A 111,110-nucleotide genomic window follows, 5' to 3' on the forward strand; every position below is an offset into this window, starting at 1 on the left:
TAGACTAGTTTTTGACAATCATTTCTACAGTACGAGGTACAGTAGGCCTGATCATTTTTCATCTTCATCTGTACTGTTACTAAGGGCCGCACTATCAGTGCTAGCTAGCTTGCTTTGGCTAATGTTAGCAATTAGCTGTGTACAAGGCCTGGGGACCTCTCGAGTGTCGCAGCGGTCTAAGGCACTGCATCGCAGTGCTAGCTGCGTCACTACAGATCCTGGTTCAATCTTAGGCTGTGTCGCAGCCGGCTGCGACCGGGAAACCCATGAGGCGGCATACAATTGGCCCAGCGTCGTCCGGTTTAGGGGAGGGTTTGGCAGGCTGGGTTGTCCTTGTCCTATTGTGCCCGGGAGACCCATGAGGCAGCCCACTATTCTCCCAGCGTCGTCCTGTTTAGAGGAGGGTTTGTTGGGCCGGGTTGTCCTTGTCCCATCGCGCTCTAGCGACTCCTGTGGCGGGCCGGGCGCAATGCACACTGACACTCCTGTCGCCGGGTGTACGGTGTTTCCTTCAACACATTGGTGTGGCTGGCTTCCGGGTTAAGCGAGCATTGCAGTGCAGACACACAAGAAGCGTGTTTCGGAGTCTGCGCGGCTCTCGAACTTCGGCTCTCGAACTTCGCCTCTCTTGAGTCAGTACAGGAGTTGCAGCGATGAGACAAGACTGTAATTACCAATTGGATACCACGAAATTGGGAAGAAAAAAGGGGTTAATTAAAAAATATATTATAATAATTGGGGAGAAAATGTTTTAAAAAGGCCAGGGGATTGTTTGAAAGAGAAACTCACATCTACTACTCCCTTATTTCTGCTTTTTAACACCTGTTAAAAAATGACAACAATGCCTTGCTAGCTGACTTACTTTTCCACTGTCGGAGCACAGTTTCCTGAAGCATTCTGCCCTGTTCTAAAAAAAACTCCCTGGGTTTTCCATCATGCTGTGGATGTTTGGTCAGGACGTGTCGTTTTATTAATTTGTTCATTTTGAGAGACTTTTTTACTAAGCACTTCCCGCACAATACACATTGTGGGCGCTCCTGGTTATTTCTTAAAGTTTGTATGAAAGAGAGAGAAACTCATCGCTGTATGTGAGTTTCATGACAATTGAGCTCAGTTAGAACTTGTGGCTAGCATGAGTCCATTTGATAACAGCAGTGACACATCTCCTTCGCATAGAGTTGATTGTGGCCTGTGGAATGTTGTCCCAATCCTCTTCAATGGCTGTGTGAAGTTGCTGGATATTGGCGGGAACTGGAGCACACTGCCGTACACTCTGTCATACACTTCGATCCAGAGCATCCCAAACATGCTCAATGGGTGACATTTCTGGTAAATATGCAGGCCATGGAAGAACTGAGACATCTTCAGCTTCCAGGAATTGTCTACAGGTCCTTGCGACATGGGGCCGTGCATTATCATGCTGAAACATGAGGTGATGGCGGCGGATAATTGGCACGATAATAGGCCTCAGGATCTTGTAATGGTATCTCTGTGCATTCAAATTGCCATCAATAAAATGCAATTGTGTTCATTGTCCGTAGCTTATGCCTGCCCATAGCATAACCCCACCATGGGACACTCTGTTCACAATGTTGACATCAGCAAACCACTCGCCCACACGACACCATACACGTGGTCTGCGGTTGTGAGGCCGGTTGTACGTACTGCCAAATTCTCTAAAACAACGTTATGGTAGACAACTTAGCATCCAATTCTCTGGCAACAGCTCTGTTGGACATTCCTGCAGTCAGCATGCCAATTGCACACTCCCTCAACTTGAGACATCTGTGGCATTGTTGTGTGACAAAACTGCACATTTTAGTGGCCTTTTATTTGCCCCAGCACAAGGTGCACCTGTGTAATAGTCATGCTGTTTAATCAGCTTCTTGATATGCCACACCTCTCAGGTGAATGGATTATCTTGGCAAAGAAGAATAGCTCCCTAACAAGGATGTAAACAAATGCCAATCTGGCAGATGTTGGCGCAGGCCTGGTTCTTGTCCACAGTAGCGATGCAGACCGGGTCCTGGGTCAGTCGGGCCGCCTCTGTGCCCTTGGGGATGGTGGCGTACGTCAACAGGGTCTGTTGCTCCTCTGGGACATGCTCCAGAACCTCCAGAACCTGCTGCTGGAAGCCCATCTTCAGCATGGTGTCAGCCTGCAAACTAAATACAACAGTCATTATAATATCAGCCTAAATAATATTAAAGACCCACTCCTTCATAAAAATAAAAAATAGAGTTATCATGATATACAGTACCAGTCAGAAGTTTGGACATCTACTCAGTTCAAGGGCTTTTCTTTTCTTTTTACTATTTTCTACATTGTAGAATAACAGTGATGACATCAAAACTATGAAATAACACATATGAAATCATGTAGTAACCAAAAAAGTATATATTTTATATTTGAGATTCTTCAAAATAGCCACACTTTGTCTTGATGACAGCTTTGCACACTCTTGGCATTCTCTCAAACAGGTGTTTGAAAATACCATGCATTTTGTCTTACCCAAATTCAGAACCAGCTTTAAATCATACAGATTATGTTGTATGATGTTAAATGCTCTTTGGGAATTTTCAAAAGCTAAAGATAATCTACTACTACTTGAATAAAGAACAGTAGCATCTACATAAAAATGAACATCTGCTGTTTCAATATGATTCCCAATGTTGTTGATATACAAAATGAACAACAATGGGCCCAAAATAGAACCTTGCGGAACACCTGAGCACAACTCTATGGACTCAGATTCACAACCATCCGCCATTAGACATTGTGTATGATTTGATAGGTAATTTATAAACCAATCTAGAGCATGACCAGTAATTCCACGACATTTTAACCTTTGCACTAACACAGCATGGTCCACGGTGTCAAATGCCTTTGACAAATCAATAAAGACAGACACACAATGTAACTTCTTGTCAAGAGAACGGTGGATGTCATTAAAAACCTTCAATGTTGCTGAAACAGTGCTGTGGCCAGACCTAAAACCTGATTGCATTCCATTTAAGATGTTGTTTTCTTGGAGGTAGGCCTTCAGCCTCCTACTAACTAAGGACTCCAGTACCTTAGACAGTACAGACAATTTTGATATGGGTCGATAGTTGTCAAGTAGCGAAGGATCTCCACCTTTCAGGAGAGGCAGTACAAAAGCAGATTTCCATAACTTGGGGATTTCCTTAACATTAAGCTTGAGGTAAACAATACATGTTACGGGTGGAGCAATGATGTCTACAGCTAAGTGTAGGAAGTGGGGGTCTAGTTCATCAGGACCAGGGGATTTTTTTCTATCAATTTCTTTCAGGGCTTTACGCAATTCTGAAACAGAGAAGGATGAAAAGGAGAACCTGGCGAAGGAGTGCACAGGGGTGTCAGGTAAATTGATAGGGGGCTCAATAATACCTTTTGACCTTTTCAAATAAACTGCCTACATATAGAAAATGCTGGAGGTTCTCTCAGTTACCATCTGTGTCTACCAACAATTGTTTGGGAAGCTGTGTATCTTTTTTGCACTCCAAACCTTTCACTAATTGCCAAAATGTTGATGGAATATTTAAATTATCCGAAGTAGATTTCAGGTAGTGGTCTGCTTTCAATTTATGGATCCTAATTCAAAAGGCTCTCGCACATCTGAGCTATCTTTTTGGCAGGTGCATGGTAACAGTTGAATAAAATGAGAAAAAATAAGAAACCCGCACACCGCTCTTGATAGTATCACCGCTCTCCAATAGGCTTTACGCATCGGCCTCACAGCCTTCGTCAGAGCTTTGACGAAGGCCGTGAGGCCGATGCGTAAATCTTATTGGAGAGCAGTGATACTATCAAGAGCGGTGTGCGGGTTTCTTCTTTTGTCTCAATTTACGGATCATAGCCACACCCATATTTTGAAGACGGTTAAAAGCCATCCAATCATCAACCGAACCAGACCCTCTTGCTTAAGCCCACATTGCATTTCGTTCCCTTATGATTGTAGTAAGTTCCTCAGTAAACAAAGGGTTCTGTCTGCCCTTAATCCTTATTTTTTTAAAGGGACATGCCTGTTGCATAAATCCTGGAATGCGTTGTGGAAGGAAGAAAAGGCTAGTTCAACATCAGGGATTAATTCCATTCTATTCCATTCAATGCTAGATACATCATGTTAAAAACCTTGAATATGAAACCGCTTCCAGTTTCTTTTCGTAATGACATGTGGAGATTGCTTAGGAATTTTACCATCTCTCACACAGGCAATAGCACAGTGATCCCTTATGTCATTTGCAAAAATACCAGAAGCATTAAAATGATGAGTATTGGTATTGGTTAGACCAGTGGAAATTTGTCCTTTGGTCTGATGAGTCCAAATTTGAGATTTTTGGTTCCAACTACTGTGTCTTTGTGAGACGCAGAGTAGGTGAACGGATGATCTCCGCATGTGTGGTTCCCACCGTGATGCATGGAGGAGGAGGTGTGATGGTGCTTTGCTGGTGACACTGTCAGTGATTTATTTAGATTTCTAGGCACACTTAACCAGCATGGCTACCCCAGCATTCTGCAGCAATACCGCTCGCTTAGTGGGGCTATCATTTGTTTTTCAACAGGACAATGACCCAAAACACACCTTCAGGCTGTGTATGGGCTATTTGACCAATGAGGGTGATGGAGTGCTGCATCAGATGACCTGGCCTCCACAATTACCCAACCTCAACCCAATTGAGATGGTTTGGGATGAGTTGGACCGCAGAGTGAAGGAAATGCAGCCAACAAGTGCTCAGCATATATTGGAACTCCTTCAAGACTGTTAGAAAAGCATTCCAGGTGAAGCTGGTTGAGAGAATGCAAAGAGTGTGCAAAGCTGTCATCAAGGCAAAGGGTGGCTCCTTTGAAGAATCTAAAATCTAAAATATATTTTGGTTACTAAAATACACTTTTTTGGTTACTACATGATTCCATATGTGTTATTTCATAATGTTGAGGTCTTCACTATTATTCTACAATGTAGAAAATAGTAAAATTAAGAAACCCTTGAATGAGTAGGTGTGTCCAAACTTTTGACTGGTACTGTATGCCTGAATGATGTTGGTAAGAGTAATACCTATTTTTCTTCAGCTACACAATGCTGATATAGTATTACTGGTACACAGTTTGGGGGTCAATGCAATTTTAATAGTTGAATTTATGAATTCAAATGCCTGCATATTCAGGATTTTAGGATTGCTCATTCAGCAAATCACCAGCAGAGTTGCCTTTGAATCCATTTTCCCATTCACTGTGTTGGTTGTGCTCATAACATTTATCGTAACTTCAATGCATATACTTGCATGTATAGGTCTAAAAATGGCAAAAAATTGCCACTTTCACCAAGATAAAAAAAACTATATGTGTTACAAATGTAAAAAGCATATCTATCATCCAATTTCTAGAAAAATCTGAGATACCCAAAATATTTTTGGGCCTTACTGGTGTAACAGGGTTATATTGGTGATTCCCCTTGCCACTTTATTGTTAAGCCAATGGGTTTTTGGTTTTAGTTTTGTCTTGCCTTCACCTACTCAACATGGCATCTTATTGGCTGGTTTGCGTAGCTTGCTTACGAGGGAGGATGTTTCAGTTAGAATCGTCCCAGTGAACAAGCACCAAACCAGCGGTAAGTTGTTGGTTGCAAAGCACTGTACATCAAAAGTGATTTTTATACTCCCAAGTGATGATTTAAATGTACAATTTATATAAATTTGTTTGTAAATGTTATTCGAACATCACACATAAGATGCAGTGTTTTTTGGAGAATATTGGTTGTGCATTTTGGTTGTAAAGAATTCCCGCCAGTACTAGCTAGCAACTTACTGTGTCTGGTGGGGGGGGTTCATATATTTTGTACAGTGCGTGAGTGCAGAGTTGGATGGTGAGCCGTGCATTGCGTGACGTGTAATTTTGTGCTGTTCCTATCAGAATAAATCTCCATGACTGGTGCTACACGTTGGAGTTCGTGTCGAGGATTGATTGTACACAACGCAAGAAGAGTACTGTTACAGTGGTGCCGTGACCGTTCTTCTGGATCGGATCATCCTTCGCTGGATTTCCATCTCAGAACTTCGCCGTGGTTGCCGTTGAAGAACCAGATAAGACGTTGCTGGTGCAGTTTATGGCGATATCGCATTTCGCCACAAGAGGGCGCCACCAACATTTTATTATCGAAATTGATGATTTCTCTGGCTGAGACACTTCACAGATAAACGATATAACTTGTGTGTTACTTGTTTATTTGCAATTCTAATGTATATCTGATATAAGTAGGGTGAGTTTTACCTGTGTACTAGATATAGGTTAGATTTTGACGTGAGGTTAAAGAAAGAAATATATATATGCATTTTTTTTGCTAGTTACATTTTTATTAGTGTGTTGATTTCCCATTGTTAAAATGGAAGGTGTTGGGAGAGGTAGGGGTTTCCTGTCATTTAATCTGTCACCATCTGTTGGTAGGTGTTCAGGCAAAATTCCAGTTGCTTCTACACCTATGCCTAAACTGGAGGGTTTTGGGAGTTTTGATGATAGTGTACCCATGGAAACGCCCAAGGATGTGTATGACAGAGTTTTGCCAAATACAGGGAGTGGGGAGGTCTCCATGGATTTCATAGCAGACATAGTACAGCAGATTGGTCATTCCATTGGGGAGAACATTGCCTCCTGTTTGGAGTCAAAGGCAATTGTTGGACATGTTGGGGACAATGTTATGGGGAATGCATGCAGCTCTAGGGGTTTGGATGTGTCAGGCCTGAACCTGGTATTGAAGTCTGATATCAGGGAACCGGTGTACTTTCGGGGGGATGGCTCTGAAAAGTGCACAGTGCATGAGTGGGAGGATATGGTCATGGTTTACATGCGTAAGAGGGATGTATCTGTGATGGACCAAGCTGTTGAGGTTATGGGTAGGCTTATGGGAAGGGCCCGCGATGTTGTTAAAGTGGGCATACGCAGCAATCCCTCCGTTGATTTATCTAAAGGCCCGAGTCCCATCTTTGACATACTGAAACAACATTTTAGTGACACTGCTTTTTCAAGCATGCCCCTCGCTGACTTTTATGCCACATTACCTCTGACTGATGAACAACCATTTGAATATTGGCTCAGACTGAACAGGGCTATGGAGGTTGCTGAAGATTGTCTAAAGAGACAGAAAAAAAGTGTTGAAGACCCATCTCGTGAGCTCACAGTCATGTTCATCAGACATTGCCCTAACGCTGAACTGTCCCTTATCTTTAAGTGCAAGCCATTACAGCAGTGGACTGCTGCAGATGTTCATGAGAGGCTGGATGAATACAGGAGGGAGCAGAGGTACTCTCACTTATCTAAGGTGACCCCAGCCATCACAACAATGAAGCAGGAAGTTGGTGCTGTCATGCCGATCACCATGCCTGCTGTGAGGCCCCACATGGAAGTACCCAATACATTGCCTTACCCAGCCCAGACAATTCAGGGCTCAGCTGAGCCGATGGAACGTATCCTTGCAATGCTGGAGCGTGTGCTGGAGCAGAGACCACAACAGTCTGACCATGGGTTCCAGAAAGGGAATAGGAGCAAAGTGAAGTCTAATGGGCCATGTAACGTGTGCGGGGATGCTGGACATGATACTTACTTTCACTGCAGGGCCAATCACCTCTGCTTTCTTTGTCATGTAGCTGGCCACGCACGCTCTAAGGCCGCAGCTCTGAGCACAGCTGGTGGAGTCCCTACAGTAACCACTGCTCAGCTCTCGGAAAACTAGTAGGCCTGCATGTAGAAGGGGAGAGTGTTGGGCCTTTTGTAGAGTCCCCAAAGGTGAGAGCTGTTGATTTGGAGTCTGTATATAAAAGTGTTTGTGACGAAATGGAGACTGAGAAGAGTATCATAATGCAGAACACAGAGGCTTTCCGCACATGATGATTTATTTTATGCCAAGGTGTTAATAGGAGGAGAAGTGGAAGTGAGAGCTATGCTTGACAGTGGATCCATGGCTTGTACCTTGAGCTCTAGGGTCTTACCTGAACTGTTGCGTGCAGGAGTGTTGAAAAGTCCATCATTGAGTCCTACAGAGGTAGTCTTGGTTGGTTGTGGTGGGTTGAAGACGAGGCCTTTGGGAGTATGTGAGCTGGAGATGGAGGTGTACGGATGTAGAGTTGCCGTGCCTACACTGGTGGTTGAAGGCCAGAGTGATGACCTCATCTTGGGCAGCAATCTCCTAAAGCACTTGATTCGCCACCTGAAGACGGATGGAGATCTCTGGAAGAGGGTTTATACTCCTGTGTGTGACGGGGGTGAGGAGAGCAAGCTAATCAATATGATGGCTAATGTGGAGAGATGGAGAGACAGTGAAGTACCTGACAAAGTTGGAACTGTGAGACTAAAAGGGGCTGTGACTCTAGAGCCTATGCAGGAGCACTTAGTCTGGGGCAGACTACGAAACACTCAGAATCTATCAGCGGGCAGTGCTGTTCTCATTGAGCCCAGCAGTTCAAGGTCAACACCAAGGTCAATACTGGTAGGGAGGACAGTAGCTCTATTGCGGGGGGATGGATGGCTCCCTGTTAGAGTGATAAACCCTTCTCAGAAGACAGTGACATTGAGACGAAACGCCACTCTAGCTGTCTTTCCTTGCATGGCTCTAGAGGACTTTGACTGTTCGTGTGTGAATGATGATTCATCAGCAGCTTTGCAGCAGCAAGTGCAGAGAACGGCTGATATACTCACTGACTGCCAAGATGACTTGACACTGACTGATGACGGTTCCAGCCAACTTCACGATACTGACGGACCTGACAGTTCAAGCGATCCTGAGGTCTTACGTGACTTAGGTTTGACTGATATTGATGTCGACTCCTGTCAAGCGTCTCCTGCTGGTAAGAAGAAACTCATCCAGCTCATAGCTGAGTACCAGTCTATTTTTTCCAGGCACAAGTTGGATTGTGGAAAAGCTTCTGGATGTCTTCACCGCATTCAACTGAGTGATGAGAAACCCTTTCGGATGCCCTACCGACGCCTTTCACCAAATCATTATGAGAAGCTCAAACAAGCATTGAATGAGATGGAAGAACGTGAAATCATAAGGAAGTCTAGTAGTGAGTTCGCCTCTCCCCTTGTCCTTGTATGGAAGAAGTCTGGAGACCTGAGACTCTGTACTGATTTTCGTTTGCTCAATGCTCGCACCATCAAAGACGCCCACCCACTCCCTCACCAGGCTGACGCACTGGCTGCTTTAGGTGGAAATGCCTTTTTCTCGACAATGGACCTTACCTCTGGCTACTACAATGTGGAAGTGCATGAGGATGACCGGAGATTCACAGCTTTTACGTCGCCATTTGGATTGTACGAATACAATCGTATGCCACAGGGGTTATGTAATAGTCCTGCAACCTTTATGAGGATGATGCTAAACATCTTTGGGGATCAGAACTTTCTTAGCCTGCTGTGTTACCTTGACGATGTCTTGGTCTATGCGCCCACTGAAGATCTGGCTATACAGCGCCTGGAAATGGTTTTTGAGCGTCTCAAGGCTCACAACCTGAAGTTGGCGCCAAAAAAGTGTAACTTTCTGCAGAGGTCTGTGAAGTTTCTGGGGCATATCATTAGCGCGGATGGTGTAGCTACAGACCCTGAGAAGGTGAAGGCCATTACAGGAGTAACAGAAGCTGATCTGATGGAAGATGGCACTGACATTCCATCTCAGAAGAAATTGAGGTCATTCCTTGGGATGGTGGTGTATTATCAACAGTTCATTGAAGGTTGCAAAGCCTCTCTTTGGATTGACTACTGGACACAAGGCTCCACGCTGGAAAAAGAAGCGACGCTCACCTGTCAGGAAGTTGACGGCTGCCGACTGGACAACAGAATGCAGACAGGCCTTATTCCAGCTAAAGCAAGCCTTACTGGACCAGGTTTTGTTGGCCCACCCCAACTTCGAAAAACCCTTTCTACTCTCGGTGGATGCGTCCAGCAATGGCTTAGGTGCTGTGCTGTCCCAGGTGCAGGAACAGGGAGCTACAGCGAGACCTATAGCCTTCGCGAGCAAGTCCCTCAGTTATGCGCAGTCGAGGTATCCTGCGCACAGGCTCGAGTTCTTTGCCATGAAATGGGCTATCTGTGACAAGTTCCACCACTGGCTACGGGGACAGCAGTTCACGGTATGGACGGATAATAATCCCTTGACATACATTCTGACCAAAGCAAAGCTTGATGCTTGTGAACAGAGATGGGTCGCCAAGCTGGCACCGTACGAGTTTGACATCAAGTACATCCCTGGAAAAAGAAATGTTGTTGCAGATGCTTTGAGCAGAGAGCCCTTCGTACGACCCAGTGCACTCCATCGCCTGACAAGGGTCCCGTACGAGACCTTACTAGCTGAAGCCGACGCTGTGCGCACAGACAGAGTGCAAGATGTGTTTCGCTGGTCCAGCCACCCCTTTGACAAAGCCTCTGACTCCAACGAAGTGGTCATTAGCTGTCAGGCTGCTGTTGACCCCCCATCTGGTGCTTTATCAAGACATGAAGTTGCAGCTGTTCTTCATTCACACAGGTGCTGGGGGGATGAAGTGGGCTCACATGCACTGCTGTTGCCACAGCTTCCACAGGCTGTTATGCCATCAGAGCAGACCGATGTCGATGTTCTGCCACACGACCGACTGATGAGTAAGCAGCGTGATGACAACGTGATCAGCAGAGTGATCTTCTTTGTGGAGAGGGGGAGAAGGCCATCCCGGAGAGAGCGTTCCCATGAGACTGTTGAGGTTTTGTGTCTTCTCAGAAGTTGGGACAAGTTGACCATGAAGATGGGTGTACTGTATCGTGTTAAGGAATGTGGTTACAAAGAGGAAAACGTATCTGTATGTGGTTCCAGCCTCCATGAAAGCAATGGTGTTGAAGGGTGTCCATGATGAAGCTGGTCACCAGGGCCAACAGAGAACAGTCTACCTGACAAGACAGAGGTTCTTCTGGCATGGCCTGGAGAGGGAGGTAAAAGCATATGTGAAGTGCTGCAGGAGATGCGTCGTGAGCAAGACTCCTGAACCGGAAGCAAGAGCTCCTCTTGAGAGCATAATAACAACTGAGCCTCTTGAACTAGTGTGCATAGACTTCTGGTCTGCAGAAGATTCTTCAAACAAGTCCTTGGATGTGCTCGTTGTTACTGACCACTTTACCAAATTGGCTCATGCCTTCTTGTGTCCGAACCAGTCTGCTAAGTCAGTAGCTCATCAGTTGTGGAACAACTATTTCTGTGTCTACGGGATGCCTCGCCGTATACACTCAGACCAGGGAGCCAACTTCGAGAGCGCTTTAATAGCCGAACTGTTGAGTGTTGCAGGTGTTCAGAAGTCTCACACCACGCCGTACCATCCGATGGGGAACGGGTCCTGCGAAAGGATGAATAGGACGTTGGGAAACATGATCCGGGCCCTCCCAACGAGAGCAAAGCACAGATGGCCTCAGGCGCTGAAGTCCCTCACGTTTGCGTACAATTGTACAATCCACGAGACCACAGGCTTTGCCCCTTTCCTGCTAATGTTTGGGAGGACGCCAAGACTGCCTGTTGACATAGTCTTTGGCTCAGTCATAGAGAACCCAGAAGTTGTCGACTATGACCAGTTTGTTCAGTCTTTGAGGAGAGATCTGAAAGAAGCCATGAATACAGCACAGGCATCTGCAGCGAAGCAGTTGAAGAGGCATGCTGACCTTTATGACAGAAGAGTCAGAGGAGCACCAGTGGAGATTGGTGATCGAGTGTTGCTGGCTAACAAGGGGGAGCGGGGAAAGCGGAAGCTCGCTGACCGTTGGGAGGATACTACAGGAGTGACTAGGCTAGGCTGCTTTGTCGAGGCACTACAGAAGTGACTAGGCTAAGGCTGCTTTGTCGAGGCACTACAGAAGTGACTAGGCTAGGCTGCTTTGTCGAGGCACTACAGGAGTGACTAGGCTAAGGCTGCTTTGTCGAGGCACTACAGAAGTGACTAGGCTAGGCTGCTTTGTCGAGGCACTACAGAAGTGACTAGGCTAGGCTGCTTTGTCGAGGCACTACAGAAGTGACTAGGCTATGCTGCTTTGTCGAGGCACTACAGAAGTGACTAGGTTAGGCTGCTTTGTCGAGGCACTACAGAAGTGACTAGGCTAGGCTGCTTTGTTGAGGCACTACAGGAGTGACTAGGCTAGGCTGCTTTGTCGAGGCACTACAGAAGTGACTAGGCTAGGCTGCTTTGTCGAGGCACTACAGAAGTGACTAGGCTAGGCTGCTTTGTCGAGGCACTACAGAAGTGACTAGGCTAGGCTGCTTTGTCGAGGCACTAGAGAAGTGACTAGGTTAGGCTGCTTTGTCGAAGCACTACAGGAGTTACTAGGCTAGGCTGCTTTGTCGAGGCACTACAGTAGAGGCTAGGCTGCTTTGTCGAGGCACTACAGAAGTGACTAGGCTAGGCAGGCAGCCCTATTGAGATGGAATGAGATTATGTCTCAATTATGCTTTTAGATACAAATGTTAAATATGGGTTCTTGGGATGTTGAAACATTGAGGACACCTGCTCTTTCCATCACAGACTGACTAGGTGAATCCAAGTAAAAGCTATGGTCCCTTATTGATGTCACTTGTTAAATCCATTTCAATCAGTGTACATGAAGGGGAGAAGACAGGTTAAAGAAGGATTTTTAATCCTTGAGACAATTGAGACATGGATTGTGTATGTGTGCCATTTAGAGTGTGAATGGGCAAGACAAAATATTTAAGTGTCTTTGAACGGGGTATGGTAGTAGGTGCCAGGCGCACCGGCTTGTGTCAAGAACTGCAACACTGCTGGGTTTTTCAAAGAGTTTCTCCTTTGTACCAAGAATGGTCCACTCCCCAAAGGACATCAAGCCAATGTGACACAACTGTGGGAAGCATTGGAGTAAACATGGGACAGCATCATGAGGAATCACTCAGAGATTTTATATTATATCATATGGACTGTGAGATATCACTGCGATGACGAACTCAGTACACCTTATGCACAGACCGTATGCCCTGTAGTACTTTTCTGTAGTATGCTGTATGTGTATTGCTCTATTGCTTCACGTTTTCCTCAGTAGCCAGTAATGAATGTTCATTATTTTAGTGCAGGAGCTGTTGCTGTTAGTTCTCTACCTTGTCACTGGGTTGAATGCTGACAGCCACACTTTTAAGATTCAGAACAGCTCCACTGGACGGGAGAAGACGGTACATCGCAACCTGATAATGCCAGTCAACTTCCTTCCTCTTCCCCATGCTGCCGTTGATGAGGGAACAGACATGTCTGGATTAACAGAGTCTGAGGGCATGAATTACAGCCTTATGGTCTCAGCTGCCATGGACACTGCAGTGGATGATGATGCTGAGTACAGAACAAGAGTGTGGGTGTCAGAATTGCCTTCTGAAGGAACAGGTGACACAAGCCTGGAGGGTGATGCGCGATCCTTGGATGCTCAGGATATTCCACCTTTGGATTCGGTGGGAGATATACTGCAGCTGGAAGGTCTGCCTCGGTCAGAGAGTCTTCAAGAATCTGACCGAGACCGTAACAGTGTAGTGAGTGAGCTAATTGACCAGTCTACTTACGATATCCGTACTGACCTACCAAACTCGGACCATTCCTTACCTGATCAGTTACAGACGGACTGTGTTGACAGACCCACTATTGCAACAGTACAAAACACTGTTACCCCTTATGCAGTTGAAGGTAGTCGGGGTCGTATTAGGTCAAGGGCAGGAAGACTATTTAAACCAGTGTCAAGACTGATTGAGATTATGAATCAGCAGACAGTTAGCTCTTGAAGGTTTAATATGTGAATAGAGGGTCAATGGTATTGACATCTTTTATTTGTTTTGCTTTTACATCATTGTGACCATGATTAGAGGTTGCAAGATGGTAATGTGACGGATATGATCAACTCTCTTATGGTAGTTTATTTTATTACTTGGATGTTTTAAAGTCACTGAGTGTACTTAACATGTAACAGGCATGTTTACCTATGAGGGCTAAGGGGATTGATCAACCGCTTTTCACTCTAATTCTCAAGGAGAATAGTCTAATGACTGGAATATTTAGTGACTGATTTAAAGCAGGGTCTGCATCCTTGATATACACAGCTTTACCTTTTAGTTTCTCTATTAGGTAGTCTAAAAATATCAATTTTTTTTCTCTACATTATTCTGTACATATGTTGAGTGTCTCTGTATCTGGTATGTTTGCACAGTGCCGTTTTGTATTTTTATTATTTTTCTTTGCAAGTGGAATTCAGTAGGGGGGAGTGTAACAGGGTTATATTGGTGATTCCCCTTGCCACTTTATTGTTAAGCCAATGGGTTTTTGGTTTTAGTTTTGTCTTGCCTTCACCTACTCAACATGGCATCTTATTGGCTGGTTTGCGTAGCTTGCTTACGAGGGAGGATGTTTCAGTTAGAATCGTCCCAGTGAACAAGCACCAAACCAGCGGTAAGTTGTTGGTTGCAAAGCACTGTACATCAAAAGTGATTTTTATACTCCCAAGTGATGATTTAAATGTACAATTTATATAAATTTGTTTGTAAATGTTATTTGAACATCACACATAAGATGCAGTGTTTTTTGGAGAATATTGGTTGTGCATTTTGGTTGTAAAGAATTCCCGCCAGTACTAGCTAGCAACTTACTGTGTCTGGTGGGGGGGGTTCATATATTTTGTACAGTGCGTGAGTGCAGAGTTGGATGGTGAGCCGTGCATTGCATGACGTGCAATTTTGTGCTGTTCCTATCAGGTACATTGTTAAAGATATTATATTGTATATTGTAATTGTATTATTTTGGTAACTACATGCCCCAGTGAACAAGCACCAAACCAGCGTGCGTGAGTGCAGAGTTGGATGGTGAGCCGTGCATTGCATGACGTGCAATTTTGTGCTGTTCCTATCAGAATAAATCTCCATGACTGGTGCTACACTTTGGAGTTCGTGTCGAAGATTGATTGTACACAACGCAAGAAGAGTACTGTTACACTGGCATGGAATCACTCTCTACGTGTTTTCACAGATAAAGCATTATAAATTCAAAAGGTAAATGTACTTTGCACGTAGATTTAATCGAGACAATATTATCATGTTTTCACTGTACAAAGTTCAGCTTTTGCCTAAGTTTTTGAAAGGCTGTACACTTCCTTTCTCGTGGGTAGCAGCATACCAGTAGCCTATAATTTAAAATGGTAGCTAAGCCACAGAACATAAATAGGCCTGTGCTTATGAATTACTCATTACTGTTGCTTCAAGGGGGACAGAGTGAGGGAGTGGATCAAATTGAGTTAACAGCTGTGCCTTTGGATTTTCAAAGTTTAGCCTAGGTGCTTTTTCCAGTACTTCTTTTTTTCAGCCGGTTTGGCAAAGTTAGAGTGGGGGGGCTGATAGTGGGCCTGGCCAATGACGCGGTCTCCGACCAAACGTTTTAGTTGCCCTCTTCTTGGCTGCAGATACAAAATTGTACCACTTTTTTTTTAAGAGCCCCTAAAAATCTACTTATCCCTTTGAAAAACGGCCTATGTAGCATTGATATGAGTCAAACATTTATTCTAGTGTCAAAAGTGACTACAAAGTGTAAATACAATAATTTGTGTCACCTCAGTGCGTCACAATGAGTATATGAAGATTTGGTTTGGATTACAATTATGTAAACAAATCCTGCCCCTTTTTTCCAAGCTCTGCCCACTTCGCTTCCCTTCATTGAAATGGGGCTCCATTGTTTCATTTCCCCCAATGCGTTCAAAGGCCATTTAAGCCCTATCTATACGGATTGACCAACTATGATTTGCATGCCTTGCCGATGGACCCGACCTTGCGGAATACGTGGTTGGAGTTCATTGGTCCCAGTGGTGGTAGCTAGACCATAGACTGCTGGTTATGTATCTGGTTAGGTATATTTTGATAATTATTATCATCATCATCGCTATCATTGCTCACCTTACCTACCTAGCTAGCTACCTAATTAACTACGCAACTACCTAGCTAGCTACCCACCTAGCTAGATGGCTAATGTTAGCCTAACTCAATACAACGCTGACTTTGCTTGGAAACACAATAACATTTCAAAAGAAGGCTAATTAATTAGTCACAATTTTGTCACAATTGTGATGTCCCCAGATTGACTTTAGATGCAGTATAACTTTAGCTAGCTAACTAAGATTGATGGAACCACCGTATTTTAGCTAGCTAACATTAGCATTGCAGCTATTTTTGACGAACTTTGCTAGTAAACGTAATGGCAATATTGCCATCTCGCTAAAGTAAATTTGACGACGACAAAATGGTAAAGTTGTTTCCTACAAATTATTATCCTGCTTTAGCAATGTCATTGTATTTCAAAGTATTTCTAAGTTAGTGTAATTTAGACAAAACAGTGCAACCATGTCTAGGGCACAAATAAATATTGGATGCAGCTATGGTGGTTCTAGCTAACTATAATTGAGGGATGATAACAACCGTTGAAGCTGTTTTTCTGTTAGACAAAGTGCACAGTTGGGTGCCAGACTGATCCCCTTGTTATGAACGGACGCCGGGAGCTACCAGAAGGAGCAATAATTGGTATCATAACATGTCCAGCAATGTGATTGCAATGGTTTAGCGACCTCCAAAAATAACTTAATTCACTGTACACTTGCTATTCTTCACAGCTTGTCAGGCAAGACCTCAGAATAAAAGTGTCATGCAACACAAGTACCATTGTGACACTTCCTCCTTTGTTGCCAGTCTCCCTCGACTCCTATGAAAAGGACACTCCATTATGAGGCCACTGATAGTAACCTAACGTAGCAGGGGTAGAAAAAAATGCCTGAAATTAGATCCTGCACATACTGGTCTTGACGAGAAGAAACATAACTGTTAGGAGGTTACACAGACACACAGAGAGATCTTTGAGGGGCCAGGAGCTGATCTACGCTGCTATGCCCATAAATGGGGCTATGGCAAAGACCTCACCATCTCTTGCCTCTCACCAACTGTCGTGGATGGGGAAAACAGAATTAGGTAGGTTTAGTCTGACCTGTTCAAACTTCAACATAGTACTTGTTTGTGTGTCAGATATTATCTATCCTAACTGCTATTGGTAATAGAACAGTGACTGTGGGTACTGTATGTGTCCACAAAAACATGTATGGAGCCAGCACATGGAGACTTTCTAGATGATGTGATGAAGTCCAGACCGACAGACAGGCTTGATACTGATAACTCTGAATGGAGAGAGAACTGGCACTCAGCATTAACATTTTACTAGACAACATTTACTTGTATTGTCTTTTTTTGCAGTCAGTATGGGGAGGGAGAAACCCTGTGTATTCTGAACCAGGATCAGGGAACTCCTGTTGTATACGGGACACGACACAAGAACGTATGACCACGGACATGTTTGTCAAGATAGCCCCATTACCACCTGACAAAATGCTGATAGGCACAGTGTCTGTATCGGCTGATAACAACAATGAAAGGTGCACATTGTTATATTAGCATAACTGCTTCTATGGTATTATGTAAAGGGTAGTTTATTCTACATGGACCTGCTACTACATTTGAAAGTTATCAAACCCCTTAGTTTAGAATATCTACATAAATTCAGCAATTGCATTCTTCTCATATTACTCTGTAGGTTACTGATGGTAATTGGTCATGTTAATTTTCTGTAATTTGATCGCTGTTTTGTTTCACATTGTGTCTGTTGTGATCAAAGCATCCTTGTGAATGAGACTCTGGTGTCAATGGATTTTCCCTCAATAAATAAATAAAAGCTTCCTCTGACATCTCACCATGTTATTGAACTCAGCCTGCAGGATGTTTGTTTGTTGTGATTGAGTGGGGTGAATCAAATCAAATTTATTTATATAGCCCTTCTTACATCAGCTGATATCTCAAAGTGCTGTACAGAAACCCAGCCTAAAACCCCAAACAGCAAGCAATGCAAGTGTAGAAGCACGGTGGCTAGGAAAAACTCCCTAGAAAGGCCAAAACCTAGGAAGAAACCTAGAGAGGACCCAGGCTATGAGGGTTGGCCAGTCCTCTTCTGGCTGTGCCGGGTGGAGATTAAGCCACTGCTGGCAAGGTTCTGTCAGATGGGTAACAGATGCGGTGCCAAGGGCAGTAAGCCAAAAAAACAGGCCAAATCAGCGGGTGCAGTTCCCTGTTAAATATATATTTTTTGGAGTGGCGGCAATGATTTAAATGAATATAACAGAAACACTATACTTGGGTGTATGGTTGTTTGTGGGGGAAAGGGGTTGTGTGTGTGTGTGTATGTATCCCACAACTGTTGCTAGGGAGTAAAGACTCACAATTGTTTGCTAAAATAATAATTGCTTGCCAAAATGTAATTTTTGTAATGGCAATACTGGTAAGAGGTAACAATCCTTTGTTTAAACTACCTACATTATTACAAATATGACAAGTTAATTATGGAAATTAAGATGAGCAGGATTTACATATATACAGTTGAAGTCGGAAGTTTACATACACTTAGGTTGGAGTCATAAAAACTAGTTTTTCAACCACTCCACAAACTTCTTGTTAACAAACTATAGTTTTGGAAAGTCGGTTAGGACATCTACTTTGTGCATGACACAAGTAATTTTTCCAACAATTGTTTACAGATTATTTCACTTATATTTCACTGTATCACAATTCCAGTGGGTCAGACGTTTACATACACTAAGTTGACAGCGCCTATAAACAGCTTGGAAAATTCCAGAAAATTATGACATGGCTTTAGAAGCTTCTGATAGGCTAATTGACATTATTTGAGTCAATTGGAGGTGTACCTGTGGATGTATTTCAAGGCCTACCTTCAAACTCATTGCCGCTTTGCTTGACATCATGGGAAAATCAAAAGAAATCAGCCAAGACCTCAGTAAAAAGATTGTAGACCTCCACAATTCTGGTTCATCCTTGGGAGCAATTTCCAAACGCCTGAAGGTACCACGTTTATCTGTACAAACAATAGTACGCAAGTATAAACACCATGGGACCACGCAGCCGTCATACAGCTCAGGAAGGAGACGCGTTCTTTCTCCTAGAGATGAACGTACTTCGGTGCGAAAAGTGCAAATCAATCCCAGAACAACAGCAAAGGACCTTGTGAAAATGCTGGAGGGAACGGGTACAAAAGTATCTATATCCACAGTTAAACGAGTCCTATATTGGCATAACCTGAAAGGCCGCTCAGCAAGGAAGAAGCCACTGCTACAAAACCGCCATAAAACAGCCAGACTACGGTTTGCAACTGCACATGGGGACAAAGATCGTATTTTTTGGAGAAATGTCCTCTGGTCTGATGAAACAAAAATACTGTTTGGCCATAATGACCATCGTTATGTTTGGAGGAAAAAGGGGACGCTTGAAAGCCGAAGAACACCATCTCAACCGTGAAGCACGGGGGTGGCAGCATCATGTTGTGGGGGTGCTTTGCTGTAGGAGGGATTGGTGCACTTCACAAAATAGATGGCATCATGAGGTAGGACAATTATGTGGATATATTGAAGCAACATCTCAAGACATCAGTCAGGAAGTTAAAGCTTGGTTGCAAATGGGTCTTCCAAATGGACAATGACCCAAGCATACTTCCAAAGTTGTGGAAAATGGCTAAAGGACAACAAAGTCAAGGTATTGAGTGGCCATCACAAAGCCCTGACATCATCCTATAGAAAATTTGTGGGCAGAACTGAAAAAGCTTGTGCGAGAAAGGAGGCCTACAAACCTGACTCAGTTACACCAGCTCTGTCAGGAGGAATGGGCCAAAATTCACCCAACTTATTGTGGGAAGCTTGTGGAAGGCTACCCAAAATGTTTGACCCAAGTTAACAATTTAAAGGCAATGCTACCAAATACTAATTGAGTGTATGCAAACTTCTAACCCACTGGGAATGTGATGAAAGTAATCAAATCTGAAATAAATCATTCTCTCTACTATTATTCTGACATTTCACATTCTTAAAATAAAGTGATGGATAGGATTAAATGATTAAATGTCAGGAATTGTGAAAAACTGAGTATAAATGTATTTGGCTAAGGTGTATGTAAACTTCCGACTTCAACTGTATATCAGGAGCTGTGCCAGGCCCGCCACGTCTGTTGACTCATCCAGCTGCAACGGATAGAATTCCCTGGCTTGTACGCAAAGCAGTAATTGTTTCAAAACATCTCCTGCCATGTCACTAATGCGTCGTGAAACAGTGTTGTTAAAGGAAGGCATTGTCTGTATAGTTTTTGGGGCCTTTTCCCCCAGCATTATCCCAGCCATCTCCACGGAAGCAGGAAGAATTAAGTCCTCCACAATAGTATGGGGCTTGCCTGTCCTAGCCACTCGGTAGCTCACCATATAGGACGCTTCTAGACAGTTCTTATTAATGGTATCTGTTACTTTTATACATGTCTTACTACTTGAAAGTCGTCTTAAATCTCGCTCAAAAAACTCCTGTAGCTTATTTTTCAAATTGGCAAGCGTTGTTTCTATATGTCTGCACAAGAGTGGAGGTTTCATCGAGTCGTGAGATTGTACTTTTGCACATATAACACACTGTGGCTGAGGAAAGGTACTACTCCCAATTTAAGTGAACTCCAAATCAATGTAGTTCTCATCATATTTGCCCCTCTTTGATGGTCCAACATCCCTGTCTGTTGTTCGGTGCTTTCCCGGGTAAGGGGGCAGTAGTTCTTCAGCTGCATCATATTCCCAACTGTCAAGTGTCCATGCTAGCTGGGCTAACAACAAATGCAGAATTACTGATTCTAGCATTGGATGTGCTCGTGGAAGCAGAACAATGTGTCGTCAACAGGTGTAGTACTACTACTTTTTTTCCATTTATCAATTTTCGAGCAAACAGAATGAGCAGCCGCTACGTTTGGCTACATACGGACCGTTAGTGGAATTCTCACGAGAGAGTAATGGTTAATGTGATTGGTTGTTAATTATTTGACTAGGTTACCTGTATTTGACATTGTGTTGTTATTTCGCTGAACACTATATGGTTTAATTTTGGCATTGAAACGAGGCTACTCAGGCGACAAAAAAAAAACTCACCCACATGTATTGCCCCGTTGGAAAATATAAATGGACTGTTTGAAAATGTTAACAAATAAAAATTTATAAACCCTATAATTTCCTGGTCCTTTAAAAAAAAAGAATGTGAACCACATTTTTATCTGGCGTACCCCCGACGGCATTTCGGTAACACAGTTTGGGAATACCTGATGTAGTGTATCTTGTCCACCAACTCAGAACGCAGACTAATGTTGATGACGTCTCCAGTTAAGTGCATGCTGGGCAATGTAGTTCAGGCCAAATATTCTCACGACAGGAAACAAGTAGGCTTCTGCATGTTGGATTTGTAGCTTAAAAAAAAAAAACATTTACAAACAAATGTCCAAACATGTCCGAAGCAAATTTACATGTTGACATAAAGCTGCACAACATGATTTCAGTTAATCAATGTCGAATTCAACAAGCCTCTTATCGATGGTGAATATTAGGACTACAAATCCCTATAATAAAGGAGTGATGCATTAATCATACCGTGTATACTTGCAACTGACAATACATAGCCAACCTACCACAAAATGTTAGGCAAATTCATCTATTTATGAGAACCATCTATTTATGAGAATAACTCCTGACTAAGACACACGTAAATAATCCATCTCATTGCTAAAAGTTCAAATTGTTATATTCCAGGGGTGCATTCTACATATACGTAGACACAGCATTTTATCCAAACAAATCAAACTATGCATGCGTACATTCTGTTCTATTTACACTCTGTAGTAAAGGCATGCTTTCTTTCTTCTTTTGCATGTGGTGCAGAAGTGGCTGGGTGGTATGCGCACGCGCAATAGTGCAGCTCTTTTATACCCACAGTGCCGCAGGAAAACCGTAACAAGCGAAGAAAAGCAGAGATTGAATTGTGGAGCAAAAAAGCTATCCAAAGGGGAACATGTAAAGGAAAATGAAAGAACAAAGACTGAATAATGGGAATGTTTTTTCCTCTCTATCTGAAGAAAATATGCGTCTTTCTCTTTGAGATTCAGAAATAGGTTGACAGCTATTCAGCGAGCTCCATTTCAAATGGTAGCAGCAGAATGGATGGAAAATACAAGGAGAGGCACTGCTTCCACGATTCATATTGACTCAAAGGAGTTAGACGATACCTTACCGATGGCTTGCAGTCAATTCTCCATGTCTCCTCCAACGAATTGTAAATTGACGTAGGCATTGAATGCTACAAATCAAGTCAAGTTTGGTGAATTAAATTCCTTTGGTGGGATGTCATCCACTTCTATTGCTACATAGTAACCTTTGGGTTTCCGACGGCTGGTATTGACACTTCAGGGTGTTATGATGGGTGAAGTGACGGACGCAAAGGAATTAAAAAATACCTTTATTGTTCCCGCAATAAAGTCTTTTGATCGTTATGATTTTTCACGAGCAAAAATCTGCTGTAGCCTCACATGGCTAGTGGCCAAAGCATTTGTGACAGGTAGGTGGTTTAAATATTTATTTTGTCAATAATTACATTTTAATTGTTTTTCAAACACATTGGTCAACAATTTGGCTATTCTTCCCTGCAATATTACCCGCTCAGCTATACAAATATCATCACACACACACCATTCAAGCTTGCAATATATTACTGTACGATTATTGTATGTATATTACAATATGTGTATGTACATTGTTGTACAATGGATTTGTATGTAGTATTTATATAAATAAATGTTGAGTCAATGTATTTAGATTTCCCAAGAGGAGAATAGCCGTCCATAACAAACACACATACATAATTCCCAAAGAGACCTATGCTAAGAAAAATAACTTTTGCCTGATAATTTCCTATCTAGTTCAGTTCAGTTGCAGTGGACTGTAAACATGAAGTTGTGAAGGGATGCCACAAATGATCTCATCAATCTCAACAGATTGTGGATGTCTCCTGCTTGAGAGCTGTGACCCTGAGTATGACAGGCCCACTCCATAACATCAAATCTAGTTGGGCATAATGGAGTCACATTCATTATCACATGGTTATTGTTGTACCATGGTTATCAGTAAGCTTACAGTTGGCAAATGTGGCTCATATTACATAATAGTAATGAAATAGTACCTAATCGGGTTCATATTTGGGGTCAGGCCTATATATACCGTAGCCCCAAATGTTACTTTTGTGACTGTTTCACATAGTTCAAAGTATTAGAAGAGTAATAGGAGTCACGTTTGGATGACCAATAGGTTCTTCAATAAAGACAACAGTTTTATTAATGTGGTGGTATGCCCAAATAAGTTATTTGTTATATAAATTCCAACCAGAACCCAAACCTCTGTCAATCTTTAGGGGGGCAGACAGACTGATGTGAATCATCGCAGCCCAAATGTTTTCCACCTCAGTCCGTTGCTGTAAACTACATTGAGTCTCAATGGTCACTGAAGAAAATAATAGAGAGCTTCTGACTCATCTGTGCGGCAAGGCCCCGCTCAGTAATGTGGAATGTAGCTTTGAGCCGGTCAAGTGGTAGCCTGCTTAGGGGCTGGTATCCAGGACACAAATTGAGAGTAGCCCTGGACTAAAATACATGTTCAATAGTAGGAGATTCTGCACTGAATCTGTGTCTGGGAAAGTGGCCCTAGGGGTCTTTGCGATACATTTTAGTTACTGCACCTTGAGTTTCATTCCAAGGCATGTGGTATTGCTATAAGCCTGGTAGCCTAGGGGACAATACCTGACTTTTGAAAGCAGTTATAACAGCACATGTTCTGATATAAAAGTAATTCCTATCTTATACTTATTTGAGCTGTTTTGATCCTTGGTTTGGTTTTGTTTTTGGTAATAGCCAGCAGTTTGCCAGAGGCTCAGGATTGTGCTGTACTCGGTGTACTCAAGCCGACTGTTTACTAAATTGAAGGGCATATAGCGGATGCAAAGATTACTTCGCTAGAGGTAACAAAGTAGTACAGTACACATCAGCTCACGGATGCTAGACAATTATATAATTGTGTTTTAAAGACATCTTCCAGTACGTTGGCGACAATACATTTTATTTAAACCTCCTGCTTTAGGCTGTGTTCAATGTGTAGTTCATACATGCATAATCTATGACCAGAATTACTGTCTTACCTCAGTTAGCTGTGCATAGCACAGGCAATGTTATAATGAGAGAAAGAAAATCTATGGAATCCAGGCATTTTGGTGGTTATTCAATTGAATGTCAAATATACACTACCGTTCAAAAGTTTGGCGCCACCTACAAAAAACAACCTACAAATGTCCTTGTTTTTTGAAAGAAAATCAAATTTTTTGTCCATTAAAATAACATCAAATTGATCAGAAATACAGTGTAGACATTGTTAATTTTGTAAATGACTATTGTAGCTGGAAACTGCAGATATTTTGGGAATATTTACATAGGCGTACAGAGGCCCATTATCAGCAACCATCACTCCTGTGTTCCAATGGCAAGTTGTGTTAGCTAATCCAAGTTTATCATTTTAAAAAGACTAATTGATCATTAGAAAACCCTTTTGCAATTATGTTAGCACAGCTGAAAACTGTTGCCCTGATTAAAGAAGCAATAAAATTGGCCTTCTTCAGACTAGTTGATTATCTGGAGCATCAGCATTTGTGGGTTCGATTACATGCTCAAAATGGCCAGAAACAAAGAACGTTCTTCTGCAACTTGTCAGTCTATTCTTGTTCTGAGAAATGAAAGCTATTCCATGCGAGAAATTGCCAAGAAACTGAAGTTCTCGTACAATGCTGTGTACTACTTCCTTCACTGGCAGCTTCATTAAATAGTACCCGCAAAACACAGATCTCAACGTCAACAGTGAAGAGGCGACTCCGGGTGCTGGCCTTCTAGGCAGAGTTCCTCTGTCCAGTGTCTGTTCTTTTGCCCATCACAATCTTTTCTTTTTATTGGCCAGACCGAGATATGGCTTTTTCTTTGCAACTCTGCCTAGAAGGCCAGCATCCCGGAGTCGCCTCTTCACTGTTGACGTTGAGACTGGTTGAAAATAACAACTAATTGGTAACACATTGTCATAACCATGTCATAATGTCATAACAGCTGATATAACCTGGTCATAACACTGTCCTGACACACATTTAGACCTGTTGTGAGATATATTATGGTATTTTATGTCTGATTTTGACACCTACATGAGTGTCAAAACCAACAAAACCTTCTTATATAACATTTATGTAAAACATTTTCTGAAATGTACATCTACATTTTTTATTTAAATGTAACCTTTATTTAGGCAAGTCAGTTAAGAACAAATTCTTATTTACAATTAACTGCCTTGTTCAGGGGCAGAACAACAGATTTTTACCTTCAGCTCGGGGAGTCAATCCAGCAACAGTTTGGTTACTGGCCCAATGCTCTAACCGCTAGGCTACCTGCCGCCCCAGATACATTAGAGTGTCAAAACCCACAAAACCTACCACACGTGGCAAAACATTCCATTACACCATAGCCTACTTCTCAACAGTATGTTTATGTTATATAACATTTTCTGAATATAACATAATTCTGTCATAATGCTTCTTCGTGGTGTCAGAAAGTGCATTTTCTACAAGTTATTTAAAATATGATGGGGAAAAAACATGACTGTAAAGAATGAATTACAACAACAACAAAGGATTTAAGAAAAACAAACTTTCAAATGAAAGGAAACTTCTTGTCAGGGAAAAAACACATTTGAATAAATGTGGGTTTTGATAGTATCATGTAGGTGTCATAACCAGCCATAAAATAACACAATATATGTCACAACAGGTGTAAATATATCGGTCATGACAGTGTTATGACCATATTATGACAGGTTCTGATAATTTAGGTCAGCTGTTATGACATATTATGACATGGTTATGACCGTGTCATAGTGTGTTATGATGCTGGGTGTCAAGTAAAGTGTTACCCTAATTTGCATATACATATAGGCGGAATTTATACATTTGCATTAAATTACTCTCTATCCAATCAGCTCTTTCTAAGGTACCAAACCCAATAGAATTTGTAACCGCCTCCTCCCAATCTCCCATCCCTTTCACCATGGCTTTCTCCCAAAGACGTGCAACATTACCTATGATTGATGTCATCTAGAATATTAAACAAGGCGAAAAATGTTTTGTACCAAAATAGTTCCCACCTGTTGTGAACATAAACATATATCACTTTAGAATTAACCAATGCATATTTATTTGAGAATAGGGGAAAGATACAAAATTGTGCGATTGATTTAGATATGTGGATTTTTCGTGTTGGCTTCGTGTTCTGAGTGGTGCCTGTTTACATTGTAATCTAATCAATCAACAAAATGTTCTATCCAACGAAGGGGAACACTCACTAGGCCGTTTTCTCTTCTCTCTTTTCACGTAGTTTCTGTGTCAGTGCATTTAATCCCCATCGTTAAATCAACTTTGATAAACACGTGGGTCAAAACCTTTTAGTCCCATGTCTACGATTTCCAATTATATCCCCATCCTTTTGAGACATCGTGTCACACTTTTCACCGATAGTAAAGTCCAAGGGAAAAGGTGGTTTGCACAATTAATCGTATGAATATTGTCTGTTTCTATTTGAAAGCAATCAGTGAAGTGACAATTAGTTGAGAAATGGATTATCCAGTTCTAGGCCAAATGAAAGCTGAACAGAGCTGTATTCTCAGGTGGGCGTGGCTTGAGCCTTGCTAGGTTGCGTGTAAACAAGTCAGTTCGTCAAATTTCTGCCCTGAAAGAGCTGCCCCGGTCAACTGTAAGTGCTGTTATTGTGAAGTGGAAACGTCTAGGAGCAACAACGGCTCAGCCATGAAGTGGGAAGCCACACAAGCTCACAGAACGGGACTGCCGAGTGCTGAAGCATGTAGCGTGTAAAAATCCTCTTTCCTCAGTTGCAACACTCACTACCGAGTTACAAACTGCCTCTGGAAGTAAAATCAGCACAATAATTTTTCGTCAGGAGCTTCATGAAATGGCTTTCCATGACCAAGCAGCCGCACACAAGCCTAAGATTCCCATGCGCAATGCCAAGCGTTGGGTGGAGTGGTGTAAAACTCACCGCCATTGGACTCTTGAGCAGTGGAAACGGGTTCTCTGGAGTGATGAATCACGCTTCACAATCTGGCAATCCGACGGATGAATCTAGGTTTGGCAGATGCTAGGAGAACGCTACCTGCCCTAATGCATAGTGCCAACTGTAAAGTTTGGTAGAGGAGGAATAATGGTCTGGGGCTGTTTTTCATGGTTCGGGCTAGTCCCCTTAGTTCCAGTGAAGGGAAATCTTAACGCTACAGCATACAATGACATTTTAGACGATTCTGTGCTTCCAACTTTGTGGCAACAGTTTGGGGAAAGCCTTTTCCTGTTTCAGCATGACAATGCCCCCGTGCACAAGGCTAGGTCCATAAGAAATGGTTTTTCGTGATCGGTGTGGAATAACTTGACTGGTGTCACATTCGTTATAGTGATGAGACCAAAGCTCAGTGTGATTTGAATGCATCTTTTTTTAATAAAGAAAGAACACGGAATGAACTATACTAAAACAACAAAACGAACGTGAAGCTATATAATCATAGTGCTGACACAAGCAACTAAACATAGACATAGATAATCACCCACGAAATACTTAAGGAATATGGCTGCCTAAATATGGTTCCCAATCAGAGACAACGATAAACAGCTGCTTCTAATTGAGAACCAATCTAGGCAACCATAGACATACAAAACCCCTAGACTGGTAACAACCCCATAAACATACAAAAAGACTAGACAGGACAAAACATATAATCACCCATGTCACACCCTGACCTAACCAAAATAATAAAGAAAACAAAGAATACTAAGGTCAGGGCGTGACAACTGGCCTGCACAGAGCCCTGACCTCAACCCCATCAAACACCTTTGGGGTGAATTGGAACGCCGACTGCGAGCTGGGCCTAATAACCCAACATCAGTGGAGGCTGTTATAGCAGCAAAGGGGGGACCAACTCCATATTAATCCCCATGATTTTGGAATGAGATGTTCGAAGTGCAGGTGTCCACATACTTAAATGTCATGTAGTGTGTGTGTGAGTATATATATATATAATTAGTTTTGGACTGCGCTGGGCCTTTAACTAGCCAACTGATAATATTGTCTAGCTGGTATTCATAAAGATCAACATCTGAAGATCTACATCTAGCATAAAAGAACAGTCAAACATTTCCCCATAAAGGGATGTGCCACTCAATATACAACCTTATTATGCGTTTTTAGTGGCACATCCTTTTAACTCGTTTTCCCAAATGTTCTGACCAAGAGTGATGCAATTTGATTCAAGCTGCAGACAGAATAATTCTACTGCAGTTGCCAGTGAGCAGATTATGTTTTGCTTCTCTAATATTAGAAAATACAGTACATGAGCTTCTAACCAGATCCTCCATGTGTTATTAATTAGGTCTGAATGAAATGGGATGATTCCATAAATACTGTCTCTTTCGTTCCCAGAGGTAGAGAGGAAGAGCTGGTCTTCAGATCCCAGGGAACACTGCTCAAGGCTCAGAATACTTTCAGGCACATAAGCAATTAAACACATTAACACACACACACACACACGAACACACACACACACACACACACACACACACACACACACACACACACACACATACAGAAATGAATCTGGAGTTTGGAATAGGATTTTTTTTCTCTCAGATTTTGGTGTGTTACTTAGTTTGATTGCAATGGTAACCTGTGTGGAACATTATAATGCAGTTCTCCTCCTCACTAATTGCATTGTACCAACCGAGGTAAGAGAGGAGAGAGACCTGAGGACTTGACTCAAACTTAACCTGTCAGATTTGGGACTCGGCTCGAAGTCGTCCTCAGTGACTTGATACTTGATTCAGACTTGCTTCAATTGACCTATTGACAGGTATGGATTTCCTTCTGGTGTTTTTCTTTGCCTCTTTGTGAATGCTACTGTTTACTATCTGATCTGGGTCTTCTTTGAAGGGCAGGCCGAGTGAGAGAGGAGTAGGATATCCCTTGTCAATGTAGAGTCTTTGATCAAGTTGGGCATTATGGTTTAATCCTCTCGAAGGGCTCTAGCCCCATCCCTAAACCTAACCTGGGGGCGTGCTCAGCAGGACGCAACGTTTTGTGTTCAGATATAAATATGCTATCTAGAACAACAAAAATGCCTCTGACATCTAGAATAAAGAATTACGTTGGCTCTATTCATAGCATTTCTATCTGCAACGTTCCAAAACGTTTTTGTACTGAACATGGCCCTGTCCTCACCTCTGTGGGAGCCACGCCCACCACCCCTCCAATTGGTCCTTTGTTCAGTTGCGTTCTCCTCAAGGCGTCGGTCAAAGTTGCCCCAAATGTAACCACTGATACCAGTTCAGATGTATTCTTCATCCGCATAATGGTTTAGGTGAGGATTATTGATAGGGTAATCTGATCCTAGATCTGAGGTTAATAGAAACTTCTACCTCTAGGACCCTTTGGTGACCTTGTTTTTGATCAGATAGCGTGTTTCTGTTATGAGCTGCTGACTTGGCCTGTCTGAAATGATTCGTTGAGTGGTGTGAGGGTGGGATGAGGAGTGTGAAGCTGCGAAAGGCTCTGTCACCGTGGCTTTACACACCCTCATCATAACGAACACCCATCTGCTCCTTCTGATATGGGTGTGTTACATATCCGGAGATTGGTCTGTGTGTGCGTGCGTGTATCTGTGTGTGTGGGAGTGTTACCCCATGTAGCATTACAGGGTTAGGGTCAATCTCCTTTTAACCACACTTTGTTTGTTCTAATGTGCAGCCACTTGAGCGGTGTGAAAATCTGGTTATTTCCGTAGCTGTTTGAGCAATCTCAGTCTCTCTGGTTTTTATACCTTCCCCATTTTCTCAACACCTTGTAAGAGTCTGACAATGAGGAGATGAATTATTGAAATCAGGCCCACTCGTATCTGTCAGCTCGTGTGCGCCCGCCCCCACAAACGCGCACACACTCTCTTATGTTATCCGTCTCTCTCTCTCTCTTTGATAAAGCAGACTGAGGGAAGCTCCCTGGGAGCTAGAGAGATATGGAGTGCACATGAATCGATCAGGTTTCTCTCCTACTGTAGTTTCCATGGTAACGCACCGTGCAGTCCATCCATAGTGTATCTCCTATGGAGATCACGCCCGTGTCTTTGGATGGGGAAAGAATGAAGTAGACTTGCCACAGTTAAACACAGAGTTACCATCAGTCATGCAGTGAAATATCAAACCTTCAAATGACCCTTTCAAACGTGCTGATCTTCTAGATTCACTAATTGATTGATTCTCATCATATCAGAAATGTGACAAAAATACAGTATGAGGTAATATGAGGTGGTGTAGGCTGACCTTCCACTGTGTTTAGGCCTGCATGCTTTTAAACTGAAGCTCCGCCCCTCTATCGTTCCTTACTTTCTCTCTCTCACATACTGTTAAGTGTTAATGAATTGAAATTGACTTTGATACAAACTGCGTGTTCATATTCATCGTTTTGAACCGTTCTGCCTCTCTCCTATGCAGACAGTGTGCCGGCCGAATTGAAGGAGCCCTTCTACACAGACCAGTATGATCAGGAGCACCTGAAGCCTCCAGTGGCCAACCTGCTGCTGTCTGCTGATCTCTACTGTAGAGCCGGGAGCCTCATCCTGAAGAGTGACGCCACCAAGCCCCTGGTTGGCCACGATGATGTCATCCAGGCCCTGGCTCAGAAGGGCCTCTACATCACAGACCAGGAGAGGCTGGTCACAGAGCGTGACCTCCGCAAGAGGCCCATACAGATGGTAAGAAAGAGGGGTTCGATTGAGGGTTTGGGGGTGGGGGATAGTGGTGGCTAGGTGGCCATCTTTGTTTTGGTTGTGGATTCAGCAACTGTGGATTTCTTTCACATCAGATCAAATCAAATTAAGCTTTATTTATACAGCACATTTCAGACATGGAATGCAACACAATGTGCTTTTACAGGAAAAAAATAAATACAAATATTTACTACACAACAAACATAAGAGGAACTGAATGCCCGCGTTGTGACACTTGACACACTGCAAGTCACGGCTCTCCCATCTCCTCATTGAATTTTAGGAGCATGTACCCATGTGGGTGATTGAAAGAGGAACTGATGTCCACAGTCCAGTCGGTGGTGGTAAAATAACAACCCAATGTTTAGATCCCAGGACAAATTAGCTAGCAACAGCAAGCTAGCTAGCTAGCTAAATTGCCATAAATGTTTAATGCTTTTCGACCTGTCCCCAAATTAATATAGTTGGTTCAGAGTTCGTTTTGATATTTCAACCTGCGTGTCCTGATCGTGTGGTGTGGGTGGACAAAAATCGACATGCGCGATGTCGCACGCACGCACGCGGTGGGGTCAGCATGTAAGGAAAAGAAAACTGTGTGTGTGTGTGTGCACGCGTGCGTGAGTGTCTTTTTCTATCTTCCACTCTCCCTTTTGTCTCTTTGTACATCTCTATAGCCTCTGTTTTCTCAGTGTGTTGTCTCAATCTACAGGGTTTAATTGACAGGGGTTCCCTTCCATAACGAATCAGTACACCATCATAAGCATTAGAATGGGAATATGGGCATCCCCCTAATCATTTCAAATCCGGACCCACTATTTTTACAGTCCTCCCCAGAGTCTATATGGAATTTTAACCCTGTCTGACTGTCAGTGTTTTTCTCCCTGTCCCCAGTACTGTGGCTGTCTTTTTGTCCATCCACCCATATTCTCTCTACTGCTCGTTCTCTCTATTCCCCTGTTTTATCTTTCGTTATCGTTCTCCCACTTTCTGCCTCAGCTCTCTCTCTAAGGTTCAGGTCAAAAGTAGTGCACTATTTTGGGAAGGTGCCATTTGGGATTCAGATTCTATGTTGCTTCTTATTGTGATGCTTTGTCGAGGCACTACAGGAGTGACTAGGCTAGGCTGCTTTGTCGAGGCACTACAGAAGTGACTAGGCTAGGCTGCTTTGTCGAAGCACTACAGGAGTGACTAGGCTAGGCTGCTTTGTCGAGGCACTACAGAAGTGACTAGGCTAGGCTGCTTTGTCGAGGCACTACAGAAGTGACTAGGCTAGGCTGCTTTGTTGAGGAACTACAGGAGTGACTAGGCTAGGCTGCTTTGTCGAGGCACTACAGAAGTGACTAGGCTAAGGCTGCTTTGTCGAGGCACTACAGAAGTGACTAGGCTAGGCTGCTTTGTCGAGGCACTACAGGAGTGACTAGGCTAGGCTGCTTTGTCGAGGCACTACAGAAGTGACTAGGCTAAGGCTGCTTTGTCGAGGCACTACAGAAGTGACTAGGCTAGGCTGCTTTGTCGAGGCACTACAGAAGTGACTAGGCTAGGCTGCTTTGTCGAGGCACTACAGAAGTGACTAGGCTAGGCTGCTTTGTCACGGCACTACAGAAGTGACTAGGTTAGGCTGCTTTGTCGAGGCACTACAGAAGTTACTAGGCTAGGCTGCTTTGTCGAGGCACTACAGAAGTGACTAGGCTAGGCTGCTTTGTTGAGGCACTACAGGAGTGACTAGGCTAGGCTGCTTTGTCGAGGCACTACAGAAGTGACTAGGCTAGGCTGCTTTGTCGAGGCACTACAGAAGTGACTAGGCTAGGCTGCTTTGTCGAGGCACTAGAGAAGTGACTAGGTTAGGCTGCTTTGTCGAAGCACTACAGGAGTTACTAGGCTAGGCTGCTTTGTCGAGGCACTACAGTAGGGACTAGGCTAGGCTGCTTTGTCGAGGCACTACAGAAGTGACTAGGCTAGGCAGGCAGCCCTATTGAGATGGAATGAGATTATGTCTCAATTATGCTTTTAGATACAAATGTTAAATATGGGTTCTTGGGATGTTGAAACATTGAGGACACCTGCTCTTTCCATCACAGACTGACTAGGTGAATCCAAGTAAAAGCTATGGTCCCTTATTGATGTCACTTGTTAAATCCATTTCAATCAGTGTACATGAAGGGGAGAAGACAGGTTAAAGAAGGATTTTTAATCCTTGAGACAATTGAGACATGGATTGTGTATGTGTGCCATTTAGAGTGTGAATGGGCAAGACAAAATATTTAAGTGTCTTTGAACGGGGTATGGTAGTAGGTGCCAGGCGCACCGGCTTGTGTCAAGAACTGCAACACTGCTGGGTTTTTCAAAGAGTTTCTCCTTTGTACCAAGAATGGTCCACTCCCCAAAGGACATCAAGCCAATGTGACACAACTGTGGGAAGCATTGGAGTAAACATGGGACAGCATCATGAGGAATCACTCAGAGATTTTATATTATATCATATGGACTGTGAGATATCACTGCGATGACGAACTCAGTACACCTTATGCACAGACCGTATGCCCTGTAGTACTTTTCTGTAGTATGCTGTATGTGTATTGCTCTATTGCTTCATGTTTTCCTCAGTAGCCAGTAATGAATGTTCATTATTTTAGTGCAGGAGCTGTTGCTGTTAGTTCTCTCCTCTCCCTCCCCCGTAACTCCTCTAAAACAGCATTGTTGTTGATGTGACCCACAAAACAACTCTCACACACAAACTTTTGATGCTAAGAAATGTATTTTATTCATTAAATGCATAAAGAAATTAGAAAAATAAGTGAAGTTTCATTCCAAGATGCTATATATCCATTTTCAGAAATGCTGCTAAATTAGATTTTATTGTTTTAAAGAAGTTATGAAAGAGATTGGTTTGTTTTTTCACTATCTAAATCAGGGCATGGGGTTGTTGAATGACAGACATGTATTTGTTTAAAATCTGTCACTTGATGGTTTCATTTCAGAGAGACAAATAACCATGTTTTTTGCAAAATGCTATATATCCGTCTCACTCTCAGAGAAATAAGTAGTACTGTGTAACGAATAACGACATTTTTTATGAAGAAATGTATAAATGATTAATTTGTGACGTCAACATAATAAAATAAAAAATATAATAATATGAGATCTGTATTTAAAACATTTAGCCCTATAAACAAACTTAAAATGTATAAATTGATGGTTTCGATTATGGGATTTTACTATATTCTGTTCCAGTTAAAGGGTTGTTCAGATTCAGTTAAATCTGTGGGCCATAATTTTTTAAAGGCTAGCTCAGAATATGAGCTTTCCAAAACTTGTTTATATAGTATAAAGATCAGTCCTTTCGGCAGCCCAAATAATTTATTTATAAATCCCATCATTGGATGGTTCGGTAGTTGGGTTTCCCAAGGGACTCAATAGGCCAGCATAGCTGACTTAAGTTGTAAATATAGAAAAAAGGAGTTGCTTGGTAGTGTGTATGGATCTTTCAAATCTTGTAATTTTCTCAAACCATTACTGTCCATGATATCGGTAAGGGTACAGATTCCACATTTGGACCATTATGGGGGATGCAAAAGGCCACCCTCCTGATCGCAAGGTATTATTGTGAAATATTGGAATATGGTCATGCCATTTTGATTCCCAGTTTCATTGTTTTTACATTTTGCACCAAATAGAAATTGTTTGCATTGTTTAAGGGGTATATTAGTGAAGACCACCTATTCCAGGGCAATAGGAGACACTATACAGTGCCTTTGGAAAGTATTCAGAGCCCTTGACTTTTTCCACATTTTGTTAGGTTACAGGCTTATTCTAAAATTGATTAAAATATATTTTTTCCCTCATCAATCTATGCACAATACCCCATAATGACAAAGCAAAAACAGGTTTTTAGGAATGCTTGCAAATATAAAAAATAAACTGATATAACATTTACATAAGTATTCAGACCCTTTACTCAGTACTTTGTTGAAGCACCTTTGGCAGCGATTACAGCCTTGAGTCTTCTTGGGTATGACTTTACAAGCTTGGCACACCTGTATTTGGGGAGTTTGTCCCATTTCTCTCTGCAGATCCTCTCAAGCTCTGTCAGGTTGGATGGGTAGTGTTGCTGCACAGCTATTTTCAGGTCTCTCCAGAGATGTTAAATCGGATTCAAGTCCGGGCTTTGGCTGGGTCACTCAAAAGAGACGTGAAACCACTCCTGCGTTGTCTTGGCTGTGTGCTTAGGATCTTGGTCCTGTTGGAAGGTGAACCTTCGCCCCCAGTCTGAGGTCCTGAATGCTCTGTTGCAGGTTTACATCATGGTTCTCTGTACTTTGCTTTGTTCATCTTTGCCTCGATCCTGACTAGTCTCCCACTCCCTGCCGCTGAAAACATGCCCACAGCATGATGCTGCCACCACCATGCTTCACTGTAGGGATGGTGCTAGGTTTCCTCCAGACGTGGCGCTTGGTTTCAGGCGAAATAGATCAATCTGGTTTCATCAGACCAGAGAAACTTGTTTGTCATGGTCTGAGAGTATTTAGGTACATTTTGGCAAACTTCAAGCGGGCTGTCATGTGCCTTTTACTGAGGAGTGGCTTCCGTCTGGCCACTCTATCATAAAGGCCTGATTAGTGGAGTGCTGCAGAGATGGTTGTCCTTCTGGAAGGTTCTCCCATCTCCACAGACAAACTCTAGAGCTCTGTCAGAGTGACCATCGGGTTTTTGGTCACCTCCCTGACCAAGGCCCTTCTCCCCCGATTGCTCAGTTTGTCCGGGCAGCCAGCTCTAGGAAGAGTCTTGGTGGTTCCAAACTTCTTCCATTTAAGAATGATGGAGGCCACTGTGTTCTTGAGGACCTTCAATGGTGCAGACATTTTTTGGTACCCTTCCCCAGGTCTGTGCCTCGACACAGTCCTGTCTTGGAGCTTTACGGACAATTCCTTCAACCTCATGGCTTGGTTTTTGCTCAGACATGCACTGTCAACTGTGGGACCTTATATAGACAGGTGTGCGCCGTTTCCAAATCATGTCCAACCAATTGAATTTACCACAGGTAGACTCCAATCAAGTTGTAGAAAAATCTCAAGGATGATCAATGGTGACAGGGTGCACCTGAGCTCAATTTCAAGTCTCATAGCAAAGGGTCTAAATACTTATGTAAATAAGGTATTTCTGTGCCAAAAAAAAACTGTTTCGGCAACCTTTGAAAAGTCAGGCACAAACCTGTGGTACCATCCAGCCATACCCAGGAAGCGCTGAACAGCCTTGAGGGATGTGGGAATTGGGAATTCCTGCACAGCTGCAACTTTGGCTGGATCTGCATGGATACCTTCAGCATTAACCACATGACCAAGGAACTTGAGTTCTGCCAAACAGAAATTACACTTCTTCAAGTTCAGGGTCATACCTGCAGCCTTTAGTCTGTTGAAGACGGACTGTATGTCTTGCAAATGATCCGCGACCGAGGAGGAGTAGATTATGATGTCATCCAGATACACAAGACAATTTCTTCCCCTCAGATCTCCCAGGACAGTCTCCATCAACCTTGGGAAGGTTGCTGGAGCATTCTTCAAGCCAAAAGGCATGACTTTGAAGGAGTACAAACCAGCAGTGGTGACAAAGGCAGTCTTGTCCTGACTGGCGGGATCCATTGCCACCTGCCAAAATCCGCTGTTCAGATCCAAATGACTGAAGATGGATGCCCCTGCCAGAGATTCCAGTATGTCATTTATGTTCAGTAGAGGGTAGGCATCGCTTTCTGTTAATGCATTCGGCTTCCTGTAGTCTACACAGAATCGATATCCACCATCTTTCTTTGGAATCAGGACAACCGGAGAAGCCCATCTGAATAAAAGAAGGTTCCATAACTCCATTCTCCAACATGCTTTTGAGCTGTTCATTAAGATTTGCCAGTTTGGCGGGGGACAGCCTGCAGGGATGCTGTTTAATGGGGACTTAATGGTATAGATGTTATGTTTGAAGACAGTTGTACGGCCGGGTGTAAGAGTACAGACCTCACTGTTCATCTCCAACATCTGGGAGAGCTGCCACCTCTCATCATCCGACAGACATGCCTGTTCCTTTGCTTGTTTGATGTAGAAATCAGCATCAGGTTTGCTTTTGCTCTCGAATAGAGGGGGGGGGGGGGGGGGGGGTGTACGGCTGTAATCAGGGTGATAGCGGGGTTTTCTGGCTTCACTGGTGGAACTTGTTTTTGTCTTTTCTTTGTATTTTCTTTGTCATTGTCTTTGTCTTGACCTAGCCAGGATTCTGAATAAGGTAGCAGGCTCCACCCTGAAATCAGTGCATTTCCAGATTGAAATAAATGATTCCGGGAATGGTCAGAACTCAGCCGATAGGATGGTTCGTACATCGAGATGGTCAGTCCACTGAAGAACATGAAGTCCAAGGACTACAGCAAATGCAAGGTTCGGATCTGCAAGTATAGCCACAGGAAGGTTAATAATCTCATTGTGCAGCTTTATTGTCATATCAATCCAGCCCAAGGGAGTGGTAGGTTCTCCTTTGGCCAAGTGCAATGGTCCTTCCTCCCAGGTTCTAAGCTCCTCATGAGGTAATGCCATGTTTCGCCACAGGGGCTCTTGCATCAGGGTGTAAGTTGCTCCTGTGTCGATTATGGCCTTCCCTCTCCAGTTCCTAACAGTCAGAGGAACCAATAGTTGTTGCGGAATAGGAATAAGACAGCTAGTTGTGCTGTCTGAAGGCTTCATGGTGGGCATTAAGGCCGACCCAATTGTATGCAAGCCACCACGTCTGTCTAGACTGTCAGTCTTCTGACCTTTTCCTGAATCCTGACGCTGGCCATAGAGGGGGCAAGAACCTGGAGGATGTTTGACTTTACACCTCCAGCACATCACTGGACTTTTGTCTTGGATCTTGGGCACAAACGGCTGAGACGTTTTAGCCCCAGGAGAGTTATTGGGATACCGGGATGATGGAACAAGGTTTTGAGTTTGGAGGTGGTGCTTCCAGTCCTTCTCAAACTGAGTCCCAAGACCTACCAGATCATCCACATTCTGCACACGTTCCCGAAGTTGACTGGCAAGGCGGGGAACCATGTTCTTAAGAATAGGTTTGACCATCTCCTGTTCAGTAATGTCAGTCTTCCATTTCCTACATAGAACTCGATAGGAGAAGGCAAAGTCCCGTATTGGCTCTGCTTCACCCTGGACTCTGTTACAAACCCATTTCGCCAGTTCATCCTCATAGTCCTTTGAGAGGAAGGCTGAGAGAAATATTTTTTTTAAACTCCTCCCAGGTTGACACATGTTCACAGGCTATCTCCCACCAGTCTCTTGCTGTACCATGGAGAACACTGCGGAGGGTGTCAAGAATCTCCAAGTCAGTAAGGGGCCGGATAGAAAGGAAATCATTACTCTTAGATAGGAAAAACAGTGGATCAACATCCTCTTCTGGGCTGCCAAAAGTGGGTAAAAGTAGTTTGATAGAGAGAGAGCTTTCCAGAGGAGGCATGACAGTGGAAAGGGGTCTTGGGGAAATGGGAGTTCTGTTTAACAGTATCTTCAAAGGGGGGTTTGTAGTGCTACCTGTTCCTATTCCCTTAATGGCAGAGCCAGTGGCAGAGGTAAACCCAGAGAGAGGTGCAGATGATTTGTCCAGAAGGGAAAAGCACTGCGTTACCTCCTGGTGCATTTCCTCCTGTTGAAGATCTGTGGTCTGTGCTTTTACCATCTAATTATAAGGTCTCCTTTTGAGTCTGTTCAATCAAAAATCCTAGTTCCCCTGAGAGAGAGTTCTTCATGTCCTCCATAACTTCCTTCATATAAGAACACACTCCCTTCACAACAGAGGCTGACTCCTCTGCTCTCTTTTCTTGTTCCTCTTCAAGATAAGTTATGACATGATGATGGTTAGTTTCTATGAGTGTTTTGAAACTTTGCATTTTCCCTTGAACATCCTGCTTCAGAGAATCTTGAAAATATTTCTGTCTCTGAACAGTTTGTTGTTGGTTTTCCTCCATTTGACGGGGGAGGTGAGCCAACCTCAACTGCACATCTTTCTGATGAGCCTCCACACTTTCACTGCGAATGGCATTCTCCTGCATTGTCAAACTATGGTTGGTGTGTGTCCATTGTTGTTCCATTTGTCCAGTGAGCACAGAGACACCTCTCCCAGTCTGTCTGGGTAACAGGGTAACAGGAAGAGGTTGAAGGGGGGGTAATGGTGGAGATGTTATAGGTGAGCCGGAAGCCTGGGGATAAGGGCCAGTGCTATCCAACTCCATTACACCATCGAGTCCCGGTTATGATTACCATTAGGTGTGTCCACACAGTATTGGGTTCCAACAAAATACATGATTCAATTTTGTGTGTGTGGTATCATGGGTGCTTCTCTTCAGGTCCCTGTTCGGGCGACAATTCTGTAGCGGTATTGTTATAGAGGGGTAAAGATAAAGATTTTGTTTGGGCGCCAGGCCGGTATTAACCCTTCCGAAAGGAAAAGAGTAGGATAGATGGAGTACAACTACCAGACACACATACATCAGCAGAATAGACTGCTTAGAGTGTAGCCCGTTGGCCAGATAGCCAGTGGAGAGAAAAGACAAGACACACTGTATAAAACACATGTCACAGCACAGGGGTAACCCAACAAATAATACCTCATACAATAATAAATGGCATTTAACAGTAACTTCATAGAAACAATTTACAAGAAAGAACCTAGTCATCAACATTAGAGGATTTGCAACAATGTTGCTACTGATCCATGCGATCAATAACCGGTGCGGTCCCAAAATATAACAACCACGACCTTGAGCGGTGACACCGATGATCGAATTAAACACTTTTACAACCCAAGCACACTGAAAATAACAAGACTTCTGCAGCATTGCACACACTATCAAACTGCCGCGCCAACCAAGAGCCTCCCACAGAGAGCCGGAAGTGCTATCTTTATTTTCTCCTTTCTGACTGCTGATGCACTCTTAAAGTGGCAGCGCACGGTGAAGGCTCCGTGAAGGATTTCACCACAACATTCTGACCGTGTAATTAATACACAATTTCATATATGCTATTGCTAAAATAATAATTTGGTTGTGTTCATGAAGGTGTCAGGTATTATGCAGTAGGTAGCATTAGAACCATTTTTTTCTTTAATTTCAAATTAGTTTGTTACTGTAGGCTATATGTAAAATTTTTAAAAAAATCAACTGTTCAATCGATTTTATTAGTGGAGTGCCTTTGATTCAACTATGAAACAGAAACCATATGTTTTGGAACATGGTAACAGCTTCTTTTTATTACGCTATTTAAAAAAATATATATACTCCAACTACAAAGATGCACTGTCAGCAAAATCTGTGGTCAAATGATGAAAACAGTGACCTAAACATCATCATGGCATTATAATGAATATACTGTAAGTGTCGATATGACAGCAGTCAATTATTGTCAGCTCGTGCTTACATGGCGTGCGTTCTTCACCCAATGGCATCAGTTGGATTTCATTTAACGGTTACTCCTTGTCCTAACAGTTGATACAAATGATACAAACTTCCCACAAAACACTTCGCTTGCAGGTGACACTGGTGTCTTGGGTTTGGTTTTTTGTGCATTTGGCCACCTGGCACTGTCTCCTCCCCGGGAGCTGTGCACAATTTGGCTTGCGTGGAATCTTTGCTGCTGCCTTGGCCCTAAGATGTCTCTCACGTAACCCGTATGCCAGACTCATGATGAAGTCTCTAATGGGCAAGGGCGTTGTTCATGCATTTCTTGAACGACACGTTTGCTTTGATTGCAGCCAAATCAAGCATGTTGTAGAACAAAGCGACAGGCCAGTGGCAGGTGCCTCCTTTCACAGAGTATTGCCGTGCCATCTGATCCAAAACATCCACACCAACCTATGGAGCAGAGTAAAGTGGAGAACATTAGGATTATTTTCTCATAGAATAAACAACACGTGTTATACAGAAGATCCATAGTTATACTATCGCCCTGTAGCACTTACTTCTGTCATCATGAAGTGCTTTGAGAGACTAGTCAAGGATCATATCACCTCCAGCTTACCTGTCACCCTAGACCCACTTCAATTTGCTTACCGCCCCAATAGATCCACAGACAATGCAATCGCCATCACACTGCACACTGCCCTATCCCATCTGGATAAGAGGAATACCTGTGTAAGAATGCTGTTCATTGACTATAGCTCAGCATTCAACACCATAGTACCCTCCAAGCTCATCATTAATGCTCGAGGCCCTGGGTCTGAACCTCGCCCTGTGCAATTGGGTCCTGGACTTCCTGACGGGCTGCCCCCAGGTGGTGAAGGTAGGAAACAACACCTCCACTTTGCTGATCCTCAACACTGTGGCCCCACAAGGGTGCGTGCTCAGCCCCCCCTGTACTCCCTGTTCACCCATGACTGCGTGGCCAAGCACGCCTCCAACTCAATCATCAAGTTTGCAGACAACACAATAGTAGTGGGCTTGATTACCAACAATGACGACACAGCCTACAGGGAGGAGGTGAAGGCTCTGGGAGTTTGATGCCAGGAAAATAACCTCTCACTCAAAGTCAACAAAACAAAGGAGATGATTGTGGACTTCAGGAAACAGCAGAGGAAGCACCCCCCTATCTACATCGACGGGACAGCAGTGGAGTAGGTGGAATGCTTCAAATTCCTTGGCGTACACATCACTGACAAACTGAAATAGTCCACTCACACAGACAGTGTGGTGAAGAAGGCGCAACAGGAGGCTGAAGAAATTTTGCTTGTCACCTAAAACCCTCACAAACTTTTACAGATACACAATTGAGAGCATCCTGTCGGGCTGTATCAACGCCTGGTACGGCAACTGCACCGCCCACAACTGCAGGGCTCTCCAGAGGGTGGTGCGGTCTGCACAACGCATCACCGGGGGCAAACTACCTGCCCTCCAGGACACCTACAGCACCCAATGTCACAGGAAGGCCAAAAAGATAATCAAGGACAACAACCACCCGAGCCACTGCCTGTTCACCCTGCTATCATCCAGAAGGCGAGGACAGTACAGGTGCATCAAAGCTGGGACCAAGAGACTGAAAAACAGCTTCTCACTGAAGGCCATCAGACTGTTAAATAGCCATCACTAGCACAGAGATGCTGCTGCCTATATACACAGCCTTGAAATCATTGGCCACTTTAATAAATGGAACACTAGTCACTTTAATAATGTCACTTTAATAATATCTTGCGCTACTCATCTGTCATGACTCTTATGGTCGAGGATCCAAGGCCTCAGATCAGCTTGACAAATGGCTGACAGATAGCCAGACCCCCCTCACTCCCACAGGAGAGGCGAGGGGGGGCTGGGACAGTTTTATGACACCTCACGCCAATCGTAAATATTATGCAGCAGAGAACCCTCTCCTGCTCTTCAGTATCAACCAAAGGAATGCCGTTGTATAGAGAGACTGTTGGCCGCCCAAAAACTCTAACATCCAAAAATGTTATATTGGAACAATATCTCTAAGATAGGAATGTTAGGAATGGTCAGTGGGGATCTAAAGAAAATCATGTCATATTGTTTTTCATTTGTAATTTCATTAATAACTGTATAACGAAAATACTGTAACATGAAGAGCTTTCACACTGTATGTCAAGTTTACATCCTTTACTATTTTGTTAAGATTTTTAAGGTGATTTTAGTTTTCTAACGACATCATAGTTTTCATGTCCTTTGCACATTAACTAAGCCATGCCCCGAATGAGGTCTGAAGAGCGTGTCAGTGTGATGGAACTGCCCTTTATCGACCAGAGTGCTTAAAAGGACTCGCTAAGAATTAACATACCAGACCAGCAGACATGAAGTGTGAGCTAAACGTTAAAAATGGTTGAAACTCTAAGACCAGAAAAGGTGTAGCTGTGGCTACACTGCTGAAAATAGTTAGACCTTTGAATCTCCACACGAGGTGAAGAAGATAAAGACTAGACCTTAACATAGCCAGTCTGCAGCTGGGCATGTAAAAGTGGTCCTAGAACTTTGATTAAAGACACGAGGTGGGAAGGAAGAAAATCCCATCAGTTTTAAATATTGGTGTATCTGAAGATCTGTTCTGAAGAAACACTCCATTGGAGACAGGACAACCCATTGAGCCGTTCCCCATAGAAGGATCGATTGGTTTCAACAGAGCGACGACAAACAAAGACATCTTCACGTAAATGCATTGCATTTCTTACCCAAACGGCGGCGGCTCGTGTGTAAGGTATATGGTTACTCTGAGTGTAGTTTCCAAATGTACGATAAATGTCCCTTTCTCCCTATCTCTCTGTTTTCCACACCCCCTTCTCTGTGTAATAAGACATCATATCTTGTCAGTCCACTAGGGATTTTTGTCTCATATAATGTGTATTCTGTGTTATTATTTAGTTAGTTAGTAAATAAATGATTTAATCAATTTGTGTAGAACTGAATAATCAGAAAGGGCTGGGGTTCTTGCGGATTCAAGAAGTCTGCGACGTTCAGAATGAGACTGATATGAGGTAATGAATAATAAGTGACTGTTATCGATATATATATAACTTATATCTTTTTGAGTTTAATTCGGGAGATGGTAACTCGTTAAACAACTTCTTCCGTGGTGCCCCAAATTCCTACATTATTAATTTAACTGGGTAACAATTAAACATAGTTAGTTGATTTGATAAATAACAGTCAGCACATTACTGAAAGTCACGTCACGACATCTCATATGTATATACTGTATTCTATACTATTCTACTGTATCTTAGTCTATGCCGTTCTGACATTGCTCGTCCATATATTTATATTTTCTTAATTCCATTCCTTTACTTAGATTTGTGTGTATTGGGTATATGTTGTGAAATTGTTAGATATTACTTGTTAGATATTGCTGCACTGTTGGAACTAGAATCTGCACTGTTGGAACTAACATCTGCTAAACACGTGTATGTGACAAATAAAATTTGATTTGATAACGAGTTGTATAAGCGTGTAATGCGTATTATGTAATATTGACATACCTCAGTTTGTTTGAAGTGGTAATAATATCCGGTTTTCTCTTTATTGTGTCCCCGTCGATGGCAACTGTCGGATCTATGGTGCTCATGACAGAAACGTTCTTTCTTGCCTTGCATTGGTGTAGTGTGAGTGTTGTCTTGTCATTCTTCAGCACTGTTGTGCAGGTGCCTTATTTTGCACAGAGGGAGGGAGCTCCCGTCTCGCTTTGTTCATGGTGTCCACTAGGCTTGTTTTATTTGCAAGCTACTTGTTCGCCAATGACAGTGAAGTAAAGAAATTGTCCATGGTGACATTTCTCACCTTGCCAACATAAGGTTCCACAAGCCTCATCACCACATTCTACGACACTCGCTCACCTGCTGCCCGATGTGGATTTTTTCCCAGATACAGTATGGAAAGCCGTTCAAGCATGTACTTAGTGTCGACGTCAGCGGCTAACCAAAACTTAATTCCAAGCTTGTCGGGTCTCCAATTGTTTCCGCAACAAGCTTATGTTGGGAACAATTGCTCATCAACAGTGATGTTCTCTCCTGGTTTGTAACATGCAATGCTGTTCTGTACAAACGTGTTCCAAATGTCGGATACCATGGCAAATGTGTCTGTTTCCAGGCGTCGCATTCTCGTTTCTTTCTCGCCATCAAAACGGTAACGCATGATCTCTCTGAAGTGATCCCGTGACACGGGTTCTCCAAAGAAAGGTATCCCATACATGTCTGACCAGAAGCTCTCCATATATACGCTCTTTCCACCAAATGCTCTACGGACATACAGGATTGACATGAATGCTTCCAGCTCATCACCAGTCAGATCACAGGCAGTATCTCCTTGCTCCCTGTGCAACTCATCCACAGTACAGTCCCTGATGTCCATGTCACATAAACAACAAAAGCTGGTGAGTGCGTTGCTGATGATCCTGTTGTTTTCTGCTTGAGATGTAGGGCCTGCTCTCTCAGTGATGACATTTTGTAGCATTAGCACCGGTTTGTTCTATCGGATCCATACGGTGCCGTCCCTTCCACTCTTCTGTCACTGTTTCGTTTGGTGGTGGCTCGAGCCCCTGCTCAATGCTTACCGTTCTGGCTTTTTTGCGCTTAGGCCTCAGGTGTAGGTTCAGAATCAGAAGAATAATTCTCTTTATTCATTTCTTCTCCATCATTTGAGTTGTTTTCATTCATGTTCATTCATTCGTCCGGGGCATTCTTGTCGTTGTACATTTTGCACTCTCTCACTGTGTACTCCAAGTAGGCCAGAGTAGACTGATAAGACTGCTTGTAACGGCAGCCTTCCTCCTCTTCGTCTGAAGAGGAGGTGTAACAGGGATCGGACCAAGACGCAGCGTAGCTCGTGTTCAACATGTTTAATTACAAACGAAACTGTGAACACTTACAACAATTACAAAATAACAAAACGTGGCAAACCGAAACAGCCCTATCTGGTGCAGCGAAAACACAGAGACAGGAAACAACCACCCACAATCCCCAACACAAAACAAGCCACCTATATATGATTCCCAATCAGAGATAACACAAAACATCTGCCTCTGATTGAGAACCATATTAGGCCAAACATAGAAACGGACAAACAAGACACACAACATAGAATGCCCACCCAGCTCACGTCCTGACCAACACTAAAACAAGCAAAACACACAAGAACTATGGTCAGAACGTGACACTGCTTGGATTTGGTGGACTGATACAGGGTACATACCATTTTGAGATTATAATTAGAATACACCAATACAATAAAATGGCCCTGTTCTTCATTCAATGGCCCTGTTCTTCATTCACAATCGGTGATTACATAATGATGCATCATTCGCTTTCCCACACTCACCCATTCTCCCCCTTTCCCCCCATCATACTTTACTTCATTTATTTAATCTGTTGTTAAAGGTGTGAAATTAGTTTCGGTATTGTTTTTTAGGATAAAAATAAATGGAATAGAGCTAAGCATAGGCAAAAATCTTAGAGGAAAACCTGGTTCAGTCTGCTTTCCAACAGACACTGGGAGACAAATTCACCTTTCAGCAGGACAATAACCTAAAACACAAGGCCAAATATACACTGGATGAGCTTACCAAGATGACATTGAATGTTCCTGAGTGGCCTAGTACAGTTTTGACTTAAATCAGCTTGAACATCTATGGCAATACTTGAAAGTGGCTGTCTAGCAATGATCAACAACCAACTTGACAGAGCTTGAAGAATTAAAAAATATATATTTTTGCAAATATTGGTGTGCAAAGGTGTGCAAAGCTCTTAGAGACTTACCAGAAGCACTCACAGCTGTAATCGCTGCCAAAGGTGATTCAAACATGTATATTACATATATATTAGTGTTTTAATTTTCTTTCTTTCTTTTTATACATTTTAGAATTTTTCTTCTACTTTGACATTACAGAGTATTATGTGTAGATCGTTGTTAAAAAAATGACAATTAAATCCATTATAATCCCACCTTGTAACACAACAACATTTTGAAAAAGTAAAGGGGTGTAAATACTTTATGAAGGCACTGTATAAGGGTTTGGGACACCTGGAACCATCACGTGACAAAAACCTCCAGGGGACCATGACACAACGTCCCAAGAACGTTCAGGGGGCCATGACACAGCGTCTCAAGAACGTCCTGAAAGCTTCCTCAGGGATGTCCCAGGGGCAAACCGGGAAATAGACTAAACTTCCAGGGGACCATGACACAACGTCCCAAGAACGTGCTAAAAACGTCCTCGGCGACATCCTCAGGAGAAACCGGCAACTAGACAACCTTCAGTGGACCATGACACAACGTCACAAGAAAGTTCAGGGGACCAAGACACAACGCCTCAAGACTGTTAAAAAAATGTCCCCCGGGACAAACCGGGAACTATAAAATGGTCTCCCATAGAACGTTCCCTTAAGACCATCACACAACGTCCTAAGTAAAATGAAACTAGTAAAATGAAAGTCCTGAGAATGTCCTAAAAAGTTCCTGACATGGTCCTCAGTGACGTCCTGGGAACGTACAGGGAACTAGAGAAAGGTCCTCCAGAGAACGTTCTCTTTGGACCATCACGTGACGTTCTTAGATCGTTCTCAGAACATCAATGGGATAACGTCGCGCCAAAACCCTCAAGGGACCTAATGGGAACGTCACCGAATGTCCTCAGGATTTCCCCTGTTTGCTGTGTTTATGTATTCCGTTCCCACTGCTCAGGATTGACTCATCAGCCTCTACAGTGTTTGAAGCACTGTAGATCAGGGGCCTGCTGATTTCTAAATCAAGTGTCAACTCGCTCCACTTGGGACACGTTGCTGTTCAGAACAAATAAGCAATTCTGAAATGGTAGTCCCGCGGAAATCCCCAATCTCTACTGATTGAATAGTGGAAACACATCAATCCACAGCAGTCCGAAAGACTGACCTGTATTGTTGTCTACCGGTGCGTACTGTGGAGACATTGTAATGTGTATGGATTGCAAAGGTGTGTGGCTGCAGCATTGAAATGTCAACTCAGGAGATTGAGCAGCATCTGTTATTTAAGTAAGAGTCTATTTAAAGATTGGCTGTGTGGAGAGCTGACAGCAAGGATCTGTCACCGCAAGTGTGAAAATGTTTTTAAAGGGATAGTTTTCCAAAATTTTACCCAAAGGACTGTTTTTTTTTACACAACAGAGGAATAAAGAAAGAGCCAAATATATTGGTAATCCAGTTTACTTGGTTGTGTATTGTGTCAGCTAGTTATTGCATCAAATAGATGTTCTTTGTAGGTCTTGTGTTTTGTCTACTATACCCATACTTCATCACAAAGTAGTTAGTGACATTGTGTTGTTTCTGAGAGGTGGTGTTACATTTTTAGATGCAGCTGTTGTCTTTATCTGTTGTGTGATGCTGTGGTCTCTTATGTAATGGGATATTGCACGTTAAAACAGATTTGACTATATGTTCTGCTCGTCTGGCAAACAGAAGCTCTCTGCAATGCAGCTCTCTCTCTCTCCCTCCTCTCTCTCTCGCTCTCTCGCTCTGTCGCTCCCTCCTTTCTTTGATTCTGTCGCTCCCTCCTTTCTTTGATTCTGTGATGGACTCACACATCTGAAGACACTCGCTACAAATTGCAGCTGCCTCCCACCCACACACCCACATGCTGTGTTACTCACTTATGGTATACACACACATACAGTTGAAGTTGGAAGTTTCCATACACTTAGGTTCGAGTCATAAAAATTCATTTTTCAACCACTCCACAAATGTCTTGTTAACAAACTATAGTTTTGGCAAGTCAGTTAGGACATCTACTTTGTGCATGACACAAGTCATTTTTCCAACAATTGTTTACAGACAGATTATTTCACTTATAATTCACTGTATCACAATTCCAGTGGGTCAGAAGTTTACATACACTAAGTTGACTGTGCCTTTAAACAGCTTGGACAATTACAGAAAATTATGTCATGGCTTTAGAAGCTTCTGATAGGCTAATTGACATAATTTGAGTCAATTGGAGGTGCACCTGTGGATGTATTTCAAGGCCTACCTTCAAACTCAGTGCCTCTTTGCTTGACATCATGGAAAAATCAAAAGAAAACAGCCAAGACCTCAGAAAAAAAATTGCAGACCTCCACAAGTCTGGTTCATCCTTCGGCACAATTTCCAAACGCCTGAAGGTACCACGTTCATCTGTACAAACAATAGTACACAAGTATAAACACCATGGGACCACACAGCCGTCATACCACTGTCACGCCCTGACCTTAGAGAGCCGTTTTATTTCTCTATTTGGTTAGGTCAGGGTGTGATGTGGGGTGGGCATTCTATGTTGTCTATTTCTTTGTTTTTGGCCGAGTATGGTTCCCAATCAGAGGCAGCTGTCTATCGTTGTCTCTGATTGGGAATCATACTTAGGCAGCCCTTTTTCCCACTTTCTGTTGTGGGATCTTGTATTTTTGTGTTGTATGTGTTGCACTCCTAGCTTTACGTTCGTTGAGTTGTTTATTGTTTTTGGTGGAACATTTAAAAATTAAAAGAAAATGTACGCCTACCACGCTGCACCTTGGTCTTCATTTAACGACGGACGTAACAACCGCTCAGGAAGGAGATGCATTTTGTCTCCTAGAGATGAACGTACTTCGGTGCGTTATGTGCAAATCAACAATTCCAGAACAACAGCAAAGGACCTTGTGAAGATGCTGGAGGAAACAGGTACAAAAGTGTCTATATCCACATTAAAACGAGTCCTATATCGACATAACCTGAAAGGCCGCTCAGCAAGGAAGAAGCCACTGCTCCATAAAAAAGCCAGACTACGGTTTGCAACTGCACATGGGCGCAAAGAAAGTACTTTTTGGAGAAATGTCCTCTGGTCTGATGAAACAAAAACAGAACTGTTTGGCCATAATGACCATCGTTATGTTTGGAGGAAAAAGGGGGAGGCTTGCAAGCCGAAGAACACCATCCCAACCATGAAGCACGGGGGTGCTTTGCTGCAGGGGGGACTGGTGCGCTTCACAAAATAGACGGCATCATGAGGAAGGACAATTATGTGGATATATTGAAGCAACATCTCAAGACATCAGTCAGGAAGTTAAAGCTTGGTCGCAAATGGGTCTTCCAAATGGACAATGACCCCAAGCATACTTCCAAAGTTGTGGCAAAGTGGCTTAAGGACAACAAAGTCAAGGTATTGGAGTGGCCATCACAAAGCCCTGACCTCATCCTATAGAACATTTGTGGGCAGAACTGAAAAAGCTTGTGCGAGCAAGGAGGCCTACAAACCTGATTCAGTTACACCAGCTCTGTCAGGAGGAATGGGCCAAAATTAACCCAACTTATTGTGGGAAGCTTGTGGAAGGCTACCTGAAACGTTTGACCCAAGTTAAACAATTTAAAGGCAATGCTACCAAATAATAATTGAGTGTATTTAAACTTCTGACCCACTGGGAATGTAATGAAAGAAATACAAGCTGAAAAACATACTTCTCTCTACTATTATTCTGACATTTCACATTATTAAAATAAAATGGTGATCCTAACTGACCTAAGACAGGGAATTTTTACTAGGATTAAATGTCAGGAATTGTGAAAAACTGAGTTTAAATGTATTTGGCTAAGGTGTATGTAATCTTCCAATTTCAACTGGTGCTCATACACACTTATGGTACACACATATTGTACATTTCCTGCCACTCACACACTTATGGTACACATACACACACACACACATACACACATACACAAACGCACCACACAAACACACTCATGTCTGGTCTAAATCTAGCATGTTACTGTAATGACCGGCATTATAGCCTACACGTCATATCATATGACTTGATGACCAACAGCTGTAGATCAAGGTCATTGCTACATTTAAGCAACATGTTCTGCTTTTGGACATACTCTAGTACATTATTTCTATTGTCACAATATCTCTTTGTATGATTTCAACACCATTGGACTCTCCCAAAGGGTTTTTTACTTTGTGCGTAAAACCAGTTCTACGGTGTCCATAGGACAGACTCAATTCTAATATGGACAAGCTACAATTAGATACACCAAAGATACAGTAGGTCCGGACTCAAAGTATTTCGAAAGAGCTTACTTTATTTGAATTGTAACTCAGCATTCCTTGTGCCATGTTGAAGGAGGGTTAGCAGTGGGAAAGACAATGGGGCAGAGCTTGACAATTCTGTCTAGGGATGAAAGGATGGATGCTAAGCTCTACCGACATGTGAGAAGTTGCTGAGGCTGGGTCCAGAAGTTTTTCTGCTCTCTGTCAAGGCTTTTTGGTTTGCTGTGTTTGCAAAGAATACCAAATGAAGTAGCAGCTCTACTGTAACCATTCCTAAAGGTTTTGCTGATATGGGAAGGAAAGTATTTTGGGGTTTTTGAAAAAATTTCATAAGTTAAGGAAGACCCTTTTCCTGGGTGGTCTGTGATTAGCTGTAGTTTGGTTGTTAAAAGTCACTGTGAAAGTTTAACTAAGGCTATACATTTGTAACAGAGTAGGCTCCGTCCCTCTCCCTCACTGGGCACGAACCTGGGACCCTCTGCACAACAACACTTCACACTCACAAACCTGCATTACAAATATCGCTCCACAAAAACGATAGCTCTCACAGAGCAAGGGAAACAACTACTTATTGGTCTCGGAGCTGGTGGACACTACCTGCACAATGGACGCTACTAGCACATGTACACAGCTAACTAGCTAGCAATTCCTCATTTACACTTTGGTCAGCCAACCCAGACCCCTACACCTTAGTGAAGCTGTATTTACAGAGAGAAGAACTCTCCACTATATCTAGGGCTCTGTAGCTGTAAAGTCATTTTGTATTTCTTATGAATAATCAATGCAAGCTATTTGTGTGTATTGGAAGAATTGAATAACCTAGATATTAAGTAGTAGCATTGTGTAATGAACCGATCGGGTAATTAAGCTGTGTTTGGCATAGTTTTTCACGTATATACTCCCTCTCCGGCGCTTGAGGTCGCCGGGCTACACATTATTACGCACACCTGTCACCATCGTTACGCGCTTTAGCGCCTCATCAGACTCGGCCGGCTCGTCAGGCTCCCTCGGCCGGCTCGTCAGGCTCCCTCGGCCGGCTCGTCAGGCTCCCTCGGCCGGCTTGTCAGGTACCCCTGCCTCGGCCGGCTCGCCAGGCTCCCACGCCTCGGCCGGCTCGTCAGGTTCCCACGCCTCGACCGGCCTGCTCCTGGTCCTCGGGACCGTCCCTCTGGGGGTTTACTGTCACGTATACTCCCTCTCCGGCACTCGAGGTCGTCAGGCTGCTCATTATTATGCACACCTGTCACCATCGTTACGCGCATCAGCGCCTCATCAGACTCACCTAGACTCAATCACCTGCCTGATTACCTTCCCTATATATGTCATTCCCTTTGGTTCTTTCCCTAGGCGTTATTGTTTCTGTTCCGTTATTTCATATCTGTACGCTACTTGTGTTTCTTGTTTTGTTCCTTGTCTTATTTATTGTTAAAGTCCCTCCCTGATCTTGCTTCCCGACTCCCAGCGTACACGTTACACAGTTTCACGTTTTATTTGTCACATGCAGATGTACTGTGAAATGCTTAACTTGTAAGCCCTTCTCAACAGTACAGTATTCAATATCAAAATAGTATAACTAAAAAAACATGAGAAATTAGAGGGAGAGAAAAAATGAATGTAAGCTATATACAGGGTCCGTGCCAGTACCAAATGTACAAAGTGCAGGGATACTGGAGTAGTTGAGGTAGATACTGTATGTACATGTAGGCAGGGATTAGGAGAAAGTGACTGGTAGCAGAGAGCTCGTAGTATATGCTGGGGTATCAGGCTTGTGTTATGTGGGTGTATTGTATTCTATAGGACTGTTATTGCCTGCAGTTAAGGGTGTTTGAAGTGTTCCCTGTAGCAGAAAGTGTGGTATAGACCAGGTGATTGGCACATGGAGACTGTGTGAATATCATGATGATAAACTGCTCTAAATCACTGTTTATTTTGGATATGTTGCTTATTTAAATAGGGAGTAGTAAATAGGTCATTATGCTTGCTAGTACGCTCCGATATATACTTTACATCCCTGTCACCTCTATCACCATGGATACCGCTCTGACTACTGTAAGCATACTCCTGGAATGGGTAGATGTGCCTAACTTTTGACTGGTACTTGCTTAATTAATTTGAATAATATTATGGTGTTTCTATTCCATAAAAAAACTAAAAACCCTCTGGGTTTCTGTTAGAGTGGAACGGAAAATATAACACTGTACAGCGTGATGGTCGGCAGTACAGTACTGGGCTATTTAGCTAAAGAATCTCTGTGTCGTGCAGACAGGAGACCGGGGTTCAATCCCCCGACGGGGAGGAAGGAGTAGGCTGTCTTTGTTCTTAACTGATTCCATAAGTGTTATTTCATAGTTGTGATGTCTTCACTATTATTCTACAATTTCGAAAATAGTAAAAATATAGAAAAATCCTGGAATGAGTACAGTATATGTGTCCACATTTTTGACTGGTACTTCCTAGAACGGAAAATATGGCGCTGTACAACGTGACGGTGGTAGCTAAAGAATCCCTGCAGGGCACGAGGAAGGAGTAGGCTGTCCTTGTAAATAAAGGTTACACTAAGAGCAAAACATTTCTGCACCCTAATTTTATAATTCTTGTCTAACCAATACCCAAATGGAGATTAAGTGAAAATAAAAATCTCATTGATTTATCAAGACCAGGGCCCATGCTTGCCTCAGAGCAGTGCAAAATGGTGTTAAAATAGTTTTTGGCTTTTGCTTCTAACTTTTATATGCTCTTTAAATAAATAAGACCTACACCATTTTAACAGCACATTACTCAACACTAGTGAGACTCATTTCGCCTATGGTAGGCCTACAGTATATCGTGAAGAAAAAAATTTAAATGACATGACTCTCCGCCAATAATTACATTTAGGGGATTGGAGGAATCTAAATTAATATCTAAGGGGCATTTTCTGTTAGATATTCTCAGATATTCTCACAGATCCTAAGGGGCTTTTATATAATTCTAAATTAATTAATAATAATAATCGCTTTGTTTAAAAAGTAACAATATTTTGCAGATTTCGTTTTCATTTAACCTAGAGTGAGCGAGAAAAAGGCCATTCTTGAACATGGGATGAGACATTCTCACTAATTTGTAAATAAAGCCAGTTTGTTATTTAGAAAGGTTTCTCCAGAAATAAATCAAACTTGATTATTTAGCAGTCATCACTTGCTTATATTCAGTCAACACATACCTTAAGAATATCATGGAACATTTTAAAATGTTAGTTTCTCCATGCTTGTTTCAGAGCAGCGTGAAACGGTCCACAGCGGGAAGGCTATGTATTCTGTGCCCACTTGTGGTATCTCTCTTCGGTTACACATCCTTGGAATAGCAGAACAGCATAACGTTCCGGGAAGCCCTTGCTGTGCCTGGTGAGCAGTTAGTCAAGTTCTGTTGTCAGAAGAGGAATGGAAATGTCAGGGTGAACCGACGACCTGACGAACCCGCCACGTATGTTGACTCTGCCTGTCGGAGGTGGAGTTCCAGAGCTCACAGGTGTGCCTGGCATGGATTGTGACTCCATCTCGTTCCTCGCCCTTTTCACCGCGTGAGTGAGTCAATGATTCCAATGATTCGTCTGACAAGCAAAGAACTTTGCGTCCTGCAGGCCCATGCATGGATCAAAGCTTGCAAGAAATTCAATAACGTCATCTTCACAGACTAATCATCTGTGGCCCTTGAACAATTTACTCAAAATTGCTACAGAAAAAAAGGAAGAATATCAAGAAGATTAACGCAAGCATAAAGATGTTGATGAAGAAATGCAGAGTTAGAAATGTAACACTTTAGAGTACTTAAGCATCGAATACATTTGCAATTGTAAGTAGGCCTAATAAAACAAATTCTACTTCTATTAGGCTGTTAAGCCTCATAGCCTACCTCAGCCAGTTAAGTTATTTTATATAGGTCTAGGCTCCGTAGAAATAGACTCCGATTAAGCCCTCTTGTTGTTTGTAAAGTCCAATTTAAGATGAAGATTATTGTTGAAATGAATTGCTCGACTGGTATAGGTTTTCTCCATCTGTCGCTCATCAAATTGAAACATATTGTCATTCTCTGCGGAGTAACTTTATCGTATTTGGCGCGGAGAAAGTGTCCACTTTAGGCTGGGGATTGTAGGCCTGTTGAGGGATAGCTCTAGTGTAAATCCCTATAATATGGATATCTTCCATATAGGGTTCTAATGTAATAATACTTTTTCCCCTTTCCACATGTTAAAGATTCCAATTGATAAAATGTTTTTAGCCACAATCGGCCCCAACCCCAATTAATACATTTGGGTACAGTCGATAGCGTGCTGGACTTCAGGCTAGATTGTTGAGGGTTCGAAACCTGCTCCCTGCTTGTTTCATTACATTATTATGCCGGTCTCAGACAAATAGCCTGGATTGTTACTCCCATCTCATTCCTCGCTCTCTTCCACGCGTCATTCAGCACGCTGGCAGGATGTACTGTTTTTTTATTCTGTATATATGAATTACAAATCAGCCATTACTTAAATCATGTTTCTAGTCTATTGCGTAGTTACAATGTGTAATCATTGATGTCCCAGGAGCAGGAGTGGTAAACACTGTTGAAGTGTATACTTGTAATACATACATGCAGACACAGCATCATTCACAGAATGGAGTTTGATACACCTGGTATTGGATATGACAGAATAGTTTTTTGCTAAATAGCGATTTTCGTAAATTAACTTTATGACCAAAAAATATGCACAATCGTTTTTCTCTACATTAACTAACATATTCCTCTCAATTGTAAATGTTTTTGCTTGACTCCATATGACGTTATAGCTACTTACATTTGCTTCCCCGTAATGTTTTGTCAGCCATCTTTGCTGAGGAAAGTCACCAGGGAGGGGTGGCTCACGTCAAATTCGTCATTGGAACCACTCCATATGGTTGGTCATGTAAAAACCTTGGGACCCAAATGCATAATGAATGCTCTACCTCCCCCTTGTGGTGGTCTGGAGCAATGAAGCTGTGACACTGGGTACTTCTAAGCGGTGTAAGCTCGCAACTTTTAAAAGAGGAACCACTGTTTATGGTTTCTCTGTTGCTCTATCTGTGCTATAAAGGGTGCTGCTAGGATATGTATGACAAGGTATGTACGGTTAGGTATAAGTAGGCCTTCTCTAGTAAGACTTGAATGTTGTCTGCTAGCCATACATCATTACAAAGTAGTTAGTGACATTATGCTGTTTTTGAGATGGTGGTGTTACATTCTTAGATGCAGCTGTTGTCCTTATCTGCTATGTGTATATTGAAACTCCCATTTAAATGCAGGTTTATAGAATATTTGTGCATACTGGAATAAATGGGGGATGCTGTAGGGGTATTTGTTCAGTGAGTGTAATGGTTACTACTACACAGCAGTTAGGGTTGGGCAGGTTACTTTATAAATGTAATCTGTTACAGTTACTAGTTACTAGTCCAAAATTGTAATCAGTAACGTACCTTTGGATTACCCAAACTCAGTAATGTAATATCATTACTTTCAGTTACAAAGGATCCATTGAACGCATTGGGTGTGTCATCATAGTGTTTTCTGACTTGTGGTCAGACTCTTTCAGGTAGGACTAGAACAAACTTTAACTTGCGCCTTTTTTCAATGCTGGATTGAATGTCATTGAGAAAACAGAAAGGTGTCGTGATGTATTTTTTCACAAACATTCTTTCTGAATTGAAAAGTAATCTAGTTTTTCAGAAGTGTATCTGTAATCTGATTACAATATTTTAGCTGATAACGTAATTGATTACAGTTCCAGTTTTGTTGCAATCAGATTACATAGGTATCAAGTAGTAACATTGTGTCATGGACCAATCAGGTAATTTAGCTGTGTTTGGCATAGTTTCAAGTTTCCTGGTGAAGCTGGTTGAGAGAATGCCAAGCGTGCAAAGCTATAATCAAGGCAAAGGGTGGCTACTACGTAGATTCTCAAATATAAAATATATTTTGATTTGTTTTACAGTTTTTTGGTTACTACATGATTCCATATGTGTTATTTCATAGTTTTATGTCTTCACTGTTATTCTACAATATAGAAAATAGTACAAATTAAGAAAAAACGTTGAATGAGTATGTGTGTCCAAACTTTTGACTGGTACTGTACTTGCTGGGTACAGTGTTAATACGCAAATTACTATGAGCACTTGATCTATTCAGTAAACATACCATTGGATTTAAAGATAGCTTTTATTCACTGAGTGTACAAAACATTAAGAACACCTGCTCTTTGCATGACAGACTGACCAGGTGAATCCAGGTGAAAGCTATGATCCCTTATTGATGTCAGTTGTTAAATCCACTTCAATCAGTGTAGATGAAGGGAAGGATACAGGTTAAATAAGGATTTTTAAGCCTTGAGACAATTGAGGAAGGTGTTCCTAATGTGTGGTATACTCGGTGTATATCCCTGCAGATTATCAAGTGGTCAAATCACTTTATATCTACCATAGCTTTGATTAGACTGATCATGTCAACATCATACTTTCAAAATCTTAGGTAGCAATCTTGAAATCAGTCATCATCATGAATCAAGTCGACGATCTACTGGCAAATCCTTTTCAATCCTTGTCACAAGAGAAATTATAGATAAAACGTATCGGTGCTCATCGGCGCTCATCGGCCATTGGACATAAACATTACACAACAAGTTGGAAATCGCAAATTCAACAATGAGTGGTTTGGAGGGAATCCGTTGCTAACTGCAACCTTGCAAAGCAATCACTAGCCAGCTATTCAGTGGGGAGGGTGTGTGGACCAAGTCTGGGTTTAAGGGTCTGTTTTCCAAGCTTAAAATTATAAACATTCAACATTGGCCATGCTGTTAATCCAGCATGATTTCTGCCGCGTTCGAAACAACTGGGAACTGGGAAATCTCAGACTTCAGTGAATTCAAGACAACTGGGAACTCTGGAAAAAACGATTTCAACTGTTTTGAACGGTCATCCAACTCGGAATTCCAAGTCGGGAACTCGGGCCTCTTCCTAGAGCCCCGACCTGAGGATCACTGACGTCATGATTCAACCTTGTTTTTTCAGAGTTGTCTTGAAAGCACCATAAATCCAGAGAATGCCAGACTTTGATGGCAAGGTTTGATGACAAAATCTGTCCACAAAATGACCGTCGCGCAACCTTCCTGCTCAATTGAGCACAGCACAACAAGGTAAGTCCAAAAATATATTGTATGCTGCTGCATATTGATGTGCTAATCCAGGGAGATGTGTTATACTGTAGCTAAGAAAGTAATAAGTGTATGTTGTGTAGTAAGCTGTTAGTAGCCCATGTGCCTCATGTTGGGGGTTACAATGGGGGTCGGTTGTGGGACTACACCAATGCCATGATTACTGTATATATGTGCTAAACTTTGTATGCTTGCAATGCACAATGATGGAAAAGTACTGGGTAATGGAGATGTACTGCTTTAGTTCTCAGGCTGAGAACTGCCTGCACCTACTGATAGTCACACAGGCTCAAGGTCGAGATAGTAGAGTGAGAAACCACAGTCTAGACATGTTTTTCTCATCTTAGATACTTTGTATCTAATCCAATGCAACAATGTTAAGGTATGATTGACGGTAGGTTGTCTACACCAACTAGTATAAAGAGTGTTGTCTCCTGTTTCGCCACACAGATCTTTACTATAGACTACTGAGGTATTCTGTATGTGAATCTCTGTCTGCAATTGCATTTTATTACTAAAGAGTTTTATACCAAGGTTCTTGTGTCTGTGTCATCTGTCTGGAAGACTGATTGTTGAAGGAAACTTACATCACCCCATGCAAAGGACCACCCAACATTTGGCGAGCTTGCCAGGAGTGAGTGACCACTGCGTCTGGATGATCTTCGTCCCACTGTGCAGCGCATCAAATTATAAGGTAAGCAGACGCCTGTTAAACCAAAAGTCTGAAATGAGAAAAAGCACTGTGTGGTTGATGACTCATTCCAGTATGTAAGTGGCACCTCACTCATGGGGTTGATAATTACAGTTACACTCGATACCTACATTTATGTACAAGCCCGTAATATGATGTATATGTGAGAAATGACACAGAATCCCAGGTGTAATAGTTAGAAATTCCTGAGGGTCTAATGAAACCTTGTGTGAGGAACTTGGTTATAGATGAGGATGAACCAAGTCAGTACTGAGGTACTGGGTGACAAGTGATTGAAAGTGTTATATGTATGGTGTTCTTACCTGAGGGAAGACACTGGTTTTATGTATGGTGTTCTTACATGAGGGAAGACACTGGTTTTATGTATGGTGTTCTTACCTGAGGGAAGACACTGGTTTTATGTATGGTGTTCTTACCTGAGGGAAGACACTGGTTTTATGTATGGTGTTCTTACCTGAGGGAAGACACTGGTTTTATGTATGGTGTCCTTACATGAGGGAAGACACTGGTTTTATGTATGGTGTTCTTACCTGAGGGAAGACACTGGTTTTATGTATGGTGTTCTTACCTGAGGGAAGACACTGGTTTTATGTATGGTGTTCTTACCTGAGGGAAAACACTGGTTTTATGTATGGTGTTCTTACCTGAGGGAAGACACTGGTTTTATGTATGGTGTCCTTACATGAGGGAAGACACTGGTTTTATGTATGGTGTTCTTACCTGAGGGAAGACACTGGTTTTATGTATGGTGTTCTTACCTGAGGGAAGACACTGGTTTTATGTATGGTGTTCTTACCTGAGGGAAGACACTGGTTTTATGTATGGTGTTCTTACCTGAGGGAAGACACTGGTTTTATGTATGGTGTCCTTACATGAGGGAAGACACTGGTTTTATGTATGGTGTTCTTAGCTGAGGGAAGACACTGGTTTTATGTATGATGTCCTTACATGAGGGAAGACACTGGTTTTATGTATGGTGTTCTTACCTGAGGGAAGACACTGGTTTTATGTATGGTGTTCTTACCTGAGGGAAGACACTGGTTTTATGTATGGTGTTCTTACCTGAGGGAAGACACTGGTTTTATGTATGGTGTTCTTAGCTGAGGGAAGACACTGGTTTTATGTATGGTGTCCTTACATGAGGGAAGACACTGGTTTTATGTATGGTGTTCTTACCTGAGGGAAGACACTGGTTTTATGTATGGTGTTCTTACCTGAGGGAAGACACTGGTTTTATGTATGGTGTTCTTACCTGAGGGAAGACACTGGTTTTATGTATGGTGTTCTTACCTGAGGGAAGACACTGGTTTTATGTATGGTGTTCTTACCTGAGGGAAGACACTGGTTTTATGTATGGTGTCCTTACATGAGGGAAGACACTGGTTTTATGTATGGTGTTCTTACCTGAGGGAAGACACTGGTTTTATGTATGGTGTTCTTACCTGAGGGAAGACACTGGATTTATGTATGGTGTTCTTACCTGAGGGAAGACACTGGATTTATGTATGGTGTTCTTACCTGAGGGAAGACACTGGTTTTATGTATGGTGTTCTTACCTGAGGGAAGACACTGGATTTATGTATGGTGTTCTTACATGAGGGAAGACACTGGTTTTATGTATGGTGTCCTTACCTGAGGGAAGACACTGGTTTTATGTATGGTGTTCTTACCTGAGGGAAGACACTGGATTGATGTATGGTGTTCTTACCTGAGGGAAGACACTGGATTTATGTATGGTGTTCTTACCTGAGGGAAGACACTGGTTTTATGTATGGTGTTCTTACCTGAGGGAAGACACTGGTTTTATGTATGGTGTTCTTACCTGAGGGAAGACACTGGTTTTATGTATGGTGTTCTTACCTGAGGGAAGACACTGGTTTTATGTATGGTGTTCTTACCTGAGGGAAGACACTGGTTTTATGTATGGTGTCCTTACATGAGGGAAGACACTGGTTTTATGTATGGTGTTCTTACCTGAGGGAAGACACTGGTTTTATGTATGGTGTTCTTACCTGAGGGAAGACACTGGTTTTATGTATGGTGTTCTTACCTGAGGGAAGACACTGGTTTTATGTATGGTGTTCTTACCTGAGGGAAGACACTGGTTTTATGTATGGTGTTCTTACCTGAGGGAAGACACTGGTTTTATGTATGGTGTCCTTACATGAGGGAAGACACTGGTTTTATGTATGGTGTTCTTACCTGAGGGAAGACACTGGTTTTATGTATGGTGTTCTTACCTGAGGGAAGACACTGGATTTATGTATGGTGTTCTTACCTGAGGGAAGACACTGGATTTATGTATGGTGTTCTTACCTGAGGGAAGACACTGGTTTTATGTATGGTGTTCTTACCTGAGGGAAGACACTGGTTTTATGTATGGTGTTCTTACCTGAAGGCAGTTAACCTACCGTTCCTAGGCCGTCATTGAAAATAAGAATGTGTTCTTAACTGACTTGCCTAGTTAAATAAAGGGTTAAAAAATCATGTTAAAATTGTCCGATTGTTATGAAAACTTGAAATCGGCCTTAATTAATCTGCCATTCCGATTAATCGGTCGACCTCTAATTTGGAGGGCAAGTTGGTTAGGATGATATCTATGAGGGTGCCGGTGTTTACGGATTTGGGGTTGTACCTGGTGGGTTCAGTGACACTTTGTGAGAGATTGAGGGCATCAAGTACAAGAAGGGATACATTTGCGAATTGCCTATTGGGAAAGACATGTTGTGAGTTTACTCTTCTATTACATCCACAAGAGAGGAGACAGGGAGACCCCCGTACTGAAGTTAAAATACAATTGAAACCAATTGTGGTTATTTACCACACATATGTGGAACCATTTACAGTGGCGTGGTTAGTGAATAAATGTAGTGAAACTAAAGAAGAAGAGGGGTTAGAGAAAATAGAACTGTGTTGGGTATATGTTACGTTCTACTACTTGTATACGGGCATAGAACTGGGGTTTTCTACAGTACCATACAGATAAGTCACTCAGTCCACATTACATAGAACCTGATTAAAACCAAATCACGGGGCACCATAACAGATTCAACCAAAGGCAGTGCGGAGACAGTGGGTCCCACACCAATGAAGGCTGGGCCTGACCTCTCTGACACTGCCCTGACTGATGCTGACTTGACGGTTCTGCATATATAGATCAAACTACAGGGAAGAAACATGCAGAGTTTGGTATTGTGACAGTTGATAGAACCACTCACATATAACAACCATTACCAGATGCTTTCTCAGGTCAACAGGCTGAACTTTTGGCACTAACCACTGCCTGTAAAAGGGAAGGGAAAAGGGTTACAATTTTCTCTGATTCTGCTTATGCAATAGGGGTTTGTCCCTCCTGGTGTGGTGTCTGGAGGAGTAGGGGTTTTCACAATGCTAGTGGAAGTCCTATTCGTAATAGAACTATGGTTTTAGATCATTTGGAGGCTATGATGCTGCCCTCTGCTTTGGCTATTGTGAAGGTTGCTGCTCACACTGGAGGGAAAGGTTTTGTGAGTATGGGTAACGCCGTGACAGATGAGGCTGCTAAATTGGCTGCCTCCAAGTGTCATAGCCACTCCATGTTCTTCTCTGCTACTGTTGGGAAAGACATTGATGATTTGGCATCTAAACAGGCTTTGGATGTTGGTTCTCATTTGGCATGGCAACAGCGGGGTTGTAAACTAGACCCTCTTTCTAAAATTTGGAGACAGACTTGTCTTATCGCCTCTGTTTGCCAAGTGGCCCATGGTATGGCCCATTTGTAAAGGAGGGATATGATAGAAGCAATTTCTTTGGATTGGTTTTGTCCAAATTTGACTCAGCATGTGAAACAGTTTCTGTTTCGATGTGCTACGTGCATGCAATTTAACATTTGCCAAAGGAGCACCTCTGAAACCAGGTCATTTCCCTACGCCAAGAGGACCATTTGTCCATCTTGCCATGGATTTTATAAATCTTGCTGAAAGAAAAGAAAGGAAAAGGTACTGTTTAGTCCTTATTGGCAGGTTCACTAGGTGGGTGGAGGCAATTTGGTGTTCCTGAGGTTTTATCTGCAGACAATGGTACCCACTTCACTGGTGATGTAGTGAAGCAGGTAGCCATAATGATGGGAGTGGACCAGAAGTTTTTGTCCATCTACCACCCCCAGAGTAATGGGGTTACTGAGAGAGCTAACCAATCCATTAAACAAGGGTTAGCTAAGGCATGCCACTCCACCAAGAAATCTTGGTTGGATTGTTTACCACTGGTGTTAAGGAAAATGTGCAGTAATGTTAATAAAGGCCTGGGGTGTACACCACATTAAATGTTGAAAAGAAGACCCATGAATGTTCCCGTACCACAGACCCATGACTGACAGACAAATAGACCTCACTCTAGCTGAAGTAGAACACTTGGAGTACATGAAAGAGCTAACTACTATTGTCAGATCTCTCCACTCTCACACTAGGAAAGCTCAGGAGGAGGTACCAGGTGAGGACCCCGACTGCCTGCCTGTGGAGGTTGGAGACTGGGTCAAAATACGTGTCCACGAGAGAAAATGGAATCAGCCAAGATGGAGGGGGCCATTCCAGGTAACCATGGCAACATCAACGGCGGTTCAGGAAAGGTCCGGCTGGCACCACCTGTCCCATTGCCAGAAGGTGTTCAGCCCACAGGAGATGATGGAGCCAGACACAGCCTGAAACAAGATGCAGAAGCAGATGTGAGTCGAGACCAAAGACTTGAAAAAGATGAAGGGCAAGACCAGAGCCCTGAAGAACCAAGTGTTTTACATGATCAGCAAGGTTATGTTGTAAATTAACAAACCCTTAGGGGGTATAAGAGAGAGAAGACGACAGCATGTGGTCGGTGGTGGTTGACTATGTTGGCTCTATCCACACTACTTGTTTGTGTGGGTGAAGCCGGCCCTGTCAACACGTGGGCAAAGTTTGTTCGAGACTTAGGTTGAAAAGTGGCCCCAAATGGGACTGCAGTGTTAATTTTTTGCTGTTGTTTTGTCTAAACCCAAATCCATGAGAGAGTTGTTTGGTTCAATGAGTAGACCAATGGCAGAGACAGACCATGCCTGGTTGAAAGGTATTGGCTTTACCTGCCTCCTATGATGAATACTATGATGCCATTGACCCAGAGTCTGATTACTATACTACCTATATGTGAATGGTTAAAATTTCCAGATGTCTAACGTCGATTTCTGTCCATGGTTATATGAGACTAGGTAGTCTCAAAGGGGGGAATGTTGGTGGTTACACTGGGGGTTAGGTGTAGGGCTACACCAATGCGATATTTACTGTATATATGTGATAACCATTGTATGCTTGCAATGCGCAATGATGGAAAAGTACTGGGTAATGGAGATGTACTGCTTTAGTTCTCAGGCTGAGAACTGTCTGCACCTGCTGATAGTCACACAGGCTCAAGGCCGAGATAGTAGAGTGAGAAACCACAATCTAGACATGTTTTTCTCCTCTTAGATACTTTGTATCTAATCCAATGCAACAATGTTAAGGTATGATTGACGGTAGGTTGTCTACACCAACTAGTTAGTATAAAGAGTGTTGTCTCCTGTTTCGCCACACAGATCTTTACTATAGACTACCTAGGTATTCTGTATGTGAATCTCTGTTTGCAATTGCATTTTATTACTAAAGAGTTTTATACCAAGGTTCTTGTGTCTGTGTCATCTGTCTGGAAGACTGATTGTTGAAGGAAACTTACATCACCCCATGCAAAGGACCACCCAACACTCGCCCTAATAATTTGATAACTTTCCCATTCATAACTTAGCCTGCTGTTCCAACTTGGTGGTGCACATGTAGCCTATAGCCTGTTTTAGAGAATAGTAGTCATTGAATATTGTAAGTGCTTTCATTGTCTGCTTAAATGCCCCTTTTATTTATCCTACAGTTCTGATTTGGTGTACGTGGAGAATACTGTAAGGACGCCCACGTTCAGAATTGAATTACATTTCAAAAGTGCCGAACAAATAGTTATGTTGACTACGTCCGTCCTAGCTCGCTCATGAATGTCTTTATCGAAATTACGGATTGCTTCTTACCCGCCCGTCATAATCCGTTCGTCGTTATGCCATAGTTTGTACATCTCAATAGTCAATAGAAACCACATCTGTTTAAGCAAATCAGCCATATCAGCTATGGTTTTTCAAAAGGCAGTAAACGGACTGAATGAACTGTTTCACTGATAGACAAGGCTCCGCTGATTGCCAGGTGCAGCGGTGGTAAGGATTCCCTCCATGGTGCTGAAAATAAAGCTCTGCTGTTGTGACAACTTTATGTAGGGCACCGTTTGTCACCGTTACAGTGCAATTGATGTATTCTGTTGTGTTGTGTAGTGGCGTTGCTGGCATGCATCTCATTTTTATGAATGTTTTGCCCCACCAAGATCTACATGCTACAATCGCCACTGAACAAGTCACATAAGAAGTTGCACGGACTCTGTGTGCAGTAATAGTGTTTAACATGCTTTTGTAATGACTACTCTCTAGGCATGGTTTTGAAATCTTACAGTAACTTGCTCTACAGACAGTATCAACTTTGCTGTAGGTTTGTGGAAGCTGCTTTAGACACGGTGATCTAGCTATCATATTGACCAGTGGTATGCCTACAGGTGCATCTGATTTAGCTCTCTGGGCCCGCCGAGTAGGCGTAGTTTGTATCTTCAGACAAATAAAATGGTTCAAAATGAGAACGCTTCGCCTACCCGGCATGCATGGCAGAGGAACCAAGTGCACCTGTCGCTTCTATAGCTGATTGGCTGGGCCTGGATTAAAACTGTCAGGGCCAATGTCAGTTGGAAGTTGGAACAGCAGGCTAAGTTATGAATGGGAAAGTTATCAAATTATTAGGGCGAGTGTCACAGTAAACACCAAATGGAAGGAAACGTTTCAGAGCCAGATAACATAAAGAGTATAGCACCGGAGATGAAGGTTTGGTTGTAGTGTGGCACCAAGACTGGAATGGAACTTGACTTGTGCTGTCATAATGCAAGATCCTGATAGTAGCTGTTTGATACACCTAACTGTCTCTCTCTAAAAATCCTCATGCTGAAGAAGGAAGTGGTAAGAGCCATAATTACCTGGAATTTCAAAGACAAAATTCCAGTAGCTAACATCATGTTACTGTACTGTAGTATCTGACAATTTCTTCCTTCGTGATCTGTTGGTACCTAGAGAGAACTATAGTCTTTCATTGTTAAAGCTTTTATTTGATCCATAGTAATACCGAGGTAGCCTAAGCTGGTTGGAGTACCTAACCAGGAGATTATGGAAAAATCTAATTTTCCCGTCACTATTGAAATCAGAGTAGAGGATTTTTGCTAGATCAGGGAAGATTTCCTCAAATTGATCTTATTACAAAGGATGGACAATGAAAAGGTTGGGACTCGTTGAACAGCATGCTCTTAGATAACACACTGTTCTCCTTTCAGTTCACTTTGGCACTGTGAACCTTCCAACTGTAATTGAGGATGTTTGGTCAACTATTCTTGTGTGATGTTGGTTCCCAAAGCTGATAGGCTTTAGCTCAGTAGGCAAATGTGTTCTTGAGATGCACAGATGAACCGTGTTACCCAATTGGTTATAAAACCCTCACTGAAGGCCTTGTCTACTCATATACACAAGAAAGGAACAATCCTGCCCGCTGGTCTTCTCCTGTCTCTCACAGTGAGCCTATTTCCTGCAGAGAGAGAGAGAGAGAGAGAGTGTGTGTGTGTGTGTGTGTGTGTGTGTGTGTGTGTGTGTGTACACGAGTATGTGTGTCTGCCTGCATCTGGGCACTCTCTCAAAGGATCCATCCCATCACTCTATTTCAAAGGGAAAAAGAGAGTGAAAGAGATCTATATATTACAAAGAGTTTGGATGCCCAGTGGTGGAATTCTTCCAAAATGAAATTGATGTTCAGTGCTCTTTTATAATCTCTTCTACGGGAAGTGTATTGCCACTGATGAGACTCTTGATTCTCACAGTTAATTAGTGGGATGCTGTATTGAATAATATTGTTTTCCTCTATATATTTATGAAAATGTTGTATTGAGCAGTTCAAACCTCTTCCACTCTCAAACTAGCAGTTTCAAGCCGTCCAATAGACGGGTTAGTTGACGACATCACGAAACCAACGCGCGCGCTTCAATGGGGCAGAAGGCCGACTGTTGTTGTGATTCTGGATGGGGCTCTGCAAGGGGCACACTACATCTAGGTTTCAGAGCAAGTGACGTAACTGATTGAAACGCTACTAGCGCGTACCCGCTAACTAGCTAGCCATTTCACATCCGTTACACTAAACAACCAACCTGTCTATAGCACAGCTTTTTCCTACCATACTGATGTCCTGCAGACATCCAACGTTGAGTGCTATTCTGTGTCGAGTCGAGATGGCGTGAGGCTATTGCCACGGTTACCTGGAATAGGACGGATTCCATTTTTAGAAACCCGTCGGGCAGAGAGAGAGCCTTTGGACATGGACAAGTCATTTTTTGACTGCTCTTTACCAAAGAAAAGCTTTAGTGCTAAAACCAGACCTTATTTCAATATTAAATCAGTTTTGGTTGTTAATATTGAATCCCCACACTGCATTATAGATCTGTTTTAGTGTCAGTGCCAGCTTTCTACACGCATTGCATAGGATGCCCAAACTTTTTTGCCTCGTGAATCACCTAAACTTTTACTTTTCCCATTGAGTCCCCAAATAGACTGAACCATATTTCTAGTAAGTAACCACTCAGTGTTTAGGAGCACCTTAAGGGGGACTGGCTGCTACCTGCTGTTTGGAAAGCACTGGCACAATGTGGGTTCCAATGGCTCAATTGGTTGAAGCCAATATATATATATATATATTTGGCTCTGGTTGGAGCATGGTGCTTGCAATACCGCAAGAGTTTCCTGCATGATATGACCTCACTGTAAGTCGCTTTAGATAAAGCGTTTGCTAAATGACAATATTATGCACAGTACATACTGTGATACTGTTTCCTCATCCTGGCACAGTGTGCTTTGACAGCCAGTCAGTCCTTGATGAGTAAGGCCCTAGCTTAATGTTCCTGCATGTTACTGCATTGTCGGAACTAGAAGCACAAGCATTTCGCTACACTCGCATTAACATCTGCTAACCATGTGTATGTGACAAATAACATTTGATTTGATTTTGATTTGATAATGTTCCACAAGCAGGTTACAGCTCTCCCAAATGGAGGTTACAATCAGGTCAAGCCTCTTACGCAACAAATGTTTGATCAAACAATTAAACTGTTGTGTATCAGCCAGATTACATAAGAGACTGAGACTGTACATATTTGTCCCTCATTTGTGCTCAGTTTAAGCTGATTTCAATAGAGGGTTGTCTACATTGCTTTCAATACCTTCCTAATGAGCCATTGGGAAGACAAACAGCTCTGCAGCAAAGTACACATCTGGGTCATGTTCATTAGACACCAAACAAAAAGAAAAGAATAAGGTTGTAAAGTGTCTGTCCTATGTCTAGGAGATATAAGACAGCTCAGGAAATATTTAAGTTTTTTTGGACACATATTTAACCCCTTATTTTTGTTGGCACAAAACTACCTCTATACTTCCATTAGTTTGTATGGGCTACTGTCACGTTCCTGACCTTATTTCCTTTGTTCTGTATTGTTTAGTTGGTCAGGACGTGAGCTGGGTGGGCATTCTATGTTATGTGTTTCTATGTTGGGTTCATTCAACTAGCCTGATATGGTTCTCAATCAGGGGCAGGTGTTTTACGTTTCCTCTGATTGAGAACCATATTAAGGTAGGCTGTTCTCACTGTTTGTTTGTGGGTGAATGTTGCTGTGTCTGTGTTTGTTTCACCACACGGTACTGTTTCGCTTCGTTCGTTCGTTTGTTCCTACCTGTTCGTGCGTTCATGTTTTATGTGTTCTCAAGTTCATGTCTGTTAACGTCGTTTATTATTTTGTAGTTTGTTCAAGTGTTTTTTTCGTCTTCGTTATTATTATTAAAATTATTATGTATTCAACCCACGCTGCGTTTTGGTCCGATCCTTGCTCCTCTTCAGACGAGGAGGAAGACGAGCGTTACAGAATCACTCACCACAAAAGGACCAAGCAGCGTGGTAACAGGCAGCGGCAGCAGGAGCAGCGCAAGGAGGAATGGACATGGGAGCAGAGTCTGGACTACACTACGTGGGAGGAGATCGACAGGTGGGCGATCGACCCAGGGAGAATGCCGGAGCCCGCCTGGGATTCTCTGGAGCAGTGTGAGGAGGGATACACTGCAGATTTATTGGGGGGGGTGGCTACAAGGGAGTGTGGCGAAGTCAGGTAGGAAACCTGCGCCAACTCCTCGAGCTTACCGTGGAGAGCGAAAGTACGGGCAGACACCGTGTTATGCGGTAAAGCGCACGGTGTCTCCTGTACGTGTGCTTAGCCCGGTGCGGTACATTCCAGCTCCTCGTATCGGCCAGGCTAGATTGAGCATTGAGCCAGGTGCCATGAAACCGCCTCAACGCGTCTGGTCTCCAGTGCGTCTCCTCGGGACGGCATACATGGCACCAGCCTTACGCATGGTGTCCCCGGTTCGCCAACACAGCCCAGTGCGGGTTATTCCACCTCCCCGCACTGGTCGGGCTACGGGGAGCATTCAACCAGGTAAGGTTGGGCAGGCTCGGTGCTCAAGGGAGCCAGTACGCCTGCACGGTCCGGTATATCCGGCGCCACCTCCCCGCCCCATCCCAGTACCACCAGTGCCAACACCACGCACCAGGCTTCCAGTGTGTCTCCAGAGCCCTGTTCCTCCTCCACGCACTCGCCCTGTGGTGCGTGTCTCCAGCCCGGTACCACCAGTTCCGGCACCACGCACCAAGCCTCCTGTGTGTCTCCAGAGCCCTGTGCGCCCTGTTGCTGCTCCCCGCACTAGCCTTAAGGTGCGTGTCCTTAGCCCGGTACCACCAGTTCCGGCACCACGCACTAGGCCTACTGTGCGCCTCAGCCGGCCAGAGTCTGCCCAGCGCCGTCTGCACTGCTCCCCTGCCCAGCGCCGTCTGCACTGCCCGTCTGCCCAGCGCCTGTCTGAACTGCCCATCTGCCCAGAGCCTTCAAAGCCGCCCGTCAGTCAGGAGCCGCTAGAGCCGTCCGTCAGTCAGGAGCCGCTAGAGCCGCCCGCCAGACAGGAGCTGCCAGAGCCGCCCGCCAGACAGGAGCTGCCAGAGCCGCCCGCCAGACAGGAGCTGCCAGAGCCGCCCGCCAGACAGGAGCTGCCAGAGCCGCCCGCCCGCCAGACAGGAGCTGCCAGAGCCGCCCGCCAGACAGGAGCTGCCAGAGCCGCCCGCTAGCCAGGAGCTGCCAGAGCCGCCCGCCAGCCAGGAGCTGCCAGAGCCGCCCGCCAGCCAGGAGCTGCCAGAGCCGCCCGCCAGACAGGAGCTGCCAGAGCCGCCCGCTAGCCAGGAGCTGCCAGAGCCGCCCGCCAGCCAGGAGCTGCCAGAGCCGCCCGCCAGCCAGGAGCTGCCAGAACCGCCCGCCAGCCAGGAGCTGCCAGAGCCGCCCGCCAGCCATGACCTGCCAGAGCCGTCAGCCAGCCATGACCACACAGTACTGTTTCGCTTCGTTCGTTCGTTTGTTCCTACCTGTTCGTGCATTCATGTTTTATGTGTTCTCAAGTTCAGGTCTGTTAACGTCGTTTATTATTTTGTAGTTTGTTCAAGTGTTTTTTTCGTCTTCGTTATTATTATTAAAGTGATTATGTATTCAACCCACGCTGCGTTTTGGTCCGATCCTTGCTCCTCTTCAGACGAGGAGGAAGACGAGCGTTACAGCTACAGAAGTTGGCACTTGTGAGGGTCGTAGAGTAAAACAGAGGGTCTCCCCTTCCCATAGAGTGTAATAGTTTGTAGGCCAAACCATTCGGACGCTACAAACGTTTTGTGAGAAGACAGATTTGTCCCATGGTCTGACAAATACCACTGTAGCTCGGCCACGGGCATAGGCGGATAGTGGATTGAGACAACCCTGTTTGTAAGCTTTTAAATGATATTAAACTCAACCTTTTATATTTTCTAGTGATGAAGACATGAATGTCTCATGGTATGGTGGGGTATGCGAAACGGGTCAACTTTGAGCACTTCTATCTCCTAAATGTTATAGCACTCAGGTCAAAAAAAAAAGTCACTTTCTGACCACTTCTACCATTGGCAAATATGTATTGAAAGTTTCGTTTAAATCAAAAGGGGTGAGGTCAAAAAGTGATTGAAGTCGAATGGAACGGCCCGATATGATTTCCATTATGTTTCTTTAAAACAATAGATAGGTTTATGTAGCCTACTATGAGATCAATACCGGATATATATCAGTTTTCATAGCTGCTGTGATCAAGGAGACTTGTGGGTCACGGGTCCACATAACAGTAACGTTAGTAGTGACGTGTCAGTATTACCAAGTAAACACTTGAAAGCATAGGTCAACAGCTCGGCTGTCACTCAAATAACCTTGCCCTTGATCTCAATGGGCAAGAGTCATAGACTGTGTCTGAAAGAGCACCTTACTCCCTACATATTGCACTAATTTTAAGTGGAAAGGAGTGCACTATAGGGAATAGGGTCCCATTTTGAATGCACACATAGTAACACCACCCTTGGTAGTACCGCAGGTGTTTTTATCATCCTATTCATACCGGATAGCAATATTCCCCCAAGCAATCCCAGACACTCTCTACAACATAATAAGATCAGTCTTTATTGTTGTCGTTTTGTCTCAGCGGCAGGGGACAAAGCAGATCAAAATCAATATCCTTCCATTAGATGCACCAAAGCGAAAAAGCCCTTTGATAAATGACATTGCTCCTTTGGCCTTTCCAGATGAGGCCGGTCTGGGATGTTAATTTGTTTTGAGATGCCAGGTTCATTTCTCACTGCGCTGTGCTCTCTTCGGTAATGAGGGGTGTGTGTGAAGAGTAGTGTGTTGTTGCCCTTTCTGATTAGATGGCTAAATTGAGGGCATTGTAAAGTGTCTTCACGGTATGTTATTAAATGCTGTTGGGGTTAAAGTCCTCCAATGGGGGTGTTTGGGTTGCTAGGTTGGAGTGGTGTGTAATTATATAGCTAGCCAGTACACTAACGGGGTGTCACAGTCAGTAACAAACTGCTACAGATGCGAGCGCAGGCTAGGCTACTGCAAGGATGCTAGTGTTAGCATGGGCTGATTCCATATAGAAATGCTTGCGGTTAGTATATAGAAATGCTAGCGTTAGCATGAATTGCCCTTAAACATAGATATGGGATCAGATTACCCTACCCCCAAAACTCACCTTAAACATTAGGGGGATGTGTTTCATATGGCCGCTGAGAAATGGGATTACATAGCCAACAGTTTAGATTAAATCGTAATCTATATGGCTCAGACTAATCCTAACCCACTCTTCCAAACCCTATTTAGGCCTTATATGGAAATTCACCGGTATACATTATACAGAAACTTTTCCAACATGAAATGAAGCCGAATTGAGTATGCCACACCTCCATTAGGGCACACAACGGAAAATGTTTTGCAATGGGAAACGAAAACGAGTGTTTCTTATTGGACAAATTCAGGTAGCCCCTCCCTATTTCAGTCTGTTTTCTTCTGTTTAGTGCCTAATGAACACAATCCTAACCCATGACTCAAGTCTCTTTGCCGCTGAGTGGTTTCATTTGGCTTCCACATGGTGTAATGCATCATCCCAGATAGTAAACAGAGGGGTTTGGAAATATTGACACTCTTGATAAAGATGAGAAATAATGACTGTATCATTTAAATAATTCAAATACTGAGCTATATTGTGTGCCAAATCTTTTTTTGAAAATTTGCTCAGAGAAATATTTTTTTTAAACAAGTAATAAAAATATTCTCAAAAAGGTAGGGGTCAAAATTATTGACATGTCTCACCCCTAAAGATTCTGAAAATACATTTGTCAAAAGTGTTGTATTTGGTCCCATATTCCTAGCAGGCTACCATGACCTGGCTACAGTGCAGAGGGGCTTAAAATATCATAATTACAGGGTAGCCAGTTTCTTTGTCATTATAGGGCTTTCAGGATACTGCTCTTGTATGAAAGAGCCCGAACGTACGCTACTTTTAGCCAGAGCTGTACACATGGACACCAGTATGACGGGGGGGGTGGGGGGGGGGGGTGAGTCCCTTTTCATATTGCCTCTGTGTATTCATTGGGGAATCCATTGTTGGCTTGGTGCGGGCGGCTTCTGCTTTAAGCGTGTGTGTGTTTCTGTGGGTCTGTACTCCACTGAAGGCCTCTGCACATGGCTATAATCAGAGCCAGTCAAGCCCGTGAGCTGAACGGACATTTGGAGTGCGTGTAGGGACGGTGTACTATACGCCACATTCTCCTGCTATAGCCATTGCCCTAAAACATGGCAGCATATGGCTTCTAATGAGTCTACACAGCCATGTCTCAGGGCAAGTAGTGCTTCTTAATTTGTGTTTATTATAGTAATTCATCTTTCTTTAAGTCTTCAACAGCTTTATTATGCACTCTAAACGTGTCACCAGCATCCTATATTTCCTAGAACCAATATGAATAGGAATGATGACTTTAATATTATATAGTGGGATGTTGAGACCATAGAGGTACATTATATTACTGTTCTATTTCAGTCTGTGGTTGAGACAGACGCGCTCTAAACTCCTGACTCAGGCTGCAGGCTTGGTGTAGGCCTCTCTCTCTCTCCCTGTCAGTGTGCGTGAACACATTTAATTGGGTCGCACAACGAGGGACGGACCCAACTGTTTCCAGGGCAACAGCCACTGGGGAGCGGCCAACTGGAGACAGATCTGCCAGGCAATATGTGGAGGAGGAATAGCACGCCATGGTTCAATTCCATTCCCATAACCTACTCCCTTCCCTCTATCCTTGTTGTGCCCCCTCGTAGATTGGATAGATCTGGATAGGCCTTATCAAGATGGCAATAGATGGCCACACCCTTCTGATAGGCCTGGTCTTCTGTAGATTCCACCATATTCCAAACTCTTATCGGGTTTTTCCAATATGGGGTTTCACACTGGTAGTTGGGGTTTTACACTGATGCTTTGTGTAGGTTTTACCTTACCGCTTTTTGTTTCTGTGCCCTGGCCCCCAAAAAAAGTCTAAGGCCATGGTACCAGTTAACCAAGTTGACAAGTGCAGAGGGAGTAAGGAAGCTACATGAGTAACCAGATTAGAATGAGGTCCATGACTCCACGGTACATACTGAGCTCCATTTCTGTTTATCGTGTCCCCTTTCAGAGCGCCCACCTGGCAGTGATTGACACACTAATGATGGCGTACACGGTGGAGACTGTGAGCGTGGAGAAGGTGGTGGCGTGCGTCCTCCGGTACTCTTCCCACAACGGCGAAGACGCCGACACCCCATACGACACAGAGGACGCCATGACCAGCTGGATCAACAAGGTAGACACCTGCATGGCATTTAATGCACACACACACACACTCACACAAGTAGGACCATTTACAGTCTAGACCAGCTGGACACCATACATTTGTTCCTTTTTCCCACCACGGAGCCGAACTGAGCTTAGCTAAGCCAATCTGTACTGCACTGGTTCTTACTATTCTGCTCTCTCTTTCCCCTATGTAGGACAGGAAATCCACTGAAAATCAGTAGGTCTACTGAGAAGGGTTCAAGTTTTTGAAAATTCCAAAATGTTATTTGTAACTGTATACTTGGCATCATTTTTTCCTGTATAAACAAGTACAATTCATCAACAGAGAAGAGCTAGGGAGTGAATTGGGACCGCCTGAGCATGCTGTCCTGTGAGGAGTCGGTCTTGCCCTGGGCCCGTCCCTATGCAGCTGGCTCTGCAGTGTGACAGTAGTAGGGGGGTGTTAATCTGTGTCCCAAATGGCACATATAGTGCACTACTTTCGGGCCAGAGCGTCAAAAATAGCGCACTATATAGGGAATAGCGTGCCATTTGGGACGCATGCTTAGTGAGTGCTGCTGAACCAGTCCAGGGAGACACTCCACCTCCTCATCCTTAAGGCCCAGTACAGGCTGTTGTTTACATTCCACTGCTGGGAACACTTGGGGGCTGCCAGCTCTGGCCTGCTGGAGACTCGTACACTAAAATACACAGTCATGAATACTATCCATTTACAGATGCACACAGACACCTCTACACACCTGTACACATACATACAGTATATATATAGACACACAAACACATGACACACACCCAAACGTCAAATATACTGGTGTTGTCATGGAACCTTTCGGGGGAACCATGTGGTATACTCTGCAGATGTTGACAAACTGTGGGAGTCTCCAGGAAACAATGAACTCCAACAATCAAATCAAGGAAATTGCTGGAAGGCTCGAAATGTTTTGAAAGGACTGTGTTTTTGTAAAGATTTCTTAAATCATATTGTTATTTCACATGGCAGTAAGAACGGAAAAAAAATGGGTTGACATACATTATGTTGTAAAATTAGATTTTATACAGTCTAAGGTGAACGCCCTCCAATTTTACAAGATAGATGTAACATTATGGGAACATTGAATAGCTGATTAGGTTTATCTTTATCTTGTAACATACACTCTCCCTGTTGACGTTTGTAATCCTGTTCTCTCTCTCTCTCTCTCTCTCTCTCTCTCTCTCTCTCTCTCTCTCTCTCTCTCTCTCTCTCTCTCTCTCTCTCTCTCTCTCTCTCTCTCTCTCTCTCTCTCTCTCTCTCTCTCTCTCTCTCTCTCTCTCTCTCTCTCTCTCTCTCTCTCTCTCTCTCTCTCTCTCTCTCTCTCTCTCTCTCTCTCTCTCTCTCTCTCTCTCTCTCTCTCTCTCTCCTTTGTTAACCAGGTAAATGAGTATCTGAAAGATATCATCTCTCAGGAGCTGAGGAGAGAGATGCAGAGTGTTGAGCCAGTTGGCAAGCCAGGGGTGAGTGCCTCCCTCTCCTCTTTTCTCTTGTCTTGTCTTCTTCCTTCCCCCTACCCACTCCACTCTCTCTTATGATGATGCTTTTAGGAGCGTCTTTTACAATTAAATAAGCACTTGTTTCAAATTCAATGTATGCAGTGCTGTGCACAGAACATTTGATGGGGCTGGTGCTCAAAGTGATTTTTTTCAAACATAGGCTTTCATTTTCTGCAACAACAAAAAAAACGGTTAAACAAGCTAGAACCACAGATGAAAGGGATTTTAAAAGAACCACAACTTTACTAGAACCACTCCCGGGGCCTCATTTATAAACGGTACGTACTGAAATATGCCCCAAAACATATAAAAACAGAACTTGACTGAATACCACACATACACAATCCAGTGTATGCACCTGATGCACCTCAGGATGCACCTGAGCTCAACCTTAGGATCCACCTGAACTCAACCTTAGGATCCACCTGAACTCAACCTTAGGATGCATCTGAGCTCAACCTTAGGATGCATCTGAGCTCAACCTTAGGATGCATCTGAGCTCAACCTTAGGATGCACCTGAGCTCAACCTTAGGATGCATCTGAGCTCAACCTTAGGATACACCTGAACTCAACCTTAGGATGCATCTGAGCTCAACCTTAGGATGCATCTGAGCTCAACCTTAGGATGCACCTGAGCTCAACCTTAGGATCCACCTGAGCTCAACCTTAGGATACACCTGAACTCAACCTTAGGATGCATCTGAGCTCAACCTTAGGATGCACCTGAGCTCAACCTTAGGATACACCTGAACTCAACCTTAGGATGCATCTGAGCTCAACCTAAGGATGCACCTGAGCTCAACCTTAGGATCCACCTGAACTCAACCTTAGGATGCATCTGAGCTCAACCTTAGGATGCACCTGAGCTCAACCTTAGGATACACCTGAACTCAACCTTAGGATGCATCTGAGCTCAACCTTAGGATGCACCTGAACTCAACCTTAGGATGCACCTGAGCTCAACCTTAGGATGCACCTGAGCTCAATGCACCTGAGCTCAACCTTAGGATGCACCTGAGCTCAATGCGGCTGATGCACCTCAGGATGCACCTGATCTCATTTTCAAGTCTCATAGGAAAGGGACTGAATACTTATGTAAATGTGATATTTCAGTTTTGGATTTTTATAAATGTGCAAAACATTTTTGTTCAAAAACCTGTTTTCGCTTTGTCATTATGGGGTATTGTGTGTAGATTGATGAGGGGGAGGGGGAACAATTGAATCCATTTTAGAATAAGACTAACTTAACAAAATGGGAAAAAGTCAAAGGGTCTGAATACTTTCTGAATGCACTATAGGCTACAGTAGAATTTAACAGGTGAAATGACCGTTGATCTTTTGCATTGAAGTGTGTAGACAATGTTTCAGAATTTGTAGGCAGTGCAGCATATTTAGGTTCGGGGGGAAAAAATGCGAAACATTATTGAAGTGAAACTATTTGTATACACGTTGTCAACAAACTGTTTTTGTCTTTCCGAAACGGTCAGATGCAGCAAATGTCACTGCAAAAGAAAACATTCGGCAAACACCTCCAGACATTTGATCAAGTTCACCATTGCTATTCCCTTTAGATCACGTGTCTTTAACCTTTTCTTGAATGGCCAATCATATTACTCTTTTGCATTGCATTGCATTGCATTGTAGGCTAGTTTTAAAAACAAATCTGAGTAGACAATGTTTCCGAATTTGCAGGCAATCATATTACTCAGATACAAACAGTAAGACTTTTCTGCGTCTAGTCTTCAATGGTTTTCGATGGTAGACCGCGACAGAGCAGGTAAATATTGAACTGGAACGCAAACATGCGCTGAGAAGTAACTGGCTCCGTTGTTTCTGCTGCTGCTTTGAAAGTGGATTGAAAAGTACTGGGGCAAATGCTTTCTCGTCACGCGTTTTCCGGCGGCTCTGGCAGCAGTGCTCTGCTGGCTCCCGGTGGCAGTAGGGCGGGAGAGGTTCATTAGTTTAAAAAATAGCATCGATCAAAAGGACACTTACTTTCTCCATAGGAGGGCAAAAGGACAGATACTCCAGCACTCCTAGGGCTCTATCTGTGCACGTGACTGCATGTATGAATTTAGTAATTCATTATGTGTAATGCCAATTTAAAACTATTGAATTCAAATTCAATTCCTAAATACAAATGGAAAATGATTCAATTCAAGTTCAATCTAATGATGTGTATAAACCCTGGATGACTGATAGGGGCGCTGTATTGAAAGCACCATTGAAAGCGCCATTTTGGTACTCCTCTATTGTAAAGAAATATTTTGGAAGCTATAAAAAATGCATTTATTAATGTTTACATTTTGTTTTTGCCAAGTATGTTCTATTACAGACACCTTGATGCATACTTTAAATTATAATATGTGATCTAAAAAATAATATAAAAACATATTCCTTAAAGTATTATTTTAGAGAGTACTAATGTTACTATCCCCACTACGATGTCATTTTCTAATTTTGTCCTTTTATTGAAATACTGTAGAATTCCATGAATTTCTAAGGAGGACTGCTCCTTCCATTTAAAAGGCTACTGAGTGGCGCAGCGGTCTAAGGCACTGCATCTCAGTGCTAGAGGTGTCACTACAGACTCTGGTTCGATCCCGGGCTGTATCACAACCGGGCCGTGATCGGGAGTTCCATAGGGCAGTGCTCAATTGGACCAGCGTCGGGAGGGTTTGGCCGGGGTAAGCCGTCATTGTAAAATAAGAATTTGTTCATAGCTGACTTGCCTAGTTAAATAAAAATACAATACAATTCTGGGGAGTATCACTATGGCAGCTGGTGGCTTCAAAGCCTCATTTGGCCATTACATTGCATCAGCAATCCAGGGTTTATACACGTCATTGGTTTAACCTCTGCTGTCACTTATACACTGAGTATACCAAACATTAGGAACGCCTTCCAAATATTGAGTTGCATCCCCCCCTTTTGCCCTCAGAACAGCCTCAATTCGTCGGAGCACGGACTCAACAATGTGTCGAAAGCGATCCACAGGGATGCTGGCCCATGTTGACTCCAATGCTTCCCCCAGTTGTGTCAAGTTGGCTAGATTTCCTTTGGGTGGTGGAACATTCTTGATACACAGGGGAGGAGCTCCAGGTGGTATCCGATTTCAAGGCACTTAAATATTTTGTCTTACCCATTGACCCTCTGAATGGCACACATGCGCAATCCATGTTTCAATTGTCTCCTCCCCTTCACCTACACTGACTGAAGTGGATTTAACAAGTGACATCAATAAGGGATCATAGCTTTAACCTGGATTCACCTGGTCATTCTATGTTATGAAAAGAGCAGGTGTTCTTAATGTTTTGTACACTTAGTGTATATCTCTCCATATTTATGCCTCAATGTTTATACTGTATGTTACATAGCAGCATTCAACATGAACAGCATAATATTTCTGTGCAATTCCCTTTCTCAGCCTGATCCCAGATCTGTTTGTGCGGTCCTGCTAACTCCTATGTTTGAGTTTATTTTTTATTTTGACAGGGAAAGTGCACATTAATCAACGTTTCCGTAAAAGTGCCGCTTTTAGCCGCAGTCCCTGGGCGGGTTATTAAAAACAATTACAATAACAATACACATGCAGAGCAACATAGGACAAGCAACACGTAGCATGCAGACAGAGCAATAGCACAAAAAGCAACAAAACAAAATACATAAAAGAAACTAAGTGTTTCCACACCTCACAAGCTACAGACAACATGAAAAACGACAATACACAGCTAGGAATTATGTTCACAAGTCTGATTGGCCTTTAATGTTTTTTGTGAAGGTGCGATAGGTGGTGCAGTTGTGTGTGTCTGATGACAGTGTGTTCCAGACATGGGAAGCGCTCGCAGAGAAAGCGGATTGACTAAAGGTGCTTTTCCTTGAGGGAACTATACTGTCACCTCTCATGGCAGACCTTGTGGTTCTGCTGCCTTTTTCACCTGCTTTTTAAAAGAGAGGTTGGAATTACGTATGATGCCCAAGGTACTTGAAATCGGATACCACCTGGAGCTCCTCCCCTGACACATAGACATCTGGCTCAGTAGCATCAGTTGCCCTCTTTGTTTAGAACATGCAGACCGATTTTGTCACATTGAGATGCAAACATGAGTCACTGAGCCACTTTGTAACCTGGCCCATTACAGTAGTGAGTTCTTGTGCAGCTTGTTGTTTGCTCTTTGCATGCACATATATATCACTGTATCATCTGCATACATTTGAACTTCAGACCCAGTACAGACAGATGTTAATTGTCACGCCATTGGCACAAACAGCTACTGTACTTTCTCTCTCCTACTTTCTTCACACCCCACACAGCATTTTTTTTTCAGTCAAGTCCTTTCAATGCTAATTACAAGACAACTGTCATTTAGTCTGGGGTCACACAGGTCAGAAACTAAACTGGCTACCTATCTAGGAGTTGTTGCGTCTCGCTACATGCAGACTCTAATGCCTTATGACAGGCTGTTGTTTGCGTGTCTGTTGTACCAGCTGATTCATGCTCTGTCATCACAGGCAGTCTGGTTCAGTATTATGGTCTGCCGAGCAGCAGGGTTGACATGGGAACATGGCCTCTGACACAGCAGAACTGACGATAGAGAGAGAGAGATGATGTCATTCTCTCCGCTCTGTTGCCTTCCTCTCCTCTTCTCTACTTCTGTTCTGTCTTCTACTCCTTTTTTCCCTCTCCTTATTTCCCTCCTCTACCATTCTCTTCTCTCCCCCCCTCTCATCTCCCCCATCCCCTCCTCAGTCTTCTTTGCTTGCCCATCTAAACACACCATCATTTTACTGTGGCTGGTCCTTAAGAAAGCCTGAAGAAGGCACAGTGTGCCCGAAATGTTGGCTTACCCATTAAATTGTTGCGGACATATAGTATAGTCTTTCTTTTCATACTTTGGCTGGGCCTCCCATCCGGAGGAGGGCACAGTTTGTGTGGAAATTATGACACAACACCTTTTGTGAACCTGGAGAGAAGTTACGTCTATAAAAGAGCCTTGAGAAAATCTTGGATAGTTCCCAGGAGGCAATGCCACTGCGGCAAGGCAGATGTCCCATCCCAGAACAGATGTGTATGTGCCTGCAAAGACCTTGCATGAAGTGCTGCCTGATAGGCTATCATGCTTGGACAGACAGCTGGCTGTTTGTGTGTGTTTGGCAGGGACAATATACAACAAAACATATGTCTCAGAGTATGAGAAGCAATGTGTTTTACCAGATCTACAGTGGCAAGGAAAAGTATGTGAACCCTTTGGAATTTCCCGTATTTCTGCATAAATTGGTCATCATTTGATTTGATCTTCATCTAAGTCACAACAATAGACAAACATACTGTGCTTAAACTAATAACATAATTTAAACATTTATAGTGTAGGTTGGAAAATGTATGTGAACCCCTAGGCTAATGACTTCTCCAAAAGCTAATTGGAGTCGGGAGTCATCTAACCTGGAGAGCAATCAATGAAATGAGATTGGAGATGTTGGTTAGAGCTGCCTTGCCCTATAAAAAACACTCACAAAATTTGAGTTTGCTATTCACAAGAAGCATTGCCTGATGTGAACCATGCCTCGAACAAAAGAGATCTCAGAAGACCTAAGATTAAGAATTGTTGACTTGCATAAAGCTGGAGAAGGTTACAAAAGTACCTCTAAAAGCCTTGATGTTCATTAAGTCCACGGTAAGGCAAATTGTCTATAAATGGAGAAAGTTCAGCACTGTTGCTACTCTCCCTAGGAGTGGCTGTCCTGCAAAGATGACTGCAAGAGCACAGCGCAGAATGCTCAATGAGGTTAAGAAGAATCCTAGAGTGTCAGCTAAAGACTTACAGAAATCTCTGGAACATGCTAAAATCTCTGTTGACGAGTCTACGATACGTAAAACACTAAACAAGAATGGTTTTCATGGGATGACACCACGGAAGAAGCCACTGCTGTCCAAAAAAAAAACATTGCTGCATGTCTGAAGTATTCAAAAAGAGCACCTGGATGTTCCACAGCGCTACTGGCAAAGTATTCTGTGGACAGATGAAACTACAGTTAAGTTGTTTGGAAGGAACACACAACACTATGTGTGGAGAAAAAAAGGCATAGCACACCAACATCAAAACCTCATCCAACTGTAAACTATGATGGTGGGAGCATAATGGTTTGGGGCTGCTTTACTGTCTCTGGGCCTGGACAGCTTGCTATCATTGATGGAAAAATGAATTCCCATGTTTATCAAGACATTTTGCAGGAGAATGTAAGGCTATCTGTCCGCCAATTGAAGCTCAACAGAAGTTGGGTAATGCAAAAGGACAACGACCCAAAACACAGAGGTAAATCAACAACAAAATGGCTTCAACAGAAGAAAATACGCCTTCTGGAGTGGCCCAGTCAGAGTCCTGACCTCAACCCAATGGAGATGCTGTGGCATGACCTCAAGAGAGCAGTTCACACCAGACATCCCAAGAATATTGCTGAACTGAAACAGTTTTCTAAAGAGGAATGGTACAAAATTCTTCCTGACCGTTGTGCAGGTCTGATCCGCAACTACAGAAAACGTTTGGTTAAAGTTATTGCTGCCAAAGGAGGGTCAAACCAGTGCACAGGGGCATTGACATGCTGAAACAGGAAAGGACCTTCCCCAAACTGTTGCCACAAAGTTGGAAGCACAGAATTGTCTAGAATGTCATTGTATGCTGTTAAGATTTCCCTTCACTGGAACTAAGGGGCCTAGCCCAAACCATGAAAAACAGCCCCAGACCGTTATTCCTTCTCCACCAAACTTTACATTTGGCACTATGCATCGGGACAGGTAGCATTCTCCTGGCATCTGCCAAACCAAGATTAGTCCGTCGGACTGCCAGATGGTGAAGTGTGATTCAATGCATTTTCACTGTTCCAGAGTCCAATTGTGGCGAGCTTTACACCACTCCAGCCGACGCTTGGCAATGCACATGTGTGCGGCAGCTCGGCCATGGAAACCCATTTCATGGAGCAATTCAGTAAAAAGACACACATTCTCTCTCTCCAGCTCCCTCTCCCTCTCCGCCTCCCCCCGGCACTCTGACCTGGATGCTAGCTCCAGACACCCCCTAAATCTGTCACGCTCTTTGAGTCGCTGATATCTTTGAGGGACGTGTAACCCTCCACGGACAGATGTGCTGCAGTCATCGGAACAAAGAAGAGCTGAGCTGGGCGACCCAGGGTTTATTTTAAGCTGCAGCACAGTACGCTGCGAAACACAATAAACACTTGTGGTCAATGTGGAGTCAAAGGCAATGGCAGGACAGAGAAGTAAAACAACAACAAAAAAACGAAGAGAAGTAATCCCTTTAAGTTGCAAATCTGTGCGGGATGAATTGAACATGTCTGGTTGGAGAGGATGTGATTTGTCATAGAGGGAGAACACTATCAGGACAGCAAGTTGATTGATGTGGTGGTGGATGGTTGGGATTGGGGCTAAGCCTAAGCGCTCTTTAGGGGGTTTTAGTGGTGGTCTTGGCTGCCCTGTCTTTTAGCTGTGGTTTAGCCCTGATATAGCCCGGCCATAGCCCTACCCTATAGCCTTCCCTGCCATAGTCCCACAACCTGGGACATTGCTGGGACATGCCTACTGGAACTCCATAACCACCACCAACCCCTCTTCCCACACACACTCCCCAGTCTCCCCCTGCCAAATGTTCAGCTCGTGTTTATTCTGCTGTGTCATGTAAGGGTAGCAGTATGTTATGGGCCATTTGTGCCTGGAGAGGTGAAGTAATGCCTGCTAGCCGTTCATTTGATTTCAACCGTTGTGGGTTTGATCAATTTGAACTGTATCTCTTTGAATGAAGGGTGTACTAAGTTATCGCTAGTCCTCATGCTCTGCCACTGTGTGTCGCTGCAATCCTACTCTCACTGTCTGGACTCAGACACCAGAAGTTGTTCTCGCTAGAACTTAAGGATCTCTGTATACTTTGTTAAAAAAAAACGGAAAATGTAGCTAAATTGTTTGAAACCTAAACACTGATTAGTGTTTCACAAGTAACTTTTCAAGACCTTGGCTTGGATGAAGTGTAGTTGAATAAATTCTCCAGCCAGTACTATGAAAGATCAGCGTGATCAATATATTACCTGTGAATGAGATTATACCTTCGAATCGTCCACTTCACGAAGTGTGGCACATATCTCTTTATTGTGAGCCTTTGAGGTCAGTCTATGAAGTGCTCACGTTAGTATTCAAAGAACAGTGCTATTCAATCAGCCGGGAACTGCAAAAACCGGACCTTTTCATCAACCTGGAACTGCGACATTCAAAATGTACTGTAGGTTAGTTGTTTGGCTACCGTTGACGGTTGGTGTTTAAGGAAGCATTTGCCACCCAATAGGAGTGATGGTTACAGACGCGTCTTTGATGTAGCCTTGAAAGTGTGTGAGAAACATGTCAGACTCGACACAAACTCAGTCAGCACTTATTGCCAATGCACTGTAATACTTGTCTCAAACCTTTAGAAACGGACACAAAAAGGGCCAATGTCACTGAAGGCAGCACAAAGCAATTCCAACACCGTTTCAGGCAAACAGACTGCAAGCACGCAAACGCAGTACAAATACACAAACATTGTTTGGTTTTTTTCAACTAGGAGAACAGTCACAATTTAGGCTTCACGACAAATCTCCCTGGTTGCTGCTGTGGGTGCACTCTACTAGCTGTCTCAAGGAAAGATGTCTGTTTGACATGAGAGAATCCTCTATTTGACATTTTAGCCAGCATGGCAAAAAATACCCAAAGTCCAATGCTGACTGGATTATTCATCTTTTCTTGTCTGTTTGTTTGTTTCTCTCTCTCTCTATGCCCCTCCTCTGCCCATGTATCGCTCTGTCTCCACTCTCTCCTATGTGTCTCTCTATTTCCTTCTCTCGCTCTCTCTCTCTCTGTCTTGCTCCTGAAGTCTCCGACCAAATGGTACATGAAACTGGTGCCTGTAAGTCAGATGACCAGCGCTACACTTATATTTTCCTCTTCCATCTGTCCGTTTCCATAGTGAAATGTCTCTCACCGCCGTCTCCATTGCGTCTCCGTGGTGACTGTCACCATAGTAAATGTCATCATTCCACAAGTGAACGCCAGCATGTGATTGCAGTTATTGGTGTTGCTTTTTTTGTGCGGTTTCACTCAGTTTCCCTCAATTTGATTTCATTAAAGATCATTTGTGTTACTTGGAGGTTACTGAGCATCTGATTGATGCATGGTGATGTTCTCTATTATGAAGTCGATATTACATTGTCCTGTTTTGATGTCCGATTAATGAAGTATTCCCATGGTTTGTGTGTCGTTAGTCCCTGCATGATAGAATATCATCATTCTTCAACTCCAATGAGAGATGCACTCCATCGATATGGAAATCTGCATTCCCACATGTCCGCCTCTGTCAGTGTATTTCTTTTGTCTGTCCGTATGCGTATGAATCTCCCTTGCACCATCTATCGCCATGCCCAGACCCATTGTCTGTCTGTCTTCCCTGTGGTGCTCCAGGCTCGCTACAGGAAGGAGCAGGCGGTGGCACAGCAGGTGCCCTGGATCCCCCCTGTGGACAACCTGTTGAAGGACACCACTGACGGCTGTGCCCTGGCCACTGTGCTGCACTTCTACTGCCCACAGCTAGTCAAACTGGAAGGTACACTAACTAGACAGTACTAAACTGTATTCTGACCGTGGGGATGGGGGGGGGGGGGGGGGGGGGGTCTGTGGTTCCCTATCAACACATTACCTTATTGAGAGGCCTATAGCTGTCTGAGTTATTCAATCACTTAGCCTGAAGGTGTTAACGGCTCTCCCCTGGCTAGCCTTTCATGTTCCAGGAGGAGTGAGTGAGCCATCTATTAGTGATGAACATCAAGTCTCAACTCTCAACTCACCCTTAATCTCATCAATCATCAACCCACTGATGAAGTGATTGGGATCGGATATGGACACACACACACAAGGCTCAGTACCCCAAATTCAGAGTGATGATTGATTTAAAGGCACTCCATAAGATTCTGTTTTCGCATCAAAACAGCTTGAGTACCTTCTGGAAAACATCCAGTATCCTCATCCCTGATTGGTCAATCCCATACAAAGAAGGGACAAACACCTTACAAATACCTCCAGAAGCCCGACTCCTAACGGATGTTCACTTTCTGATTCACTTCCAAGAGATTTGTGCATCACTTGTCTCTCAGACCCCCCTTTAACCAACTTAGCCCATGATGTGTCCTTGTGGCCTGTCCCTGTCAGATATCCGCCTTAAGGAGAGCATGTCACTGGTGGACAGCCTGTACAACCTGCAGCTGGTGCAGGAGTTCTGTCAACAGCACCTCGACCGCTGCTGCCACTTCAGTCTGGAGGACATGGTCTACGCCTCCTCGTCAGTCAAAGTAAGTCCACAAGGCAAAGTTATGAAGTTATGTTTTTTGAAAGAATCTCTGAGGTACAAATGTATATCCTTTTTCACACTATTGTGTCTATACCGTACCGTGTTGGCTGGGATATTTTGTTTTCACGTGGTCCTTTCCCACACCGTTCCAGCAACTAGGCTGCATGTGTAACCACGCCGGCGCAGTACAGCGCAGCACGGCTTGGCTCAGGTCAGTAGTGTGAAAAAGGTATTACTGCACACAGAGTTCAGCCAACTCGGTTTGAATTGTTGTTTTTTAAAGGGCGTCAAAAGTTTCAGGAGATTTTGCAAAGAAAATAATACATTTGGATGGAGGATAGTCCAAGAGCTAAGGACAATGGGTAAAACTAGGCATAAGGCTTGGCAGCTACAGTGTGTGCAGCATTGCCAGAGTTGGTGATTCGTGTCTATTCATATTATGTAATACAGCTGGAGAAAGCCTGGTGGAAAATGGGATCTGTCTGAAATAGATCCTGTAAAAACTCTCTGTCCTCACAAACCACAGATCTGGTTTGTTTGTGCTAGATGTGTCTCTGTTTTGTCTGTATTGCCTTCCCTATTTCTCTCTCTTTCCTCTCTCCTTCTTTCCTCTCATTATATACCTTTCTCTCATCTCTCTCTTCTACGCTCCTCGCTCTCTCGTTCTCGCTCTCTCGCGCTCCATTTTTCACTGGAAGCTATTATATCGGTAGGTATTGTATCTATGTGCAGGAAGGATGGACACATAACACTTGGCTTGTGTCTTTGTGTTGGCTCCCAGGCTGTGCATTGTGGGTGTTGGTCACGTGTGTTGTTGTCAATGTTTTAGGACAGTCATAGAAACTGGTGGGAAACAAACAGCTCTGCATTCCCCATTTTCTCTCTTCTTGCACAGTATGGTCGCACAAGTACTGTACTGAAAACTGATGAACGGTTAAAAATGGTATGTGTTGCTTTTTTTGTGGCAGAGAAGTGTCATAATGGAGAAAAGGTGAGTTGGGGCAGAGTTTGTGTGTGTGCCTTGAGTGCTGCAAACAACAGTGTACCACTGGCCCTGTCTGGGTGTTGAGTATTGGAGTCTACCCAGCTGTCAGTTGTGCTGGTCCTTTCAGTGGAGAAGTGTTGCTAGTAGCTGTTAAAGCACACAGTTCACAACGGAGGTGAATAGTAGTGAGTTGGAATCAGCTGTGTCTGACATGGTCCTTTAAGCAACCCCAGACACACTGGCAGATTCTGAATAAGTCACTTCACAGAAGGCTTAGAAAGGAGATGATTCAGGCTGCGGGTCAGGTAAAACAGAGCCCTGGGGCTGAAGAGGCAAAAAAATCCTACTGCATCTATCATGACACTGACATTGAGTTTATGCTAGCCAAAATAGAAATATAATTCTTAGAATTACATTCCCATTCAAGTCAATGGTCTGTGATAGGTGGACCGGCCACCATATTGAGTGTACCCATGAGTGTTCCAGTCAAATTGCCGTAGTCTGAGAGGCTTGTCCCTTCTCATAATTATATTTCACAACAACCTGTATACTAGCCACTGACAAAAGACATATATATTATAGATAGTCTCTGTGCTCTTCATTTGAACCTCTTCTTAGGAGTTTGAGCTTCTAGTTGCTATTTCTGTGCAGCTTGACCACAAAATCATCCACTCACTCAGCAAAAAACCTCTTACTTTTATAATCATTTAAAGAGAGAGAGAGAGACACAGTGAGGGAGACCCAGACAGAGACACACAGAGAGAGAGAATGCAATTCTTGCAGGGCAGAATTAGGTCAATATCCACTAATAATAAACTCAATAAACTCAAAAAAGAGCAATTAATCTAAAAAAAAATATATATATCTAAAATACAGTGACCCCCTCTCATATCATTACCAAGCCCTGCAATGCCAAGAGCTGAGCAAAGAAAAGAGTCCCCTCATCCAGCTGGTCCTGGGGCTGAGTTCACAAACCTGTTCTACTAACACACTGTAGCCTCAGGACCAGAACATCCAATCAATCAGAATAAACCAAATTACAACACAGTCAAAACAAAACTACATTGCTTATTGGGAAACACAAGCACAAACAAAAAGCAAAATGCAGTGCTATCTGGCCCTAAATCGACAGTACACCGTGGCTAAATATTTGACCATGGTTACTGATCAAAACCTTAGAAAAACCTTGACAAAGTACAGGCTCAGTGAGCACAGCCTTGCCATTGAGAAGGGTAGACACAGGAAAACCTGGCTCCCTGTAGAGGAAAGGCTGTGCAACCACTGCACAACAGCAGAACCTGAGACGGACCTGCATTTCCTGACAAAATGTCAAAAATATAAAACAATTAGAGAGTGTCATTTTCCCAAATTTGAAACCCTTATTCAAGGTTTCAAAGACCTCTCTGATGAGGATAGGCTACCCGTCCTGTTGGGGGAGGACGCAGAGAGCTGTGGGTTGGCAGTGCACTACATTGCTGCCTGCCATAAGTTGAGGGACAGTGTCTGACAGACCAATCAACCTGCACATGTCCTCTACTGTATGCTTATTGTTATTGTTGAATGTATGGTTATTTTGACCCTTGGTTATTGTTGTTACTGTTGTCCTGTTGACAATTTTGATTCTCATTTTTATATTAATTTGTTTTTATATTGTAAATATACAAAATAAGCTTTGGCAATATGTACATTATTACGTCATGCCAATAAAGCGAATTGAATTTAATTGAAAAATTGAGAGACAGAGAGAGACACAGTGAGGGAGACACAGACAGAGATACAGAGAGAGAGAGAGAGAGAGAGAAATCTTATCATTTATGGACATGGGGGACCTGAGACTATGAATATGGCCTCAGACGCACAGGTCTCTGGTCTAATCAGCCCCTTGGCTAATGTAAAGTGATTAATGACATCATAGCCCATGGTAGCCTGTGTGTGGGCCCCCACTGAGAGGGGTGGGGTTGCCAGTGTGGTCCCTACTAAACAGATTATCCATCCCAACGCTTTAGCGTCAGATTTGTTTTGCAGTCAGCACCAATGAGCTCTCATCTCAGACATGGATTGACACGCTGCAATCTCCAAACCTGGCAACCCGCCAGAGAACAGTAAGTGACAGTAAAATCTGACAATCTGGCAACTGGGCGAGGTAATATCAGGCGACAGGGTTGCGGTGTTGTGAGTTGGAGATCAGTAGAAAATCGGGGGCGGAACAGAATGGATGTTTGACTGGCGGTGGTATTAGGAGAGATAATGCTCACGATCTAATGTGAGAGGAAGCAGGTAGACAGACATATGGAGGGAGAGGACAAGCTTTTGCTATCTGGGCTAGGGGAGACCATTTCTCGTTTCTCTATCAGACTGGGACTGGGAGGACCCCACTCATGCTGCAGCTGAATAGACCTAGAGGAGGTAGGCTACTGTAGCTCACTGCAATAGACATTGTAGCCTGGTACCAGATCAGTTTGTGCTGTCTTGCAATCTGGTGTTGGTGAGACAGGAGTTGGCAAAACAACATTACCAGATTTGCGACCAGGCTATAAAAATGGTTGTTGTGATTGTTTGCTGTACTGTATGTTATATTGTTGGAGTTATAGGATTAAAGATTGCTGTGGTGGAGATTCTGTTGAGATGGAGCTATGTGTTGTTTTGAATGATTGAACTTGGTTTACATTTTATTGATCATAGTTATGATAATTTACTGTAGTTCAGTTGCTACAGAGTTTGACATTGGATACTTGTGTTTGTCAGTGTTCTGGCTGGATGGTTGTTTGTCAGTGTTTTGGCTACTGTATAATCTGTCATGACAGATAAAAACATTAAAATATTATGTCTGTTATGACATAACACCCTGGAATATGAGCAAAGATGATTCATGTGCTCTGGTTTTGAGTCACTGTTGATTTGGATTGCAGAGATTATTGGCTTTGTAACAATAGGATTGGCTGTGGTCTGATATGGACTCGGGGAGCTATGCTCTGCATGACCAAAACTGCTCACGGTACCAATTATTTTAAATGCAGTGTAGTCACTTCGGGGAGTCACCTCTAGTTAGCTGCTTCTGCTGTCTTGACATACTGTTAAACGGCTGAGGGTAAATATTGCTGAAGAGGTGAATCTGTCACACACACACTAACACACTCACACACATACAGTTGAAGTCGGAAGTTTACATACACCTTAGCCAAATACATTTAAACTCAGTTTTTCACAATTCCTGACATTTAATCCTAGTAAAACATTCCCTGTTTTAGGTCAGTTAGGATCACCACTTTATTTTGGGAATGTGAAATGTCAGAATAATAGTAGAGAGAAGTATTTATTTCAGCTTGTATTTCTTTCATCACATTCCCAGTGGCTCAGAAGTTTACATACACTCAATTAGTATTTGGTAGCATTGGCTTTAAAATTGTTTAACTTGGGTAAAACATTTCAGGTAGCCTTCCACAAGCTTCCCACAATAAGTTGGGTGAATTTTGGCCCATTCCTCCTGACAGAGCTGGTGTAACTGAGTCAGGTTTGTAGGCCTCCTTGCTCGCACACGCTTTTTCAGTTCTGCCCACAAATTTTCTATAGGATTGAGGTTTTTGTGAGGGCTTTGTGATGGCCACTCCAATACCTTGACTTTGTTGTCCTTAAGCCATTTTGCCACAACTTTGGAAGTATGCTTGGGGTCAATGTCCATTTGGAAGACCCATTTGCGACCAAGCTTTAACTTCCTGACTGATGTCTTGAGATGTTGCTTCAATATATCCACATAATTGTCCTACCTCATGATGCCATCTATTTTTTAAAGTGCACCAGTCCCTCCTGCAGCAAAGCACCTCCACAACATGATGCTGCCACCCCCGTGCTTCACGGTTGGGATGGTGTTCTTCGGCTTGCAAGCCTCCCCATTTTTCCTCCAAACATAACGATGGTCATTATGGCCAAACAGTTATATTTTTGTTTCATCAGACCAGACGACATTTCTCCAAAAAGTACAATCTTTGTCCCCATGTGCAGTTGCAAACCGTAGTCTGGCTGTTTTATGGCGGTTTTGGAGCAGTGGCTTCTTCCTTGCTGAGCGGCCTTTCAGGTTATGTCAATATAGGACTCGTTATTTTTGTACCTGTTTCCTCCAACATCTTCACAGGGTCCTTTGCTGTTGTTCTGGGATTGATTTACACTTTTCACACCGAAGTACGTTCATCTCTAGGAGACAGCGGTATGACGGCTATGTGGTCCATTGGTGTTTATACTTACTATTGTTTGTACAGATGAACATAATACCTTCAGGCGTTTGGAAATTGTTCCCAAGGATGAACCAGACTTGCGCAGGTCTCCAATTTTTTTCCGGAGGTTTTAGCTGATTTCTTTTGAATGTCAAGCAAAGAGGCACTGAGTTTGAAGGTAGGCATTGAAATACATCCACAGGTACACCTCCAATAGACTCAAATTATGTCAATTAGCCTATCAGAAAGCCATGACATACTTTTCTGGAATTTTCCAAGCTGTTTAAAGGCACAGTCAACTTAGTGTATGTAAACTTCTGACCCCTGGAATTGTGATACAGTGAATTATAAGTGAAATAATTTGTCTCTAAACAATTGTTGGAAAAATGACTTGTCATGCACAAAGTAGATGTCCTAACCGACTTGCCAAAACTGTAGTTTGTTTTCAAGAAATTTGTGGAGTGGTTGAAAAACGAGCTTTAATGACTCCAACCTAAGTGTATGTAAACTTCTGACTTCTGACAACTGTAGATGCGCACACACACTGCTTTTGCACTGAGTAAGGGAATGTTCCTTTTGTTAGAAATTGTGTTGCTGACCTGATGAACACCGCATATACTCAAGGTCATATCGGAACACGTGTGTGTGTGCCAGCCTCCTTGGGGAACCCTGGGTGATGTTCATCAGGGCAAACCGTAGCAAAACATTTTGCAACTGAAAATGGACATAAGCATTTCTTACTGGACAAGTCAAGGTTGTCCCTTCCTGTTGCGTTTTCTTGGCTAACGAGTATGACTTTGGGCTAAGTGTCAGTGGATGAGGATGGTAAACAAAGGAATAACAATAACACACCATGATTGGTCATGAGGATGTGGCCATCGTTTATTTTCCCATCTATCTAGATGTGTACTCGGCATATATCATATGCCATTTCTGGGACTCGTTGATTGTGTTTTATCATAATTCGTAAGTGTCATCAATCAATATTTTTGACAGCACCTCTTTGAATATATTTTCGTTCCTGTTCTTTCTGACCTGGTTTCTGACCAGGTCACAAGGACCAAACAGGTCAACCGTATTCATTGGTTCTGTGCCCATCTCGAGAGGAGCAGAAACTAGGCTAATGGTTTTCTTTTCACGCACAGGCACATTCAAGTACCAACAGTACCACATACCATTATGTAAATGATATATTAACTAAAGGGATCTGGCTGTGTACTGTAAAATATTGTGACACCTTGGGAAATGTGAACCGGCTCCTCTGTTTTGAGGGTTATTAAAGTGATGGGGGAAACACTGTATAAACAAGGTAAGCGAAGTGACTAAATTAGCTCACTCTTTACTCTAACCAGTTGGGTTCTCTTTGGTCTATGAAGGTTTTCGTCAAGAAAATGTCAAAGTGTTTATGATGTGCGTGACAGTTTGTCTTTTTGAAGTTAACAGAGACATCTTGTGGAAGCTCAGGTGTACTGCATTCGACAGTTTTGAACCGTTACGTTTTTCTACAGGAGTTCATGTCGCAGTACTGTTTCTATTAGCCTCAGCTTTACCACCACATCCTGTCTGTTTTTGTCTTTTCCAGAACAACTACCTTGTGTTCATGGCCGAGCTGTTCTGGTGGTTTGAAGTGGTGAAGCCCTCCTTTGTACAACCAAGAGTTCTGGACACTGAAGGAAAGCAGTTTTTTGTACTTCAGAACTGTTTTGTATTTTTTGCCAAATTCAGACATCCAGATTAAATAATTCCTGTTCTATTTAATGGTTTTAAAAGCACAGTACAGTTAAAATATATTGTTTACCTCTGTTTTATATTTATATATTTTATATATTCTACAACAGCTGATGAACCTATTACTGTAAAACTGTGAAACAATTTTATCAGTGTTATTTCCTGATAGTTGCTGGTTGATAATACAATCTAAACTGGACCTTCTAATCAGCAGGGCGAGAGTTTTGGCTTTATATGGTGACATCACCATGCTGTAAATTAGTTAATAGACCAATAACAAAGAGATTTCCAAACCTCTCTGCCAATAACAGCTAGTTTTCAGTTTCCCCCTCCCCACTCAGACCACTCCCAGACAGTCCTAGCAAACTATTTTTTGTTGTTGTTGCTGAAAAGCAGATTTTGCCCATTTTAATGGAAATCTACTAGAATAAGGTACTTAATTGTTACCCAGAAATGATTTGATATTGATATAAAAACAGCTGTATTGGGCTTTTAATGAAAGTAATGTGTTTGTGTTTGGTTTTTAGAGCCAGCCCTCACATCGTTGAGGAACATGCCCTCTGTTCCCATCTCCAATGTCACCAAGACGAGCTTCATGGAGAGACCGCCCAGCCCAGAACGACCCAGGTACTATTTGTTATTCATTTACGGTCCTGTTTGGCTAAGTTGGTACGTCATGTTCGATTCACACTGGGGGCACCCTTACGGAAATGTATGCACGCATATATATTTTAGGGGAGCAAAAGTATTTGCACAAATTCACTTATATGTGTATTCATGTGGTAAAAATGTAGTATTTGGTCCAGTTTCATAGCATGCAATGACTACATCAAGCTTGTGACTCTACAAATTTGTTGGATGCATTTGCTTTTGGTTTTGATTGTGTTTCAGATGATTTTGTGCACAATGGAAAATACTTTTTCTTGTAAATAAGAATAGAATTATGTTTCTTAACACTTCTACAGGAATGTGAATGCAACCATAGTTACGGGTAATCCTAAATTAATTGTGAATAATGATGAGTGAGAAAGTTACAGATGTACAAATATCATACCCCCAACAAATGCTAACCTCCCCTGTTATTGTAAGAATGGCCCATGCTAGAGCGTCACCTCTTTCTAGCTCCTCCCACTCGCACTTTATCAGCTAGCTTAAAAATAGATTTTTCTGCTTCTTCCCTCACTCGAATCGAACCGGGTCTGGATCCGACCAAGTCTATATGGAACAAGACTCGTTGGAACTGGTCTTTATAAAACATTTTGTTTTACTATTATTTTTGTAAATGTAATCCATTTTCTCCCCAAATGGTAGTTACAGTCCAATCGCTGCAACTCCCATACGGAGTCGGGAGAGGCGAAAGTCGAGAGCCATGCGTCCTCCGCACTGCTTCTTGACACACTGCTCGCTTAACGTGGAAGTCAGCCGCACCAATGTGTCGGAGGAAACCCTGTACAACTGACGAACGAAGTCAGCGTGCATGCGCCCGGCCCGCCACAAGGAGTCACTAGAGTGTGATGGGACAAGGACATCCCGGCCGGCAAAACCCGCCCCTAACCCGGACGACGCTGGGCCAATTGTGCGCCGCATCATGGCTATCTGCAGGGGATACTGATCAGAGGTTAAGCAAACCCATCTGGAATGTATTAAGTAGTCTGGGGTGGGCGCATACTGTACATACAGCACTCAAGCTATGGTGCCAAGCTTAAAAAAGACCTCATTCCACAATCTCTCAACAGAGGTGATAATGTCTTGTTCATCTGGAAACCAGTATGTTTTAACTCTTGTAGGTGTTCATGATTGACAATATTATTTTATATTTTTTTCACCCCTCTAGCCTGCCTCTCCAACCACAACCTAGGAACTCAGGTAACTAGATCACTAGAAGTTTTGTCTTCTACCAATTGATCATTAAACAGATTAAAATATAATAAAATTGTATGCATCTAATATGAGATGCTTATTCTCATCCAGGTGAAATAAAGAGATCGACCTCAATGTCCTTTGTGGATGGCTGTGTAGGAACTTGGCCCAAGGAGAAAAGGTTAGTATCATGGAGCAAGACAATTAATGACTTTTAACGGACAAAATGCAAGTATTGTTTGGTACGTGATTGTCATAACGTATTGGTAACAAAAAAGTGCAATTCTAATAGCATTTGACTGATTGACTTGACTGTTTGTTTTTGCCAGGTCTGGGCCTTACGGTGTATCCTTCGACATCCCTTTTGACAAAGAGGACACCGCCCAGACATCCACTCCCCCCGGCCGTAGCATGACTCGCTCTGCCAGCACAGAGGGCTTCAAGGTTCAACAGATGCCCCGGGGCATGAAGAGGAACCTGTCCTTCCAGCCCATCAACGGGCAGGGAACGGGCATCGAGGAGGAGGGCCGCCTGGACAACCTGTCAGAGCCCGATCTGCCCAGACAGCCTGGCAGGCCTGAACCCCCTGGAGGCCCACTGAGGTTCCCCAACGGTGGCTCAAACCTGGACAGGCACGGAAATGGCATCTCCACCCCCAGCATGGAGGAAGCCCTTCAGATAATCCACAACACTGGTAGGCAGGCCCCACAGAGCCCTCTGACAGAGGGCATCAAAAATGGTTTCTTTCTGCACAGTCCAAACCAGGGCAGAGGAGGTGGTGAAGTTGGCCTGGACCCTAATGCTCGACCGGAGAAGAGGGACCTGGACTCGTTGAGCACCACAGACACTACGGAGGTGGACACGGGCATCCACGTGAGGACCGAGGACATCGCCGAGACCCTGGACGAGGACTCATCGCTGAGGGAAGCTCTGAGCATGGAGCTGGACATGGACACGCCCAGCCCCTGCCCCAGCAGTTCCGGCTACGCCAAATCTCCCTCCACCAGCTCCGGCACCAAGATGACCAGCTTTGCCGAGCAGAAGTTCCGGAAGCTCAGTGTCCCCGAATCGGGGGGAAGAAGCAGCAGCAGCGGGGGCGGCAGCTCCCTCAAGACCACCCCCGAGGGCTCAGAACTGGGCCTCCCATTGTCCGTCTCCTGGGCACCCACTCCGGAACACAGCCCCGTGCATCAACAGATTGCGCCTCTCACCCAAGACACTTCAACTGGGCCAGCCCAGGCCCCTCCCCCTAGCGACCCGGCCCAGGCCATGGCGACGGAGATGGTGGAGCTGCGCATGCGCCTGGAGGAGAAGCGAAAAGCCATTGAGGCGCAGAAGAAGAAGGTGGAGGCCGCATTCACTCGCCACCGCCAGAGGATGGGCCGCTCCATCTTCCTGGACGTGGTCAAGAGGAAGGGTGACGGCGCCTCGGGGGTAGGAGGACAGGAGGAAGGGGGGAAGACGACAACGGAAGATGAGAGGAAAACAGGGAGGAGCAAAGCGGACACGCCCGACGGGGCTGAGCAGGGGCAGGGACCCTCTGGGGCCCGCTGGCTGAAATCCTCCTCCTCCGGAGGGGGAGGAGAAGAGGGAGGTCAAGGTCCCGCCGGAGGTCAAGGACCCGGTGAGGTGGATCTAGCTGAATACACACGCTCCATCGAGAAGCTGAACCACTCACTGGGCTTCCTGCAGACAGAGATGCAGCGCCTGGCCCAACAACAGGAGGTCATTATGGCCATGAGAGAACAAAAGCAACAACAGGCCTGGGTCATCCCCCCTCCCCAGACCTCGCCACAGAAATACGCCCGCGCCTCCACTCGCTCCTCCGGCTCACCCTCCCCGGCCGACTCACCCCGCTCCGCCCACCGCTCGCCCACGAGCATCAAGAGGAAGTCGGCCTCCTTTCACTCACGGAACCCCCGCACGCCGCGCCCCAGCGAGCTCAAGCTGGCCCCCTATAACCGCTGCCTGACAGCACCCCAGTCTGTGGACAGCCTCCCCCGCCTGCGCCGTTTCTCCCCATTCCAGCCCATGGCCTTTGCCTACATGGGGGAGAAACCCACCGGTCAAACCACAGAGACAGAGGACAAGGATAGGGACAGGGACACTGAACCCCTGCTATCCCCAGAGACAGAGGCAGGTAGTGCCTCTTCTCCCTCCTCCCCAGCCAAAGACAACCAGAAAAGACAAGAAGTAACCCGAGAGATTGCAAAGAAGGATGAAGCAGAGGAACATGAGGAGATGGAAGTAGAGGAGAAGAAGCAGGTGAAAATGGATGAGCTCAAACCCATAATAGTGTCGACTGTATCTGAAGTGCTGGCCCAGCCAGTGAAAGAGACCTTTACGGTCACCCCCACCGAGACCCCCCTAATCTCAGACCTCTTTGGCGGGGCAAGAAGCAACCTGATTGAGGTGCCTCTGTATGTGCTCAAGCCTCTTGAGGGAGAAGGCATGGAGGAGAGTGGAGACATGGAGGGGACCTATGGCGATGACGAGAAAATGTCCTGTGGCTTTTTCTTTAAGGTAGGAAGTTAAAGATACATGATAGAAGTTTTTTTGCTAATAGTTGTGAGCTAATTTTGACACAATATTTCTGTCCATTTAGGAGAACGCTTTTGGCTCAAGAGTATCCCCAGAGGCAAACGTTCTGTACAGCCTCTAACACAATTTAAAGGTCTCGAACAATCATTCTGATTCCCATGTAAAATAGCCTTTTGAGTGACTAAAACATCACCCATAATATTTCTTCCCGATATATAAATGCTCAACATTTTAGAAAAAGTACTTGTTCTCTCATGTCAAACTACCAGGAAGTCTGAAAAGACAGTATGAGGGCGGGGAGCTATTAGGCTGAGTAGGCGGGGAGCTCACCTTGACTGATGGTTCTTGGAAAATACCTATACTACCGTTCAAAAGTTTAGGGTCACTTAAAGCAACATTTTTGTCCATTAAAATAACATAAAATTGATAAGAAATACAGTGTAGACATTGTTAATGTTGTAAATGATTATTGTAGCTGGAAACGGCAGATTTTTTTATGGAATATCTACATAGCCGTACAGAGGCCCATTATCAGCAACCATCACTCCTGTGTTCCAATGGCACGTTGTGTTAGCTATTCCAAGTTTATAATTTTAAAAGGCTAATTGATCATTAGAAAACCATTTTGCAATTATGTTAGCACAGCTGAAAACTGTTGTCCTGATTAAAGAAGCAATAAAACTGGCCTTCTTTTGGAGTAGCCTTCATTTCTCAGAACAACAAGTTGACAAGTTTCAGAAAAAAGGTCTTTGTTTCTAGCCATTTTGAGCCTGTAATCGAAAAAATAAATCTATTGTAATTATGTTTGGGAAATAAAAATAGACATGGTAGTGGTAATATTTCATTAAGTATAGAAATTTTAAGGCGGCTTAACCCGGTGTAAGTTGTTCCAAGAGACCACTTTTTTGACTGTTCGGGACCTTTTTATGTTTGGGAATCATCTCCAAAACAATAGCTGTTACATTAGTGTGTTGTTTTAGTCATTTCATTAGTGTGTAAATGGCAGATTCTGGACATTTGGCCGCCAAGAATGACTATTGTCTTATGTAATTGAAAAAGCCTGTGCCCCAGTTCTACGAAAAAGCAAATTTGCTTTGGTTCTGTTGGCGGCCATCTTTGTTTTTTGGAAGGAAATACTCTGTTTATAATATGAGATGATGAATGATTTTTTAAATAGGTCAAGCCGAGGACAACTTGGTCTTTCCTGTTCTGGGGAGGGTATCTAGCTAGCTACAGTTGTCTGTTCCTTTATCTAGGTCAGGAAACTGGAGCTTGTGAATAATTCAGATGCAGCTGCTGAGAAGTGGGTTCAGAGAGATGTTGAGCTAGTTGTAGGATAGTTGTGATGAGGTTCACATGCAATTTTCAGCATTCAGATCAAATTATCAGATTTTGCACATGGCATTGGATCTTGTGTGACATAGTAAGAAATAGTCGTCAGTAGAGGCGTATTGCTATTAGAGAGAGCATCGCTCCCAGTTTAGTTGCAAAGTCTCAGGAAATACACCCAGCAAGGGGCCGCTGCCTAGGGCGGCCTACTCTTAGACTAAAAAGCATGTTCAATTAATAGTCTCCATTGAAAGTGCTAGCATGTTCAGCGAAAAGTCTCCACTAAAACTGCTTTCAAGTCCTGAGTGGTAGGTATAATCTTGGTCTGTGCAGCTGCCCTTTTAAATGTACCAGAAGAAATAACATCTCACATTAACCAGGGAAGTCCTGAGGGTTCCTTGTAACTGTGCATCACTGGTTATGAAAGAACACCACTGACTGTGTGTGTGTACCTGTCCCCAGGATGACGGTAAGGGGGAGAACAACATTGCTCAGAAGAGGGCTGCTTTCGTGGAGAAGAGGCTGAGGAGGGAGAAGGAGACGCAGCAGAAGAAGCTGCAGCAGGAGGCGGAGCTCGAGCAGAAGAAGGAGGAGGCCCGGTCTGTAATCCCTTCCACTACAATCATGCACAAGCATGCACATACCCACAGCCACATACAAACACTCCCACTTGAGCTGTTTTTAAAGCCCCTCACACATAGTATCATGTTGTCTGACGTTAGTCAATCAAATTGTATTTGTCAAAGTACATCAATCAATCAAATGTATTTATAAAGCCCTTCTTACATCAGCTGATGTCACAAAGTGCTGTACAGAAACCCAGCCTAAAACCCCAAACAGCAAGCAACGCAGGTGTAGAAGCATGAAATGCTAATGCAATTGATCAAAGTACATTACTACTGACTGTCTGGTAATGTGCATCAATCAATATTCAAATACTTTGATCAATTGCATACGCATTGTCTATGTATGATTGTGTCCCGGTCATAGTTTTACATGTTCTTGATTCTTGGTCATCATCTACTATTTCTCCTTTCAGAGTGAAAGCAGAGGAAGAGCACATGAGGAAGGAGGAGGAGAAGGCCCGCCGGGAGTTCATCAAGCAGGAGTACATGAGGAGGAAGCAGCTCAAGCTCATGGAGGACATGGACACAGTGATGAAGCCGCGGCTGGCCGGCTCCAAACAGAGGAGAGCCCGGCCCAAGTCCATCCACCGGGACAGCATGGACTCCCCCAGAACCCCGGCCGGGGCGGCAGGTAACCATGGAGACAGCCACTCTCAGGGCTCACCGTCGGTGTCGTGTTGGTGTGGCGCGTCTGCCCAAGTGTCGCCCATCTGGCGCCACAGCTAGCTTTGTGCCATCTGCGATAAAACACTGTTTCTCTGCAGCGCAGCGTGGCATCTTATGGTAGACTAGAGAGTGTACTAGTTCTGGTTGAGATCTGCATGCCAACTAGTACTAGTACTAGTTATAACTCAGTTCAGTAGCTAACCCTGCCTGATTTCTTAACTGCTTTGCCAAACCAATTCAACCAATTTGATCTTGTAATGTAATGTGAGGCTTGAATCGATCTCTGATAATCTGGCAAGGACATCTCACTATGCTATGTGGGACTCTGTATGGTTTCCATGGCATCCATCGTCATTCTTTGACTACGAAAGTGAACTCAAAATCAAAATCCTGCCAAATTTAAGGAGCCATACAGCGATATGTGTGTGTTTGTAAACATCAAATGATGCTGCAGATAGCTGTGACAAGGTGGGCACAAAATACTGTGGACGGACTGTGTTGTGATCGTGGTGTAACGGTGTTGTCCCATCTTGTGCAAAACTTGTTTCACATCCAGGTTCACGCCCTCGTGTTTTTTCAGTCTCCAGCTTGTCTCTGGCCTCGCTCAACCTGGGAGACAGCGACAGTGTGCACTCTGAGAAGAGAACACCAAGGTGAGATTCCTTTATATTAACAGTATATGAAACACATTTCTGCATATGCCTAGTTGAATTTCCTCTTAGCATTTATTCTACTTTAAGGGGTGAATCCTAACTTTGACTGAAGTTTCATTTTCACTCAGTCATGCATTGATGTCAAATGGGACAAGTGAAAATTCTACCTACGTTAAAAGTTCGAAAAATGTCCCAAAATGTTTATTCGTGCTCATGTTTCATTGAACTTGAGTATCACTTCTGACCTGCTTTTTTAACCCTCTCTCTAGCCAACGGCTCTTAACCTAACGTTTCTGTATTCTCTACACTCTTTTTCCCCCCCTACCTACTCTCTTTGACCACTCATGTTTTGGAACTGTCAGAAGTGCTAGCTTACATTCTGGCAGCCTGTGCTTCTTTCTGAGCTCTCCTAAACTGAGAAGGAGAAGGTTAGTTCCCGTGTAGTAGTTTAACCCTGAATCCACCTCACGGTCCCAGCTTCTGTAGCATAAGAATGAGAATCCTTATGGGAAGTCTTAAGACACTGGGCCAATACCAAGTCAAGGGTCCTGTTCATTAGGACACGCAAAGGAAAACTCAAATATGTGTTTCTTATTGGAAAGTCCAGGTAGTCCCTCCTGTTTTAGTCCATTTTTTATCCATTTGGTGTCTAATGAACACGACCCGTGTGATGCTTCATGGTCCCACCAAACATCCTTCAATGTGACAGAGATCTCACCATCAACCCCTGCGTAAATGCATTTCCCCCCAAATGCATTACACAGAACAATACACAGCATTGTTCTGTTCTCCCTATGTCACATTGTCACCGCCTATATTCCTACTGCTTCGTAACCTCTTCCCTATGCTAAGTGTATCTAGATACGATGCTTTGTGATATAGGCGCTTGTAGTATCTATCCCTCAAGAACACTTGATTGCGTCACATTGCTTCACTGCTGCCCATGCTTGTATGAGAGTAAAGATATACCCTTTTCACGCTATTGTTCCGACCCGAACCAAACTGTGCTGGCTCAGGTATTTTGTTTACACATTGTCCTTTTCAGTATGGTTCCAGCAACTATGGTGGATGGGTAATCAGGCCAGCTCAGTACAGCTCGGTTTGGTTCAGTTGTTTGAAAAGCCCTTTAGAGAGCTTGAACTTAAGGTTTTGATAAGCAAAGAACCGTAGTAGCCAAAGCCAATCCCTGTTAGCGATGTTCAAATGACTTGGGTACACACTGTTTGTACTGTGCACACAAATAGCTTGTACGGTTTCCCCATGGCAAGCGAGAACTTCTTACATCATTCTATATGTGGTAACAAAGCTGACCTTTGAAAAGGCAATACCTGTGGAGAGAGGTGACCGAAATGCTTGTGTTGGTGTCTCTGTGTGTCTCTCTCTCTCTCTCTCGTGTGTGTGTGTGTCAGGCCTGATTCTGCAGATGGTTTTCTGTCCCCTTGTCGATCTGGGAGCCGGAATGGGGAGGACGATTGGGAGAACGGTTCCACCACCTCGTCTGTTAAATCTAACACAGAGTACACCGGTGGGTGATCAACTCATTACACACACCAGTGGCACATTATTGGATCATTTGTATTAGCTGTATTATAATTCTTCATGATTGGCTTTGCTAACTGAGTGTACTTCATGCTTTTAAGATATCTGATTTGGGTCCAATTCATGAATCTAAACTGCTTTTATATAGGATAGGATATAGGATTAACTTTAATGTCTGTGAGGGGAAATTGTCTTAGAGACACTGTACTGCTGTATACAAAATAGACACTGTACATTCCACACTCAACAGAATACACGTTACCCAATGGGGTTTAATCAAGCCCTGCTTCGCTATGAAATTTGTCACTGACTATTACCAATGTGCTATGGTGAGAATGCTTGTTGAGAGATCTCCACTTAAAAACGAAATGTATTCACTGTTGCTATCAAAGTTATTCCAAAGGGTAGGTTTTACAGAGAAAATTAAATGTGACTGTACTTTATCACTCATATATCATTAATTATACTATTTAGGCCTATATAGCATTTACAACGTCATCAACAAGTATTGTTTCAATTAAACCTAGAATTAAACTAAAAATAGACAATAAATAGACCTAGGGTTTCAAGCTCTGGTTGATTTCAAGTTGAATGATATTTAGTGATGTTGAAATGTGTTTTGTTGTCACCGCAACCAAATAGCAAGATTTGAAGGAGATGTGTCTTCTGCTTGCATAGTTCCATCTGTGCCACAGACTTACTCTGGATTTCATTCCAGTTTGTCTATATTTAGTCCTATTCTTTGTTGATATTTGGTTATGTTCAGAGGCGTCATGCCCATAAGGCAGATTTGTCTTTGTTTTAAAGCATAATATTATGGCTCTAGATTGCAAGGAAAAGTTGTTTCAGGTGTTTGAACATTTCTAAATTCTCCAACATCACCCCCCTCCGGATCACCCCCCTTCCATCCGCACGTACTTCATGTTGCCTCTTAAATAATGAGTGCATAACGCTCCTGGTTGCATTGACAACCAAACACAATTCAATATCTCTTTTGAAAGACAATGAATGGTAAAATGTAAGTGTCAAATTTTTTGACACCCCTAAAGATTCTTATAAATAAGGTAGTCAAAAGTGTAGTATTTTGTCCCATATTCCTATCACACAATGACTACATCGAGCTTTTGACTCTCCAAACTTGTTGGATGCGTTTGCAATTAGTTTTGGTTGTGTTACAGATTATCTTGTGCCCATTAGTATGCTATTCAGTATGGTAAATCATGTATTGTGTCATTTTGGAGTCACCTTTATTGTAAATAAGATTAGAATATGTTTCTAAACACTTCTAAATTAATGTGGATGCTACCATGATTACGGATAATCCTGAATGAATTGTGAATAATGTCAAAGATCATACCCTTAAGATCTCCCCTGTTACAGTACTTGTAATGGTTCACATTTCTTGGAGGTATGATCTTTGACCGTCTTTGATTTTATGAACAAGTGGTCAATCACGGCCAGCTGGTCAGGTTAGCATAGGGCTAAATGTGCCAGGTTATCTAATGGGAACAGCTAACATGTAGCGTTTTATCACATGCAATTACGTCAACGATTTTAATCGGCTGAAGCGCTTTTTTAACTTAAACCTTTTCTGATGTTTGCAAGTATAGACCCCCTGAAATTGCCCTGCCATTACCTGGTTGCTAAAATGCTATAATGTTCGCCTAATTTCAGTTTATGTGAGGAAAAACAAGCAGTGTAGAGAATCATTGTACCATCTAAACCGATGTGAAATATATTTTCAATAAGCAAACATATTGTATTGTCAGCTGTTTGAAATTGGCGTGCTAAACCAAAAGTAAAACGATGCAAAGCTAAACTTAAAGATGCACTATGCAGAAATTGGTCCGCAATTTCCTGGTTGCTAAAATTCTAACAGTTCCTCTAATTTCAGTTTATGTGACAAAACAAGCAAATATAGTTTGTAGACCAAACCAAAAATGTTGTACTTTCAGCTGTTTGAAGCTGGTGTACAAAACTGAAAGTAAGAACAGAAATCATAGAACTGCTGCACATTGAACAGATCTACCGCTTCTTAGACTTGCTTTCAATGAGAATGGCAGATCTATAACTCACATTTCTATGTGAAAGTTTTTTACATATTGCTGCTTTATGGTGGGGGAAGAGTTGTTTTAGTTCAGGCTGTTGTTGCAATTTGCCTAGTTTCCACCAGGGGGCTGCATTTTACAAAGAGACCCTTTCAAAGTTGGAAGTACCACTAACAGCTTCAGTTTATGTTTTTGTCACTGCACATTGGTTGGGTAACATGTTGAATCTAATGCCATGATTGGTCAGCATGAATTATTATGTTTTTGACTTGAGATGAGGAGCGAGATGATGATAGCGTAGAGGGCCCTTGGTCTTCAGATTCCATGATGAGTAATAATACACCTATAAATTATTTATTGACAAACTGCTGGGACAAGTCAGAGGCCCCAGATAGAATGGTTGCTATGACAACTGATAATCTTCCCCTTGTGTGCACAGGACCCAAATTGTACAAGGAGCCAAGTGCCAAATCGAACAAGCATATCATCCAGAACGCACTGGCCCACTGCTGCCTGGCAGGCAAGGTCAACGAAGGCCAGAAGAACAAGATTCTAGAGGTAATGTGTTCTCTACAATCTAGTCATTCTATTTCTACGGTGTTGGTAGCTCTTCAATACAGTGAAATAACATCTCAGATGAATAACTTATTAACATTATATTAAGTTGATTATGGTGATGTTTACTAGGAATGTGTTTAAGTTTAATTTTTTAGGGTGTAGATCAGCTTTAATATTGCTGATAGATTGTAGCTTCCATCAATGTAATTGTCTGCATCATTTCCAATCCCCCATATATTTTTTTGTAAATATATTTATATACAGTACCAGTAGTGGTGGAAAAAGTACCCAATTGCCATACTTGAGTAAAAGTAAAGATACCGTAATAGAAAATGACAAGTAAAAGTCACCCAGTAAAATACTACTTGAGTAAAAGTCTACAGTATTTCATTTTAAATATACTTAATATCAAAAGTAAATGGAAATTGAAATTTTTTTAATAAAAAAATATACTTGTATCAAAAGTATAAATCATCTAAAAATCCTTATTAGGCAAACCAGACGGCACCATTTTCTTGGTTTTTATTTTATGGATAGTCAGGGGCAGTAGGGATGACCAGGAATGTTCCCTTGATAAGTGCATGAATTGGATCAATTTCCAGTCCTGTTAAGCGTTCAAAATGTAACGAATACTTTTGGGTGTCAGGGGAAATGTATGGAGTAAAAACTACATTATTTTCTTTAGGAATGTAGGGGAGTAAAAGTAAAAGTTGTCAAAAATATAAATAGTAAAGTAAAGTACAGATACCCCAAAAAATGACTTTACACCACTGAGTACCAGTCAAAGGTTTGGACACACCTACTCATTCAAGGGTTTTTCTTTATTTTTTACTATTTTCTACATTGTAGAATAATAGTGGACATCAAAACTATCAAATAACACATATGGAATCATGTAGTAACCATAACAGTGTTAAACAAATCAAAATATATTTTATATATAGATTCTTCAAAGTAGCCACCGCTTTCCTTGATGACAGCTAGACATGTCAAATCAAATCAAATGTATTTATATAGCCCTTCGTACATCAGCTGATATCTCAAAGTGCTGTACAGAAACCCAGCCTAAACCCCCAAACAGCAACCAATGCAGGTGTAGAAGCACAGTGGCTAGGAAAAACTCCCTAGAAAGGCCAAAACCTAGGAAGAAACCTAGAGAGGAACCAGGCTATGAGGGGTGGCCAGTCCTCTTCTGGCTGTGCCGGGTGGAGATTATAACAGAACATGGCCAAGATGTTCAAATGTTCATAAATGACCAGCATGGTCAAATAATAATAATCACAGTAGTTGTCGAGGGTGCAGCACCTCAGGAGTAAATGTCAGTTGGCTTTTCATAGCCGATCATTAAGAGTATCTCTACCGCTCCTGCGGTCTCTAGAGAGTTGAAAACAGCAGGTCTGGGACAGGTAGCACGTCCGGTGAACAGGTCAGGGTTCCATAGCCGCAGGCAGAACAGACAACATGTCTGTTGTCTTCTACTATGCTGTATGAGGACAATAATCATTTCTTTGCTCCCTTTCTGCAGGAAATGGAGAAATCAGAGGCCAACAACTTCCTGGTGTTGTTCCGGGATGGGGGTTGTCAATTCCGTTCTCTGTACACGTACTGCCCCGAGACGGATGAGGCCACAAAGCTGACCGGCATCGGGCCCAATCGCGTCACCCGCAAGATGATCGAGGGCCTCTACAAGTACAATTCAGACAGGAAGCAGTTCAGCCAGATCCCCGCCAAGACCATGTCTGCGAGCGTGGACGCCATCACGATCCACGGCCACCTGTGGCAAACCAAGAAACCAGCCACCCCGAAGAAAGTGGTACCTGCCAAGCCCTAATGGAACTTGCTGTACACTCCCAGCCACCCCCACCATTTCCCTTCAAATGGAACAGTCCACATTCAATTTGCACTTCACTGTACATATCCATGAGGATTCAGCACCTGCAATGCCAGTTAGATGAATATGCATACTTCTGTTTTTGTTGTTTTGTTATTTCTTTTCATTCCTGTTCATTTTCCTTTAAAATTCCAAACTGGACATGGGGACTCAGTTAAAGATATGCACAACTGGAATGTAAAACACTATTTAGTTAAGAGTTGTACATGGATATCACTGATGTGTTTAGTACAAGAGATTGTCTGATTTTAGTCATTTTAGTACAGCAAGTGTGTGTGTATGTGGTTTTGTATATGCCAAAAGAGCGACAAAAAAGAAAATATACGAATGCCATATGTTTTATTTGGCACACTGAAGCACTGAATGTTACTCATCTGTATAGACAGAATTTTGCTTATCTGTTCAAATGTGTGGCCTTACGCTCGTTTTTGTTTTTGTATGTCAGTGCAATGAGCTGATTGTAAACCTAGTGCAATCAGCTCAGAGACTTTTGTATGCTGTATGCTGAGGTGACAACGCTTTTTCCATGTTTTAGGTTCAAATGCAAGCTGATAAGTCTGCATAAGCTATACACAACATTGAGGGCCAAAAAACAAGAGCAAAAAACCAACAAGCTTACAGCTAGTGTTAGCCACCCAATACATTGCACGACTAGGCCAAGTGTTTTTCCCCAGCTTATCCCTCCTTTTGGAAAATGTGTTTTAAAGAACTCATCTTAAACCTCACTGTACTTTCTTAATGCTGTGTGTTCACAGCAGGTTTGTGAACTAAAAATAAACATACGTTTACGTAACCTCCTTTCAATTGTCACAAAATGGACCAGATTTGGTGAAATGTCTGTTACGTCTGTCTGTAATGATTTGGGCCATTTGAAAATGCTAAGTTTCTTAACTATGGATATAAACTCATGATATAGAACAATTTAATGTTATTAAGGATTGTGATTTAGATTTTGGACTATGAAAATGGACTACAGCCCTAGTTAGGTACCATTATATTTATTATACCATAAACAGTAATTGTTGTTGATTCTGTTTTAGTTCAGTCAAAAATGTTTTCAGAATGTTATCATTTTTAAAATTCTCAATGTCAAATTCCTTGTCATAAGTTTGTTTATAGGATACTGCTTGACAGTGAGATTAACACACAGCTTGTGTATTATTTTGCATACTTATCAGGTATAGAAAAATACTGATTTATTTAATTTGCATTTAAGTATTTCAAGACAATTATGTATCACATGATGTGGTAGATGCCACACTCATTTGGTAAGAAAGTACTTTGGTATGAGTACATTTTTAGAGACCCCACTTCTACTGCACACATGGAGACCAGACTGATGTTATGCAAGGCAAAGATTCCCCCCCCCCCCCTCTAATAGCTGACTGAAGGCAGAATGTGGCAAAGTTTGTCACTCCAATACGGCTAGAGGCTTCTTACTGTCTCCCACCAGCGTCAACACTTTCCTTTTGTCTATTAAAGTAGCCTTGTCGAGCAACAACTTGTGTAGGTTGGGGATTAAGGGATCACAAACATACAAGACTCCACACACCCTATACGGTTCAAACATTGGTGTTTGGTTTTCATTGGGGTATATTTATAGAATTACCAAAAGAGAAGTTATGCGTCTCTGGAATTTTGTAGAAAATGATATTGCTATGGGACTACTGTTACAGTTGTCTTATTAGGCCGTTTAAGGCCAAGATTAATGGCTATTTATTCATAAATGAGTGGACATTGTACAGTGTTGCCGTAAATTAGTCTGTCCATCCTCCTGATGAAGCATTGCTTCCATTTTGTTTATCAGACCGTGTGGTGTCATTCAACATATTGCTGAACATTGTAGGTTTGTTTTGTTTCTCTTTTGCATTGAATAAAATGAAGCATGGCCTCAAGTGTGTTGTGTGTCTCAATTGTCATATCAAGTTGGTTGAGAGCGGTCTTAGTGCCAGCTTCGTTCTGTGGTGGTAAATAGACGGCTACGAATAATATAGATGAGAACTCTCTAGATAGCGTGGTCTACAGCTTATCATAAGGTACTCTACCACAGGCGAGCAATACCTACCACAGGCGAGCAAGACTTCTTTAATGTTAGACATCACGCACCAGCTGTTACTGACAAATAGACACACACCCTCACCCCTCGTCTTACCAGAGGTAGCGTCTCTGTTCTGCCGGTGCATGGAAATCCCGCTAGCTCTATATTGTCCGTATTGTCGTTCAGCCATGTCTCGGTGAAACATAAGATGTTACAGTTTTTAATGTCCCGTTGGTAGGATAATCTTAATCATAGGTCATCAATTTTATTTTCCAATGATTGCACGTTAGCAAGAAGAACGGATTGCTGTGGGAGTTTACTTGCTTGCCTATGGATTCTCATAAGGATTCTCATTCTCATGAGTAATGCCTCTTCTGATGTCCAGAAGTTATATTTGGTCATAAGAGACGGTAGCAGCAACATTATGTACACAATAAGTAAAAAAAGAAGTTACACAAAATGCAAAAATACGAACAAAATAGCATAATTGGTTGGGAGAATGTAAAACGTCAGCCATGTTCTTCGGCGCCATCTTTATCATTCATGGTTTCCTCACTCGTAAAGGTGGTGGAATTACGAGTGAATTAAGTCAAGGTCTGAATAGGTCATATCTCTAGACACACCTCTGCCACACCTTAATTTTTTTGATTTCCATCCCAAACAAATAGCGGGTGAATAGCATGCTATGTTCATGCTTAAGTTCAAGGTCAGAATACGCATAGAGAGAAAAGTGCATAAAAATTTAACTATGTTCCATTTACTCGCGCTTAACTCGGGTCGGAATCATGGCCATAGGCTATTAATTTATTATCCGAAAATTATATATTTTTCAGGTTGAGCCTTTATGATTACGTCTTTCCTATGCAATTGGTAAATTTTGGCAATCAATGGACTTCCACAGTGGCCCGGTATTGTCTACTACTCCAAAGACTCCAATGGCTGAAACATGCACAGTGCACACACAATGTCTGGGAAAGCAATGTCAGGGATGTGAACAGTTACATTATCATTGTGGTAATTGGAGGTGTCATAACTCTCCTGTGATGATCTGAAGGATCAGGTTACAGGGGATCCACTCTACAGTCGTGGCCAAACGTTTTGAACATGACACAAATATAAATTTTCACAAAGTCTGCTGCCTCAGTTTCTATGATGGCAATTTGCTTATACTCCAGAATGTTATGAAGAGTGATCAGATGAATTGCAATTAATTGCAAAGTCCCTCTTTGCCATACAAATGAACTGAATCCCCCAAAAACATGTCCACTGCATTTCAGCCCTGCCACAAAAGGACCAGCTGACATCATGTCAGTGATTCTCTCGTTAACACAGGTGTGAGTGTTGACGAGGACAAGGCTGGAGATCACTCTGTCATGCTGATTGAGTTTGAATAACAGACTGGAAGCTTCAAAAGGAGGGTGGTGCTTGGAATCATTGTTCTTCCTCTGTCATCCATGGTTACTTGCAAGGAAACACGTGCCGTCATCATTGCTTTGCACAAAAAGGGCTTCACAGGCAAGGATATTGCTGCCAGTAAGATTGCACCTAAATCAACCATTTATCGGATCATCAAGAACGTCAAGGAGAGCGGTTCAATTGTTATGAAGAAGGCTTCAGGGCGCCCAAGAATGTCCAGCAAGCGCCAAGACCGTCTCCTAAAGTTGATTCAGCTGCGGGATCGGGGCACCACCAGTACAGAGCTTGCTCAGGAATGGCACCATGCAGGTGTGAGTGCATCTGCACGCACAGTGAGGTGAAGACTTTTGGAGGATGGCCTGGTGTCAAGAAGGGAAGCAAAGAAGCCACTTCTCTCCAGGAAAAACATCAGGGACAGACTGATATTCTGCAAAAGGTACAGGGATTGGACTGTTGAGGACTGGGGTAAAGTCATTTTCTCTGATGAATCCCCTTTCCGATTGTTTGGGGCATCCGGAAAAAAGCTTGTCCGGAGAAGACAAGGTGAGCGCTACCATCAGTCCTGTGTCATGCCAACAGTAAAGCATCCTGAGACCATTCATGTGTGAAGTTGCTTCTCAGCCAAGGGAGTGGGCTCACTCACTATTTTGCCTAAGAACACAGCCATGAATAAAGAATGGTACCAACACATCCTCCGAGAGCAACTTCTCCCAACCATCCAGGAACAGTTTGGTGACGAACAATGCCTTTTCCAGCATGATGGAGCACCTTGCCATAAGGCAAAGTGATAACTAAGTGGCTCAGAGAACAAAACATCAATATTTTGGGTCCATGGCCAGGAAACTCCCCAGACCTTAATCCCATTGAGAACTTGTGGTCAATCCTCAAGAGGCAGGTGGACAAACAAAAACCCACAAATTCTGACAAACTCCAAGCATTGATTATGCAAGAATGGGCTGCCATCAGTCAGGATGTGGCCCAGAAGTTAATTGACAGCATGCCAGAGCGAATTGCAGAGGTCTTGAAAAATAAGAGTCAACACTGCAAATATCGACTCTTTGCATCAACTTCATGTAATTGTCAATAAAAGCCTTTGAGACTTATGAAATGCTTGTAATTATACTTCAGTATTCAATAGTAACATCTGACAAAAATATCTAAAGACACTGAAGCGGCAAACTTTGTGAAAATTAATATTTGTCATTCTCAAAACTTTTGGCAACAACTGTACAGTGTGCTCTCTCTCACAGAGGGGGAGAGCGAGAAGTCGACTGTTTTATGCTCGGTCATAAAATTCGCTGCCCCTGTGCTCTGTAGTATTCGAGATTGGAACGTAAACTGTGGAACACAGAGAGACCCTTGGAAATCAAACGTTTGAATAATTTTTATAATAAAATCTATTTTTGAGAATGTGGGAATGGTCCGTGGACACTAAGGGAC

At 43.1% G+C, this 111,110-nt stretch overlaps 1 protein-coding gene across 1 annotated transcript; it reads left to right on the forward strand.

The window, feature by feature from the left end:
• The first annotated feature begins 21,888 nt into the window (after positions 1-21,888).
• On the forward strand, positions 21,889-108,111 carry LOC120054603 (calmodulin-regulated spectrin-associated protein 2-like). The gene is made up of 17 exons (XM_039002074.1): positions 21,889-22,488; positions 30,547-30,806; positions 73,520-73,684; positions 75,088-75,168; positions 84,702-84,843; positions 85,446-85,585; positions 92,360-92,464; positions 93,035-93,132; positions 94,340-94,371; positions 94,477-94,546; positions 94,695-96,888; positions 98,698-98,834; positions 99,275-99,492; positions 100,084-100,180; positions 101,590-101,705; positions 104,207-104,325; positions 105,851-108,111. The coding sequence occupies exons 1-17, from the start codon at positions 22,347-22,349 to the stop codon at positions 106,154-106,156; spliced, it is 4,422 nt and encodes a 1,473-aa protein (XP_038858002.1). The 5' UTR covers positions 21,889-22,346; the 3' UTR covers positions 106,157-108,111.
• The last annotated feature ends 2,999 nt before the right edge of the window (positions 108,112-111,110 follow it).

This window comes from Salvelinus namaycush, chromosome 10 (genome assembly GCF_016432855.1).
Source record: "Salvelinus namaycush isolate Seneca chromosome 10, SaNama_1.0, whole genome shotgun sequence".
Classification (NCBI taxonomy): Eukaryota; Metazoa; Chordata; class Actinopteri; order Salmoniformes; family Salmonidae; genus Salvelinus; species Salvelinus namaycush.

Bases quoted from the DNA above. Each gene is read 5' to 3' on its own strand.
- LOC120054603 (XM_039002074.1), top strand. From the start codon at position 22,347: ATGATGGGTGAAGTGACGGACGCAAAGGAATTAAAAAATACCTTTATT. The intron at 99,493-100,083 runs GTAACCATGGAG...TTTCACATCCAG, and splicing joins AACCCCGGCCGGGGCGGCAG to GTTCACGCCCTCGTGTTTTT. The intron at 101,706-104,206 runs GTGGGTGATCAA...TTGTGTGCACAG, and splicing joins ATCTAACACAGAGTACACCG to GACCCAAATTGTACAAGGAG.